Source organism: Melitaea cinxia, chromosome 20 (genome assembly GCF_905220565.1).
Source record: "Melitaea cinxia chromosome 20, ilMelCinx1.1, whole genome shotgun sequence".
Lineage (NCBI taxonomy): Eukaryota > Metazoa > Arthropoda > Insecta > Lepidoptera > Nymphalidae > Melitaea > Melitaea cinxia.
Genome location: NC_059413.1, coordinates 10,255,814 through 10,378,302, shown reverse-complemented (window position 1 = coordinate 10,378,302; position 122,489 = coordinate 10,255,814). Strand labels below are relative to the sequence as shown.

The 122,489-nt window shown below is 34.0% G+C and overlaps 11 protein-coding genes and 1 long non-coding RNA gene across 13 annotated transcripts; 6 read left to right on the top strand and 6 right to left on the bottom strand.

Annotated features, from left to right (window-relative positions):
- Positions 1–6,872: 6,872 nt before the first annotated feature.
- LOC123663334 (structure-specific endonuclease subunit SLX1 homolog) lies at positions 6,873–12,203 on the bottom strand. Its single transcript, XM_045598022.1, has 4 exons — positions 12,010–12,203; positions 10,487–10,538; positions 8,540–8,731; positions 6,873–7,589 (listed from the first exon to the last, which is right to left on the bottom strand). Exons 1-4 carry the CDS (start codon positions 12,186–12,188, stop codon positions 6,897–6,899), a joined length of 1,116 nt encoding a protein of 371 aa, XP_045453978.1. The 5' UTR covers positions 12,189–12,203; the 3' UTR covers positions 6,873–6,896.
- A 445-nt stretch (positions 12,204–12,648) lies between these two features.
- Positions 12,649–14,913, top strand: LOC123663374 (zinc finger HIT domain-containing protein 2). The gene is made up of 4 exons (XM_045598062.1): positions 12,649–12,852; positions 12,924–13,452; positions 13,761–13,964; positions 14,575–14,913. The coding sequence occupies exons 1-4, from the start codon at positions 12,806–12,808 to the stop codon at positions 14,899–14,901; spliced, it is 1,107 nt and encodes a 368-aa protein (XP_045454018.1). The 5' UTR covers positions 12,649–12,805; the 3' UTR covers positions 14,902–14,913.
- Positions 14,914–17,595: 2,682 nt separating this feature from the next.
- LOC123663157 (phosphatidylinositol 4-kinase alpha) lies at positions 17,596–54,665 on the bottom strand. The gene is made up of 38 exons (XM_045597855.1): positions 54,499–54,665; positions 53,448–53,658; positions 46,933–47,654; positions 46,528–46,641; positions 45,497–45,674; positions 44,306–44,406; positions 43,778–43,934; positions 42,833–43,022; positions 41,593–41,703; positions 40,819–40,992; positions 39,804–40,014; positions 39,205–39,316; positions 38,983–38,994; positions 37,523–37,796; positions 36,668–36,769; positions 36,273–36,474; positions 35,852–35,989; positions 35,359–35,463; positions 34,099–34,290; positions 33,794–34,010; positions 31,801–32,001; positions 30,863–30,995; positions 30,271–30,345; positions 29,729–29,958; positions 28,950–29,077; positions 28,587–28,733; positions 27,204–27,385; positions 26,711–26,840; positions 25,473–25,652; positions 24,290–24,410; positions 23,112–23,302; positions 22,644–22,710; positions 22,127–22,248; positions 21,536–21,724; positions 20,897–21,019; positions 20,542–20,665; positions 19,534–19,693; positions 17,596–18,494 (listed from the first exon to the last, which is right to left on the bottom strand). The coding sequence occupies exons 1-38, from the start codon at positions 54,586–54,588 to the stop codon at positions 18,269–18,271; spliced, it is 6,342 nt and encodes a 2,113-aa protein (XP_045453811.1). The 5' UTR covers positions 54,589–54,665; the 3' UTR covers positions 17,596–18,268.
- LOC123663158 (glycine-rich protein 5-like) lies at positions 48,146–52,832 on the top strand. 2 transcript variants are annotated; one of them, XM_045597857.1, is made up of 6 exons: positions 48,146–48,278; positions 50,873–50,900; positions 51,224–51,247; positions 51,705–51,740; positions 52,152–52,184; positions 52,686–52,832. In XM_045597857.1, exons 1-6 carry the CDS (start codon positions 48,228–48,230, stop codon positions 52,748–52,750), a joined length of 237 nt encoding a protein of 78 aa, XP_045453813.1. In that variant the 5' UTR covers positions 48,146–48,227; the 3' UTR covers positions 52,751–52,832. The 2 variants fall into 2 exon arrangements, with proteins under 2 accessions (XP_045453813.1, XP_045453812.1); XM_045597856.1 differs by having other exon boundaries at positions 52,149–52,184.
- A 957-nt stretch (positions 54,666–55,622) lies between the features above and the next one.
- LOC123663179 lies at positions 55,623–64,621 on the bottom strand. Its single transcript, XM_045597875.1, has 6 exons — positions 64,301–64,621; positions 63,662–63,788; positions 59,071–63,478; positions 58,059–58,192; positions 57,756–57,904; positions 55,623–55,838 (listed from the first exon to the last, which is right to left on the bottom strand). The coding sequence occupies exons 1-6, from the start codon at positions 64,598–64,600 to the stop codon at positions 55,770–55,772; spliced, it is 5,187 nt and encodes a 1,728-aa protein (XP_045453831.1). The 5' UTR covers positions 64,601–64,621; the 3' UTR covers positions 55,623–55,769.
- A 1,208-nt stretch (positions 64,622–65,829) lies between these two features.
- Positions 65,830–67,551, top strand: LOC123663183 (trafficking protein particle complex subunit 3). Its single transcript, XM_045597878.1, has 4 exons — positions 65,830–65,993; positions 66,076–66,281; positions 66,678–66,876; positions 67,374–67,551. The coding sequence occupies exons 1-4, from the start codon at positions 65,955–65,957 to the stop codon at positions 67,458–67,460; spliced, it is 531 nt and encodes a 176-aa protein (XP_045453834.1). The 5' UTR covers positions 65,830–65,954; the 3' UTR covers positions 67,461–67,551.
- Positions 67,552–70,829: 3,278 nt separating this feature from the next.
- LOC123663254 lies at positions 70,830–71,660 on the top strand. The gene has a single exon (XM_045597943.1). The coding sequence runs from the start codon at positions 70,830–70,832 to the stop codon at positions 71,658–71,660; it is 831 nt and encodes a 276-aa protein (XP_045453899.1).
- A 136-nt stretch (positions 71,661–71,796) lies between these two features.
- LOC123663253 lies at positions 71,797–74,617 on the top strand. Its single transcript, XM_045597941.1, has 3 exons — positions 71,797–72,716; positions 72,824–73,535; positions 73,982–74,617. Exons 1-3 carry the CDS (start codon positions 71,797–71,799, stop codon positions 74,615–74,617), a joined length of 2,268 nt encoding a protein of 755 aa, XP_045453897.1.
- Positions 74,618–79,159: 4,542 nt separating this feature from the next.
- Positions 79,160–87,386, top strand: LOC123663182 (adenosine deaminase AGSA-like; the record flags this gene model as incomplete). The annotated part of the gene is made up of 2 exons (XM_045597877.1): positions 79,160–79,179; positions 85,900–87,386. Coding segments are annotated over 2 exons (1,458 nt in total), but the record flags the coding sequence as incomplete, so codon positions are not given.
- LOC123663181 (adenosine deaminase AGSA-like) lies at positions 82,443–84,113 on the bottom strand. Its single transcript, XM_045597876.1, has one exon. It carries the CDS (start codon positions 84,065–84,067, stop codon positions 82,571–82,573), a length of 1,497 nt encoding a protein of 498 aa, XP_045453832.1. The 5' UTR covers positions 84,068–84,113; the 3' UTR covers positions 82,443–82,570.
- Positions 87,387–100,393: 13,007 nt separating the features above from the next.
- Positions 100,394–102,232, bottom strand: LOC123663252 (adenosine deaminase 2-like). Its single transcript, XM_045597940.1, has one exon. It carries the CDS (start codon positions 102,230–102,232, stop codon positions 100,721–100,723), a length of 1,512 nt encoding a protein of 503 aa, XP_045453896.1. The 3' UTR covers positions 100,394–100,720.
- A 3,207-nt stretch (positions 102,233–105,439) lies between these two features.
- LOC123663470 lies at positions 105,440–122,081 on the bottom strand. Its single transcript, XR_006744664.1, has 3 exons — positions 121,764–122,081; positions 121,392–121,397; positions 105,440–105,450 (listed from the first exon to the last, which is right to left on the bottom strand). It is a non-coding gene; the product is annotated as an uncharacterized LOC123663470 (long non-coding RNA).
- Positions 122,082–122,489: the final 408 nt, after the last annotated feature.

The window sequence follows — 122,489 nt, the reverse complement described above, 5'->3', positions numbered from 1 at the left end:
CTTAGTCGGCTCTTACTACACCTACGGGAAAAGAGGTGGCGGCTATATTATTTAATGCTGGTACCACACGGCAAATTCTTTATTATTTCCTTAATTAACCTTCCTTAAATGTTAGGCTTCGTAATGCAAATTATTCTTTATATCTGATCGTTAGATTCAAAGATTATCGAGAAACAGCAAACAATAAGCGTTTATATTACGATAAATAATGTTATTTTAATACGTTTAATCTGTCTGTTGCATTTGAAAACAAACTTTATTATTTTTAGTAGGTTAAGGTTGCATATGTATTTTGTTTTTTTTTGTTTTTACATATGTTTTGATTTAATATTAATAAACGATTATATTATATATACTTTTGAATAATATGCATGCTATATTTTAAAATATTGCATATTTATGTATTTATTTAAAAAATTCTAAAGTGGTTTTTCATATTTCTTGCCATGTCAAAACGATAAATTAAGCTAGTGACTGTAATTTTTTTTTCAAACCAGAACATTTATTAAAAAAAAAATTGTCTCATAAATAGTGGATAGTAAAAAAAGTTTTAAAAATTATTTTTGTCACCAATATTTAATTGCACACAACAATCAGCATTCTGAGTACGATACTGATTCGGCTTTAAGAATGTCATCGAATCAGGCTGCGTGCCAGATACATTACTTTCACCCGACCTTAGGACACTTGCAGACGGAAACACGTTTAATATATATATCACATTATTGTATAAAATTGGTTAGTTTTTTTTTTCTATGCAATTAATCCGAAGTTTGTTATTTTTTATATATAAATAATGCCATTATATTAGGAAGATTGATTCAGCGTGTAACATCCCACAACTGGGCAAAGGCATCCATGTAGAAGAAAGGTTGAAGCTACTACGTTAGAGGATTGTATGAAAGTTTTAATTTAAAAATATTTTATAATTAATAGAAGCGAAGAAGTAAAAATATTTTCACTGGTTTGGTTTGATGGTTTCGTTCGCAGTGATTATATTTGTACTTGTCTCTAGAGAGCCACATTTACTTTCATAACTGTAACAAAATATTTTTAAAACAAACCAAATACAATTAAAGTAACATTAATATGGTTTGTACTGGGCCTAAGACACTAAATTAAGAAGGAGGTCGATTGCAAGAAAATCTTGCAGACCTAAAATAGAAGGATTTAATATTGCAGCAAAACTAATATTTAGGAATAATAAAATTGTAACTAGCCAATATGTGAGATTTTTTGTGCATTTTTTTTTTTCAGTCTGTTTGTCAGTAAACGGTCACAGCTATAGCTGTTGCGCTGGCAGTTGCGGGTTTGATCCTGGACATGATAAACATTTGTATTGGCTATACAAATTTATGCCGTGGTCTGGGTGCTTGTGCAATCCTTGTGGGTCTACCCACCGTGCTTCGGAAAGCACGTCAAGCCGTCGGTCCCAGTTATTATCATGCACACCTGATAGCGATCGTTACTCATAGTAGGGAATATATACGCCAACCCACATTGGAACAGTGGATTAAGCTCTGATTCTTCTTCTACATGGTGAAAAAAACCTATTCACAGCAGTCAGCAGTGGGATATTACAGGCTGAAGCGTTTGTAAGTTTGTTTCGACATCCTTCCTGTATGATTCTGGCTATTTAACTTTAACCTGTTGTAAATGTTATATCATGATGTGCTGTTCATGATCGACTGTAGAAAGATAACTAAATTAAATGGAGTAACGTCGTAAATAAGTCATTTTGTACATATGAGTATAGGTTTGTACATATGAGAGATTGAGTTTGTACATATGAAAAAAAAAATAGTAATATGTATATAAAATAGCGATTATAAGCTAGTAATAAAATAAAGAACTGTATTTCCCGTGTAATTAATGGTCTACCTGTAAAAAAATTGTTGACCATAAGAACCTTGTAACAAAAGCTTATTTAAGGTTTGTTTCCGCAATAAAAATGTTAACATGTTTTTTTTATTATTTTAGTTTCAGAATGGTTTAACGTAATTATCGTTCTCCAAAATATTTTTGTTTATAATACACAAATTACTGTACATACACATATTTAAAAATCCATCTGAAACAACTAACATATTTTTCTTTTCTTTTCGCTTAAGAATTAAAGAATAAATTATTGTATATGGTTTTGTCTAATTAAAAATAATGCTCTCAAATATTTCAAATCTGAAGTCTAATTATAGCAACTTATTGAGCCACATAACAAGCGTGTACATAATAAGCATACAGCACTAGTAAATAATAATTTGAATAAAGTACTTATGTGATCTTTTAATTTTTTGCTAGTCTATTGTGCTTATGTAATGTGCGAATATGTGTTCGTTGTATTTATAAGAGCCTTGTGATGATTCTGGTTGACATAATAATGTGTTTCAATCATATATAACTCAAAAATGAAAAGACAATATATATTAAAGCCTTAATTAAAGCGTAATTTATTTTTCGTGGATTTGTTGTTTTATTAAAGGTTTATAGATCCTTTTTACTGCCGTGTTTATTTACAGCCGATATATATAAAAAAAAATTGAGAGGAAATTTAGATCTATAGACTTTGAAGCATCGCACTACAAGCCTTTATTTGCAAATGTCAACAATGGTGAAATCGCGCTGATTTTCGAGACCCTAATAAAACTAAATTCTTCTAGTAGGTAGGTATGTACTTGTACAGCTAGAATGCAACAAAATTAACCTACTAAATATCAATGTCGCCATTGAGATATATCATATTATTTTATTTAATTTACTCAGAAATGTATTATTTTAGTGATAATTCAAATGTGACTAACGATATATAGTTTATGAGCTTACAGCTGAACAGTAAAACTATTCAGGCTTTTAAAACTATATTGGACGCCAAAAATTATGAGTAATTACTATGTTAATTTTTAACCTTGTAACTTTTAATTGTTTAGTTTATTAATACAGTATAGTTAAAGATTAAAATGATTACGTCAACACTTTTTTACTTGACAAAGTTTAACGTTAGCGAACCATAAAAGACTGCGTTTTCACGTTTTGGTTCGAAGTAACAGTAAAAAGTATAATCGAAATCACACGTCTTAACCGTTTTGTTATCCATATACATATTGGAATGACACACTGGCGGTGACAGTGTTGCTTGCACGCTACGAGTCTTCATTCGCTCGAGCGACAACAGTCCGTTAGTTGACTACAAGCTCGTGTCGAAACTTCTTACAAATAATGCAGTATTTTTAATCTAAACGTCCTTCAAACAAAATAAAAAAAAATTGACGTACATTTTGGCGGGAACTGAAAAAATGAGGCGCCATATTTTATTCTTTGTTGTCCTGTTTTGTGTTTTTACATTGTGCGAAATGAAAAAAAGGAAAATGGATTATCCTACAGACAAGCAACTTACTTTACAAAGAAAGGAAACAACACCAGCGGACTTTACAAGGCTTTTGGTGATGAGAGTTGTATACGGTTTGGCTAAGGCGATGGGTTTTGAAGAACCAATAAGTGAAGTGTTGAACGGAGCCCTCGTCCCTCCGGGAGCTGATGATGATGATGATGATGATGACTTCGGTGATGACGACGACATATTTAGCGATTATTGATCATGAAGTTGTCGAGTTTATTGCATTTGTGTTTATAACTAAGAGGTATTACTTTTAATTAATGTGTAAACAGTTTGATACCAAATGGAATGCATTTAATTAATTTATTAATTTTAGTATGTAGTAATTGTGTATTTTTATTGTATTTTCATTTTTTTTGTGTTTAATAACTCAAAAAATAGTTGTAAATGAACAAGAGGTATGAAATATAACATATGAATTAACCTCAAGCAAGAACACGATTTTAATATTGTACAGCATAATTATTATCGTCTGCGTTTTTAGCTATCTGCACTAACATTATAAAGCTGAAAAGCTTTACCGAAGAAGGCTATTGGCTATTTTCTCCTTACATTATCCCGTGTAAAACCGCGGGGTGCGGCTGGTTATTAATATTAGATGTTTATATTATTTATTGTTAAATCTGTTTATAGTTTATGTACGTTCTTAATTAATTATTGATTTTATTTGTTATATTTAATGTAAATTAAGTTAATTTATGATATTTGTTACATATTGTACCTGTTAGATATAGTAATTTATTTAATACATTATGTACACATTTTATTGTAAATATAAAATACCCACGATTTGATTTTCGCATTTATTTACTTCTTAAAATTCGAATTTTTATTAGATTTTTATCAAAAACCCCATTTAAATACCTAACTAAATCTAAATAGAATTTATATAGTGATAAACTTAACGTACTACTTTTTGTTTTTCATGTTTATCTCTAAGATATTTAAGCCCTGGTACAGTTTGTAGTAACTCTTCTATCTATACGAATATTATAAAGCTGAAGTTTGTTTTTTGTTTTTAAGTAGAAAAAAATATTCAAAATACTAATCAAAGCATTACCATTTAGATGAAAATTTATGACAATACAACCTATTGATGTTCCCTGCGGATATGCGAATGCAAATCGAACAGTCGGTTTGTTTCGCATAGATAGACGCTGCATGCCGTAACACAGGTTTTCCTAGTATGACAGCAGAGGCATCCTAAATATGATTACTGTGAAATTGCTTTGTAACTACATTTAAGTCTAATCTAAATCTTTTTATTTGGAAAAAATAAAGCATTATTATATCATTTAAACATTAGGCACCTGCTCTATCTATTCCACCTGTTTTATCTGATCTACTGCCCTACCCGCTCTATCTGCCTTTTTACTTCACATCTATGTTATAATTATTATATTCTATTCTGAATGAGATTTCCTAAAATACATCGTAATGAGTTTTTAAAATGACAAGCTTGGATGGGAATTAGTGAAAATTCTTGATCATTTGTTTTTTAGATAGCCAGAGTTCCTAGGGAGGGTCGGAGTTAGTCGGCAACGCGCTGCCAATGATCCTGGTGTTACAGGTGTCCATAGGCTACGGTGTCCACTTACAATAAGAAGGACCGTCGTTTTTTCCACCTTGTTAATATAACAAATGACTAAAATGTTATAATCAATCAACAGTTTTCATTAAGCTCCCACGAAGCATTTTTTTAGGATTAACAATATCTCACTGTTCATGATATTCTGATATATATCGGATCGACAACATGTAACATCTTCTCCAAAACTAATTGAATATTTATATGCCCGATTACCCGTTACCGATGCCGTGGTGAAAGTATTAGTATTCAAGCGAGACGTGACTTAATCGCGAAGTTATTGAGAACGCATAAAATAATTGCAGTTCGGTAAAAAAATAATCTCTGTGTCATCGCGAGATTTTGAATTAAAAAGCATTGATATGCGTTCATGGTCCACTACGTGTTAGCGATGAGATTTCTTTTTAAAAATATACTATCACGGAGGAGGTTAATTTTAACATAACATATTACATTTCAACCCTTCTCCTACATGGAGAAAGAGGCCTATGCCCAGCCCGTGGGATATTACAGACTAAATCAATCAATCAATCAATAAATACGTGAAATGGTTTTATAAACAAAAAGAGACGAACATAATCAATGGTAAAATCTAAACGGCTCGACTACCTAAGAAAACTTTAGCTGTTATTTCAAAATACTTTTAGATATTAAGACTAACAACTAAACATAATTCGGCAGGTAATTTTCAAAACTACTCAAGGCCACTTTTCTTCAATTCAAATTTTACGACAGCATTTGAGGGTTAAACCTTTTGTACATTACAAACGATTTTACTACAAACCTATTTCTTTTTGAATAAACTTTATTTTTTAGGAGCTTACTTTATGTTAGCCTTGGTTTGGAAATAATTAATTTGTTCCTATAATCTGTAAAAGTAGTTGGTAATGTTTGTTCAAAATTTTAAATTTAACATTGGCTTCTAAATTATTACGTCATTGGCAAACTGAGTCCACCATTAGTTAACTTTATTACATGTTTGAGGTTTTGTAAAAAAAAATACACAAACAAGTACTTATCAGCCTTGTAGTTGTAGCCTACATGGTAATTTGTAATACGTTCAAGATGTGATCACACATCACGATCAATTTTCTATACACAATTATGAATGTAATAAAATCATAAGGAGGTCAATCCCTATCATTTGTATAATTATATGTTTATTTATTTTTAAAGGATGGTCAACACATGATACCCAAAAGTTTTGACAAAACAATATACGGAAAATACTCGCTTATTGTGCTCTTTCAATGAAATAATATGTATACATATTATTTCATTTATCATAAGTACATAAAAGGACAAGTACAACATTGAACATTAAAAATAAATAATTAGTACGTGTTGTAGCTACACTATAATAGGCAAAACAAAAATGTTGTAATTCCTTATCTGTAGATATATATATATATCAGTACTCAGACCCTTTTCTTTTTCATTTTAGTTTATATATATTTTTTCGTTGAAATGGCACCCCTATTCCTTTACTGGCTCACTTGTGTCATTAGTTAATATATAGTTATGAGGGAGGTTGGTTGACCATCCTTAACACAGAATATGCTAATAATCTAACCAGGATGTTCATTCTAAAATAAAAAAGTTTACATAAGTAAATGAAATTTCTGCATAAGTTAACTGTTTATAGTAAATGTGTATACAGGAATGACTCATTTATTCTGCGAAGTGAGAATTAACTGGGACCGGACACTGGTATAATGGCGACGATAGCTATACAATATAATTTTAATATGAAAGTTCATCAAGACACACACACAAAGATCATATACAACCTCGTATATCATATACAAACTTCGTAAATCAACATAAAATTCATCTTTTACTAGGTAAATTCATATTTTGCCCCGTTATATTATAGAGGTAAAAAAAATACTATTAGCTATAAAAACATTTATTATGTCATAAATCTTCATTACAATCTAAAAACCAGGACGGATTATCAACGAACACCTTGTCTTGAGTACAGACTACGTCATCATCATCCATTTCATCATTAATTTTCTTATCACCTTCATCACGATCCTCTGTGATAACTTGATTACAATCTAAAAACCAGGACTGATTATCAACGAACACCTTGTCTTGAGTACAGATTACGTCATCATCATCCATTTCATCATTAATTTTCTTATCACCTTCATCATCATCCTCTGTGATGACTTGATTACAATCTAAAAACCAGGACTGATTATCAACGAACACCTTGTCTTGAGTACAGACTACGTCATCATCATCCATTTCATCATTAATTTTCTTATCACCTTCATCAACATCCTCTGTGATGACTTGATTACATCCTTTCATTTTTCGCACTAAATCTCCCCATTTCAATTTAACATCACAAAACGGACAAGTACCGGAGATAGGTACAAATTCTCCAGGTGAAAGAAAGATATCCGCTAAACAGCATAAATGAGCGACTAAATCACAGTTGGAATTTGTGCAAGATAATTTTTCATTATCTTTTAGATATCCAGAGCATATTAAGCATTCTATTATCTGGACTTGCGAATTCGTACTCTTAGTTTTGAAATTTTTACTCTTTACTGGCCCATGACAGATGATCATATGATCTGGAGGATTCTTGTCGTCCTAAAAAATAATAAAAATATACATAAAATATATTCTTAATTTTATTATTTTTATATTTGGGTAGGCTTCCTAATTTAATGATTTAATTATTTTATCTTCTAGTGTATAGATTTGATTGATCTCACGATCTGACGATGTGTTCCTTTATGAATAAAGGAGCCAACGGTAACCACTTATCATCACGTGGACAGAACGTTTGTTCGGCACCTAAGTATGTGAATGATCAATGATACTAAATAATGTATACATAAATCAATGACATTCGTGCTCTACCAATTATAATTATAACGAAAATTACGTGAGTCCAAACCGCATATAAAGTATACGCGATCAGAATCGACCCTACACAAAACGAAAGTAGAAAGTCAAGTATACAATTAAATATGGGAAGGATACAAGACTATATAATTTTATATTTTTAATTGCGTTATAAATAACGTAAAAAGAAAGTCACCAATGAAATGGAAACTCTTCGAGTTAGTAAATTAGAAAATTTTAAAGGCGTTTTTCTCGAAAACTACCAGCTATTCGACCGAAATATGTTAAAAGACGGAAATATCTATAGCTAGGTCGGCAAACAAGCGTGAGGTTCACCTGATGGTAAGCGATTACCGTAGCTTATAGACGCCTGCAACACCAGAAGCATCGCAAGCGCGCTATCGACTCTATCCTTAATCAGGAGCTCTGGTCACCTTACTCACCAACAGGAACACAATTCTGCTTGAAAACAGTATTATTTAGCTGTCAAACACACAAACATCTAAACAAAGTGTCATCTTATAAGAGTAGGCCGCCTCCTCGTCATCACCAACTTCGCTTTCGAAAACTGCCATTAAAAGCTAAGCCTAATGTGATATAAACTTCAGCGAAATCGGATCCTTGTCCTCGTACACTTTTATGTTATAATCTTAAACATTTTCCTTAAATATAATTGCTCATAAAATACTTACTGGAAATTTCACAAAGTAGTCGTTTTCAAGCCACCTTATGACCAAAGGCAAGCGACACCACGGACCAACTCTGAGCATTTCTGTTAGGACTCTTAATTTGAATTGAAATTCGGATTCTTTACGAGGTATCTTTTTTAAATCTAAATGCTGTAATCTTGTTGTTCTATTTGGATTTTGCCACGCCCATTCAAACTACAAAATATTTAAAAAATTATAATAATAAGGACAAGGATGATCAAACTTAGGATGATCAAACTTCATAATAAAAAGCAAAAACTTGTTGAAGTTCGAATGTTTAAACGACAAACAATGTTGTAAGAATAAACAACCAGAACTCATAAAACTAATATGTAACGAATTCAATAACATCATGAGGAATTTTTCGATCATTGGAGCAGCCTGGTGGATTAAGCTCTGATCCTTCTCCTACGTGAAGAAAGAGGCCAATGCCCAGCTGTAATTAGCATTAAGCGTATGAGGAATTTAGAGTATAAGAATCTGTTTCAAGTTGTGGATAAAGTTTATCGTTCACGTAAGTTACAAATAGATTCAAACAGTTCAAGATAGAATAGGGCTTTATTTTTCGCCATAATTAAGAAACTACAGCTTTTAGATTCACAATTGTGAAAAGAAATATGCCATAAATATAGCGGAATTCGGTGGTCAAAAATTATAATACTTATATAAAAATAAATAAGAAATAAATTCATCAAATCTTCTAAAGTGTACTAAAAACAGTCTTTTTAACAGTTGTAAAATCTAGTAAAAAGTCTTTACCTATGAATATGCCGTTATTATTTAGATACGAGTAGTGTGAAAAAAATAATAAAGCATTATATCTTTCATTACACTTAGATTAATATTTCAATGCGGAAATAATGATGTGTGCTAATCACAATTTTGAATGCAGAAATTTACGCGGTTTTCGAGTTTTTCGAGTTTTTTTTTATTACAAAAAAAATCGTTTACACAGTTTTTCTTAGATATTGTATTTTAGTACTAATTTTTACTCAAATATATATTACTAGACTCGTATGTGTTTGTTATGTGCTTATTGCAAAGTTGTTTCGAAATACGCGTATTCCAATTTACGCAGTTTTTTTCGGACCTATTGCGGAAATTCATACAATCAAAGCTTGCGATCGTTAATTTATGGTAGCTGCTTAAACATACAGCCTATTGATAACTATAAAATTTGTAAAAACATTATTTTTTTCAACGCGGTAATACAGAACCTAAAAAAATTAATGTAGGTAGGTACATCTATCTTTATTTTCGGATACACAATAGCTCTATCAACGTACGGAATACCGGGGTCATTTGTTTATTTGCCCTGGTTCACTTATTATCATTACCGCAAGTGAACGCACTGTGTGTTTATATATTCATATTTTTGTTCTGGAAAGCTGATTTTTAGCATACCCATAGAGTCTGTCTCTATACAAATATTTGTCATGAGAAAAGATGCTGATTTTTTATGCATACAAAACACATTATATCAATAAAAAAACATTACACTCACTACCATATATTTATCACACACACACGCATATATATACTATTTTGTTTATTACTATAGAAGTATTATATTATAGTCTTTGACAACAGAACCTAAATAATGTTTAAACTTATAATTTAAATTAATTATAGTCTTATTTCGACCATTAGGCGATCACTAGTTCACTTTATAAAACGGCAATTTCATATATAAGGACATAATAAAATTGTAACTGTGTATTGTAAAGTATAAAGAAAGGATAATAATCTAATATTTATAAATTTTAGCACATAATATAAGCTATAATACAATACATACATATTTAAAAAAATCACTACTAAAAAACAATTATTGAAAAATAGTTTGAGTTGTTTATATACATTACATCTATAAAAAAATTACTATAATGCTTTTATTTTGTTAATAAACTAAAATTTTCAACTACTTACTCTTAATCCTGAAATGTTGTTTGGGAACCCGTGAACAATCAATACCATTTTCCTAAAATAAATGAGAAATTAATACTTAATGAAAATTTGATATTTAATGACATAATAAAGAAAACTAATATGTTATATATACCTCTATATTATAACATACACACACGGTCGTCTGTTCCTACGGTAACCAACTTATGTTTGAGTTATAGGTAACAGCCGACTGTTATAGATATTTTTTTTTTTTGATAAATATACATAGAAATAATACATCTATATAAATAAAAATGAATGTTGCTAAGCGCATAACTCGAGAATGGCTAGAACAATTCAGCAAATTTCTTTTTTTTTTTGTATGTTCCTTAACAGGTTTTAATACCGAAAAAAAAATTAAAAATAAAAATTTATTAACTTTTGACAGAACGAAGTCTGTCCAGGCAGCTAGTAAATAAATAAATACAAATATTTCACCCATACTCCGGCAGAAATGGAAACCGCAACCCAGGAAGCAGAAAGCACTATAAACTGCACTCACGGGTTAGGAAACTTTACTTACTATCCTTTTTATGCATATGATTATGAATATTGTATTAGTTAAAAGAAAATAATATTAATTGATGGTGATCCTAAGAATCAATTTCAAAGATTGCTCATACTGGTTACCTCACACACAGGCTACTGATAGGCTTTATCAGGAGGAGGTACACAAAGGCCTAAGACTTGCAAACTGAGGCAATTTACTTTTATTTGTATATGAATAAATGCAGAAGATAGAGATATATAAAGTAATATTTTGTTGTGATATAACAAAAATGGAGATGCTAAAATTTAATGGCGTTCCTACCATAAATTATAAATGTTATGTAGTTACATTAAGTTACAGTTTTAAATTGTTTTGTAAGCACACCCGCACATATTTCAGTAGAAAATTTAATTGATTAAAAGCCCAGAAATTTTACAGCAGCAGAAAATTTTCTGAGGATTATTTCACTCATTGCTGATAAAGTTTTAGACACTTGTTTGACATATCAGTAACCAAATTAAAATAGTCAATGATAAAGATTCAGTTTATATTTTTCTGATTCGTCATATTAGTTCAATTTATCCGCTAAAAAAAAATTAATAATTTGACAACTCGTCTTATTGCCTCCACGGGTGACAGGGGGCTGGTGATCCACTGGTGACAAGAGAGCTAGTGAATTTTTTGCCTAGAGAATCAGCATAGCGGTTCAACGGGCAAATGGTGCCAGCATTATTGCCACCATTCCACCAGATTACACATTCGATTAACCTGTTTTTTAGGCCAGCCATTTCATTATTCCACAGAAGAATCGAGTCAAGGAAAAATAATGGGTAAATGTTTTGGCTGAAGATTGTGGGCATGCCCACTGTGCAAACAATGATAGATCCGCTCCTGCTCCTGATAAAATCTTCTAATAGTCTCTCAAAAACTTTAGATACACTTTATCAGCAAGAGTTAATTAATAGCTAAACAATAAATAAGTAAACCACTGCAATAATATAAGAACAATTACCAAGGACCCCTATTACTAGTTCTGTGCGCACCGCCGGCCCAAGTACCTCTGTTATGCTGCATAATCCTCCTATTTGGATCCCTCGTATACCCAATGTAAGTACGTCCCTTAAACTTGGGGTTTATATTGTATAGGAGGTAGACTCCATAAAAATCTTCTACTATTTCAGGTTCAGCCATTTCGAAAGATTCATTATTAATTTTGTTTAAATATTATTAGCCCTATAGAACATTTTTAAGCGATTATCGATTTGTGATATATTTATATTATACATATTAGTAACAAATTCAGATTATATTATTTTGTCAACAAACAAATTATAGAATTTAAAATTATGAACGTCAACTAGAGCGTCAGAGCGATCAAAATGACATCTTCCGTATTTTATTATTATACTCTTTGATGACATCTGTACTTTTGTAGGGTATCTTCACTATGTTTTTATTACGGTTTTTCTTCTCTTTGATCCAAAATTTCCTTACTAACAATATCTTGTAATATGTGATAGCTATAATATCTTACAGACATGAAAAAACACGCAGAAGCGAATATATTATTTTTTGTCACTCAAAATATTTCAGTTATTGGTTCTAACCAAACGCAAACATTGATACGTCAAATATGACATTTAACAGCTGTTTTCTAGGTGTCATTTTCGGTTTCATAAACAAATCGAAATATAATCGTATATTTTGATTTTGCTATCTATTTCTAAGTTTATATTTTAGTTAAGATTCATAATTCATTTTAGTATCAATTCTTAATAGGTGTTTGTTTCTATGGAATATAACTAAAAATGTCGAAAGAATTATCCCAAGTAAAGCAGTTGAGGTTATGCGCTTTGTAAGTAAAACATTTATAAATTATTTATTCATTTACTTGGATTGAGATTTTAATTTTTAAATTATTTTCAGATGTGATGACAAACCTAGTAAATACTGCTGTCCAAGATGCGAAGTTTTTTACTGCTCCCTCGATTGCTACAAATCAGACAAACACATGGAATGTTCGGAAAATTTTTACAGAGAGTGCGTAAACCAAGAATTAGCATCACATCATGTTGATGAAGATGCTAAATTGAAAATGGTCGAAATATTGAAGAAAATGCATGAAAATGGAGATGATGAGATTGATGATCCTGAAAATTGTGAAGATGTTGACTCTGATGATGGGTCAGATATAGATTTACACACACGAATACAGGATTTAAACTTGGATGATCCGGATGCTCTTTGGAATGCATTGACTGAGGATGAGCGAAATGAATTTGAGTTTATGCTGAGCAAAGGTGATGTAGGCGCTATAATACCACAGTGGGAGCCCTGGTGGTTGTATTGTAAGGAAAAAAAACTTATAGAGGATGTAAACGAGACCAGTAATGAAGCAGAGGTATTAAAGACATGCCCTCAAATAAAATCTGTACCAAAGTTTTCGTCTCTCACTGTAAGTAATTTTATAACCTGACATATTTATTTTTAGTAATGTAAATCTTTAGAAAAACTGACCCCAGAATAGTGCTTGTTTGAATTATAAATTTGTCCTCCTTACTTCTATACAATATTACTACTTACTTGTATACAATTTAATCTTATAAATCTTTATAACAGAATAAAATCAAAATTCTAGAATCAGAAACAAAGATATGTTTTAAAAATTATTAAATGTCCTCGTCATGATAAAACTTACTTTTAGAACACGTAAATTAATAAAGTATTGAATATAAGACAAGTATTTTGTATTTTATTTTACAGAGTGTGAAACCATCCCCTGCTATAAGATTCAATATGGCAAATGTAATAGCTTCATATGCATTCACTTTGAGGTACTTTAATGGTGAAATAGAACCCGTGGAAACAGCAATTTATATGCTAGATATTTGTACAAATTTAAATAACAATATTAACTTTGAAGATCCTGATTTGGCGATTGAATCGGTTGCTCAAAGATGTTTACAAGTGAGTAAAATTACTGTACTTTGCTGCATCACATTGTATTTAATTTAATTGTTAAAATATCCTATGACATGCGATAAAAAAATCAAAGCTAATTGTGCTGCTCTGTTTAATGGTTAATTTATGGGTTTTGTATTTGCCATACGGCACTGCTATGCTGTGTAGCTATGGCATTAAAGAATTTAGCCACCCCCTCTCTTTCCGTGGGAGTCATAAGAGGCGACTAAGGGATAACACAGTTGCACTACCACCTTGGAACTTAAAAAGCCGACTGATGGCGTGATAACCATCCAACTGCTGGCTTTGAAATACACAGGCTGAAGATGGGCAGCAGCGTCTTCGGTGCGACAAAGCCAGCCCTGCAGTCACCAACCCGCCTGCCCAGCGTGGTGACTATGTGTAACACACACAAGTTCACGTCAGTGAGTTGGAGTGAACTAGTGGAAGCCTATGTCCAGCAGTGGACTGCAATAGGCTGAAATGATGATGATGATGATGGCACTGCTAAGATCGTTTTTTACATATTATTTACTCTACATATTTAGAAAAAAAATCTATGTCAAATATTTTCTTGAACCAATTAATGATAATGTTCTTGTCTTTTTTTTTTCAGAGCGAATTAATTGAAACAGATGAAACAAGTTTAGATGTGATGAGAAATGACACATTACTAATTTTGAAAGGACCTAGTGAAGAAAATAAATTATTTTACAGTAAAGCAGCATTCTCACATATCATACAGATTTTCACAGATGCAAAATCACAGTCCAAATCGAACAAAACAGACTCCAATGTTGACAATAAAAACAAGGGGATCTTCTCTAAAAAATTCCCAGAACATAATAAAAATCATTTGCCTAGTATAGATGTGAGCAAACTTAAGAAAATTATAAAGAAACTCGAATATTATTTATCGTTTCTAGATAGTTGTAATGATTAATTTGTGTATATGTATATTATAAAATAAAAACATCTTAAATATTTTTATTTATTTTTATATTTTATTTACATTAATTTTTATTAGCCTTTATATTATGTCCTTCCATATATAATCAGGGTAAATTAAACATACTATAATTTTGTAACATCCTTGAAATGCTCTTGTCTTTTTGGGGTCCATATGCTACCATGCTACCATAACCGCATACTATTAAGTGGATTGTACACTTTATTTGCCATAATAGGATCTTGTGCAAAGTGCAAAATAAATCACTTTACATTATAAGAAATATCTCGAATTTCTTGCCATATTCTTGATGGCACATGTATTTAAAAATAATAACTAAATAATTTACACTTGATGACAAACTGACGATAGGTTTCACAAATAAAACACTTTTACCTGTACCATATACTTTATTTCAACAACAAAGACTATCAGAGGAATGTCGAAAACATTTATTCAGATATACGGCAATAAGTTACAAACGATAACTTAATTTTACTATGAAAAAGAAACTCGTTACAAAGCGATTATAATAACAACATACATAAACGCATTAATAACTTTGAAGCTAAGAAGCTTTTAAGGAGTCATTCACTTTAGGAGGGGTGAAGGAATTATATTGTGTGTATCTTAATTAAGGCCAAGTTAATCCAAGATGTCTTAAAATGAATGATCAACCCCATTTGTAAGTCTTGTTTTAATAGCTTATAATTATAACACAGGCAATAATATAGTTTTTTAGTATCGGAAGGTACTTATTAAGTAGCCTCTACTATTAGTAGTAGCAGATATACAATTAAAGAAAATAAAGAAAAGTATTTTTATTAAGTTTGTAATCTTATTGCCGGGAGGTATTCATTACATTAATCTCAGCAATCTATATTTATATAGTATTAAAGATTTTTTTTCATTTAATCTTATATTTAATGATATAATTCAAAGCGTATAAATATTAATAATAAATTTAATAGAATATCGACATCATCAACAACTTGAACTGACACAAAACAACAAATTTGCACTAAATATCGAAATGATCACACATCATTCATTTAAATATTACATTAAATAACATACGTTACGTACATGAAAATATCATATTTTTCTGCGATAAAAATATATATTTTTTCGATTAATTAAACCACGTTTACATTTCTCATTTTTCGTATTTCTTCGAAACAAATTTGAGCTGTAAATTATGTAAACGCAATTTTTATCGAGAGCAAAGAGCGGAATCAATAAACTTCTTAAGGTTTGATACCATGAGTTATAATTATACCTACGTCATAATATCATATATTTAATATAAATCTTTCAAGGTAATTTTGGCTGTACTTTGTGGGAATTAACAACTATAAGGAACCAAATTCTACCAAAATAGTAATACCACTAACTCGGCAACACCGTATTTATGATTCGCTAAAATTGTATCAATAAACAAATACTTAGGTGCAAATAAATAGGTGAATCGATATGCCATAACCTTTTAAAAGTACCAACACCTTGACTACTCATTCGATTATAATTTTCCTATAACTTTTATGTTTCACCATATATGTAAATATAATCCATCTAATGGCTGTATAAGGTACCCATAAATTGTAACATGCAGATCTGTAATATTTTTCGAATTTCGAATTAGTATATTTTCCAAAAATAACAAAAAGTTCCTTCTTAACTACGTTGTGTAGGAAATGTTCTAATGGCATAATGAATCGTGCTAATCAATTGCTTTCATGTATCATCGTCTCTTGCCAGCTTAACAATCACTAACTACACCAACAATCATATAGACTATTATGGCAATACATATATGTATTTATAGGAAAAAATATATAAATCATTCACATTAGCCAGGTATTGCGTGCCATCATTTATAATGTAGTTTTAAAAATAAGCTGGTTATCGTAGCTATATATCGCTCACTGCATCGTACTTATTAATATTTTTATGATGTTTTAATATATTTATCAATGAGATCCCATATAAAGTTGTAAGTTTACCAATGTACAGTCAACCTCAAAAATACTCTATAATTTCATTAATATTGTAAAATGAAAGTATACATTTTGATCTGAAATATCTTTAGGAAAACTTTCTCCAAAATTCTGTTGCATATTTTATTAATAATACAAACAATAAATCTGACTAAAGTTTTATTTTAATGGGTTTTAAAATGAAAATTATTATTTACTTATGAGTGTAAACGTGTTATTGAGGTCGACTGTACTGTAAAATTTATTTTAATAAGTTACAGAAATACGGAAAGAAATATCAAATAACGACATTTTTCACTTATTAATAACAAAAAGTTACATAACAATAAGCATATTGTTTATAACATATTACTTTAATTTTTATATCATTATAATTGAAATTTTTCGAAGAAGATATAAAATATATATTATAAGTAATTCTTATTACATTATAAGCTTGAAATGTCAAATCCATTTGGTATAATATCGACTCAGGAATGTATCTCTCAAATACAAGTTTGTTATCTTTACAAACAATGAAACTGAAAGGAATTTTAATAAGAGGGTTAAGTAATGCAATTATATATTATTTTAATAGATAATTTAGTATATTGAGAAGTATGATATGGAGGAAAGCGACAAAGAAAGAAAGAAGGACTGAATGTTAAGGAATAAATGAATTTTTTTTCTTTATTTGTTTTTTTTTTTCGTAATGAAAATGATCCGCATAAATATTATTATGTACTCAAAGTAAAGCAATAAATGTACACATATTTAGACATATAGTCAAAATATATGTTTATTAATATAATACTATGCCCATTTGAATGTAAACTTTCAATTAGATAAGTAATTTATATATGGGGTTACAAAAATTATCCTTTAGACGTTGTACGTTTCTCCACAAAAATATGTTAAGAAAACGTAATAGATTTTAGTCAAAACATTTAATTGTACTGCTTTATTTCCTATACTTCTTAAACAAGTCAGAATTAGCATAAACTGCTATAAAAAATTTTTCGTAAAATTCTCAAAATACTGTGGTATCTAAATCTGATACTAGTAACAAACTAAGACCGATTGCATCTTCTTACTTTGACGGATAGAAAATTATTATTAATAAAAATTAAAATACATTTTCTGGACGTTGAACCAGGAGTATTCATTGAAACTTATTATAATAAGATATTTGTTAATATGAAAGCCTTTTGTTAATATTAAAGAAGACATTGATACACGTTCTTTTGATATCACCGTACCACATTCAACAAAATTACGTCAAAACCCAACCTCCATATATCCATATTACAAACAAACAATAGTTTATTTTTTATCATTAATTAAATAAAAAAATATCTATAACCAACATACCAACACACCTTATTTTAATACGGAATTTGGTTTTGATAATATTGTATCATATCATAGGTCCTAGTTCTGAAGTTGAGGAAGGAATTCCTTATAACGGATAACATGAAAGCGGCCGCTTCCTTTTCCGTTGAATTTGGCGCGAACCTCGATCTTAACTGTCGTATAGTCTGTCCCCGGAAACAGGGTAAGCCGGTGTCTAACATTAGCGATACGATTGATATTATTGCTTCTTGATACGGCCTGGAAAATAAAAAAATTGAAAATATCATTAAGTATTGATGAATATCTAAACTGGACATCCATATACATAATTGTGTATATTCTCAATCAAAAAAAAAAAAACAATTTATACATCGACAAGTACATTATAGTACAATAAACATTGTTATGGATTACTCATAAACTACTCATCAGATCTCTCTATAAATGGAAGCACATGACCAGAACCAGCTTTTGATTAAAAAAGAATCATCAAAATCAGTACACCTAGTCACTCATCATCACTTCAGGCTATCGCAGTCCACTGCTGGACATAGGCCTCCACAAGTTCACGCCAAAAATGGCATGAACTCATGTGTAGTGCCCATAGTCACCACGCTGGGCAGGCGGATTGGTGACCGCAGGGCTGGATCTGTCGCACCGAAGACGCTGCTGCCCGTTTTCGACCTGTGTATTTCAAAGCAAGCCGTTGAATCGTTATCCCGCTATCGGTCGGCTTTTTAAGTTCCAAGGTGGTAGTAGAACTGTGTTATCCCTTAGTCGCCTCTTACGACTCCCACGGGAAGAGAGGGGGTGGCTATATTCTACACCTAGTAAAAAGTTATATGCAATACAGACGATTTGAACGACAACTTTTTTTTTATAATTGATTCGGCGTTAAAAGCCCAAGAAAGTGTCCTTTCATTGTATCAAAATAACAACTTTTTACAAAATTCTCTGATCGAATCGATTCTTATGCAAGTTCAAAGATTTTAAAATATTTATACTCTCGTCCAAATACAAATAGTTTCTTCTTATTCTTCGATATTTCTTGACTGATTTTTATGTAGTTTTCACCGGCTAGTAGCTGATACTTTAAGATACGACTTGGGCTTTTATTGTGACTTGTCTAAAGCCTAAGTTAGCTGTTATACTGACGATTCTGAGTTCGAAGGTAGCTTGTAATAAGCCGGAATTTACTCCATACATTTTCGTTGTATCGATTGTTTCTTTCGAATTCCATGAAAAATATCCTGAGAATTGATTTTATCAATGTTCATTATTGGAAGATAGTTCTGACCTGACAGCCAAGAAGGCCTGCACGCACAGTTCACAGAACCACTTGAAGGGCGGCGCCTCCATCTTGCCGCCCATCACCATCACCATCTCGTCCGTCAGCTTGATGTCGGGCTCGAAGCCGAGGTTACCACCCGGGGACGACTCGAACATAAAACCGAAGTCTGGAGATAAAGTTATAATTACAAATAAATAAAAAACACTTTTTTGTAGAAATATCTGGCGAACTTTAACTTTTGAACTTGACTTTTAGCGATTTTTAATTTTACAATAAAAATATCGCGGTAATTAATCGAAATAGAAATATAGCCTATATTTAAGTTGGACAAAACTACATATCTGTGCATAATTTCATTAAAATTGGTCCAGTAGTTTCGGAGATTAGCCTGGACAAATATCGTGACACGATTTTTTTATTATAGCCGTTATTATGCGCTCATTGGACGATTATGCAGAAGTGCCTTGCCAAAGTAGCTCGTATATTAAGACAAAGAAAATTTTAAAAAGGGCTAGGATTTTTTTTTCAGTTAGGAGTCGAACACCCAATGTAGATTAAAGCTACAATTCTAATATGTTGAATTATTACGTGTATACTTCTGTAGGTAATTATTTTTGGATTATATCAAATGTATGGCATATTAATACATGTATGAAATATATGTATTTTTTATTTTAATATTCATCATTAGAGCCTATACTGCTGGACATAAGCCTCCACAAGTTTACGCCAAAAATACGCCAAAAATAACGTGAACTCGAACGTGTTCTTTAATTATAGCTGGACGCTAGGAAACGCACTCCGACTTTATGTAATAGACACGTGTGACGTCATGTGTGAGTAAATTGTAAATTGTGTACAACAACACGGCTGATCTTGTGTGCGTCATATGATCGAAATTTGTCTTCTTACTAAATGGTACGAAATTTTGAAAAATAGTGTGTCTTAGACGTAGTCGAACTTTTAAACTGGTAAATTAAAAATAATAACGTACATTGATAAAAACGTACACACCTATATGAATGATGTGTCCGTCTGTGTCCAGCATAATGTTACCGTTGTGTCGATCTTTGATCTGCAGCAGGAATCCTATGACGCTGTACGCAGCCATTGACGTCACAAAACACCTTCTCGCCGCCTGGAAAATATTATTTTTATCGTAGTAATTAGATATGAATTTATAAATTTATTTTTTCTTTCAATAATAAAGGAATTAGACTGATCGATATAAGTTCACATAATATACCAAATTTTATAAGGTAAGTAACACCAACAATTCACAAAAAAAAAAAATATCTCTTCTCCAAATTAATGCAATAAAATCTGGTTTGTACAAATATTATTTTACAAAAAAAAATGATAGTTTTACCTGAAACTCTCTGGTAGTTTCGTCCCCATACTTTTTGATGAAATACTCATACATGCCGATGTCCGTCTGTCGTCCCAACTGATCTCTTGACTTAGCGTTAGGCACGCATTCTATAACGCCACACTGAAATATTTACCAGTTAATTTAAACATCATATCTTATTTTTTCATATGGTAATGATTTGGCAATATTTTTGTTAATTTCGGTATAATTTGAAAACAAGTAATGTGGAAAAGAAAATTCAATGTTTTATTATTTGGTTCTTGTGAGGACTTAACCATTGAAATTAAGATTTATCACATTGAGATGTAAGCTACTAATACCACAAGATATAAGTAATCAAAAAAATATAATGATACATGTTAAATATCTTTAGCTATCTTCTACACAATTTGTTTAAAGTTTATGACAAAATTTAATGATTCAAAAGAAACAGAGAAATTACAGAGAATAGAAATTAACTAAGTTTTTTTTTGGTCGTCAAGCATGTTCTGTTACTCACTATTTTATAAAATTAATGGGTTACAAGGTAACCCACTAATTTTGTAAAATACGGGGGGGGGGGGGAATTAAGGGGTTAATAATATATAGGGCAAAACAACTTTCGCTGGGTCAGCTAGTATATCTATATATACATACCCCTGGAGCAGTAGCTACAACTTTATAAGGGAATAAGTATAGATCGAGGCCGACTTGTTGAAATATGTTCTTGAACAATGATATAACTTGCAACGCCAGCATGTCTTGTCGTACGTCATCCCCTACTTTGAATATGGCTGCTTGCCATGTCTCCGCTGCTATTGATGTGTATCGATCTTTGCCTTCTTCCTGTTTTGAGAGAAAAATTGCAACACATAAATAAAATCAACCTACATTTTTAAGATATTTGTTTTTTTATTCCTATATTTAAGACTTTTTACTAAACGTCTCGCATAGTTTTTCATAGCAGAAATATTTTTTATTTATTTATAGTAGTTTATTTGAAAACCTCTAGAACGTTCTAAATTACTGAAACTATTTACTGTTAATTAATGTATAAGACGCTCACAAAACCGTGTGACAATATGACTTAAAACGTATAATGCACCAAATTAAAAAAAAGCATTTTGCTTATGCAAAAAAAAAGCATTAGAATAAAACACAAAAATGTATTCGATAAATTTAACCTCGCAAAACGCTCGGTGCGAGTAGAATCGGTAAAAAAAAGTTAAATAAATTTTACAAACTTACGGAAGGTATTTCCTCCCCAGATGCGATAGCCATAGCGACTGTTTCCATTTCAGCTATGCCATACTTTCGTACTCTAAAACGAGCTAAGTATGGCGCTTTCGCGGCACTCTGCATAGGCGTACCTAAAAATATTAACATAATTGTTTTAAAAGTATTAATAACACGCAACATCAATTTTAAACATGTACAACACAGTGTAGCATTTTTATGTTAAATTTAAAATGTCTCAGATTTTTACTTAATTTTATTTTGATTTTATTTAATTAGAATAGCTTACAGCTTATTATAACTAATAGAGAAGAAAAATAAAAAAAAAGCTAATAACACGCTACCACATATTGAAACTAAACAAAACACAACAAAGGCGAATATTCCTAGAAAGAGTAATCTATACAATCCTAAACAAAACTACTTAGTTACCAGTGTGCAATGTAACAATGTGATTGAATTATTTATAGTATATAAACAACATACAGATCATAAAAACTTAAATACTGCACTAATATATTAAACTTACCGCTTTTATAATCTATATCAACGACCATAGAATCAGGATTAGAGGGTAAATAGCAGCCCGGTTGCACCTGCAAATATGAAAAGAGATTTATACAAGGGTAGAATTTGTTATTAATTCGTACGATTTATTTTTGTGTCACCCACACATTTTTTGAATATCATATCAAAAATCGACCGTTCCAGCGGGGATCCAACCAACATCTCCGACTTACCGTGTCGGCGCTCTAACCAATTAAGCTATGGAACGATGTACTCACTAGATCGAATTTTTTGATATGATGATTTTATATTCGGTCTAAAGCGACCGTGGCGCCGTCTATAGTGATGTATATGCATAGTAATGTGAAACTTTGAATAGTTACGAGTGCTGTTAAGGATTCACAAAATATAACTATAAATTCGGACAAGAATTCTGACCAGTAAATCTAATAAAACATTACAACTCACTTTATAATTATTAATATCGTACCTTGACATTTTTCAGTGCTTCCAAACACGCTCTTTTCCTCTCAGCTCCCTTGGGATAGGGTCTTATGATACCACTGATGTTAGTTATCTGACTGAAGAAATCAAATTCTCTCTCATAGAACGCTTTCGCTGGGCCGGACAGCGAGTCGACTATGCATTTCGTTAAATTTTCTAGTATATCGTACAGCGCAGCTGAGGATATAAAAATATTTGTTATACATAGGATATAGGATAGATCAAACTTCGTCAAAAATTTTATTTTATTCACTCATGCATAATTATTTTTGCTCGCAAACGAAATAATAAAATTAAATTAAAAATTAAAAAAAAAAAGTTTTCTTTTCTTAATTTTATTTTTAAATTCTTCTATGTTGCTTAGTTAAGTTAGGTTCGTTTAGACTATTTGTCATTGGGGTGCTAATTTTCGGTGACCTCCTCGTGGTGCACCCTGGGCAACGGGACGGGCTGCTGCCCCGTATCACAGTCGTCGTGCTCCGTCGCGTGCCTCTGATTATGCCAGAGTTGTCCCGTGGGCGCATCAGGGGGCTAGACGGGGGCTAGACGGGGGCCAGACGAGGGACAGACGGGGGACGGACGGGGGACGGACGGGGGACGGACGGGGGACGGACGGGGGACGGACGGGGGACGGACGGGGGACGGACGGGGGACGGACGGGGGACGGACGGTAGACGGACGACGGACGGACGGTAGACGGACGGGGGACGGACGACGGACGGGGGACGGACGACGGACGGGGGACGGACGACGGACGGGGGACGGACGACGGACGGCGGACGGACGGGGGACGGACGGGGGACGGACGGGGGACGGCCGGGGGACGGACGGGGGACGGAAGGGGGCGGACTGGGGACGGACGGGGGACGGACGGGGGACGGACGGGGGACGGACGGGGGACGGACGGGGGACGGACGGGGGACGGACGGGGGACGGCCGGGGGACGGACGGGGGACGGAAGGGGGCGGACTGGGGACGGACGGGGGACGGACAGACGGACAGACAGACACAATATCCTAGTGGATAAAGTTTCGCAAGATATCAGGCAGTTTTTATAATATCGGGCAGTTTTTATAACTCGGATAAGGATTTGAGCTAAACAGCTATTTTATTATCAAACTTTCAACAATTAAAAAAATACCCTGATAAAATTAGACCACTTACTGTCTTTATTATGCATCTCTTCGTCCGTATACATATTGGTATGCATATTCCAGATTAGCTGGTGCGCTACCACTTGGGATTTCTTCGCGAGCGATTTTATTAGTTCTGCTACGTAACCCATCTGCAAGGAACATAGTTATGAAAAGTTGTAATCGACATAAACTTAGTAATTTATCAATTTAAATTAATGTTTATGGTTTATGTGACTTATGAATTTACAAGATCACTCTGACATTTCGACCAATTTCTTTATATGATTATTTCGAAGTCCGCAGGGGTTATAAGAACTTGAAGACGCGTAAAGCGTGAAACTAGTAGACAAGATTCATGTGTAACTGCGAGGTAGGTGTGTAGTCAAGCGTGAAGTCAGGTGGCAAGCTGTCTGTCGTGAAGCTAGGAGTCATATGTGTAGTAAGTCCCAGGTGGTGGATGTATATTCAGTTGCAAGGCCAGATAGCAAATGTTTATTGAGTCGAAAAACCAGGAACTTGATTGTGTAATATCAGTTAGAAGGCAGGTGGTAAGCCATTCGCGGAGCCAGAAGACAAATAAATGTGCAGTCTAGCGACGAGTCATAAGTCAGATTAGAAGTTTAGCGAGGAGTAATGAGCAAGACGCTCGTGGAAACAGGCAGCAGATGTAGAATCAGCCGTGGAACTAGGTGGCAGATGTATAAGCAGTAAGGGTGCCAGATGGCAGATGTATAGTCAGTTGAAAATTTTAGTGGCTATTGTGTCTGTGTGTGTAGTCTGTTGTGGAGCTAAGTGGGTGATATGTAACTAGTCGTGGGGCCAGAAGCCAATTGTAAAGCTAGCCGAGCAGCTAGGTGACAGATGTGGAGTCAGTCGTGGAGGCAGGTGGTAGATAGATAATTTGGTGTAGAGCCAGGATTCAGGTATATTGGAAGTGGAGCCAGGTGTGTGCAGGTAGTGTGCAGGTGGTGTGCAGGTGGTGTGCAGGTGGTGTGCAGGTAGTGTGCAGGTCGTATGCAGGTAGTGTGCAGGTAGTGTGCAGGTAGTGTGCAGGTGGTGTGCAGGTGGTGTGCAGGTGGTGTGCAGGTGGTGTGCAGGTAGTGTGCAGGTAGTGCGCAGGTAGTGTGCAGGTGGTGTGCAGGTGGTGTGCAGGTGGTGTGCAGGTGGTGTGCAGGTGGTGTGCAGGTGGTGTGCAGGTAGCGTGCACTCACGGTGTCGTGGCGCAGCGCCTGCACGAGCTGCGGGATGTACAGCAGCACGGCGGACGGCGGGTAGGACGAGAGCGTGGCCACGGCCGCCTGCGCCGACAGCGGGTGCGGCGGGTACTGGCGGCTGAAGTACGACAGCGCCTCCACCGGCGACACGCGCGCCCACGTCACCATGTGCACCAGCTGCGGGCGGGGCTGCGTTAGGCGGCTTACTAGCGGGCTTTAGGGAATCGGCATCCGTCGACGGCTACACACACGCACTACACGCAACGGTACGTGATGCCGACGCGCGACGCGTGAGGCCATTGAGCCGTAAGCGCTAACCTTCCCTTTGATTTATGAAAGGGGATCGATTTTCAATTTAATTCTCATAATTGAAACTTGCAATCGATCGCTTACGAACCATATAATCGAAGATGCCACGACCCCCAGACCTTACTTATTTTCTGATGTGTTATTTGGTTTCAATTTTTAAAGTTTCTGGCACTAAACACTGGCATTGAAAGGTGTCTGGCAGTTCTTATTTCAAATTGTATGCAATATTCCCGACAACCTATGTAAAAATCAGGTCTCAGACTGTAAGTAATGTGATTACGATTTTTGCGTACCTTGCGCAACTGATACCTGAGAATTGGCCGTCAACCCAAGCAAGCAGGTGCGTTCACTGTACACACAAATACCTACTTACTATATTGTGCATATTTTGTTTATACCTCAGTTATACCTCAGTACCTTTTGTTAAAACTCAGCTTAGGTAAGCTTCTTAACGAATTCGATCTCAGAATAAATTAGAAAGTCATGTTCACATTAACCAGTTGAAGTAAGGCCTACAACTACACCTTTACTATTGTAATGATAACTCACTAATTCCTTAACATGGATAGACTATTGTTCCATTGAAGACTTTGTCAACATACTATATGTAGAGTATAACATATTTTTAATCGATTCTATTTTCGTCATTCGTTATTGTAACCCTTTTTTGGACGCATTATAATTCAGTTATGTTTGGGACGTTTGGGACATTTTAATACGAATATCACGAAGTTTTAAATAATGCAAAATAAGAGTTACTCATATAAAAATAAACTGTAAAAATGGAGCAGAGAATAATTTTGTTTTGAGTTAAGTTTCTTTTTCTCTTTACCTGCTGTCAAATCTTAATAACTGACAGTACATACACAATTATAATATTGAATTAACAATGACAATTTTAATACGGTTACAAATAATAGACTTACCTCATGTGCATCGTTAAGCAATGTTTCTGTCGTGACAAGATATTTCAAGGCTTGAGGAACGTGACAAACAGCTGTCGGATGTGACTGTACTTTACGTTTTATCTCTGCTATTATGCTTTCATTCTTTAACCTAAGAAAACAGAACATTATAAAGCTAATAAAATAAAATATGTACTTTTAATTAATACAAATGAAAATTAATCGCTAAAAGCTATAGACTGTTTTTTTTTTACACGAGAATGACTAGACAAATTTTAGGCGTTCTTTTTTTAAAAAAATTGTAATTTTATTTTATCTCTTTATATCTTTCTAATACTTATGGGTTTAAATTTTTAAAAAATGCGCAGATAATTTCAGTAAATCTAACAAATAATTATAAACAAATAATAACCGCTATTTTATTTTCGCGCGTTTGACAGTTCACAAGACAGGGTAATGGCTGTCGGATCAATAGATTATACAATCATGTATAATGAATAAATAAATAACTAACCGTTCTGGCAAAAACACAGCCAATGTTGGACTAATATCCCACGCTAGTTTCGCGTAATCCCGCCAAATCCTCTCGGTGTTGGGTTTAGATCTCCAAGTAGCTATATTGTCTTCACCCGGTATTGCTTGCTCTGGCCGCCCGTGTGGGTTGTGCCACGTGACGAGAAATTCTATTTCTACTGCCTGGTGAAGTAAAATGATAACAACCAACATACAAGAAGTTCTATTGGCCAATTTCTTTCTTTTGATCTATTGGCGTATTGAGTGGCGTTTAGCAGGGTTTAACTCGATTTTGACTGTAATTTATCAATTTCAACCAATACTTGATCTATCTTCTACTAATACTTATATAACCAAATAAATTCAGACGAAGAAGTGCTATTGCTTGAGCAATGTACTCTAGTGCACTCGTGAACTAAAATTATCAATGAATTTATTTGGTGTTAAAATGTAAATGTCAGTTGAGTCACGTTGAGTAATTTTTAACCGACTTCCAAAAAAGGAGGAGGTTCTCAATTCGACTGTACATTTTTTTTATGTATGTTACATCAGAACTTTTGACCGGGTAGACCGATTTCGACAAATTTTGTTTTAATCGAAAGGTGGTGTGTGCCAATTGGTCCCATTTAAATTTATTTGAGATCTAACAACTACTTTTCGAGCTATATCTAATAATGCGTTTTTACTTGACGCTTTTTTCGTCGACCTACGTTGTATTATACCGCATAACTTTCTACTGGATGTACCGATTTTGATAATTCTTTTTTTGTTGGAAAGGGAATTTCCCTAGTTTGGTACCGTGATAAGGAAACCAGGATCTGATGATGGGATCCCAGAGAAATCGAGGGAAACTCAAGAAAATCCGCAATAACTTTTTACTGTGTGTACCGATTTTGATAATTTTTAATTTAACCGAAAGCTGATGTTTATCATGTGGTCACATATAAATTTTATCGAGATCTGATAACTACTTTTTGAGTAATCTTTGATAACGCGTAGTTGCTTGACTATTTTTTCGTCGATCTACGTTGTATTACTTGTCGCTGTAATTGAAGTCGGTTTTTTTTTCGTTTGCGAACAAACACAATTATTCCACTATATCCATAAGTTTATATCAATCAGGCTTTTAGCCACCAAAACCCTCATATTGATCTAGTTTGCGACGAAGAATTTTTCGGCTTGGCTTTACATTCTAAACAATCTCATACCTAACCTAGGGTAGGTTACAGTCGAAGCCTTGCCAGAATGAGCATAATAATATGTTTTTCACTAGTATCGAGAAAAGAGAAGATACTTCTACTATATAAATATTTACTAATATTCAAGACCTATCGTAAAAAAAGACAATAATACCTACTGAACGAACAGCTAAAAAATCACTTACCATAAGTTCCAAAATCAGGTTCCTCTTCCGAACATAGTCCTTCACGAAAGGGTCCTGAGACTTGGCAGGTGGCTTCACGCTTCGGTTGGATCGCTTACCCGCGATGCTGCCCGCGCCACTGCTTAGCGTAGTCGTCGACATCGGTACCTGGTGGGTACGACTTCAATCAATATGAAACTGACTCTTTCATGGTTCAATTCCAAAGACTCGTACGATGTAATTTGATATTGAGGTAGTTCAAAAATTACATTAAAGCTTAGGTTAACTTTATATTAAAAAGGTCCCCAGGACTAGGATTTATGCGGATAAAATCTCAAAAGCATCATTTTTTTAAATAAATAATTATTTTAATGACTATCATACCGTATTAATCCATCCAGTGGTCTGTCTGTTACCAATATCGCTACTGTTCACCGAAGACCGGTTGTCCGTAGGTGAATTTGTTGTGTATATACTTTGTCTGCTACTCGGGTTCACTAGTTCGAAATCAACTAAAAATTAAACGAACAAAAATGTTTATATTTCAAGTCTATAATATAGACATGCAGAGTTAAATTAAGAAATGACAGCACTTATAAGTAAATTCTAAAAAATAATGTGAAAAAAGTGTGTGTCAGCTCCGACGCACGACTGGAGTTTACTTCTTCATATCGACTATTTAAATAGGTACAAAAAAGGCTTACTAGTCTAAGAAAAAGATTAATACCATATCAAACGTTAAATAAACGAATCAAATAACGATGGCGTTTTTAGAAAACGTCGATACGTCTTTAGACTTTACGCGATAGATGGCGTTACGAGAAACGTAACGAGGTCGTTCGTTTAGTAAATTTTACTACTCATATTATTTTCATACCGTGAGACTTATATGAAAATAGATTCTAAAGAAGTAAACTCAAATAAAATAGAAATTTATTTTATTTGCAAAGAAGTTAACTTAAACTACATCAATGTATTAAATCTAAAAACGAAACGTAACACTCTCTCTTTCTATCTTCATTAACTTATATCTCCCTCTCAACTTCCATTCACCTCGCCCGATCACAATTTTCGTAACGCTCTCGTCACGCATTTACCAGCTTACTCCTCAAAGCAAACGTGCGTTAACAAGTTTTACTTCAAAAAGCTACATAAAACCTTACCGCCCATATCACTACTCTTCAAATACTTCTTGTCCGAGTGCATCAATTGCCAGAACTTAATCAGAAATATTATCTCCTCTCTCAAAGCTCCAGAACTCTTGGAAGGGCACTGTAAGCCTCGACAGAAGTAATCCAGGCACACACTGTATACGCGTTCGCGGAGTATATTCCTTGCTAGGGACTTGGGCAGGATATCGCCTTGAAGGAGAGATAGACCACAGGATAGTAACCTGTAAAAGGAAATGATAAAGTTAGAAACAAAATAAGGTAAATATTTCATTGTTGAGTACACGTCTTGGTGTGCTATTTACTATAACTTTTTAAATAAAATAAATAAGGTGGATAGGTAAGTTAAATTTGACAGTAGCAGTCGACAAGCAAATCCAACCGAACCGATCGCCTATAAGCTATACTCATGTTTTTCATGATCTGGACATTTTTTCTTGTCTGCCATGGGTGGTCACTCAGTTCAAATTATTATTGTTTTGCTTAACTGCTTTCTTGTTATTTTCATTAACATCGAATAATATATTACTACTTACTTGAATCTAACACCAGCAGCTTCAACATGCCTGTTTAAGTGATCCCTTACATCGCCAACTGTTACTGGTAACGACCTGAGAATTTAAAAAGATATTTAACTAATAGAAGTCTCTAAGTATATAATTAAATTCTGTCTAAAAGGTCGTTGGCATTATAATAATAATGTTTAGCACAGCGAGTCGGATGGGTCATTCCATTACTATCAAAAATTTAGCACAAAATTTAAAAAAAAAAGATTTTAAAAATTTCTTGTTTATATTTATATATGAGTATATGTGTATATGTGAATGTATGTAAGTGTGTAAGCATATGTATGTATGTATAATTTTATAATCTATTTTGATGTATTCTAATTTCTATAACAATTATTTGTACACTTCCTAACCGCTTTTCTATGCGCTGTCCTATACCTAAAGGTTGTCTGGAAGAAATCGCTCTTTTAGCGATAAGACTGCCTTTGTACATCTTCCTCTAATTATACTACTTTTGTTTATATCTTTTAATGGTGTGCAATAAAGAATATTATTGTTATTATTATTATTATTATTATTATTTCTTATAAACACTTTTTATTAATTAAATAATTCTTACCTGTGAAGAAGACTAGCTAACATTTCGACTTTCTCCAAACTGTTATACTTCGCCGTTTCGGCTACTTCACACAAATATCGGATCCATACTGCGTGAGGGGCGACAAAAGGCGGTTTCGGTTCTAACTTTGCACCTAAGATAATAAAAAAATTCGGTTATAGAGGAATTTCTAAGTATTTATAATTTTTAGGTCTATCACTCAAAAAAGTCAATGAACAATTTAAGTTTCAGGTTCTTTCTAAAGTGTTATTTTTATAGTTAAAAATATATAGACATTCCGGCGCAACTTTTAAATGCATGCAATGAGTTCCACATAAAAAATTAGCATCGGAAGGTTATTTATAAATAATAATTTTTCTAAATATTTCAACACCATATTCCTGTTTATATTTAACACGAAAAACTACCAAAAATATAATACAATAGCAGATATTCTACGACGCTTTCATCTAGTTGTTCACAGCAACTAGCGGATGCCCTTACGATAGCTAGTGTCATCGTCGCACATGATAAATTTTTACAAGTGAGAGATTTTTTTTTTATGTCACTAGGTTGGCAAACTAGCGTACGGCTCACCTGATGGTAAGCGATTACCGTAACTTATAGACGCCTGCAACACCAGAAGCATCGCAAGCGCTTTGCCGACCCAATCCCTGCAGGAGCTCTGGTCACCTTACTCACCAACAGGAACACAATACTGCTTGAAAACAGTATTATTTTGCTGTGATCTTCTGTAAGGTCGAGGTACTACCCCAGTCGGGCTGCTCCATATTTTGAGCAGGAAATTCCTGCTGTGCCCTACCTCAGTGAATTTATATACAAGATCAATTTATACACATGTGGTTTGGCATTTGTGTTGACATTGATTTACTCGGTATATTGGGGGCCACCGAGTGTGAGACGTGAGGCTCCTGAGAGGAGGACGTTTATATTTTTACCTTCATGTGCCGCTAGAGGGCTGATCTCCTCCGCCTGTTTGGAGAAGAGGCCCATCTTTCTGTCGACGGTGCACTGCCAGGCCGCGAATATCTCCTGCAGAAGACGCAGCTCGAGGTCCGGTCGGGACGTGTTGAGCCACTGCCAACACTCCACCGCTGACGTTACGGCGTCCTCCGTGAAAATGTCCACTTGAGACCAAGCTGGTGATGAAATAAATAATTTATATACATTTGCTTCGTTTTATAAATAAAAAAAAAAACGATTAAAGTATAGCCGAAAACTAGTTGTGTACAGTGTTTCTTAAAATATATATAAAAAAAGCTTATGAGTTGTTACCGGAAAGGGTGTAAGGGAATAAAAATTTAATTCATAAGCAAAAAAATTTGAAATTACTAATTGTTAACGTTAACTAGTGATCATACTGCGCTAGGTTGTGTAATACACGAGAAGAGAACTATACTCAACTAAATAATGAAGTACGGCGGACAGCAGAGCGCAGCTGCTAGTAGGTGAAATACCAACAAAGGAGGGATTTGCACTACAGAAAAGAGCAGAGCAGAGCAGAGCAGAGCAGAACAGAGCAGCGCCACAGAGCAGCACTCACCTATACTGTGCAGCAGGGCGCGCGCAGTGGGCGACATGCCGGAGGACGAGGACGTGGCCCGAGCGTGCACGAGCAGCGCGGAGCAGCGCGGAGCAGCGCCACAGAGCAGCACTCACCTATACTGTGCAGCAGGGCGCGCGCAGTGGGCGACATGCCGGAGGACGAGGACGTGGCCCGAGCGTGCACGAGCAGCGCGGAGCAGCGCCACAGAGCAGCACTCACCTATACTGTGCAGCAGGGCGCGCGCAGTGGGCGACATGCCGGAGGACGAGGACGTGGCCCGAGCGTGCACGAGCAGCGCGGAGCAGCGCCACAGAGCAGCACTCACCTATACTGTGCAGCAGGGCGCGCGCAGTGGGCGACATGCCGGAGGACGAGGACGTGGCCCGAGCGTGCACGAGCAGCGCGGAGCAGCGCCACAGAGCAGCACTCACCTATACTGTGCAGCAGGGCGCGCGCAGTGGGCGACATGCCGGAGGACGAGGACGTGGCCCGAGCGTGCACGAGCAGCGCGGAGCAGCGCCACAGAGCAGCACTCACCTATACTGTGCAGCAGGGCGCGCGCAGTGGGCGACATGCCGGAGGACGAGGACGTGGCCCGAGCGTGCACGAGCAGCGCGGAGCAGCGCCACAGAGCAGCACTCACCTATACTGTGCAGCAGGGCGCGCGCAGTGGGCGACATGCCGGAGGACGAGGACGTGGCCCGAGCGTGCACGAGCAGCGCGGAGCAGCGCCACAGAGCAGCACTCACCTATACTGTGCAGCAGGGCGCGCGCAGTGGGCGACATGCCGGAGGACGAGGACGTGGCCCGAGCGTGCACGAGCAGCGCGGAGCAGCGCCACAGAGCAGCACTCACCTATACTGTGCAGCAGGGCGCGCGCAGTGGGCGACATGCCGGAGGACGAGGACGTGGCCCGAGCGTGCACGAGCAGCGCGGAGCAGCGCCACAGAGCAGCACTCACCTATACTGTGCAGCAGGGCGCGCGCAGTGGGCGACATGCCGGAGGACGAGGACGTGGCCCGAGCGTGCACGAGCAGCGCGGAGCAGCGCCACAGAGCAGCACTCACCTATACTGTGCAGCAGGGCGCGCGCAGTGGGCGACATGCCGGAGGACGAGGACGTGGCCCGAGCGTGCACGAGCAGCGCGGAGCAGCGCCACAGAGCAGCACTCACCTATACTGTGCAGCAGGGCGCGCGCAGTGGGCGACATGCCGGAGGACGAGGACGTGGCCCGAGCGTGCACGAGCAGCGCGGAGCAGCGCCACAGAGCAGCACTCACCTATACTGTGCAGCAGGGCGCGCGCAGTGGGCGACATGCCGGAGGACGAGGACGTGGCCCGAGCGTGCACGAGCAGCGCGGAGCAGCGCCACAGAGCAGCACTCACCTATACTGTGCAGCAGGGCGCGCGCAGTGGGCGACATGCCGGAGGACGAGGACGTGGCCCGAGCGTGCACGAGCAGCGCGGAGCAGCGCCACAGAGCAGCTCGGTGCGCAGTCTCACTGCCGCTGGTGCACGCCTCTCTCAGGGCTGTGTGTAAGCGCGCGCCGACTCGCCAGACCGCAGCCTCTCCACCGCCTTCTGCGTAAACTGCACCTGCTACCTGAAGAAAAAAGGTAATAAAGGTTAAGGCATGGATATTGAGCGCCAACTTACCAACTTTTTCCGGTAAAGAATAAAGAGACAATGACCTCCCCGGAGTAGCGGCTGCGCTGCGACACGACGGCCAGCAGCGCGGCGGAGTCCTGCGTGACGCAGGGCGGGCGCTTGTCCAGCGCGGCGCGCGACAGCGGCGCGGACGCGCGGTTGAGCCCCGCCGCGCCCAGCAGCGCGCCCGTGGCCAGCGCCAGCCCGCAGTGGTGCCACAGCGTCGAGTTCGGCACCTGCCGTCCGTCGCCTCGTCAAAACATTCGGCCCAACGTACAGCGGCCACTTAATAATAATAATAATAATGGACATCAGCGTCCCGCATGACGAGAACCTCGTGAAAGCCGAGACTGAGAAAAAACGTAAATATCTGGATCTGGCGCACGAGATTGTCGACATTTGGGGTGTGGGGTCTGCTGAAATAATCCCTATCGTAATATCTGCCAACGGTTTGATCCCGGTTAGCCTCGCTCACCATCTGAGGCAACTGGGGATCCGGGACGGTTCGCTCGCAGCCAGGATGCAGAAGGCGCTGTTACTTGACTCGGCTAGGATTGTCCGCCGGTATCTCAGCCTACAGCCCTAACCCCCGGCCGTTTGATCTCCCTGCCGGGGCGTATTCCTCCACCCGCTTATATTTATATATGTAAGTATAAGTAAATTTACTATATTATTTATATAAGTAGTTATTATAATATATGTATCTATTATGTATTGGGCGGGCGGAGTGACATTCAGTGAAATAATAATAATACCTCCCGGCCGTTTGATTTCCCTGCCGGGGCGTATTCCTCCACCCGCTTATATTTATATATGTAAGTATAAGTAAAACTATATTATCTATATAAGTAGTTATTATAATATATGTATCTATTATGTATTGGACGGGCGGAGTGATATTCAGTGGTATAATAATAATAATAATAATAAAAACTCTTTATTGTACACCAAAAGTGAGCAAAAATACAAAAATAAAAACAGGAGTTAAGTACAAAAGACGGCCTTATCGCTAATGAGCGATCTCTTCCAGGCAACCTTTGGGTAAAGGAAATGGTATATATGTAGACAGTTTAGGTGTACTTCACTTCTTAACTGTAAGGAAATAGCTTCGGGGGGGAGCGACGAGGAGTCCACACTGGTGCCACAGTTTCGAGTTTGGCACCTGCTATGTAGTACTAAATACTTTGAAAACTTTCGATTCAACGAGACTTACAGCGATTGGTACAAAAAGCAATAATAATAGCTAAATGTCTCGCTTAGTGCTAAACTCGGCTACTTCCATGATATATATCGAAATTGCTCACTTGATTGAGATATTCCTGCAAATGTGATCTGGTGGACTGCGGGGCCCATTTCATAGCCTCTTGGACGATGCCGTGACAGCGATCGGCAAAATCTTTTACAATACACTGTAAAACAACACATTGCTTATGAAAATTGACAAACAACAGCATAAAAAAACAATGGCATTGCTTCCTACCAAAATAAAGGGAAGGCAAAATGAAATAGATGGGAGATTCAATAAGGTTTAGATGGATATAGGCATCTCTCAGCATCTACATAGTAACAGTATTTTTCGGAGATTTTTTGTTCGAATATGGCAATACTTTGGCTGAAACATTTAAGTAACATAAAGGTTGTTAACAATCTACCGAAACTTTTAATAATTGATTCTAAATTATTTTTTTTTTGGCAAACTGTTTTTTTTCCGCCTTCATCTATGTTGTTTTCCGCTTTTCGACCCAAAAGCAAATTACAAGATGCACGAGTAAATTTATTAATTCAACCAATACCTACCTCACGACCTTCTAATGTATCTTGAAGTTGAAGAGTGAAATCAGTACCGGGTACTTTTAATAAAGGAGTTTCTTGATTAGCATCCAATTCTAGACTGAAACTTAATACTTGTAGAATATCTAACATCGACCAGAGAACCTGCAATGATACATATTTTTTTAAATAAAATTTAAAAAAAATCAAGTTACGAACTACCATTTAATTAAACATATATAAGACTTAAAAATTTCAAATTTCAAAACATAATAATCAAATTCATATTTAAAAATAATTTTATGTTGAACGCTAACATCATTTAGAAACACCGTAGGTTGGTGAATAAAAATGTTAAGAGGATACACCAAATTATTAGATACGTAGTTATTACTTTTAAAAAAAAGAAAGAGATAGAAAAAAGAATAGATGGAGTGGTGACAGATACCCGACAGTTCCAAAGCAGATGCGGGAATCTATCAACCAGACCAGCCAGCCATTTATCCGCAACCCGTCGTATTTGCTTGTGTATGTGGTTAAAGTTGACCAGCAGAAACTGGGCGTGACCCTCGAGCTCTCTCTCTCGGGCCTCGTCTTTTATCTTCTCCGACATTACGTCTAAGAACTTCTGGAATACTTTGTCGCCAACGCTACGGGAAGTTAATAAATGGAAATTTTCTTCTGAAATCAGTCACCACCCATACTGGTCGAATATATTATATTTATTTATTTTTTATTATAATTGGTTGGAAGTAACAAATATAGATTTTTTTTTCTTCTTTTTGAGAAAGAGTTACATTTAAATTAGGAGTAATTGTTTAAGTGTTTTGTTGAAACACTTACCTAGCAACACATTGCCACATACCGCTCTTATCTTTCTGAAGGGCCGTGTCACTTAAATATTCAATAATTGGTTGTAAACTTGGCTCAGGTGAATTTACTACCCTAGTAATAGAAAAAAAAAGTGAAACAATAGTACATTATAGCATTGGAATTGACAATAATAACAAAGTATCGACATTTCATTATCGAAAAATTACGAGTAAGTGAAATAATTCAGACACTATCCGGCAATAGCTATTAGTCAGTCAAAAAACTAAAAGCAAGATCACGCGATAGATAAGAGACTACAAAGACAATTAAAACTTCCATATTCTTTTTCAATTTTTGCTTTATACTTAGTGCTCAGGTCAAGAAGCAGTCTTACATTTTTTTGTTTTTAAACAGTATAAAATAAGACTTACGAATAATTTTATATACCGTTGGAAAGTTCGTAGGCTACAGCCATTAATTAAAAAAAAAATGAAATTAGAATACACACAAGTAATTATTTGCTATCTGGCCAATATTACACATAAATGCGGCTTGGCGGATATATTCCCTACTACGAGTAACGATCGCTATCAGGTGTACATGATAACAACCGGGACCGACGGCTTAACGTGCTCTCCGAGGCTCGGTGGGGAGACCCACAAGGACTGCATAGACACCCAGACCACGGCAAACATCTGTATGGCTAATACAAATGTTTGTCATGTCCGGGGATCGAACCCGCAAACAACAACCTTGTCGCTGCCAGTGCTGTGACCGTTACGCCAAGGCGTCATAATTAACATATAGGCTATTTTTATTTCAAAATTCCTGTCAATCGAGAGTTACTTATCTATAACCGCGTATTATAAAATGGTAAAGTCTTACCTCAAAGTTTCCACCCAGTAAACACTCAACAGATACATACAAGGCGCGAAATTGAGCTTATTCACATTAACCGTTACATCCGGCGGATGATCCAACAAGTTCAATATCTGTGTCTTTAATTCCTGTAATTCGTTTATCGAAACCGAATCGTTCCGTACCGCCGAAGTATATTGTAACTCTCGCATTTCAGAACGAAGTGACGTTTGCGAGACAAGGAAAGGCGATTTTACTGCTATCTCTTTTACACCTGCGTACCACTCTTGAGGCCAAAGTCCTGGAAGGTTTATCGATATTGGAATTCCGTTTTTCTTTGGTTATTAGTGTTCTCAATTCGAAGTTTAAAAATGTCTAATACAGGATTTTGATTATATATTAATTACTTGTCTATTGTTCTACTTTAGTTACTGTAACTATGTTTACATATATATATATTTAATAATTATATATAGTTTATTTAATTAACTTCCCTTAAAATACCTCTTAATCAACACACAAGCAAAATGAAATCGTACAAATTAATTATTTTACAAAATAAAAACAGTGCAATTCAAAAACAATATCAGCACCAAAAACTTCTATGTAAAACACTTCAAAATTCGCTTAATATCGAAGCAAAAACAATTTCAAAAACACTCCTACAAAAAATATTCTAACAACGCATTCTAAAACGGACATAACTGAAAACACTCAAATTCAATGTACATTTTTAACTACTCAATTATCACACAATATTGAACTATAATCACCAACTTTCATACAGTTTTTGAGATGATCATATACAGATTTTATTCCAAGTTTTCCAGGATTCCAGGTGTACCAAGGATTTAGTACATTTTTTTTAAAAACTTTACTTTTTTAAAGATTACTTGTAGTCCAAACGTATAAACATGAATTACTATGTTTACCTTTTAGGCATACACGAAAATATCTATACCTAATTCATACATTTATATCTCATATTCGAACACTATATAAAACTTTGTAGTAAAATATTTCCCAAACAAAAAAGGGTTCTTTTTTCAATTTTTTAATTTTTTATTTTGGAGCCAATTTATTCGATTGCTAATAAAATTTATTGGACATATAAGTTACTGTCAGAGACTTTCTACAGAACCGTTTATGTGATAAATTACAACTTCTGATTTCACAAGTCGATTTGAAAAGATTTAAATGTTATAACAGATGTATTGGAATTTAATTTTGAAACTAAAAAAAATATATCTTGAGAAAAAAGAAGATCTTGGGTACCATTACATGTTAGTTATCTAATCTTTTAGTGTATTTTTTGTTGGTAACTTTTAAAATTGACCCTTATTAATTACAATTTCGAAATCAAATATGTGTAAACGGCAAACATGATCACAACTAAATAGAACATATATATCATCATATCAAAAACTGTCATATAAAAAACCAAACGACATACAAACTAAGAACGTTCTAGAAGCATCTTTACTCACGCTTTCGCATGGCTACAGGCGTGGCCATAGAAGAGACAATAAGATGATTTAAAATACGTAGTATTAAAAGCACAGTTTATAAAAGGAGAAAGTAATCGAGGAAGATAAGTGCCAAAATTGAATTTCAATGGTATTCGAATTAGAATTAATATACGATTTAAATTGTGGATACATTTATATAGGATGAATATTTGATTTATATATATATTTTGATGTATTAACCTGATTCGGCGGCTGTGAATCCCATCACGACGCAGTATAACCAGAAGTCTCTGAAGAGCTTATGGAGGCGAGGTTTCGGATTTCTTATTGGCGGAAGTCTTTTAACGAGTACCTGTAATTTATATATATCGCATTATATAAGCCAATTTATTTAAGTATAGATGAAATTTCAAACTAATTAGAAGAAAATCACAAAAGGTACTCGCGACTACTCTTAGTTAGTATTTATTGAAACATTGTTAATATATATATATATATATACCCTATTTTCTAGAATTCGAGGCCGTTAGAAGTAAAAATAAAGGTTTGATTTTTTCGCTAACATATTAAAGGAAATGACGTCATAAAATAAAAGAGAATGATCGATCATGTGTTTGTACCATCACTGATTTTTATCACAATAGCGAGACCCTAACTGCGTTCAAATGATGCATAGAAATCATACGACGTGTGACGTCAATGACATGACCCGAAAGAGGCCTATGCCCAGTAGTGGGATATTACAGGTTGAAGCGTTGACTGCTTTAGAAACACTCTAATTAAGCTGATAAAATATAAACATAGAAGGCTTTTTTACATTTAAATAACACACTACGTACCGCAATAACTGGTATAAGTACGCCCAAGTTTCCAGCGCTTCCAGACGCCTTTAGTACTGGAGCTGGCGACCTATCCGTGGCCCTCTCACCCCCTAGTCCCAGTTGGACAAACAGCTCCAACAGACGGGTCAGGAGTTCGAGGCGGGCTGAAGTACCGCGAACATTCGCCGCTATGTTCGCGAGCGCGTTTAGCACTGCACCGGACACGTGGCTGAAAACTTATCTTTATTAGTAGTACATAACATTGGTGTATTTTATTTGTTTATTTATTTTGAAACACTAACGAAAAGTATTATAAAATAAATAATACTAAAATAAAACATTAAATATACACTATGAGCAAAAAATAAAAACAATAATTAATGTTAATAGCATTTGTAGATCCTTAAACTCGAGGCGTTATACAGTGTGTTTAGCCCAAATAATAATTTCTTTCTTTTTCTCTCTATATACGTATACTTGTTCCCATAATTGTAACGTAAAATCACAAACATTTGTCTGTACAAGTTTATACCAAAAATGTTAAGAGAAAATAGTAACGTACGTCATAAACTGGTACTTTATCAAAATTTATTGTAATTTGGATGTAGTGGTATTTATCAGGTGTACGTTTAGGTAGGTTGTATTCAGCTAGTCTTATCAAATTTATTTATTTTTTCCTAAAAGTACTCCAACGACGCATTTACTAATAAGAACACTGAATACGGATACAAAGTATATAATTTATAGCGAATGGTCACTTAAAGTACACAGCACTCACATAAAATAACTTTGTTTTATCTTTGCAAATGATATCAAAATCAAAAATATTTTTATTCAAATAGGCCCCATGAGCACTTTCGAATCGTCATTTTACAAATTAAAAACTTTAAAAATGATTATTATATTTGTAAAAGTAAAGCCACCACTCTACTCTTTTGAAAATAATATGTAAACTGTATTTTAGTACAAAATTAGTAATAAAAAAATTAATTGCAGTAACAAACAAATATTTGATCTGTATTTATCATCTCACCGATACTGCTTCCTATCATCGGTGTGCTGGTAGGAAGCGCTGGCTGACTCTACTGTGATGACGGTGAACATTCTCATAATCTCATCATGAGCCGGACCCTCGGGGCTGGCCAACGCCATACAGCCCAGCTGGTCCACTATCAGGGTGTCCAGCGACGAGGGGGAACGACACAGCCTACAATAGGACAAATGCTTAATGAGTAAATGAATCAATCAACAAGCAAACAACAATATATCAACAATCAATCCCAATATCGCTTTTCGGCACCAAAAGCGTCATAAAGTAAATAGTATAGTACGAAAGTAAATTTTGTTACATTATGACGGTTTTGTAAGAAGAACTTAGAACCTTGAATCAATTAGTCATTAATTTAATGAACTAAGCAATCAGGCGATCACTAATCATTCAATCAACTGCAAATGAATAAAATTAATTTACAAATAATAATCAAAAAAACTAAATACATGTAACTTGTATTTTCACTTCATCTTTATACTCACACTTTACACCTATCAGTCCTGAAAATGTCAAATGTCGTATTTTCTATGTACTTACTCCCTCTAACTCTCTCTGCGTTTTGGCTTACAACGTGACCTATCTTAAAAATACCATTCTGAATTGTCTACTAGTGAAATATTTATAGGTATGTATATAGTAAAATATTTATAGAAAACTGCAGTGTTCTTTTAAGCAATTGAGTAAAGCAGTCTGAAAAATCCGACCCTACTTTCGTCATATTATGTGCATTACAAGAGATTTGTTTTCAAATCTCACCTCTGTTGGAAGAATTGCAATATGGTGTCCGTAGTCTTTGGCGTATCCTTCAGAGCGACAGCCACGTGACCCAACATTATAACTATGTTCGTACTGATCAGTGAAGACTCGCTGCAAATAATATCACTGTTAAATAAAACTTTATATCTTAATAGTTAATGTAAAACACACGACTTTTTAAAAAATCCGTAGCTGTCACCGCAATATTTTGAATATCGCCAGTTAATAGTCTATCTATTGCAAGCTGTAAATTAATGAATCATTACTAATTAGTATTTTTATACAACTACGTTGGCAAACAAGCGTACGATGGATGGAGCGTACACTTGATGGTAAGCGATTACCGTAGCTTATAAACGTCTGCAACACCAGAAGCATCGCAAGCACGTTGCCGACCCTATCCCAATTACCCCCCCCCCCCCCCCGCCCCCCGAGCTCTGGTATTAGTATTTAGGTGTAATTCTTTAAGGGCGAGATACTTCCCCAGTCGGGCTGATCCCGATTTTAAGCAGTATATTTCCAGCTGCGCCCTACCTCAGTTAGTAGTATCTCACTCGCATGTATCTACCCTGTATATACTAATAAATAAAAACAACGCTAGAAGTTGCCAGAACTTTCCAGAAACCTACGATATACTAGAAAACGATGTTAGCTTGTAATAGCAAAAGTGTAGTAATAAAACTGGTTACATCAACAAGTTTTGTTTAATATCTACGATTTTATTTTTGCGTTACCCACACATTAGGAATTCTAAACATTTTTGAATATCATATCAAAAATTGACCGCTCCAGCGGGGTTCGAACCCGCGTCTCCGACTAACCGTGTCGGCGCTCTAGCCAATTAAGCTATGGAACGATGTACCCGCTAGATCGAAATTCTTGATATGATAATGTTTATATTCGGTTTAAGCGAATCGTGGCGCCGTCTATAGTGAGCTCTTTACAGAAACTCGTAACTATTCAAAGTTTCATATTACAATGAAAATCTTTGATAGGAGACGACACCATGCTATTTTTAACATCTACGATTTTATTTTTGTGTTACCCACACATTAGGTATTCTAAACATTTTTGAATACGACTACGAACCAGACTACGACAAACGTCTGTATGGCCTTTACCAATATTTGTCGTGAATAGGGACCGAACAGATATTAGTTATGACCGTTGCGGCAACTCGTGGTCAAAAAATCGTAAAATAAATCAAAGCAGGTAAAACCGGGAGTCAAGTCTATCTTACCTATCACTAGTCTCAGCTGTGAACAGTCGGTTGCTAACAGACCCAACTAACGCAGGAACGCAAACAGGATCCACTGTCAACGCAGCCTCCAAAGCCACGCAAAGATTTTCTATCGCCGCATCTCGGAGTTTCTCGAACGGCGTCGACTTAACAGGGGCCCCCGTCTCCGTTTGGAGTTCTTTATTTTGCACTGGACAGTTAAAAAAAAATCTAAGTCCTAATCACATATCCATGAAAAGCACTTATTAGACAAAAAATCAATTAACAAAATATCAAAAATGTGTAGAGTCATCATTACAGCCTATCACAGTCCACTGCTGGACATAGGCCTCCACAAGTTTACGCCAAAAATGGCGTGAACTCATGTGTTTTGCCCATAGTCACCACGCTGGGCAGGCGGGTTGGTGACCGCAGGGCTGGATTTGTCGCACCGTAGACGCTGCTGCCCGTCTTCGACCGGTGTATTGCAAAGCCAGCAGTTGGATGGTAATCCCGCCATCGGTCGGCTTTATAAGTTCCAAGGTGGTAGCGGAACTGTGTTATCCCTTAGTCGCCTCTTACGACACCCACGGGAAGAGAGGGGGTGACTAAATTCTTTAGTACCGTAGCTACACAGCACACAAAAATGTGTAGAGTAATATTATTTAATTATGATACCTTGGTAATATTTAAAAGTGCACTTAAAGTGGAAAGCTTTAGAGCCAATTTACGCTACAATGATTACTTCTATACGTACGTTTCTTAATTATACCTTGTTTGATCAAATGGGCCGATTACATACTAATTCAGCTATTTCAACTATATCGCAAAATAATATATTTTTAGTCGTTAATAAACAATAACAAAAAAGTTACACAATAATTAGACAAAAATGTTGTATAAATTACTTATTTCCTCCAATAAAACGCGAATGACGTACACAATTAATAATAAAAAAATACCAACCTGAAGTGTTCTTCTTGATGTGTTCTTTTCCACTTTTTTCGAGCTCCAGTTTATGCAATTTAAATAGTATCGGCGAGGGCGTCACTAGGAAATCTCGTAAACAATATATCGATGTGTTCGCTATCGTTGGGAACTTTGTCGCTAACTTTCCAAGACCCTAAAATAAATTAATTTAATTTATACAAATACTAGCCGATGTAACAGAGCTATCTTGCGAACTATAAAAATTTGAAATAATTGTTACATTTTCCGTAAGAACGTTCTACAATGTATTACAAAACTTTAAAAAGATGTATGAAATCTGTTTCTATTTCGCTTATCATATTAAGACATGAGTTTAATCTTACCACGTGTTTATGTTTATGGAACCACATTACTATGTTTATGGAAGTAGGCTATAAATAATCAGGCAACGACTAATGTGATTGAAAGAGTTACCATAAACGTCAACCTATGTTATTATAAATATTTTTTTAAGTATTTTTATTAAAGTACCCAATTTTTCTGGATTTTTTATTGTTTACTTGCCTGGAGACAGACCATGAGCAACGGCATATGTGCCAAAATAAGTTTATGATTGTGATTCGAATTAATTTTCTCCGTCAATCTTCCACATAACGAATCCGCTCCTAAAATAGAATATTACAAATAAAAAACAGACCAAATCGACATAACACATCACAATGCATGCGAAATCTTGCCAAAACTTCCTAAAAGAGACTATGAAAAAAAAACCAGAAAAAAACTATGAATACGATATTTAGTTTTTTGGATTAGTTTTTAAATGATCTAGAATTCGACATGGGAGTTATATACATATACGATTCGGTAAAGTATATAGATCTTAGGTATATATTGTTAAGAGCACTGAAAGTTAGTCAAGGGGTAACTCAAAACCTTATTTACAAAGAATACCTATTGATATTGTTAAAGCATTTATAAGAGCTGGCACGTCATAGTCTTCATCCACTGGAACCATTCAAAACCAAGAATTTATAATAAATACAATATATAATATATACGAGTCATCATCATCATTACAGCCTATACAGTCCACTGCTGGACATAGGCCTCCACAAGTTTACGCCAAAAATAACGTGAACTCATGTGTTTTGCCCATAGTCACCACGCTGGGCAGGCGGGTTGGCGACCGCAGTACTGGCTTTGTCGCACCGAAGACGCTGCTGCCCGTCTTCATCCTGTGTATTTCAAAGCCAGCAGTTCGATGGTTATCCCGCCACCGGTCGGCTTCTTAAGTTCCAAGGTGGTTGTGGAACATTGTTATCCCTTAGTCGCCTCTTACGACACCCATGGGAAGAGAGGGGGTGGCTAAATTCTTTAGTGCCGTAGCCACACAGCACAATATACGAGTACTTATAATATATAGCATTAAAAACAAATATATATCAATATTAATATAATTAGACAGAAGAGTTTGTATGAAAGCAATTATCTCGGAACCGATTTGAAAAAAAATTTACAAAGCATGTTTTCGAAAAAATATATGCTATATTATATTGATATTACACATAAGACGAGAAATGTGACCAAAGCTATCATCCAATCTGGGGTCCTAAACTAACTCAACAAGAATGAAAAATTTAGGATATCGAGTATGTAGGTTATAAGAATATATTTACTATAATAAATATAATTATTGGTATACTAAGGACTCATTTAATATATTGAACTTTGTGTCGTAATGTGTTTGGAAGTTACCTGTCTCATCGCCAATCGCCCATACAAGCAAGTCGACACACGCCGAATTTGCCATAACGTTGACTTTAAATTTATTCACTGTCGCAAAGTTGCTTTCCCTGTCTTCTTTTTCCGAAGCATCATGATGTCGACTTTGGAGTTCAGTTTGCCCGCTCAAAAATAGGCATTTTACGAATTCCTGCCAAATATAAAAAATTTGAGGCCTAAGTTTTGATATGTATGTAGTAGTGGTTTACCGGATCGTATTAAAAATTAAAATCCGTAGATACAAAATCAAATTTAAAATTACATTTTTTAAGTACGGACAAATAGCCAAAAGGTGGTGGGGTGGTATAATAGAATTTTACTATTAAAATTATAAATATTTTAATATAGACTTTTTACGGATACGGATATTTTTTCGGAACCCTCGGATATCCGTGGATTCGGATATCCACGATTACAGGTATCCACTAGGTATGTATATCACTAGGGTCTAGCAACATATATTTTAATTTAATACCTACAGCTAGCTATATAATTAGACAGCACAAGAGGAGATTAATAAGATGGTATTATAATAATAAAGAATGTTAAATAAAATATAGGTGAAAAACATTTTGGACATAATAAAAACAAAAAAATGATAATGTGAAAACTAAGATACATATATAAAGATATATACGCCAAACATTCATATACTACATACTTGGCAACGATCTCTTTTTACCTGTACCGTATGAGCCATCTGATGTTGAATGTATAATAAAAAATTACGTAAAATTAAAACCTTGTTTAATTATAAACGATATAAAAATATATATCATTAATCATACAATACACAACATAAAAATAAAAAGTTTATGAAAAATAAATAATCTTATTTGAAGAAACGCAGGTAAGAGTCGGCCCTATATATTATTTCTGGTACTAAATTGGGAAAAAAATAGCTATTGCAGAAAATAAATAGAAGTAAAATGTATGATTATTAAATATTTTTAGCCTTAACATTTAAATCAATATTTGTACCTAATGTAATAAAAGCAACTTACTTGCACGTCTTTAGTAAAAGGTCCGGGCAGATCCTTCTGGTGTTGCAAGATATCTCGTAACAAGGTTACCATCACCAAATTCAGCGTTTCAGAAAAGGATTTATATGGAAAAACCTAAAATAAACTGTAAGTAAGGAATACTCTCTGGCTATATTTGAAATGGCTTATATATAAGATATCTGATATGGTCTTTTGACTCGTCAATTTTTGCTGTATTTGGGTTTTCTTGAAGTGGCGCAAACTAAAAACTATAGAACATCACGCACATATATAACTCGTAGAAATACCCAAATGGTGTTAATAAAATCTTAATCATAAGAATTAATACTTAAAGTGGATGAAACCCATCATAAATGCCTATCAGAATACAATTTAAAGAAAATCAGGAAAATTTTCAGAATATACCTGTATTTGCGCAGAAGCAAAAACATCTTCTGCCTCTTCATCCAAAAACGCTAATAAATCTTTGGTAAGTAATTTTTTCGCCAGCGACAATATCGACTGAAGATATGTGACGTAGAACTGTACGTTGATTCTCTTCTCCGGCGACTCAGATAACCTCATATATGGAAACTGGTTGAAACTAGAACCGAATTTGTGAAAGAAATACGTTGTCGGATCGTATGGGACGGAGTTGTAGCTATGGTAGGAGCCTCGTTTTAATGTTCCACCTGTGTTGTCTACAGTATCAGTACCATTTTCTACCGCATTTTCTGTGTTAGGATTGAGGTTCCCTGATAAGGATCTCGGAATTATTGGGCGGAACTGGTTAAACTTTCGCTTCTTATCTAATGTCGAATATTCGAAACTCGGCTCTGGTTCTTTCGATTTCACAGGACTGCTCGGCTGCGGAAACAACCGACACAATAAAGGAGGTTCGATAGTTGCATATCGGCCCATAGATCTGGCTAACCCTATCAAAATTGGGAGGGTACTCTTACACAGTTGGAGTTTGGTAACGTTGTTGTAATCTCTGCTTTCGTGGCAATCGATTATGATCTTTGTGAGGTGAGACATAAGTTCTATTTGAGCTGTGACAATTTCTTCACGCAATGCTGGCTGTTTCGCCGCAACATCGGATAGCAGTGTGTTTAAGCAAAAGCTAAATTTTTCTGACATTGGTATTCCTGTAAAATAAAGCATAAAACGTTGACCACATATACAAGCCTTTAACGCAGTACCAAATTCGATTCAAATTTGGATGAGAAAGTTTATCAAGTATTTAAAATAAAAAATCAAAAGGCAATGTTGTATTCAAGAAAGAGTAGGTACATAGATATCCTAGTCACTCTTGGTGTACGAAGGCTTGTAGTGACGTCGTACAGCCAATTACATAACTCACGACTGTCCTAAATATACATATCGCGTGTCAGTAACAACAAAACAATCTGATACCATTATAACTATTATATTTTATTATATAACATATTTACGAGAATAAAATGTGATATTATTACTGTCCTGTAAAAACATGCTCAACAGCCCATGTAATTATAAGTTTTATTTATTTTTACATTGTATTAAAAAAACCGCACGTAAGAAATGACACTGAAAAGAAAATTGTTCATTTCCTTCCCAATAAAGATCGTTGTTTTATATAAACAAAACGGAAACTTGTTTTAATATTATTCCTACCAAGTCAGCGGCAGCGTAACTCTTGTATTCGTATAAAAATAATAATAATAATCATCAACATAAAAATGTTTAAAATTATTTGTGTTACCATTTTGGCTTTAATGTTTGTTGGATACGTAAGTTCTTTTGTTATTTACTATTCCTTAACATTACATATATTTACAAGATATATTTTCATTGGGATATGTCACGTCCATTTAAGTTATTATCGATAATACGAAATTCATAACAATTTAAATGCTTGTACCTATAGTCAATTTAACACGATAAGTCGCAATCATTTACTATAGAAAATATAATATAAAATATTTTAACAAAAATATTATTATGTATTTAAGTCATAATTCTAAGATTATTTAAATTTATTTGCATCTCTTAAAACTAAGTGCGTTCAATCAACATACATACATATAATCACGCCTCTTTCCCGTAGGGGTACCACTTCTTTCCACTTGCTACGATCCTTACATACTTCTTTCGCTTCGTCCACTTTCATTATTCCTTTCATACATGCTCTTCGGTTTATGGTACTCTTGACCTGACCTTTTTTCAAGACGTCCCACAGAGGGTGATTTGACCCAAAAAGCTGGTCAAAATTCAAAAATTCAAAATTTATAAATATTAGAATATTTTGCTACATAGTCATAGATTAGGACATAATGAATGATGTACCGTAAACTTTCATTCACTCTTGCTTCGTTAAACATATCAATCAATCGTCATTTTACCGTCTCGTTTAGATCGTCTTTGTTCTATACGGTTTGCTGCGAAAAACAATTGAAATTTATATTTTATTTGAAACAAGATTAAGTGAAACTGAACTTTTTTATACAATGGACCTTTATGCACCAGGTAAGTGTAATTAATGTTTATTAGTAACTTGGTATTATATTGCTTAGTATCTGTAGAAACAAGTTTTTTTGTAACTACCTTCAACATATTATTTATTTTATTCAAAGATTAAATACTTAAGTTTTTTAAATATGTTTCCCGAATGGTCCCAGCTTGTATTTTTTTCTACTATTAACCTAATGAGTTGTGAAGAGAATTACATAAAATTTAGGTGCCAATAAGTGCCAATTTTGGAATGATATTTTTTTAATTAAATTGACTCTTTTACAAAGCAAAGTTTTATTTGCGTTCAGATATTTATTTACCGTATTTTATGGTTGTAGGTTCTTCTGGGTTAACTGTTTTATCAAGACACAGTATATATATGATGACTAAGAACATAAATGAGAAGAGTTTTAGCGAAAAAATAGATAAGGTACAAGAAATAATAATAAATAAATACAGTTTAAATAGTAAGGAAAAGAAAAAATTTATCATTAAATTTTCAAAGCTAAAGTCGGAAATGAAGTCACGTTGGTTAGCTGCAAAAAGAACAGAAGATAAATTTTTGAAAATGAATCGAGATTGGCTGCAAGGGACAATATCAATGACGAGAAAAAAAATATCAAGTGTTGGTCGTCCCTCTAAAGACTGAAGACTTATCGGAGCATAGCAAACGTCGCGACGTTTATTGTCCCTTGCAGCCAATCTCGATTCATTTTCAAGAATTTATCTTCTGTTCTTTTTGCAGCTATCCACCGTGACTTCATTTCCGACTTTAGCTTTGAAAATTTGGTGATAAATTTTTTCTTTTCCTTACTATTTAAACTGTATTTATTTATTATTATTTCTTGTACCTTATCTATTTTTTCGCTAAAACTCTTCTCATTTATGTTCTTAGTCATCATATATATACTGTGTCTTGATAAAACAGTTAACCCAGAAGAACCTACAACCATAAAATACGGTAAATAAATATCTGAACGCAAATAAAACTTTGCTTTGTAAAAGAGTCAATTTAATTAAAAAAATATCATTCCAAAATTGGCACTTATTGGCACCTAAATTTTATGTAATTCTCTTCACAACTCATTAGGTTAATAGTAGAAAAAAAATACAAGCTGGGACCATTCGGGAAACATATTTAAAAAACTTAAGTATTTAATCTTTGAATAAAATAAATAATATGTTGAAGGTAGTTAGAAAAAAACTTGTTTCTAAAGATACTAAGCAATATAATACCAAGTTACTAATAAACATTAATTACACATACCTGGTACATAAAGTTCCATTGTATAAAAAAGTTCAGTTTCACTTAATCTTGTTTCAAATAAAATATAAATTTCAATTGTTTTTCGCAGCAAACCGTATAGAACAAAGACGATCTAAACGAGACGGTAAAATGACGATTGATTGATATGTTTAACGAAGCAAGAGTGAATGAAAGTTTACGGTACATCATTCATTATGTCCTTATCTATGACTATGTAGCAAAATATTCTAATATTTATAAATTTTGAATTTTTGAATTTTGACCAGCTTTTTGGGTCAAATCACCCTCTGTGCGTCCCTTATTTGATCTCGAAACGTCCGCCTACACCTTCCAACCCTTCCATTCACACTCGCCTTATACACTTTTTTCGTCAATCGTTCTTCACTCATTCTCTCGACATGTCCAAATCATCCGAGCATACCTTGCTCAACTTTTGTCACTACATCTTCTTTCAGACCACAACGTTTCCTTATCTCACTATTTCTTATCCTGTCACTCAGTTTAACTCCTATCATACTTCTTAACGCTGTCATCTCAACTGAATTTATTCTGCTTTCGATATAAATTTAAATATATTTTATTTATATGCCTGCATTTTTTTTTCAGACCCAGCAATCTCCGCTCCCACAAGGTGGTAAGTTATGCACAACCATGCGGTTTAAGACCCTTTTAATACAATTGATTGATTTCACATTAAAAAATGTCGATTGCTCAAATAATTTTAAGTTAAATAGTGGTGCTATAGACTGGGCACCCTTTCATAAGTTGCGATAAAAATTTGTCTTAAGTTAGGAGTGTCATAAAATGTTTCTATTATCAAAATATGCCTTACAATTTTATTTATCTATAAATAATTTGGATTGATAAAATTGTAATTGTAAATAAAATATATTTATACTAAGGAAGTATATTTGATATAAAAACTGTATAATACCTAATATGATTTATCTGAAACAGGTGGCGCTGACGGCAATGCTGGAGGTATGTAAAAAATATGATTAAAATTTATAAGAATATCATTATTTCCGAAACCAACGCGCCAACTTCTACAAGACCCTTATTAAAAACCTTAAAATTTGTATAGATCAATGTTAATGATATTTAATTCTTAAATACTGATACAAGAAAAAAAAAAACCTTAGTCATATCGATTTTCTTCATAATGAAACAAAATTTTAAAAAACAACAGTATGGAACATATATACTATTATTTTTCACTGAATTTTTTCTTCAATAACAATAAGATATAGCTTATATCACTCCTGAATAGTTTAGCTTTCTGTTAGTGAAAGAATTTTCGTGATCGGATCAGTATTTGCGAAGATTACCCCTACAAATAAACAAAGTTAGAAACTTTACCTCTTTATAATATTAATAAAGATTGTAACTAAGAGATGTGATTTTATGTTAATATAAGAAAGTCATTATTTCATTGTAGCGGATTTCCAAATGGGCGGAGGCGGCGGTGCCGGAGGTATGTATGAATGAAAAAATATATTAATAGTTGTTATAATAGTGTAATTGTTTTAAACAGCGATTTAAACATGTTTCGTCATGACCTCGTTATCTTTTACACGCAAAAACTACCAAATCTTTTATTTTTTTACTTTTAATTGTACATATTTTTGTATGCTAATTTTATAGATATATAATTCAATGTGTGTTAAAATGCTACTAAAATCCAGTTACAAACATATCGAAAATGATCATAGTTCCTTTTAAAACAAAACATAATTAAATTTTTTCTCACCAGTTACTTATTTTATTAATTTAGCCTGAGAATTTCCGTGACACTCAAGAGATTAGAATAATTTTAAGCACATTAAAAACATTTTTTAAGTTTTTATAGAGGCATTTTGATACTTTTGTCATATTTTTTTAGCAGGTGGTGCTGGACAAGGCGGTGCTGGTGCAAATGGTAATAATTTTAGTTTTAAATCTAAACATACATCATATAAACATAATACAGACTTACATACACACATACATATATTAATACATACATAATACATAGTAAAATAAAAAGATTATTTTTACACAATTACCATCAGAATTTAAACACTATAATCATAAGAATGCAATTTTTTTTTTTTTTTTTGAAATTTTTGTAAGATAAAAGAGCAAGGAAAGTGGAACAACTGAAACTACAAATGTCGGATTAATCCTAATTACAAAACAATTATTATCTATAGCTCTAGCATGATTTACGAAAGCAATCCTTTTCTTGTATGTATAAACATAGTCAGAAAAAATTCGACATCATTGATGACAAATTTGATGTTATGAAGTTTCAGACTTAGATTCATTTGAAATATATATAAATAACTATGTATCAGTATCCATGAGAAGATTTTTACTATAAACTATTTTAAAAACAACTTCAAAAATTCATTATATATATTAATCAATTGTATTAAAGGTGGTGCTGGATTCAGCATGGGTGCAGGAGCTCAGGGAGGAGCAGGCGCAGGGCGAAAGAAGTAACTCTATACTAAAGAGATGTTATAGACATCCATCAATGATTATATCATATGGTCATCATAAATATAAATAATTACAAAACATATATTATAAATTACTTTTCATTTTATTTATATATTACCCAACAGTTATATCCTGTCCTATACACCTTTTTATTAGTTTTCCTAAATTGTATGGTAAAAATACTGACATTTAACATTTTCCATAATTATAATTCCATAAAGTACATTTTTGTTTCTTTAAGTACTTTTTGTTTTTTCCACTTGATTATATGTTTTTTTGAATCAGTCCCCAAACTAAAAGCATATTTGAAACTAGACAGCGCGACTTCATCCGCGTGAAATTTTACAAAAAGTTTATGTTCAGTTCTGAGAGTTATAAAATCAGACTTATAAATAAATAAATTTCTAAAATAAAAGTAGCCTAAGTTACTCCTTATTCCATAAGCTATCTGTCAGTGAAAGTCCGTCAAAATCAATCCAGCTGTTTCAGAGATTAGCCGGAACAAACAGACAAACAGACTGACAAAAATTGTAAAAAATGTTATTTGGGTATATGTACTGTCTATACACCCATATGAATTTAGTAAAAAGCGGTTATTTTAATAATGCAAACAGACACTCCCAATTTTATATAATTTTTTTATTTATTTGTATAGATATACTACTTAAATATATATATAATGTGTATAGGTACTTACGATCACCACTCTTAATCCTGCACATTGGTTCTTCAAACTGTGCATTAGTTAGACATTTGAGTACTTTTAGAAAGTACGGAAGCAATTTATCTTGGTGCTGAAGACCACTTTGTAGAAAGTATATACCTAAAGCTATACTGGCTTCTTGGTTGCGTGGTGTCACGACAAACGATGAACTAGCTTGTGGACACAGCATGAATAGCGTGTTTACCTAAAAATTATCATGCTAATTTATATTTAAGCTTATAAAGTTATGCAATACTGTAGCCTAAATAAATAGTGTTTATTCCAGTTATTTAGATATTAATGTAAAGAAAGTATTTTCTTACAATAATTACCACCAGTGTCTGACTCTATATATATGAATATTATAAAGCTATAGACTTTATTTATTTGTTTGCACAAACAGGTTAATTCCAGGTTTAGTTTTATAACACGTCTTTGACATGAAAACTAATTTATTGATAAAGATTCTAGAGCTATAAAACATTATTAACTGAAAAACGTAAAACTATAAACGTAAATGTTAACCAATGTACAAAAATATATTGATCAATTTGTTTAATATTTATTAATATCTAGTTCCTTATGAATCATAATCTTCATATGTCTTCATAAATCTTTAACCAAATAAATAAAAGATAAACATAAATTTATAAACGTATTGATACATTTTTCTTAAGGAAAAATAATATAATTTGTAACTGTACAGTAAAAAGATAAAATATTAGTTTTTAAAAAATTCAGATGGAGGTAATGATTGCAATACAGCTTTCAAAACACGACCAGTTATAATTAAAAAATATCGCTAATTGGGAAAAGTGAGGGATAGTTGACCATGAGTAATGCAGTGATGATAACATAGCTTATGTCACTGTATTTGATTAGGTCATGTTCTCAAAGAATAATACATTTAAATGGAATGCTATCGATCATTAATTTATAGTACTGTCGGCACTACAAATTTGCAATATTCCTAATATACTCAATTGGCAATTTCGTAATAGGCAAGTAATATAAACAAGGTTACATTAAATGTTTTGCAACCGACCTTTTCCCATGGTGTAGGATTTATGCAGGAGAGACATCTAGCCAAGTGTTGGACTGTCTCCTTAAAGAATTCGTTTTCGTCCATCATCATGATTTATTTATTCACTGAATAAAACATTTTCTAATTATGAAAATAGAAAACATTCAATCGACCGATTATCTGTCACATAAGTCACTTTTTGATGTGACAGTTTGTCAATACTGAATCCACGTTCCTTTTTACACAATGTCAAGTTTGGTGATTGTTATTATAATCTGACAACCGATTAATATTGTGTTCCTTTGGGTGAGTAGAGGATGGGAAATAGCCTATGGAAATAGCGATGCTTTTGGTGTTGCAGACGTCTATAAACTACGATAATCAATTACCATCAGGCGAGCCGTACGCTTGTTTGCGTGAATGTATATTAGAAACCTCTAAAGGGGGTGATAGACGTGCGAACTTAAAGTACGCGGTTTTTAAGATCGCGAACTTACTCGGCTTGACGTCGGTGACACGTGTGAACCTTACTCATTCTGTATTGTGCTGTTGTCGAAAAAAGAAGCTTTATGTTATTTAGGAATTATATCGTATTACATTTTAAAAGTACTGTGTGGCTACGGTACTAAAGAATATAGCCACCCCCTCTCTTCCCGTGGGTGTCGTAAGAGGCGACTAAGGGATAAAACAGTTCCGCTACCACCTTGGCACTTAAAAAGCCGACCGATGGCGGGATAACCATCCAACTGCTGGCTTTGAAATACACAGGCCGAAGACGAGCAGCAGCGTCTTCGGTGCGATAAAACCAGCCCTGCGGTCGCCAACCCGCTTGCCCAGCGTGGTGACTATGGGCAAAACACATGAGTTCAAGTTATTTTTGGCGTAAACTTGTGGAGGCCTATGTCCAGCAGTGGACTGTATAGGCTGTAATGATGATGACATTTTAAAAACCTCCTCTGGAATCACTAAAGAAAACCGCATCAAAATCCGTTGCGTAGTTTGAAAGATCTAAGCATACAGAGAGTGGGAAAAGACTTTGTTTTATACTACGTATCAAATAATCTAGTTTCACTTTCAACTGGTAAGCAGCCTACTCGGTGGTAGTGACTGTAGTGAGTGATCAGTGAATGAGATAAAATCATGTATACATAAAATGTATTTATTAATGTACATAACAAGAGACAAAATACGTTAAATTTATTTCATTACAAAACAATGACGTCAACGGGTATATAAAAATATTAAAAATCACTGAACACTTTTATTGATAACAAATTTTATTTTCTTTAATGTCAAATTTTTATCACCATACTGTAGTTTGACAAGTTTACAGCTCCTTGTAATGTTTTCTTTTGAAGATTCTGAAAAAAAAAAAACGCAATTAATATAACCAACATACCAACACTAGTAAGAAAATTCTGTTTCAAATTTTGGTGAAAGAATTTTATATTTTCTATTTTTTTTTGTGCTGTGTGGCTACGGCACTAAAGAATTTAGCCACCCCCTCTCTTCCCGTGGGTGTCGTAAAAGGCGACTAAGGGATAACAAGGTTCCACAACCACCTTGGAACTTAAGAAGCCGACCGATGGCAGAATAACCATCCAACTGCTGGCTTTGCAATACACAGGTCGAAGACGGGCAGCAGCGTCTTCGGTGCGACAAAGCCAGCCCTGCGGTCACCAACCCGCCTGCCCAGCGTGGTGACTATGGGCAAAACACATGAGTTCACGTTATTTTTGGCGTAAACTTGTGGAGGCCTATGTCCAGCAGTGGACTGTATAGGCTGTAATGATGATGATGAATATTATGTTTTAGTTCCCAACACAAACCAAAAACTAGACATCCTATTACAGGTATTTTTTTTTTTTACAAGTCATATACATCCACGGGCTTATAAACCCATGTCCTTTTTTATTCGAAATACATGCAATTTTTATTTTTTTTTTTTTTTGTCTTTCAAGGTAGGCGTTACTCAGCAACATCGCTGTTCAAGTCAGACTGTTTTTAATGTCTCCAAAAGAGACGTGAGTCCACCGACCGGTTCTTAATCTAATGTATGGTACAATTTTTTTTTTGTATTATTATTATTTCCTTATAATACTATACTTATATCTAGCTAAATCTTACATTATTTACAGGCGTAATAATCGTTTTCTTAAAAATATATATTTTTTTTAATATATATTACAGGTAATTACAATATTCTTCTTTTCCGAAAGTGGTCGGTAAGCCTGGAGGACCCGGAGGTGAGCCGGGAACTGGTGGCGGCAATTCGGCCCGTCCTACGTGGCTGGGTCGATAACGACACGGTGCGGTATCGTTCCACTTGGCGCAGATGCTGACCGGGCACGGCTGTTTCGGTCGCTATCTGTGCCGAGTGTTGGGGCTGGAGCCGATGTCGGGATGTCACCATTGCGACGTCGGCGCCGAGGACACGGCGGATCATACGCGCGTTGCCTGCCCAGCGTGGAGTGCGGAGCGCAGTGCCTTATCGGCAATCATCGGGGCGGATCTCTCACTGTCGGCCTTGATTGTGGCCATGGTTGGCAGTGAGGAATGCTGGGATGCAGTCTCCACCTTCTGCAGTGCCGTAATGCTGCGGAAGGAAGCGGCTGAGCGAGAGCGGGAACAGGATCCAAACTCGCTCCCGAGTTCTCGTGAAAGGCACGGTCGGCGACGCAGGGCTTACCTAGCTAACCTGCCGCCCTAACGCCGAATCAGCGGGTGATATACCGAGGGATTTATCATCTGCATTTCACAGTCCTGAGGAGGGAGGCAACCTTAGTGTTCGAGGGAGCTTCTTGGAGATCGCTTTTGGTGACGGGCCCTAATTGGGCAACACCGGCGGGATCGCGGAAGTGCTTAACGTCCCCGTGATCCCACCCCAGGCGAGCGAAGGAACACCCCAAAGGTTTTAGTCCAAGCGAATCGGACATACCCTCCAGCTCCCCGGGCTGGAGGCATCCATTAGGGATTTCCTCGGGGTGAGCGACAAAAAAAAAATAAGGTAATGATAGTGTTATAATTATCTAGATTTAAACAATTTTCTAAATAAGTGAAATATGTGTAGCTAACATCATTATTTTTTCTTTTCTTTTTTCTTTTTTCCCTAAACTATGTATGTATCCTACTTTTGCATGGAATAAAAGGGTTTATTATTTTTTATTTAATTATATTGGGTAATCTCACAGGGCGTCACAGTCGAATTTGAAGGTAAGATTGATTAATCAAGACTAATAAAGAGCTATATTTAATGCTAATTATAGCATCAAACGCACCTTTTTAAAAATGTTTGCCATTAGCAAGTTGGTTTTTTTTATGTTTTCTTTTTTAATTTCTTCCTTTTTACACACAACTTCAGGGAGTGATTTATATATTTTCTCAGAATGCATCTTCATTTCCCGTTCACTTATAAATTTTGGAGTAACTGAAAAATAAAATTTTCATGAAAATTCACACGATGAAAATTTATCACCTCTCATACCTTGCGCCTTGGAGGCATTATTTTTGGCGCTTGTAACATTTAAATATGTTAATGACAACTTATTTATAGAACAGAGAAATATACAAGTATAGAAAACCTTTTTTTCGCCGAAGCTCATCGCCCAGTACTTTGGCGAATTTTTTTAATTCAGTTTCACTTAGAGCATTCAATGCCTGTTGTCGGTCCAACTGCAGTGATAGCAGTTGCCGCTTGGCATCGCGTTCATTTGCTCTGTAAAACATGAATATTTTATAATAAAGCCATTTATTACACATACATAACAACATATCGATGTATAAATACCACAATATGTGCTCATATTTTCTTTACGTAATATATTAATATTTAAAATAGCCTTCAAAAGCACTACACAACAGTTACTCTTTAAAAGAATATAAGCTGTGTTTTTATACAAAGGTAATATTTTGCAGGAAATACAGCATCACTAAGTCCACAAATCTTTATCATATATGTAATCTTCCACAGAATAATAAGCATTAGCTATTAATTTCTTTTTAATACAAACTTTAAATTTATTCTCGGATTCAATAATGTTTGAGGAATTTTATTATACATTGTTTGCATTAAAAAACTAAAAAACTAAAACTTTATATTGTTAACCTATCATCATTAATTTGTGAAATTTATAATACTATAAAACTTGCAAATTCACAATTAAAAAATATACAAATTTAAGAAAACATATCTAAGGTTAACTGTTATTAAGATACAAAACTATTAATCTTCTACCTCAGATAGAAAATGCAATAGACTCACCAACTCTTGTTACTTCGTTTTGTACACAGTGAATATATGGATCAATGCATTGATTACAAGTTTCTAATGGTACACCTATAAATATATAATTTAAAAATCGAATGAAAACTATAATATCTATTTGTTAGAAATATAAATATACCTTTATAACACATATTGCAAGCTTCCATACATGGATTAGGTATACACGAGGGGTTGTGAACAACTATCATATTCAGTCTTGGTTTATCGCATTCGCTTGGTCTAAAGTAAGAAAAATTGGTGAAATCTAATAAAATTTATTATAGTGATAGGATAAATATAAACTGTAATATTTTTTTACTGCTACATACCTGGTTTCATTAATCAACTTCAAGCAATGCTGACGTTTTGTTGACTTTTTGACAAAATCAGGACGATTTCTTTCTAAGTATTCCCTGACTGTGTATGCTTGAGATTTTCTCAAAAAATCGTCTGTACTCGATATCTCACTGTCGTTCGGCAAACTTCTTGAACGATAATTATTATTATTGCGCGGACTACAATTGGGCAGATTTTTTTCAATTTTTGAAGCCACCTCTTTAAACGGTGCGTTTTCGACTTTTCGTTTCGACGGTACTTTCACGATTATATTCTGCAACTTTTGGCGATTCTTATCGCAAGTTATTTCTTCACTGAAAACACTATCTGATGTTTGTATAATCAAGTTATAGGCAACACATTTTTTCTCTTTTCCACAGGATTTTTTACTTTTATGACTTTTGCATTTATGCCCTTTACATAAGCAGTGATGGACACGTCTACATTGATCGCAATTCACAGAAGTACTACTGGTTGTTACACCCTTCTTTTCTTTACCGTGACATTTGCAACGTTTTTGATGGTATTTTTCGCATTCTCTTTTTATTTTATTCAAAACTTTACAAGTTGCGGAATCGGAAGACGTACTTGCAATTCCAGTCGAAATAAGTGGTTCGGACGAATCTGTACTTATTTTATGAGATTTAGACTTTTCAATAGATAACTGTATACCTTTATCTACAAAAGTCTTTCGTGGAGATTTTTTATAATCATCTTTTTTTATTAGCTTATCATTCGTCCCACTAGTATCTTCACAGGCCGATGACGACGGAGTTTTATTTTTCTCGTAGTCTGTATTATCGTCTGTATCCAAAAGATAATTCAAAAATGTAATAATTTCTTTAAAACACTTCTTTCTTTTACTTTTTGCAATATCTTGTTTAGAGTATCGCCTTGTTATGTCTTGTATCATATCAAGCAATGGATCCTTTGAAGTCGACGTTTTGGAACCATTATCATTATCACTGTTACAACTTCTTGCTTGTATATGTTCTTCAGTGTTTAAACTTTTTTTGCTTTCAACATCGTTTTCAGTAGCATTTTTTGAACAATTACATTGCGCTTTTTCTTCACTAGTTGTTTTAATCAATTCTTCCGATTGCTCTTGTGAGCTAAGGGCAGTTTCTGATTGCACAGCTTTGTCTTTATTAGTAGCCTGATTAAATGTGACATGGCAAGCTTTTTCCATTTCGCCAGTATCAGTATTCGAACGAAGCAAATGTTTCTGTGTATTTTTTAGATCATTTTTCGGAAACGTATTATATCTACGTCCTTCGCCGAGGCAAGTATTTACAAAGAAAGGTTTCGAGTATACTTCAGTATCTTCTTCCACAACTGTTCCACTATTTTCACGAAGCACATTTTCATTTTTACCAAAAGTTGATTTTGGTTGTTCAAAAAATTCGTTAAAAATGTTTGTATTAATTGACTGCACTGCTTTCGAACATTCTTCTCTTAGTGACGTATAATTTTCAACGTTATTATTTTTTTCAGTCTCAGTTCCAGTGCATATATATTTAGTAGTATTTTCAGCATCACTTTGTAGAATTTTGGTATTATTTCGATATAAATTGTTATCAATATCAGATCCTAAGCTCACTTTAAGAGTCATATTTGTGCCTTTTATAGGAATCGTAAATTTACTAGGCTGTTGTTTATTTACATCCTGTAAATTATAATTATCAACAGGAGATGATTGAATTTCTTTATCGAATTTCTCATAAGTATTAGTATCCTTTTCTTTAACATTTATGAAAGCAAATTTACTTGTATCTATATCTTCCAGTGGACTACTTTTTGCAGAACTACTACCACTTCTAAGTATGGTGTCTTTTAGGATTTCACTTCTAGAAGTAGGCTGGGAAACTTCTCTATAGTTCTCACTTATTAATTGAACACAATATTTGTCATTTACAATATTTATATCAGATAAGCCTGGATCAGATATTTTCGGATTAATACTTATTTCAGTTTGGATACACCGAGTAGCTTCATGTATAAATTTACTACTTTTTTCATTTAATGGCACTTTTTTAGTATTATCGAGTTTATTTTTTTGAGAACTTATTTTTTCTCCGGATGATACAGAATCCAAACTTTGTTCACTAGATTTACTTTGAAGTTTAATCGGTAAATTAAGGTTTGTTTGAGAAGATTTGGAAGTTTGATTATTAGAACTGTTACTGTCTTGTATAATCAAACACTTTTTATCACAATCAGCAATATTGAATGGTGATATCTTTTGATGAGAAGTAGTAGAGTTACTAGAAATATGTTCACTTGCAGTATTAGATACTTTCGATGCTATGTTATCACTTAGCTTCAAGTACTTGTTGGTCAGTCTAGAACATTTATAAATTAGGATATTTTCGGGTACTTCTTGTATAACGTCATCTCCAGTGCAAAGGCAAACATATCTGATGTCTTCATTCGCACAATGGGATAAAACTTTGGTTTGATTTTGTGATTTAATACATTTATCACATTTACGCTGCAATATTTTTTGGTAATACTGCTCTTGTGGTGAGCTTTGGGTAGCTTTTGAATCAGGATCAATAAGTTCATTACTCTTCATATTTACTTGTACAGAGCTATCAACCACTCCAATACGAGGATGTGAAGTGTGGTAAGGACAACAACAATAATGCTTTTCAGATTTTGAAAAACACTTTGAAGTATCAGCCAAATTCTGCATTTTTTTACTTTCACTTGTTCTTTTTGCATATTTATCTGAATTGCCAGATGACAAAGTAAAAACAGAATGACTTCTCTGTTTTCTTAAATAATCATAATTATTATTTTGTATGTTTGGGTTAGATCCACCTTCTAATTTACTTGCATCACCTGATCCATCATCGTAGTTATTCCTTATCAAATCATTCATTAAGTCCTTTAAATGATTTTTTGGTTTAGCTTCCTTTTGAGTGATAATATTTAATGCAACATCAGAGCCAACTAGTTTTTGTCTTAGAAATATTTCTTTATCTTTTAAATGTTTTTTGTGAGTTGCTTCTCTCTTTAATGCATCTAAGTACTTCTTGTACAATACTTCTGATGAAGTTTTATCAAGTCCTGTATCAGATAAGTTTTTACTCTTGCTTGATATGTCTGTATCTGTATTAGAGATATCTTTTTTGGTATTTGATGTATTTGAATTTTCGTCCTTTGTGAGTATAGGTAAGTTAGGAACACTTTGTGATGTTGAAGCTATGGCATTAGCATTAAATCTGTCCATTCGTAAAATAGATTTCTTTGGTTTATTTGGTTTGATATTATTTGTATCTGAAGTACTTGATGTTGTGTGATTAACATCATTTAAATCTATTTTCTTGCTATCAAAACTTAAGCCTGATAAAAATTCAGTAGAACTTTCATCATCTTTATATTTTGATTTGATAAGTCTTTGAACTACTTCTTTAATTAGTTTCTTTTTTAATTTTGAATCATTAAATCTATGTTCTAGTGCTGTTTTAAGTATATCAATACCTGTTTCTAAGTCTTTTGTAAAAGAATTCATTGCTGTTTTACTTGAGTCTGTTGTTAGGCCAGCACTTGATTCTAAACTAGATTTATTACCCAAAGCAATATTTTCTTTGTTTTGTTCATTTATTTGATTTTGATTATAAATATGACCTGGCATGTATTCAAAACTCTCAGTTTCAGACACTTGCTCGGTACTTTTTTCAACTGGTATATATTTTTTGTCAGCTGACAACCGCTTTCTACCATGCTGTCTTTTCATTCTCATAACTTTCCTTCTCCTATTTTTTCTCTTCAATGTATTTAAACTGATAAGGATAGGAATTTTTCTTGTATCATATTCCTTGCAATCACTAGAACTGCTAGATTTTTTTTTATTTTTTGTCAGAGACGTTTGTATCTCTTTGTCTAGTTTAACTTGTGATGTAACTTCAGTTTCAACTGAAACTTTCTCTGGACTCAAAGAAACACTTTTTGATACATTTTCTACAGTGACACCACCATGTTTTTCAACATTAAAAGAAATATGTTTTGTTAGATTAACATTAATAGGTTGTGGCATGTTTTCTAAATTTTGAGGAATGTTAACTTTTACTGAGTCAACATCTTTTTTATAGATTTTAGTTGTTTTTGTCAGCAAACCCTTTTTATTTTTTACTTTATTTTCTATAACATCAATAGGTGTTGAATGCGCTGTGGGCAGACCTAAATCTGAGACTTGTTTAGTGTCATTATTTGAGTATTGTTGTTGTAAAGCAAGTCTCTCCAATGTGCTTAAGCTTGAAGCAGAATTCTTTCTATCACTTTCGTTAGCATAACCTACATCAGCTAACGAATCCCATTCGAGTTTACGTTGAGATGTAATACTGCTTGTCGGAGAGTGTGGCTTGTTAGTAGAAGTATCTAATGTACCATCTATAGCTAAAAACAAAAATATAATTTTTTATTACTACAATTCAAATAATGTGTGAACTATAAATAAAAATTATGTACACACAATAACTAGTTCTAGTATTGTGTTCACTTAATACTAAAATATGATTTATGCCCCGAGTCTATTGAGTTATTATTTATAAATGTATGGAAAGAATAACAAATACTTACATTTATGAGAATACACATCATCTGATTTAACAGATTCATTGTCAGAGTTTCTAGAAGTATTTGCAACCACATCCTCTTTAACTATAGGAGGTGATTCAGTATCACTCTTGTATGTTTTATATTCACTCTGAAAAGACAATGATATATTTTGTACTATTTATTTTTGTTTAACCCACACATTAAGGGAATCCTAAACAATTTTTAATATCATATCAAAAAACAACCACTCCAGCGGGGATCGAACCTGCATCTCCGACTCACTGTGTCAAGGCTTTAGCCACTTAAGCTAAAAATATTATATTTTTTATTGCAATATGTATTCTACTTCTTAAAAGAAACTTTTTGGCACACATTTTGAGAATTAGTTAAAACATAGTTTAAAGTTTACTAAATAAAAAACTATATTGTACACACAAGTTTATGTGCAAAATATTATACATAGCTAAGCTTAATATTAAGTACACAAGGTGCAATTAGAGGTCTTATCTCTAAATAGTGATCTCTTCCAGACTAACCAACAGAAAGATCCTAGCGACATAGCATACTAGTACTTCACTAGTACCTAATATAAATTTACCTACCTAATATACATAATATGCATATTATATGCAAACTGTTAATAACAAAATTGTATTTAACCTGTGAAGATGTAGGCTCAGGCATTGAACATTTTATTGAGATCCTACAAAGTTCAGTAGACGATTCAGTTTTTTTCTCTCCTGAATCCGACGAATCAGTTTGAGATTTCATCTTCCTCCAAAACAAACTTGTCGGATCCCGGATATCACTTTGGGCAGTAGATAGAGAAAAAAATTGTTCCAAGTCCCGTTTCCTTCCAAACTTCTTGTAGTAATCTATAATTAAACTGTTGACTGCAGCTTGAGATTCTTCGACAAAACTACTCGATTGACCTACATCTTCAGATCCATCCGGTTCCATAGTTTTAAGTTTACAATAATAAATAAAAATAGTCAAAACTTAATAATGTAAACATCGCGATACAATTTCTACTTTTGAAAAAGTAGGTAATAAAATGTAATTAAATTTCATGAAGGCTTGGTTTCATTGCCGCTAACGATATTTTGATAAACAAAACAAATTTAAAAATGTTTCCTCTATCTTATCGTTGGTTTAGATACAAGTCATTTACGTACGAATTGATTGGATGCATACATTGCATACTAAAAAATATATATATTTTATATTTATTGTTTAGATAAAATTTAAGCATAAAATATTGACAATTTTTAAATTATCGAATGTACAATAACATAATAATAATTATAACAAATAACTTCATTAACATTAGACAAAAAACACTGTCTATGATATATATATATATATCTATACATTAGCTACGTTCCACTTAAGGGCCGCAACGCCACTGACTACGACCGCTGAAATTGCCGTTCCAATAACGTACAAACGCCACGGGCGTTGTAGGCGAATTTTATAGGTGGAACGCGTATTTGAGCGCTGTATGCTTGCAATATGATTGCATGATAAAAAAATGTGGCTTTGGAGGTTGTGAGTAAATAATTCGCATGGATTGGAGTGAAATTTAATTCAACAAGGATTCCCGTGAATTTATCATTGCATCAAGTTCATCAAGTTCTGGTGGCATTCACAATTTGACATTGACAGTTGTTTTTGGCGAAAGCCCACCAATATTTTGTGGATGAAATGGGTGGTATGTGGTCATTTCGAGTGATCGATCAACGTCACTGTTTGTAACCACATCGCCTACAAAATATAGGTAGGTGGGTTAGAGTTGGGTTTCATCAAAACGTGGCGGGAATTAAAAAAAAACAACCGTCAGTGTTAAATTGTAAATGTTATCTCTCATTCGATTTTTCAAAATCGCAATGACGAATCCCTGGGAATCCATGTTGAATTAAGTTCCACTCCAATCCATGCGAAATATGCACTCACAGCCCCCACAACTGCATGTTTTCAGTTCACCATGCTAGTATATTACGAGCACACAGCTGACACCTAACGGCTCTCAAATGTGCATTCCACTCATAAAATTCGCCCACAACGCCTGCGGCGTGTTTTACGTCAGTGAATCCGGAAATGCAATTTCAGCGGTCGTGTCGATTGCATTGTGGGTCTTAGGTGGAACGCACCCCTAGTCAGTAATTGTCAAATGTGACAATGTCAATGTCTTTGGAATGGTCATATTGCTAATGTCACATTCTTTTTATGTTAAATTGTTTTTATTCTTTCTCGATTTACTCTTGATTGTAAAGAAAGAGGATACTTTTTATACGCTTTATCGTTAATTTTAAAAATGTCTCGTCAAACATCTCGTCTTGATGCTAAGAAAGTGGTAAGATTTGTAACATTACCTTATGGTTGTTTATGCTTACACAGTGTGCCTTTTAATTTCACAAATTTTAATTAATTTGTAGAATTCTGAGCTATTAACTCTTACATATGGAGCTTTAGTTTCTCAAATGCTAAAAGAAACGGAGAACCCGGAGGATGTTAATAAGCAGTTAGAACGAATTGGTTACAATATGGGCGTACGCCTCATCGAAGATTTCCTCGCGCGAACGACTTCTACGCGCTGTTTGGAAATGAGAGAAACGGCCGATAAAATTCAACAGGCCTTTAGGTAAGGTAATTTTAAAGACCTTTAAAAGTTACTTATAAAGTTACATTATGTATAACATTGCACAATATTAAAAAAATACATGATATTTTTCTTTTTCATAATCAAGATCCATTTATATATCAGGTATTTCAACTCACAAATATTGAATCTAAAATTTGCTTGTTATTTGAGGTGAATCAAGTCCAAAAGGCCCGTCTTACCACCTCTTGATTAAGCCTGTCAGTAACTTACTAAATGCTTTCAAACATTTAATAATGTTAACATAACATATAGGATATTATAAAAATTTAAATCCCAATGAATTCATAGACTACAGCTAGTATATTGTAAACAAATTCTTATATACTTAGATATCTGATGGTAGCTATATTCATTTTCATTTCTCTTTTACCACAGATTATACTTAAATATGCAGCCGACAGTCACAAGCTGGAGCAGTGCTGGTGATGAATTCTCTCTTGTATGGGATCAGTGTTCCCTCAGTGAGTGGGTTGAAATGCCAAACAATGGTCTTAAATACTGCGCTTTAATCCCTGGCGCTATCAGAGGTGCTTTACAGATGGTGCAGCTAGATGTACAGTGTTGGTTTGTGCAGGTATTAATTCTTTTTATTGTTATTTATAATAGTACCTGCAAAAAGAGTGTTTCAAATATGTTTATTTTAGTTTATGTATTGTTTTAAACACTTTAAACCTCTACTAAATTTGTAAAATTTATTTTAGATTAGTTTTGAAAAATTTAAATTTGAAAACTTAGTTATTTCTTGTATTATGATATTAAAATTTCTGTGTGTTTTTTATCTGTGTTTCAATGTCTTCTCGGGTAAAAATGTACAAGTATAACTTTTTGAAAAATCAGACATAGTATCACGCACCATAACCATAAATAATTGACGTAAAGTTTAATACTTCTTTTTTAAATTTGTTTATTTTTTATGATAATATAAATCTTGTTTGTAATTATTTTGTGGTCCAAATATAGTACAGTTCATTAGTTTCCATTAATTCTACGCATGGTTTAACAGTTAAAGAGACTTGTAGTCATATAAAAGTGGAGAAAATCTTACTCAATAAGTGGGAATTTTGGTTTCAGGATCAACTAAAAGGTGACTCCGTGACTGAGCTAAGAGTGAAATACATCAAAAGGCTAGAAGATGCAGTTCCTGCTGGAGAAGATTAATGTGCTATTTAGTTTCAAATATTTTATTTGTTAAGATTGGCTAATTTACATCTATCTCAATCTGAAGGGTAAATTGAATTGTGCTAAATAATTTAGTTACTTTTTGTATACAACTAATGTTGGTGGCAAGAAAGAATATGGTTTGCCTCATAATAAGTGGGTAATTTAGCCTACCTGATTTCCTGTAATTCGAGAAACTTTACAAATATGTTATCGGCTTTACTTCTGAGGTTGATGCACCATTTGGTCAGGAGCTCTTGTTACCTACTCACTCCAGGTACACAGCATACTTGAGTCTAATATTTGGCTATATTCTTGTGTAAGATTGAAGTGCTTACAGAGTGGGGTTGCTTCAGAGTTTGAGCGTTTCATGTATGGGTGATTTAATCAATGGAAAGTATAAAATTTTTGTTAATGATATAAATTTTAATTTGTCAGGTTATTGTCGGTCCAGACCCAGTATTGTTATTTAATTATTAATAATTTGGGCCGAAGACGCTGCTGCCCGTCTTCGGCCTGTGTATTTCAAAGCCAGCAGTTGGACCACCGGTTGGCTTTTTAAGTTCCAAGGTGGTAGCGGAACCGTTCTATCCCTCAGTCGCCTCTTACGACACCCACAGGAAGAGAGGGGGTGGCCATATTCTTTAGTACCGTAGCCACAAGGTACAGTCTTATCTATGGTTTTTAAATAAATTAATAGTAGAGTTAGTTAATAAAATATCATTTATGTGTTAATTTCATCAATGCAGGTGCACACCATTCTATATTTTTGCCAATGAACTAAATTAATACCCTCAAGTGAAACAGCTTTTAGTAAAGTTTTAAACTGTAATAACTCAGTATGAAAGAGACAACTATATATTGACTGCTTAGTCTAGGAACAACACCTATCTCTTTATGTACAATTGTACATAATGGATGTATTAGTCTGTTTTTTTTATGAATGATTAAATACTTTATAATTTTGCTTGTAGTTGTGCTAGTTAAAATTTATGTGCATTAAATATAGATGTAATATAGATTCCAAATTACATTTGTAATATTATTGTATAACTTATATTATACAATTGTGTAGAAAGCAGTTTTGTTTAAGACTTTTAAATTTTAAGTTTAATGTTTTTATTTTAATAAAGTATAAGAATTTTATTTGTCGTTTACATTTGATGAGTTTTAAATTATGGTACATTCCTATTTGAATTAGAAAATAATCTGGTAAAATTACATAATTTTGCTTTGTCGCACCGAAGACGCTACTGCCCGTCTTCGGCCTGTGCATTTCAATACCAGCAGTTGGATAGTTATCACGACATCGGTCAGCTTTTTAACTTCCAAGGTGGTAGTGGAACTGTGTTATCCCTTAGTCGCCTCTTACGACACCCACGGGAAGAGAGGGGGTGGCTATATTCTTTAATGCCGTAGCCACACAGCACATACTCACTTATTATATATACACTTGGATAACAGTCAATTTTGAAAACGGACAAAATAGTTAGACTTTCATTGTTACACCTAAACCTTAAACAACTCAAACATTTATTGTGTAACTAAGACTACAATTATTAGTAACTAAATTATTACAAACTAATTAAATTAGGACAGGACAGACACGTGATTTGTTAACAACTTAATTTTATTGATTTCAAAACATACAGTAAAATTATTGTGAATTGTATTCTAAAAAACCGTTGGAAGGAGGAGACTAGGTGAGATAATACATTAAAGTAGATGATTTCTGTAAACTAATTTTTTAAAGCATTTAATTAATAATCACGCAATACTCATATTCCAAACTCAATAAAAAAATTGGAACAAATAAATAAATAAACAAGAAGTTGATTGATTCGGTCTATAACATCCCACTGTTGGGTATATGCCTCTTTCTCTATGTAGGACTAATGTCCTATTACTACGTTGGCGCGACCAAAAATTTTGTGGAATTATGGAATGGCTGACCTAAAAGGTCAGCTGAAGTATTTCATTCCTGTTTCCCTTAATTCATGACGCGGCAAGCCGCATCTACAGGGGGTACATCGGGACCAGTAAAAAAGTTTGGGAACCTGTGATGTAGGAGCAGGTTCGGAGCTTAATCCAAAATGTGGGGGTCTTCTTAATAGGCCTAGGTGGGTCTGCCTGGACACTTTCTCTCCGGTAGTACCCACTACCAGGTGATTTCTTTCTCGCCCCTTGGGCCGAGGTTACGCCCACCAGCTGAGCATTACCCTATGAGCTAGTTGGGTCTCAGGTCAGTTTGAAACGAGAGTTGTTTTTCTCCCCGTTTGGTTCCTGTTGCACAGTCTCCCCTGCGTCATCCACCGTTTAGAGGACACAGGGGAGCTTAATCCAAGTAGTGAATACGTTGAAGTAGAGTACTGCTGTGATAGATGGCACTAAACTTTATGCGAGCAACACCGAGGGCATAACTAGTCTTCTATCAATTGATTAGGGTACAAGAGAAATTTTATTACTTTATTTTAGGAGTTTTAGACCATAAGGACTACGCCACTCCATAGGAAGATCACACATGTTACATACAAGAAATTAATGAGGTCTTCGTCGCATACCAATGCTTACAACCTTGTACAATAGTTTAGCCGGTTCTGGACTGGTTTAGACGAGGATAAGCGTAAATTGAATTAGGTACATCCTCCAATCCTTCGCATATCATTTCTGATATCTTCATATCGGACACATTCCACCATGATTAACATTAACCAACTACTACGTCTGTCAAAGTCACGACTAGCAAGTAATGCTCTGTGAAAATTTATAATTTTATTGTTAATCGGTGCTTCCTTGAAAGTCCTCGAAAATCCTACGTTATTATATAATCTAGTGTTTATTAGTGTTGCTGTTGTTGCAGCGAAATTTAAACATCAGACGTGAAATTCAATCATATTTGCTGGTATTTCATCGTGAAAAGTAAGACTACCCACAGTAATTTGTCATAAAATAGTTTTAAGTTTACCGACACTGTCATTCAAACCATAGACGAATAGTGTTGCCATAGTCATATAAAAATACTATTTGGGAGAATTTGCATTTTTTTGAGTATTATTTTCGAAATGAGTGCCAAAAATTTAAAAAACAAAGTTTGTGCCGGTTGTCGTGAAAAATTATCAATGGTAGAGATTTTGAAATGTTCATTATGTTCCTTGAATTATGACTTGATTTGTGCTGACTTGTCTATTGCCCACTATAGTTCTATGACCGTATCCGAAAGAGATGGATGGCAATGTATCGAATGTCTAAGAAAGAGACCTAAGTCTGATAACCAGAATACTCCTGTCAGGTCCTTACTTCGTGCTAATAGTATTCCCTCTGATCAGCGGCATGATGATAGCCCTTGATGAGATAAGCTATGTTAACACTATGCGTTTGAAGCAGTCGAAAACAGCTTCCTTGACCACTTCACCTAAACCGTCATCTGTGGGCTGCGACTGTGTTTCTGAAGAGAAGCTGCGGGCAATCATAAAGCAGGAAGTTACTAGTATTCTTCACATGGCCATTGATCGTCGAGTCACTGACAGATTAAAATCTATACAAAGCGATTTGCTTGTGGTTCAGGATTCAATCAGTTTTGTAAACAATGAGTTTGAAGATCTAAAAAAACAGATCGAGGAAAAGTCGTCAGTGATTACTAAACTGGAAGCTGCTGGTTCCGTAATGTCATCCACGATTGTTGAGCTGTCTCGACGACTTGCTGTAGCTGAACACCATTTGCGGGAGAGTAACATTGAAATCAACGGTATTCCTGAACATAGGTTTGAAAACGTCTGTAGCGTTGCGAAACAGCTTGCAGGCACTGTTGGTTGTTCTCTGGATGACTGCGATATAATTCATGCAACTCGTGTTGCTCAACTCTCTAATGAGAATAACAGACCTCGTCCCGTAGTGGTGAAGCTTAAAAGTCCTCGTCTGCAGGATTCACTTTTGGCGGCTGTCGCAGTGTTCAACAGGAAAAACCCAGAGGACAAGTTGAGTTCTAAACATCTTGGTATTGCTGGAACTCGTGTGCCTATCTACGTGGCTGAGCACCTAACTCCTGCAAACAAGGCTCTTCATGCTGCGGCGCGCATAAAGGGGAAAGAGAATAAATATAAATACATTTGGGTACGTAATGGAAAGATATTTGTTCGTAAAGATGAAAAATGTCAAGCTATTCAAATTCGAACCAATGAAAGTCTGAAGCTTATTATTTGATTCATATAATGTATTCTATTGTTTTTGCTTTGGCTTATGTTTGTACCTCATGGCTATATTAGATATTTATTATCAGAATGTTCGGGGCTTAAGGACAAAGACGAATGACGTTTACAATAACATTCTTATGTCTAACATGAAGGTGATAGCTTTTACTGAAACTTGGCTCAATTGTAATATAAATAATTCTGAATTGATGGACTCTCGTTACGTGATTTATCGTAGGGATAGAGTTATTACATCCACGTCCAAACAGGATGGGGGAGGAGTGTTGCTGGCGGTCTCTAAAGAACTCCAATCAAGGAGAATGCCTGACTGGGAGAGCGCAGGCGAGGATCTATGGGTTGTTGTTGATGTTGATATTTGTGGTAAATCTGAGAAGTTGGCTTTGTGTGTCGTTTATCTACCTCCTACGTCTAGCACGCAAATGAAGTTAAAAACCTTGAGTGATTTTTTAAACTCTGCCAGTCGCGTCTTACTAAAAATGAATAAAGTTGTCATATGTGGCAATTTTAATTTAAGTTTTATTGATTGGGTGTTTGATAAGGATACGCTGCAGATTATTCCTAGCAATTATAATAACTCTATTGGTACCGCGTTTGTTGATTTTATGCTTACTAATAGTTTGAACCAAATATGCGCTGTTCGAAATTGTGATGATAGGATCCTGGACCTGGTCCTTACTAATATTTCTGGTGGTTCGGTTGTGCAATCTTCAGACTTACTAAGTAAGCTTGATCCGTTCCATCCAAGTTTCGAGATAACATTTAGCCTTTCACCGACGTGTTTTTTGCGTCCAGTATTGGGAGATTATCGTAGTTTCTACAAAGCTAATTATGACAGAATTTGGCAGCACCTGGGCAAAATTGACTGGAGCGAGAGGTTTAGTCATTGCGATGATGTCGATAGTATGACATTATCTTTCTATAATGAATTATATAGTGTCATAGACGCTAATGTGCCTTTGACGACTATGAAGAAGTCAAGGCATCGACCGCCCTGGTATACTAACGCTCTGGTAGGAATGCTCACCGAAAAGGAAAAGATTAGAAAAAGGTAAAATAAAGCCCGTTATAAAAATCCCCGTGATCATTTGGAGTTAAAAATTTTGAGAAACCTTTGCCATAATTTAAATATAAAACTTGTTTATCTCGTTATAAAAGACGCATGGAAGAGAGTATTCAGAAGAATCCCAAAACTTTTTGGCGTTATATAAATAAAAAACGTAATGGCGATAACTCTGTTCCTTCTGTGATGTATTCTGGTAGTGAGTCTGTGAATTCTGGTCAATCTATAGCGCAGTTATTAGCTGATCATTTTTCCTTAGCCTGTAGTGATTCTCAGCCTGTTTTACCGCTGTCTGTCGAATCAAGTTTTAGTAATATTCTGTCGTTTGGTAATATGTCAAGCTTGCAGTTTACGGTGGAACAGGTTGAGAAGGGTCTTGGTTCTCTGAAACCGTCAGGGGGTGCGGGTCCTGATAAAGTTCCGCCAGTTTTCCTAATTCGATGTGCTTCGGTTTTGGCTTTGCCTTTGCAACTTATTTACAATCGGTCTATTAGCGATGGGAGGTTCCCTGTGGAGTGGAAAAGAGCTAGAATAGTCCCTGTTCATAAAAAGGGGGATATACATGACGTGAAAAACTACTGTCCTATTTCCATCCTCTCGTGTGTTTCTAAACTTTTTGAACAACTAATACGTCCGGTTTTAACATGCTTTGTTCGTCCATATATTTCTACCTATCAGCATGGATTTATTCGGGGTCGGTCGACTATGACTAATCTGGTTGAGTTTGTTGCCGATGTGATGACTGGGGTTGACAGGGGTCACCAAATAGACGCCATTGATACTGATTTCAGTAGTGCTTTTGACAGGGTCAGTCACAGCTTGCTGCTAACTAAGCTGGAACGCATTGGTATTACTGGGTCTCTTCTGCATTGGTTTTCTTCTTATTTAGCTGATCGGTCTCTAGTAGTTAATATTAAAGGACACTCATCTAAATGTTACACCGCAAGATCAGGGTTCAAGGTTCAATTTTGGGTCCCATTCTTTTTACAATATTTGTCAATGGTATAGCATACGAAATTAAGCATTCAAATTATTCCTTATATGCAGATGATCTAAAACTCTATAAAACTATAGGTTCTTTTGACGATGCGGCACTTTTACAGAGTGACTTAAATGGCATTAAACGCTGGTGTGACGCTAATGGCATGATACTAAATGTAAATAAATGCGTTCATATTAAATTGACTAAAAAAAGAGTCCCCATTGCTAGCACTTATTATATTGAACATGCTTTACTGCTTGAGGTGTCACAGGTGCGAGATCTCGGCGTCGTCATTGATAGCAAGCTCAAATTTGATATACATGTGGACAGTGTAACTTGTAAAGCTGCTAGGATGTTGGGTTTTGTCAAGAGAAATGCTGGAGATTTTCGACTCCCATCCACAAAGATACTTTTATTCAATTGTCTGGTTCGTAGTCACCTCGAGTATGGTAGTGTTGTGTGGAGCCCGTCGTATGTTGTGCATTCGCAGAGGCTAGAGGGTATCCAGAGAGCTTTCACTAGATACCTGGCTTTTACGTCTCCAGGAATTTCTCATAGAAGTTCCTATGATCAGCGCTTGGATCACTTCGGCTTGATTACGTTAAGAGACAGACGCAAACTGCTCGACCTTCTGTTCCTGTATAAAGTAATCAATGGATTCATGGACTCTACTGATATTCTGTCTCGGGTGAATCTTTGTGTCCCCTATAATAGTCCTCGCAAGCCTATCTCTCACATTTTTGAATGCTCTCGTAATAGGACCAATCTAGGTCGCCACTCCCCCATTAACAGAATTTGCGTGGAATATGGCGAGCTGTGCAGCCGGGCGCCGGATGTGGACATTTTTAGCGATTCTTTACGTAAATTTAAAAATCAAATACTGAAATCAATAGCGGGCTGTAATTAGATATATTTTTTCCTCCTTTTTCTCTTTGTCCTATAAACCCATTTAATAATCAATTTGTTTTTTTTTTCTTTTTGACATGATAGACAATTTGTGTATAATGATTTCTTTTTTTTTTTTTTTTTTTTTTTTTTTTTTTTTTTTTTTTTTTTTTTTTTTTTAAATAATAATCGACCGAGGATTTGAACCATGGTCCTTTCGATCGCGACCGGAAAAACAGTTTCAGTTTTAGAGAATGATTTTGACAATGGTATTACAATGACACTTTATTTCCTTTTGATTTTTTAAATAGTAACATATAGCAATTATTGTATTTTTATATGTTGATATAATTATTTAAATTTTAGTTATATTGGATTATTAATATTCTCTTGACTTACCTTTGACTTTTTTTTATATTAATTTGATTATTATCGTTTAAAATGAATTTTATTGTTAATGAGTAGGATTCTTGCTTTTTACTTTAAATTTTTTTATGTGATGTTATCTTAATTATACTTGCTTCATGACATTAATATAAGGTGGAATGTTGTGTACTCCGTAATGGGATACATATTAGATAATAATGTAGTAATGATTCATATATAATGTTTTGTATGTATTCTGTGGATGTACCTATAAAATAAATAAATAAATAAATAAATAAATGATGCCGTATTCGGTACACAACCTTTGTCACCAGGTAACCAAACTTATTAAGTGGAATGTGACGGATGGAACGGAGTCTAAATACTGTTGTTAACGTATTCTTACTCAGCTTACACTCATCTGTACTGTGTGGCTACAGTACTAAAGAATCTAGCCACCCCCTCTCTTCCCGTGGGTGTCGTAAGAGACGACTAAGGGATAACACAGTTCCGCTACCACCTTGGAACTTAAAAAGCCGACCGATGGCGGGATAACCATCCAACTGCTGGCTTTGAAATACACAGGCCGAAGACGGGCAGCAGCGTCTTCGGTGCGACAAAGCCAGCCCTGCGGTCACCAACCCGTCTGTCCAGCGTGGTGACTATGGGCAAAACACATGAGTTCACGTTGTTTTTGGCGTGAGCTTGTGGAGGCCTATGTCCAGCTGTGGACTGTATAGGCTGTAATGATTACACTCATCAAACCATGTTTATTCTCCAAATCAAAACATTTTAACATGGAATTTTTGTATAAAGTACACTTTATACTTAGTAAAAATGACTACACCACCAGGAAAAGTTGTTAGTACTTCTACTGTAGAGAAGTACGTACTTCAGTACTTCATAGAATAGTATCGATGTCTGAAGTATCCATAGTCAGTTATTCAATTAGCATTGAACAATAACCGTAAAACAAAACCTCGATTGGATTCATTCTATTAATTAAAAAGGTTTGAACATCGTCGTTATTCGATGAATAGATTTTACGAAAACAGTAGCATTTATAAGGGGTTGAAAATAAATAGAACAATATTTATTTTTTCATTGTACTGTCATCCAATTATAACGATAAAATAATTTTTATTGTTCGCGGTATGTCATTTTTTACGATATCTTTTTGTAGATGTACTTGTTACATTTTATAAAACTATGTAAAACTTGGTATGAAAACAATGTTTCTTTTCTAATACTTTATTCATTTACGACTTTTAGCTACTATTTTTTTAACCGACTTCCAAAAAAGGAGGAGGTTCTCAATTCGACTGTAATTTTTTTTTTTTTATGTATGTTACATCAGAACTTTTGACCGTGTGGACGGATTTCGACAATTTTTTTTTAATCGAAAGGTAGTGTGTGCCAATTGGTCCCATTTAAATTTATTTGAGATCTCACTACTACTTTTCAAGTTATATCTAATAATGCGTTTTTACTTGACGCTTTTTAGTCGACCTACGTTGTATTATACCGCATAACTTTCTACTGGATATACCGATTTTGATAATTCTTTTTTTGTTGGAAAGGGGATACCCCTAGTTTGTTACCATGATAACGAAACTAGGATCTGATGATGGAATCCCAGAGAAATCGAGGGAAACTCTCGAAAATTCGCAATAACTTTCTACTGGATGTACCGATTTTGATAATTATTTTTTTTTTTTTTGGAAAGGGGAAAATTCATGAAAGTCTTTGAATGATGTTACATCCTCGTACAGTTGTAATGCCATTTGCCTTTGCCATTTTCTTTTTTATGCCACAGGTGCTTGGTTTCCTCTTTTGTTTTTAATCTCGTCCTGAAACATGGCATTACGTTATAGTATATTAGTTAGTTCATAATATGGACCACTAGTGTATATTTAAGATATGATGGAAGTCTTACAATATTAATTTATTTTTTTGTAATACTAAAGCTATAGGATATGTAATTGAGGACGATGATAATGATGATGTTTAATTCCTCTTCTGATTGAGTAATATTTGTTGAACTATTGAACTTAGCCAGTTAGTGGAATAAAATATTGCATGGAAGGGAAATGGCTCTTCTGAGTATATGTATGTATCCGAGTTGACTTTTTTATATTTCAATTCGACTGTATATATATTTTGTATGTTCGGAAATAACTTCGTCGTTTATGAACCGATTTTGATAATTCTTTTTTTATTGGAAAGGACATATCCCTGGTGTGGTAGCATGATATGGAAACCAAGATCTGATGATGGGACCTCAGAGAAATCGAGGAAAACTCAAAAATACGCACTACTCTTTTCTAAGTGTACTGATTGTGATAATTTTTAATTTTGCCTGCAAACACAATGATACATTATTATTTTACAGTGAAACAAGTTTTTCGGATTTTATCGCGGTTTATTAAGTTACTTATTATAAATTGTTACTTACTTATTATAAACTAGCGGACCCGGCAGACGTTGTCCTGCCCGGAAAACAGCTACCAAATTTGATAGCTTACGTACCGATAGCCGCGCCACCTATCGGGTCCAATTGAGATAAAAACTATCATATCTTCCAATTTAGACCAAATTACAGATGCTTACAAAAATAGATAAAAATTGATTCAGTAGTTTCGGAGCTACATACAGATAGCAGCGCCACCTATCGGGTCCAATTGAGATAAAAACTATCATATCTTCCAATTTAGACCAAATTACAGATGCTTACAAAAATTGATAAAAATTGATTTAGTAGTTTCGGAGCTACATACAGATAGCAGCGCCACCTATCGGGTCCAATTGAGATAAAAACTACCATATCGTCCAAGTTGACCAAATTACCGATGCTTACAAAACTTGATAAAAATTGGTTCAGTAGTTTCGGAGTTACATGCCGATAGCAGCACCACCTATCGGGTCCAAATGAGATAAAAACTACCATATTACCAATTTAGACCAAATTACAGATGCTTACAAAAATTGGTGAAAATTGATTCAGTAGTTTCGGAGCTACATACCTACCGATAGCAGCGCTACCTATCGGGTCCAATTGAGATAAAAAATTACCATATCTTGCAAATTAGACCAAATTACAGATAATTAAAAAATTTGATAAAAATTGGTTAAGTAGTTTCGGAGTTACATACATTTAAAATTATCATTGTTAACGCCCACCCCCGAAATCCTTATTGGGCATGAGGTTATCCTAAAATCCGCTCATTGATCATTTCTATGTCACACATATAGGAGATTCATACCAAATTTGGAGTCGATAGGAGCTATAGTTTAAAAACGGGAATTTACCATTGTTAACGCCCCGGCAAGAATATACCATTTTTATTGTATGTAAATTAAATTAAAATGCGGTCTACGATTAAGATCAATTTAATCATTAATAACTTACGTAAAATGCGCCCTAATATATTATTTAACATGAATTTTATTGAATAGCAATAAAGTTCAAATTGACTCTACATTTTAGTTAGAACACGTTTGTATGGGAAAAAGAAAAGAGCTGTTTTTAGGGTTTTACCGGAAATTATTCGAATTTTTCTCACCTTTTAAGCCTTCCCTAGACCTCCATGAACATTTCAAGATAAGATAAATAGCCGTTCTCGAGTTGTAGCGAGACTAACGAACAGCAATTGATTTATATATATATAATAGATAGATTAGTGGCCAGTTGTGGGAGAGGTGAAGCTCATTGTTAGTTTGCGTCGAATATTTGCTTCGATATGTCTATCTACGATATTTGAGCCATTATAATATTACAGACCCTTCATTTTGTATTATTAACAAATAATTATGAGACGATCCATAAATATCTTAAAACAACGTCCACCTACAGCCACTCACACATACACATACTACAAACGAAGCAAGCAGACAATGACTTCGTTAGTCGAGAAACTCTCCTCTCGGAGTGTCACTCCACGACTTGCGTATTCCCGACATAAACATCCGTCGAAATGTACATGACTATTCTTTATTACAAGGGAATAATGTTCAGAATCGTCTGCCGTCAATTACTTTTTTTATCCGTTAAGATAAGGGTCTCTAGTGTAATATGTAACTATGGTTCTATAATTTTGTATAGCATGTCTAAAGAATAAATACGTACATGAATTTTCGTTGAAGAGTTACACCGATGTACATATGTTGGTAGCGATGATATTTTCTTTATTTATATTTATTCAGTACTAGCTGTACACTGCGCGCGTTGCTACGCTTTTTTAAATTTTTTTTGGTCGTACCAACTCAGAAACCCTTGTGGGTTCATGCACAACACTTTGCTGAAGATCATGACATGATCAAATGCATAGTTTACGATTCTATAAAGGACATACAGACAAACATTAATTTATATGAAGGAGTGCCGAGCGAATTCTCAAGATAGTCCGGACTCTCTTCATCATGGTTATTCATAGCGAGTGTTCCCCCTCAGAATCGTCGTTTTAAAACAAATAATTATACCAATACGAAATATTATCGAATTAATTGTAATTACCAAAATAATTTAAGAAACTGAATTTAAAAAGATTACCAAGAAACAAATTGATTTGGAGCTGATGGGCTTGCGAGTACATGTCACACGTCCGCTCTCAATCCAAAAAGTGACCAGCATGGAATTATTATGTACTACGTACTAGTACATAATAGTTCCATGGTGACCAGCGACCGAACTGACACCTGACTGACAATTGTGTAATAGAATGAATGATTTGTAAATTGTAACAAATTTAGCAAGTAGGTTACTCGCTTACATTTAAAAAAATGTTGTGTTACGTTATAGAATTTATTTACCAAGAAAAAGATTAATATTTTAAGTTTACATAAACATAAATTTTATTATTATGTGACGATTGTTATTCGTAATTATCGATTCCATAGAAACGTTAAACTTAATAAGTACTTAGTGAGAATTACCGTTTGAAAGTAGGTATTATTGTAACTATTCAAATGACGGAGAATTATTTAGATCGAAATAAAACGTGGAGAAAAAATTTATAGTTATCTTTTATTTGATACCTACTCAATATATTATACTTATCATTTTATTTTTACTTATGTAATTAAAATATACCTGGTTTACCAAATATGTAAATAAAAAGCTCAGGCAAATAATTCCTGCTACTTCATCGTTTAGCCTAAAAAATCAAAACAATTTAAAACTTGAGTAAATTTATTACTCTAGTCATTCATTTGGAATGGCATGGATGGAATTAACTATATATATAAGAGACTGCAGCATTCAGCATTCAGTAACATCCCACTGCTGGGCATAGGCCTCTTTTTCCTTATGCGGGTTGGTGGATATGGTCTCTACTAGAGTACCGATCGCTATCAGGTATTTATGATAACAACCGGGACCGACTGCTTAAGCTGCTCTCCGACGCACGGTAGGAAGACTCTACAGAATAGACATCCAAACTGGAACGAAATATTTGTACGAATACAAATATCCATCCCGAGCGGGAATCGAACCGGCAAACCGTCGGTATTTTAAGCGACTACTCGCACAACTACACCAGAGCGGTGGTCATAAGAAACTAGAATGAGAGTTTTATTAATTATTATTTCTAATTTACGAATAGCAAAAAATATTATGACAAATTGGTTTATTAGTATCATCAAAATATTATTGTTAGAGAACGGTAGTTAACGAACTTGTTTTGATACTCAGAAGTCCGCTTCAAATTAAAACCATATACGTACTTATATTACCTACTAGCTGTGCCCGCGACTTCGTCCGCGTGGAATTTAACAAAAAAGTTATTTTTCAGTTTGCAGAGTTATGAAATAAATCAATTTCTAAAATAAAAGTAGTATAAGTTACTCCTTACGATATCAGCTATCTGCCAGTGAAAGTCCCGTTAAAATCGGTCCAGCCGTTTCGGAGATTAACCGGAACAAACAGACAGACAGACAAAATTTGTAAAAAAAAAAAATGTAAAATATGTTATTTTGGTATATGTACCGTGTATATCCATATGAATTTAGTAAAAGGTATTACAAACAGACACTCCAATTTTATTTATTTTTATAGATATGACATAAAATTGTAGGTAATGTGATCCTTTTCTGAGAATCTGTACCAGTGGCAGATTTTATTCAAGTTTCGATGTATGCATACATTTCACAGGACTTTTTATCTTTTTTTCCATAATATTTACAAAACATATTATTAACAATTCTCCCACCGTTATGGAGTAAGAGGCCTTTGCTCAGCAGTAGGAAGTTACAAGCTGAATAAATCAATCAATTATATTATTAACAATGAAAATTCGGGTTCTCAGGATAACTCCTTTCCAACAAAAAAAGAATTATCAAAATCGGTTCATTAACGACGAAGTAATCTCCAGAACATACATAAAAAAAATATATTTTTTGAACTCGGTTGATAAAAATCATTCACACAATTTTTTTGTCGACACTTGTATCCAATGCTTGAATTTAAATAATATCCAACGATACGCTTTAGCCTGTAATATCCTACTACTGGGCATAGGCGTCTTTCCCCTACAGAAGAAGGATCGGAGCTTAATCCACCACGCTGCTTCAATGCGAGACGGCGTATATAATAATGATTATTTTATATAAATAAATATTTCAGACTTAAAAAGGTTTTGTAATCCACAAATAACGCCTTTTCTTACCATATAACAAAAATAATACTTTGTTATGGCTAGACCAGTTTCCTTATTGATCTATAGTGTTCTAGTTTTCCTATATAGTTGTAGAACCCAAATTAAAACAGAAGACGGCTTTGCATTACTACACACTCAAACAAAACAATTATCAACACGACCTCTATAAATAGACACATCAAAGCGTTCTTTTACCATCCGACACGATATCAGTATCCGCTTCCTACAATTAAATACAATCTGCAATGAAAAAAATTTTAACAAAACATTTCTTTATAACCGACTTAAAAAAAAGGACGTTCCTAATTCGACTTTATTGTGTTTACCTCATAACTTTTTACTGGGTTTACCGATTTTGATAATTCTTTTTTTAATCAAAAGCTAGTGCTTGTGATGTGAATTTAATTGACTTATCCCTATTGCGTATTTAATTGAATATATTGTTGCTTATCTACGTTGTTTTTTTAAGGTTTTTTTTTTGTTTTCGAGCAAACAGAATTAATAATACAAATATTACTAAAACTTAAAACGTTTTAATCAAGATAGATTTTCATTTATTTCGAAATCAATAAGTGCAGTAACCACAGTGTTTAATTGTCTATTAACATAAATCGAAATCGCATTTATTTATTATATCATTAGATATTAATTCTCATTAGATGCAACTTATTTTAGTGCGGTATGGTATTTGTATCGTATACAAAGGAAATACATAGGCGCGTAATGAATCTATATATTATTGTATGTACAGCGTTGTACATACATTTCATCTATAGATAAATAAGATTTTGAAAAATGAATGCATCCAAAATTAAAAATAATACAACATTTACATCAAGATTTTATTTTTTTGTTTTTACATAAATTCGCATCGATGCTTGTACCTTCTAAGACACATTTTAGTTTAAGTAAAGACAAAGAAAAAAATAATAATATTAAGGTAATTTTTATTACATTTAATAATTTGAACAGTCAAAGTTTTCTACAAATGTATTCCATCGCAAATTAAACTTGGACAACGCATCCCTTTTGGAATTAGAATCAAGAGCACTATATTTCAGTGAGTTGATGGCTAGCTGTTTTAGCAGTCTCAAGTCCGACAAACGACTTGCAACACCTACAAACGCCACATAAAAGTCGTCAGATAAAAGATCGGCTTCCCAAGCACCAGGATCGTCACTAGATAATACTACTGGCACTCCAAGAGCGAAAAGGGTACTGAGTGGATGGTTACGTACATCACGAACTAGAGAGAGTACTGCATTTGATATAACATTAACTTCTAAAGCTATATCTTGCTGGATTACTTCTCTTATCAATAATGGATGTTTTATAATAGCGTAGCCATGGCCTATTCTCTTTGCTCCCAATAATATGGCATCAATCAAGTTACCATCAACTAAAGTTCCGTACCAATTCGTTTCACCAGCGTGGAAAAAATAATCTAGGTCTTTAGAAGCATTCAATAGTTGCGGTATGAATTCAATTAAGGGACTTCCCAAGTCTTCTTGGCCAACTAGGTCAAATCCTGCAAAAATGTCTGGCATATCTTTTTTTATAGCTCGTGCTAGACGTATGTATTCGTCTAACTGCGATCTGTTTATTCTTCGAGAGTTTGCGTATATGAGTTTCGCTCCGATAAAATCAGGATAATCTTTTTTGAACTTTTGTATTATTTTTTTGTACGTTTTCGCAGTTACAATTGTCTCGTACTCAGTACCATCTAATTCATACAAATTAGGTAAAACACTTCGAATCTCAAGATACATTACATTTTCCATTTTTAATTTTAATAGAACATCGTAGAAATATTGTTCCCATATCGGTCTATACGTAAGAATTTTACTAACCCTCCTAAAATAATTCATGAAAGTAGTCCATGATTCTTTGATAGTTGGATATTCAATGTCGGGATCATTGACATATAACGTAAAGTATTTTCTTAATTCCGCGTCAAACTTAGTTTTATTCATCGAGTTTCGCATTTCGTTAATTAATTGCCACTTACTTTTGCATGGTTCATTAGGTTCTTTGTCAGAAAATTTCAATTTAACATCTTTTTCTTCGAAACAAATGTAGAGTACTTCTGAATATGTCAAATTCACAATATAATCGGCTCCTAAAATACCCATATCATGAATATGTAACGCTGCTCCTTTTGGCATATCTTTTATGATTTTATATACTTTAGAATGACGTATATTATCTTTGTAGGCAAAGAAATTATGGGAAAAGTTGCAGTATTGCGGATTATTAAAATAGTAATTTACTTCTTGGAATTTATGCCGCATTAGACAGTCGTTGACGGCTGATTCTTTATCTGTAAGTTGTATATTTCCCCCAAGAGACAAGAGTTCCTCATCTCGTAGGATCTTGGCTCGTTTCGCTTTGTAATCGTCGGTTGTGGCGTAACAAAGCGCTAATATGAACACATAGCTGACTAGGATGCGCATGTCTGCGTAAGGGGCGATTCGTCGTGCGCGCTTCGATACCGAGTTGACACTGGATATGGTTTTATTGTTCAAGGCGAATGACCTGTCACAGCGCGCTTTAAAATAATATCACTTCGTGGAATGTTTTCATATCTATACACATAATATTTTTTTTGATTTGATATGACTCAATTTAGAGTTTATTTATTTTCAGAAAAAAAATTGTGATTGCTACGTTACAAAATTATTATGTTTTTATGCATATTTCTATTTTTTTTTAGTAATAATAATCACTATTATGGTGTTCAATAATTTACGATAACTTTAATATTTTTCAATTATTATTATTGATGTTTGTAAATAATCGAAAGGGTGTTGCAATTCTTTTATCGAGCCTAATAGGTATGACAAAAAAAAATCTAATTTAAACATCATCTCATAATCATCTTACATCTATAGCTAGGTAAGTACGTAAAACGAAGTTTTACTAAAACGTACTCAGCGAGTTGCAGTTTGGAAATGAAGTATGCTGAGTAGTTAATTTTGTAGCACTTAGTTATTTTCTCAACCCGAGTAAAACGACAAAAATAGCAACCAAGTACTAACGTAATTAAAAGTAAAAAGATTTGAAAACACCGAAACGATCTCGCACAAACCGCAATTTCTATAGACTTTTAAACGATAAAATTTACTAAAACTCATTTCGTACTGGTGTAAATTACAGCTAGCGGCGTCTAAAAGGGTTCGCTTTCAAAGCATCGCTCCAAAGAAACTAAAAAATAAATCCGAAAAGAAATAAAGGCCGTCTCATCCGCCATGCTGATTTTATGCAACGAAAGGGTTGGGGAAGGTTTAAGTGGCACTTTAGTATAGTACCGCCCCGCGGTACGCATTCGTTGCTAAAAATAAGAAAAAAATATGGCCGTCACACTACGACATGCATGATATTGAGATCATTCGGTGCACACTCGTCACCTCTTCTTTAATCTTCTAATTACTACCCGCAAGTCTGTAGATGACACTTTCTGAAATCATTTTGGAACAAAGGATAGTGGCGAATCGAGACGAGGAGGGTGACAGGGAAAGTTGAAAATTTTGCATTTGAGTAACGATTTTTATTATGTAAATGTAAAAATACAAAGGCATACGTCATACAAGTCCATACAATCGGATAAATTGTTTTTAATGTAATTTTGTTTTAAGTTTTAATAAATATTATAATAATAATATTCTGTAATATTAAAAAATATTAAAATGAAAATAAAGATAATCTTTGTTATTTTGTGTCCATAATCACAATAGATAAGGTTGCTTAAGTCTAATACACCTTAATATAATGTTAAGGTTAAGGTTAAAGAACTTTATTCTTAAAAAGAAGTAATACGTTAGTAGTGTTAAGTAATACGTTTAAAATACACCCTAATGTAATTATATAAAATTTATTATACGTGTACTGCTATCGTTTGTTCAAAAACTATCGCATCGTATTGGATCAGATTAGTAGCTGGTAGCTACACGGTAGACGTAGTGATAAGCTAACACCCGAAACAATCAATCGTGTGTTGAGTTAGCGAACCAGCGAATGTCTAACACGAATAAATGATACTAAAAAAAAACTCCCGATAGTAATAATGTTAAGTTTTTTCGCTCATAGAAAAGTATAATTGTCAAATAACGTTTGTCGTATCTACTTTAATTTATTAAAAAGTTAAATAACCTTGTAACAAATAATTTTAATTTATAACTTGTGTGATATCTGTTGAAATTTCAATCGAAGTGACAATGTTTATAGTTATACTTTGGTGTTTACTTGTCAATAGTGTGGTGTTCGCTAAAGATGAATTCGAGGCAAGACTTAGGGAAAGAAACAATCTTTTACAAGAAGAACTTGATATGATGTTTGGCAGTGATATAGTGTTGAGTGACAGTGAAGAGCAAGCGAACAAAATAATTATGAAGTTGAAAACGAATGAAATTGATTACGCATTTAATAACCCTCATTATTTTAACTTTTCCAAACACTTCTTCGAATATAAGGATGAAGTAAAAGATACCAAATTATATAGGATAATAAAAGATATGCCTAAAGGCGCAGTCCTTCATGCGCACGACACAGCCATTTTAGGCCCAGATTATATTCTAGCATTAACTTATAAGGATAATTTATTTGTATGCTTTGAGGAAGATAATATATTATTTTTGTTTTCTCTTGAAATTCCTACAAATCCTTGTAAAACTGTGTGGCAATCTTTAAAAGAAGCCCGATATTCGTCAGGAAATGTGGAGAAATTTGATGCAGCACTAAGAAAGCATTTTACTCTAGTTACTAAGGATCCTAATCAGGTGTACCCGGATATTAATGCAGCATGGTCGAAATTTCAACAATATTTCATTATAACCACTCCCCTTTTATCTTATAAACCTATTTGGGAACAATATTTTTATGATACACTTAAAGCAATAAGAGACGATAACGTTATGTACCTGGAAATCAGAAGCGTATTACCAACGCTTTACGATTTACATGGAAGGAAATATGATACTATAGACACAGCCGCATCTTATAAAAAGGTTTTAGACGAGTTCATAAAAGATTTTCCTGATTTCTTTGGTGCGAAACTCATTTATGCTCCACTAAGATCAGTAGACAATAAAACTGTTAAAGAGTATTTAAAGATAGCTAAGGAAATAAAAAAGAAATTTCCTGACTTTCTCGCGGGATTTGATTTAGTAGGTCAAGAAGATTTAGGTGTACCTACTAAAGAGTTTCTCCAGACTCTAACCGAAGCGAAGGATGAATTCGAATATTTTTTCCATGCTGGTGAAACTAACTGGTTTGGAACTAGTTCTGATGAAAATCTGGCAGACGCGATCGTACTGAACACACGTCGCATCGGTCATGCTTTTGCGATTGCAAAGCATCCTTTATTAATTGAAGAAGTTAGAAAAAGGGATATTGCACTTGAAGTAAACATACTTTCAAACACAGTTCTAAAATTAGTCGAGGATATAAGAAATCATCCTTTAGCAATATTTTTAGCGCAAAATTTACCCATAGTGATATCAAGCGACGATCCTGGGTTGTGGGAAGCAGAACCTTTAACTCATGATTATTATGTTACATTTATCGGTGTAGCCAGTCGTCACGCTGATATAAAACTTCTTAAGAAATTAGCGCTTAATTCTTTGTACTATAGTACATATAACAACAAGGATAAAATGGTTCATGAATTTGAAAAACGCTGGACTAAGTTTATAAATACGATTGTTGAGAATAAATTGATTGTTTAATTGAAAAAACCTCTCGTATGATTTTTTAAAAATAAATTTCTTAATATCACACGTATATCATTTATCTTTTCTGTTATTAGATAAAGATTTTATGATTTTTATTTAAAAGTTTTTAGATAAAAGAAAATATGCAATCGAATATTGATTGATTGCTACTTGGTATTTGATACGGTTTTATACTTACATCAGAAAATATACATTGTTATTATAATACTATTAAATTACTACTATATTTTTACTATTTACGGCCGGCTTCAATACTCTATATATCTATATCTTTGAATTTCCTTACTAGTGATAGAATTGGACGCAAGCTCCATACAAATTGTGTCAAAAATCTATCGCTAGTATTAGGCTAAACCAGAGATTGATAGATTATTGAAAACCGTGAAACTATCTTTGGTCATAATCTTTATGACCATAATAATGTAGCTTTAAAAAACATAAGTATTTTAAAATGCTTGTAGATTAAAAATATATTTTTATTATCGATGTAGGTATTTGAACATTGTTAATGCCTACATAGCAGTGTCTTGGTTAAATAATAAATCATTAGCCGACATCCAAGAAGGAGGTTCTCAATTCGACTGTATTTTATATGTTTTAAAAGTTTTTTAATGGAATGATGGGTTAATGTGGTCCCGATTAAAATTGATTGATATCTGACAAATGTTTTTTGAGTTATTTCTAATATTAACTTATAATGCGTATTTACATTATTATTTCTTCTATCTACGTTATATTATATCTCATCATCAGAAGTGCTTACTGGGTTTACTGGTTTCGATGATTCTTTTTTTTTTATATCTCAAGCTGGTATTTATCATCATCGCTTAAATTTGATTGCGATCTCGGAAGGTGTTTTGAGTTACATCTAATAATAATGCTCTTTACTTGTTGATGTAATATAAGTCAGTTTTTTTTACGTTTGCGAGAAAACAATTAGTAATACCATGTCCGTTAAATGCAAATTTTTATCTGTACATATTATATCATTTGATCGACATGTTGTACAAACTCAATATTTTTAAATCACAGAAAAAAAGATAAATAAGTATTATGATTTTTACGTTAATTTTACCCATTACCTATCGAAACCATTGAATTTGATTTGAATTAAATTCATGATAACTTAAACCTTTGAAAATAACATAAGTGATAAAAAAATATCAAATTATGTTTGTTTTCAATCGTATTAAAATGGGAAACCACATCACTATTATCCTTCCTTTCTTTTTATATAAATATAGAACTAGGACGGAGAAGCTGCGAACAAAAATTGATAAATTTAAGTGTTCATTATCTATGTTAGTATTCAGTTAATTAATGCGAGTAACACCGTAGTATGCATTATGTTTCAAACGTAGTCGTAAGAATTGTTTTATAAGCGTTGTAAATTAAACGCAGTGGCTACCGGTGTTCGCGCGTAGTCACCTAATTAGACCACTAATTAGTGATGATCGCTCGGTTAAGTTGTTTCGCTTTGAAGCGCTACGCTTCGAGTAATGGTTAACCTAAATATTCTAGTGTTAAGTTACTGCGCTTAGACGAATTGCCGTGGTAAATTAGATTGAATCTTTTTTTAAGCAAACTCATTGTTTATAATGGATTTTCTTTTTATTGTTTGTTATTTATATTTAGTATTAAGTAATTTAAATAGTTTATAATTTCATAACTTTGTGTTTTTTAAATTTAATTGTTAATGATAGTGTACAACATTAAATTAAATATAAATAGGCAACATAATGTTTCAGCATTATTTTACCTATTTTTATATATTATATACTATCATAGCTGTGCCCGCGACATTGCCGCGAAAAACTTATTGTTCAGTTCGCAGAGTTATGAAATAAATCAATTTTTCAAAAATAAAATTAGTCTAAGTTACTCCTCATTACATTCAGAGATTAGCCGGAACAAACAGAGAGACAGACAAAAATTGTAAAAAAATCTTATTTTGTTATATGTACCGTGTATACATCCATATGCATTTAGTAAAAAGCGGTTATTTCAATAATAAAAACAGACACTCCAATTTTATTTATCTTCTCTAATATATAAAATTCTCGTCTCGCAGTGTTTGTAGTTAAACTCCTCCGAAACAGTTTGACCGATTCTCATGAAATTTTGTGTGCATAAATCGGGTACGTCTGAGAATCGAACAACATATATTTTTCATCCCATTAAATGTTAAGGGTAGTCCACCCCTAAATATATATATTTTTAATTTTTAGCTAAATTATTTATTTTTTATTTTTTTATGATACAACATCACATACATACAACGATACAACCCTAAATTTTCAACCCTCTACGATCAACCCCTATATTTTATTTGTTAATTAATTTATTTGTTAATTTAATTTTTTTGGCAAGATTTTTATTTTTATTTTGTCGTGACTTAAAATATTTTTTTTTATATTACTCTTAATTTTCCACCTCTACGATCAACCCCTATTTTTCGATCGCAATTTTTATTTTTTATTATTTTTAATAATTTCCTTTAAACGTGATTTTTTTTTCAATTCAATTTGATCTCCTGCCTTCGTCGGAATAACTGATCAACTATCAATCGATCAGATATCCCCGCAAGATGTCTACCGTTGTCATCTCTCATCCAGCAAACAGATGCGAGAATTATAATTTAAGATATATTTGTTACTTTAATAAAGATTAATTTATTAAACTAAATAAAGCATACTTTCATTGTCTACAACGGTTTCGATTATAAGTAAATCCCCGCACACTTGTAGTAGATAGTTTATTGGCAAAACAACGTTTGCCGGGTTAGCTAGTTTGTATATAGATTACTACAGTTATACTGCACGACGGTTTTCTTTTACAGAAAATAATTATGAAATGTATCTAATTACGTATTGAGATGTTTTATGTAAATACTAAATTAACACGAAGAACAAGTTAAAAAATAGAATTTATATATTAATTTGTGCTATGTGCGTTTAATGTCTCGGAAATGTGGTACAGCTAGTTTTTATACTAATAATTGTATTTTTGCGCTTTGCTGTCAAGGATCATATATCATATAGGTTTTATCACATGAGGATGATAAGGTCACAACATTGAATGTTAATGTTATGATAAATTATGCTATTATTTACATCAATATGTCACTACATGCACAATATATCGATTAACGTATATTTAAATAACAAAGGATCTGTTACATTTTGTTTTTAACCGACTTCCAAAAAAGGAGGAGGTTCTCAATTCGACTGTATTTTTTTTTTTTTTTTTAATGTACGTTACATCAGAACTTTTGACCGTGTGGACCGATTTCGACAAAAAATTTTTTAATCTAAAGGTGGTGTGTGTCAATTGGTCCCATTTAAATTTATTTCAGATCTAACAACTACTTTTCGAGGTATATCTAATAATGCGTTTTTACTTGACGCTTTTTTCGTCGACCTACGTTGTATTATACCGTATAACTTTCTACTGGATGTACCGATTTTGATAATTCTTTTTTGTTGGAAAGTAGATATCCCTAGTTTAGTACCATGATAAGGAAAGCAGGATCTGATGATGGTTTCCCAGAGAAATCGAGAGAAACTCTTGAAAATCCGCAATAACTTTTTACTGGGTGTACCGATCTTGATAATTCTTTTTTTGTTGGAAAGAAGATATCCCTAGTTTGGTACCATGATAAGGAAAGCAGGATCTGATGATGGAATCCCAGAGAAATCAAGGAAACACTCGAAAATCGTAGTGGCGACTAGTGCGTTTGTTATTTTTTTCGTCTACTTACGTTGTATTACTTGTCGATGTAATTGAAGTCAGGTTTTTTCGTTTGCGAGCAAACACAATTATAATAGTAAAATTCCTTATTTAAGAATAGTAAATATACCCGTTAAGGTTACTTGTATACCTTTTTTGTTCTATTCTGATCTTTCTCGTATTATTTAGCATTTATACGTATTATGCCCAGCCTATAGAGAGTTAGTATTAAATGAAAAAGTTTATGATATTTTTAGAATCATTTTGATTAAAAGTATTTGAAGGCATTTTTTGACTGTCACCCTGTTATCAATATACATACTCGTATTTGCCTATTTAAAAAGGTTTGTTGAAATTAGTTTGGTTATCTACGTGATAAACGTAATGATTTTGCAGCGGGATCTTAGGCTACTGATGTGATGTGAGGATGTGGGCCATACACTTGTTTGGCGGCCTAGTTATATGAAGAAAAAAAAAATTATAAAACAATTAACACGCTGACATTAAAAGTGTTATTGTTGCTTCATCAATGCTATTTGTCGAAACTAAAATGTACGCTGTGAGCGTTACTGTCTGTTTGAGACTTAGTTTTCACAGCAGGAAATATCCTGTCCAAAATCTGGAGTAGCGTAACTAGGGAAGTACCTCGCTCTTACGGTGGCTTTCTAGTAGTATTGTGTTCCTGTGGTAAGGTAGCCAGGGCTCCTAAGTGGGGATTGGGTTGGGTCGGCAACGCCTTTGCGTTTGCGATGCTCCTGGTGTTGCAAGTATCTATAAGCTACGGTAATCGCTTAACATCAGGTGAGCCGTATGCTTGTTTGCCGATCTAGTTACATATAAAAAATTATAATATACACTATAAGTACAATAAGACTCAATACTGAAATAATATGTAACATACGAACACTACTTGGCCTACGCTGTTACACTTTAGTTGACGGGTTACAGAATAATAGGATGAGTTTGTCCTAACGCTAAAATAAGGTTAAACTGTTTCGGTTACATTTAAAAGTTAATATCTTTTAGGACTTGATTATTGAAAAAAAACCCACAATCAACCCAATTAGTTATTTGACCTTTACAAATAAATAAATTAAAGCGTTTTAATACCATCAGATACGATATCTGTATACGATTCCGATTATAAGACATACAGCAATGTACATGTATTAACAAAAACATTGGCACAGTATTTCTTTTGTATTATTACTACTACTATAATATTTTATTCAATATCGTATTTATTTTATTTGTATTGGAATTAATAGTTACGCAAGTTATCTTGGCGCGGTTGTGTCCACATCCAATACAAAAGTAAAAGGCATACCTAATGTTTGCAAACCGCTGGTAGTTCATCATTACAGCCTATACAGTCCACTGCTGGACAAAGGCCTCCACAAGTTGACGCCAAAAATAACGTGAACTGATGTGTTTTGCCCATAGTCACCATGCTGGGCAGGCGGGTTGGTGACCGCAGTACTGGCTTTGTCGCACCGAAGACGCTGCTGCCCGTCTTCGGCCTGTGTATTTCAAAGCCAGCAGTTGGATGGTTATCCCGCCATCGGTCGGCTTCTTAAGTTCCAAGGTGGTTGTGGAACCTTGTTATCCCTTAGTCGCCTCTTACGACACCCACGGGAAGAGAGGGGGTGGCTAAATTCTTTAGTGCCGTAGCCACACAGCACCGCTGTACCGCTGGTAGTTCAGTTCAGTCTTGTTTAATAATAAATTCTATATAATATAATCTAAGGTCAGGATTAATGACATATAAACATAGAACTTGTTTTTATATATGAAATGTCTTGAATAATTTTTTAAAATAAAATTTTGCATTATGAAATATATATTATCTTCTGTTATCTGATCACTTATCTTTGAAATAATTTTATGTCGATATGGAAATAGAATTTGTGAAAGATTATGGGCATGACGAGTTTTTAGGTATAAAAGATAAAATTTATGCAATCGAATATATATTGTTACTAAGTACTTATTATTATCATTTTATATTTAGATTAAGGTATGTATCTATTTCCACTGTTACCTAGTGCTTAAAATATATAATATGTATGTAGCTATAAAAATATTACATATGTTTTAAAATATTTAGTACTTATAATAAGTTTAAAGTAATCATTAAATGTTTTAAAAACTTCTTTAAGTTTTTCTTATTTTATGGTTAATATATTTTAAATGGTTACTAAAGTTTGGATGTAGTTTATAATAATTTTTATGATGCCTGTAGTATTACAATCGCTTCAGCCTGTAATATCCCACTACTAAATAGTACTGTTTTCAAGCAGTATTGTGTTCCTGTTGGTGAGTAAGGTGACCAGAGCTCCTGGGGGGATTGGGGATTGGGTCGGTAACGCGCTTGCGATGCTTCTGGTGTTGCAGGCGTCTATAAGCTACGGTAATCGCTTACCATCAGGTGAGCCGTTGGCTTGTTTGCCGACCTAGTGACATAAAAAAAAACTACTGGGCATAGGCATCTTTCCCCATGTAGGATAAGGATCAGAGCTTAATCCACCACGCTGCTCCAATGCGGGTTGGCGGATATATTCCCTACTATGAGTAACGATCGCTATCAGGTGTATACGATAACAACCGGGACCGACGGCTTAAGCTGCTCTCCGAGGCACGGTGGGGAGACCCACAAGGACTGCACAAACACAGTATTATAATATTTATATTTAATTATTATAAGCAGCCTGTATTAATATATATACTTAGGTAATGTGTTTGATGTAATTACCACTGGTGAAAGTAATAAAAAATCTTTTTCTTACCGCTAAAATTGATTTAAGTTAAAATCAAGAAAACATAAACCTTACAAAAGGCTATAAGAAAAAAAAAGTGTGTGTGTGACTGTATACTTATGTACGCACGCAAGATATACTTCATTGGCTCGTTGCTAACTTCTTTTTCGTTGACACATTTCGTTTCATTTTCGTTGAAACATCGTTATCCATTCTTTTCTTTCTTTTTTGGAGTTTGTAAATTAAAACGTCTATTATCTATATTTGTATTCACTTTATTATTGCAAGTAACACCGTAGTATACACCATGTTTCTACCGTAGTTGTAAGAGTTGTTTTATAAACACTGTAAATTAAACGGAGTGGCTACCGGTGTTCGCGCGTAGTCAACTAATTAGACCACTAATTAGTGATGATCGCTCGGTTTAGTTGTTTCGCTTTGCAGATCTACGCGTCGAGTAACGAATGATAACGTTAATGTTGCGTTAAGTAACGGCGCCTAGAAAATGGCCGCGGTAATTTTGTTTGACTTAAAAAAAAAAACTTTCCTTTTCGCTGTCAAGGGTAATTGTTGTATTATCAGATAGCGATAATATGGTCACAATATTGAATGTTAATGTCACGATAAATTTATAGTACCTATTATTCACAACAATACACCACTACGTGCACAATATATCGTTAACGTATATTTTGGCTGATAACATGATCACTATAAATTGGTTCACTTTATGATATATAAGTATGTAGGTATTCCGCAAGATTTTTAACAGACAATATTCCCTTTACCATAATTTCATTGTGTGGATTGGTAGTGTTTATGTAAGAAAGAAAGTTAACACATTTCGTTTATATTTAAATACAAAAAAAAAAAAACATTCCGTTTTCATTAAAGCAACTTAAAATTAAATTTATTGTTACTTGTATTAAATACACGGATTAGTGTTTTATTCCATTGAAACAGCTAGTGCTGTGTTGGTACTGAGATCTGACTATAATACGCTTAGATAATACGTAATAGATAGTGTAATAATAAATACTTTAAGATTTTATTATTGACAGGAAATAACTAACATACAAGTAGTAGCGTGATATTGTCATTGTATCAATTTTGCTTACTTGTGTATAACCTTTCTTTTGTAACCCGGTCGTCCCCGTATTATTCATTGTCACAGTCAATCTTCGAAAAAAAACGTATTGTAAAAAATTGAAAAAAAAATCAGACTTCATATTCAATAGGCTTCTAATTTAATAGTTTTCTGGCATAAAAAAAGTCGCTTATTTCGTTGAGTGCTTCTCGCGTTATCTTGCAATTATCCGTAACTACATCCAAAAAGTTGACGTCAACATAATATTTATTTAATCGATTCTTTTTACTATGATAGTATGTATTAATAAAAATGCTTCAAATATAATATTTAATTTATAGTTTGAGTTGTCGACGCATTGGCGAAACGGTCACAGCACTGGTTTGTGGCTGTTGCGCTGGCGGTTGCGGGTTCGATCCCCGCACATGACAAACATTGGTATTGGCCATACAGATGTTTGCCATGCTCTAGGTGTTTGTGCAGTCCTTGTGGGTCTCCCCACCATGCCTCGGAGAGCACATTAAGTCGTCGGTCCCGGTTGTTATCATCCACACCTGATAGCGATCGTTACTCATAGTTGGGAATATATTCGCCAACCCACATTGGAGCAGCGTTATGGATTAAGCTCTGATCCTTCTCCTACATGGGCAAAGAAGCATTTGCCCAGCAATGGGATATTACAGGCTGAAGAGCGTTATAGTTTGATGTGTATTTTGTATAAAAGTATGTATTTTATAGCATACTAGCGGACCCGGCAGACGTTGTCCTGCCCGGAAAACAGCTACCAAATTTGATAGCTTACATACCCATAGCAGCGCCACCTAACGGGTCCAATTGAGATAAAAACTAACATATCTTCCAAGTTAGACAAAATTACAGATGCTTACAAAATTAGATAAAAATTGATTCAGTAGTTTCAGAGCTAGATACAGATAGCAGCGCCACCTACCGAGTCCAATTGAGATAAAAACTACCATATCTTCCAAGTCTGACAAAATTACAGATGCTTACAAAATTTGATAAAAATTGGTTCAGTAGTTTCGGAGTTAGATATATTTAAAATTTTCATTGTTAACGCCCACCCCCGTAATCCTTATTGACCATGAGATATCCTAAAATCCGCTCATCGGTCATTTCTACATCACATATGTAGGAGATTCGTACCAAATTTGGAGTCGATAGTTTAAAAACGGGAATTTTCCATTATTAACGCCCCCGCAACAATATAATAGGTAATGTGAAATAGCTAGTTAATACCATTTTTACTGTATATAAATTAAATTAAAATGCGGTCTACGAATAAGATCAATTTAATCATTAATAACTTACGTAAAATGCTGCCTAGTATATTATTTAACATGAACTTTATTGAATAGCAATACAGTTCAAATTCGCTCTTCATTTTAGTAAAAAAAAAACGTTTGTATGGGAAAAAGAAAAGGGCTGTTTTTAGGGTTTTCACGGAAATTATTCGAATTTTTCTCGCCGTAAAAACTATCCTTGGACTTCAACGAACATTTAAAAAAAAGAATTGGTAAAATTGGTCCAAGCGTGGTTGAGTTATACACTAACGAACACATTATACGATTCATTTTTATATATAAAGAAGATTATTAATTATAGAATTTAAATATAGAAGTTTAAAAGTAAGCGTTTCCCCTACTTTTTATTTTGTGGGAACAAGTGGCGTTGGCAAACAAGCGTACGGCTCACCTGACAGTAAGCGATTACCGTAGCTTATAGACGCCTTCAACACCAGAAGCATCGCATCGCGTTCACAGCGCTGACGGTTCGATTCCCGTTCATGGAAAACATTTGCCAATACAAGTGTTTCCCGTGGTCTGGGCGTTTCTGTTTATATAATAAGTTGTTTCTATGTAGATACAGGTGAAAACCTTTGTGGTGGTCATTTTGTGTGAGTCGTTTATTTATAAAAAATTAAATAAACAAAATTGGTAGACTAAAATTCGGACAAAATTATGAAAAACGGTCTGATTACTGAAGAAATCGATACATATAATATATATATATATATATATATATATATATATACATACAAAACGCGCCATATCTATTTTGTTATTATATATATTATTTAATTTATACAAATCTTACTGGCTGAACCTGCAAGATATACATATATACAACTCTACAACAAAGATTATAAGAACGTATTTTCAAGAAAAAAAAAAGACAGCAGCGTCTTCGGTGCGACAAAGTCCCCTGCGGTCACCAATCCGCCTGCCCAGCGTGGTGACTATGGGCAACACACATGAGTTCACGTCATTTTTGGCGCGAACTTGTGAAGGCCTATATCTAGCGATAGGCTGAAGTGATGATGATGATTTTCAAGAAAACATTACACTCCACGTTTATTTGCAGTAATTAAAAAAAACCCTATTAAAATTGTTTTAATACTAGAATAAATATAAAACTCAATGAATTATAAAATAAAAACTACTTAAAAAATAGATATTGCAATAAATATATTTATCTTATTTGCGTGGCTGTCTTCGATAATATCTAAGTTACATTTGTGAGAAAGAGTGAATTCTATCAGGGGGAATTTGTGCTATACTTATTATACTACTTACTTTATAATTACCAATCTGCACCCAGATCCTAATTTGGTAAACATATGGAGACATCTGGACACATTAAATGCACAAAAATATACTACTTTTTTTAACGCCCATGAAGTTTCGAATGGTTATCATATTAGCTATACATTAGAATAAACGTTATCGTCATCATCATCATCATCATCATCATTCCACCCTATTGCAGTCCACTGCTGAACTTAGGCCTCCACAAGTTCGCGCCAAAAATGCGTGAACTTATGTGCGTTGCCCGTAGTCACCACGCTGGGCAGGCGGGTTGGTGACCGCAGGGCTGGCTTTTTCGCACCTAAGACGCTGCTGCCCGTCTTCGGCCTGTGTGTTTCAAAGCCAGCGGATAGATGGTTATCCCGCCATCGGTCGGCTTCTTAAGTTCCAAGGTGGTAGTGGAACCTTGTTATCCCTTAGTCGCCTCTTACGACACCCACGGGAAAAGAGGGGGTGGCTATATTCTTCTTTGGTGCCGTAGCCACACAGCACGTTAAAAAACGTTATCGTCACACTTGTATATATTACTTTTATGTCCATAACGAAAAAAAAAAGAAAACACTGATACATGCTTTAGCGTCATTGTTAAGTTAGTGTTTATAGTTGGGATACTTGGAACACAATGAAATGTTCACCTAATTCTCAGGTGAAGGCTAACGGTCAAGATACGTGTCCTAGCAGTGGACTGCAATAGGCTGAACTGACTGACTGACTATAATGAAAAATATAGCTTCAATATTGTTGTTTTTGTATTATTTCATGTTTTGTTATACGTTATAAGCGATAATAAAAATAATGTTTCAAACTTAAAAATATATATATTAATATATATTGCGATAAGATTACATGTATGATTTAATATTGTATAACCTGTATGTTATTGATTTATCCACCAGCCCGCAGTGGAGCAGCGTAGTGGATAAAGCTCCAATCCTTGGCCTACAGACTGAACCATAATCTAAAGAGTAAAAATTAGTCGCAGTTTGTTTTGCTTTTGATGGCCTAGCCTAGTTATTGGTAAATTATGTCGCTCATGGATGATGAAAAGTAAACAAATATTAAATCATACTCGTTCACATAACGTTCACATGTTTAAACATCCTTAAACATTTCTAATAGAATTGTAAAAATTGTTATCTTAAATATATGGTTATTTTGCATTGAAATCAAGCCAAAATACCTATGTAATATTGATAGATATTTTTTTCAAATTAAGATAGTAGTATAAATTCCTTGTGACACCTAACTGCTTATTGAATTAACGTAAAGTTGAGAGTTAGGTATTTTAAATTAAATTACACTTATAATACTATTAATATGGACATTAGTGTGATTTTTATTATTGACCTCAATAACGATATAAAGGTTAATTTACATTTAGTGCATGATATGACATTATTGTTACATACAACAGTTTACTCATATCATGATTTCGATTTCTTCAACAGAATCACATAATATATTTTAGGCGTTGAAATACATCAATCGAATAGATTCTTGAGCTATTTAGTGCTACTCACCTTTTTTTGGTATTTTAAATGTCACGAATAAAGAAAAGTCAATGTATTAATAGCAAGTTATAGTATACTCACGTTACTTAGACTTTATAAATTGACAATAATATTTTTTTGTAGTATTATTTTTCTTTATATTTTGTAAAAACTATAATGTTTTTAATACAAGTATATATGTTGTGCGACTCTTAGTCTTATCTGCGTTCCTTCAAAACGAACCCCCTGGTTCTTTATGTTCAATAGATCGCGTTCCCCACGAATAAAAATCCTAACCCTTTTTTAAATTTACTTTTTTCTTGATACTTTCTACAATATTCCAATACAATTTTTCTTAGCTATATAATCGCCGATGAAGTGATATTAATAGAAACTACCGCATACAACTAAAGAGATGCATATGGAAACGAATTATTTTTCTTTTCGAATGTTTTTCATTGTAAATTATAGCCGTGCTTACGCGCTTATGAAAGGTATCACGCGGAATGAGTCTATCAAAGTAGCTCGTCTATTTAAACAATGTCAAATTTGAAAATGGACTAGGAATTTTGTTTTACGCTAAATGTGATCGACTACACCCACAGAATCCCCTATTTAAAGTAACGCAGCTAGGAGTCGAACACCTTATACTCTACCTATGTAATTTAGGGGGTGATCATACATTAAATAATAGGATAAGACCATTGTTCTTATGTGTTATTATTAAATTATAATTATGTTGCCAAGAACAATAAATATAACTGAACTTATCACGAAAACAGAAAACACATAAATTGTTATCAAATCAAGAGATTTCAAACTCTGCTTTGAATTCGACGGAGGTACTCGATAAAATGATTCATCAATGACTATATGTTAAATAGACAGCTCTAGTTTTGAAACTGGAAAAAAAATGCAGTAACAATATTTTTTTTTTTTTTTTTTTTTTTATGTCACTAGGTCGGCAAACAAGCGTACGGCTCACCTGATGGTAAGCGATTACCGTAGCTTATAGACACCTGCAACACCAGAAGCATCGCAAGCGCGTTGCCGACCTAATCCCCAATCCCCCCAGGAGCTCTGGTCACCTTACTCACCAACAGGAACACAATACTGCTTGAAAACAGTATTATTTAGCTGTGATCTTCTGTAAGGTCGAGGTACTACCCCAGTCGGGCTGCTCCATATTTTGAGCAGGAAATTCCTGCTGTGCCCTACCTCAGTTAGCTGTGCCCTACCTCAGTTACGTCGTCATGTCTAAAATATTCCATATATGATGTACACTGTTGTCAACACTCAATGAAAAAAAAAACAATAATAACAGGTACCTATACAATAATTATGTTGTTATATATACATATAGATTTATTTTCTTCATTCTGTGTTTTTCAAGTTTTATCGTTTATTGACAATCGAACATAAATGTAAATTAGCTAATTATCTACATATATTTAGTTAAATACGCTTAATACTAATAATAAAATAAAAGTTTCTTTAATATTTAACGTTTTACTCTAATCGAGGTAAAAAGCCAGCACGTGATTACAATGACGTGGGACGAAAGCAATTCCTGTCATAACATCGGGTTAAACTAAAGGGTAGATAAATGTGATTAGACCCCTAAAATATAATAATATATTTAATGCTAATTGACTTAGAATAAGAATTTATGTTGTAATAAATTATGATACATTTATTTTTAATTTAACCTATTTAAAGTTCGTTATAATGTCTTTAATGAAAATATCCCACTCCCTAAGCAGTTCAGTGATGAATTTTGTTTTATCGTCAGCGTTTAGTGCACTATATTTTATAGAATTAATTACGAGTTGTTTTAGCATACGCAAATCCGCGCGTCTGCTAGCTATACCAACAAACGCTATGTAAAAGTCATGCGATAACGGATCTGCACCCCATGCTCCTGGGTCATCACTTGATAAAACAACTGGCATGCCAAGAGCCAAGTACGAAGCCAATGGATGATTCCTAACGTCAGACACCAGAGATAGTACTATATTGGAAATCACGTTCACTTCTATCGCTATATCCCTCGACTTTACGAGTGCTAAGAGCGAAGGATGCTTTATTAACGCATATCCGTGTCCAATTCTCTTCGTGCCCAGCAGAATAGCATCCAGGAGATTCTCATCTGTTGCCATCCCGTACCAGTTAGTCTCTCCTCCATGGAAATAAAAATTCATCTCACCTTCAACTTCCGCTAACGCTGGCAGGAAGTCCATTAATGGTTTTCCCAAGTCTTCCTGGCCTACTAAATCGAAACCAGCAAACAAATCCGGAAATTCTGTGTTCAATTGTTTTGCAACTTCAATAATTTCAAACATTTTTGCTACATTCTTTGCACGATGCATGGTTACTATTAATTTAATACCAATAAAATCTGGATGTTCCTTCTTAAATTGTTTAGCTACTTTGTTGTATATTCTAGGCATATGAGTTAGATCGTGTACGGTGCCATTCAATTCGTAAAGATTCGGTAAACTGCTTCTAACTTCAATGTACATTATCTTATCGTTATAAAACTCTTTTAAAGCCTCATAAAAAAATCTCTCTCGTATCGGTCTGTAAGCGATAAAACCTTTTATGGTATGACAAACTTTGTTAAATCTTTTCCAGTTGGAGTTTATATCGTTTTTCCAATCACTTTCATTTCTAGAATACAAAGTAAAATGTTTTTTCAGGTTTTGATCAAAGGCGGTGATATTTTCTGTACTATTTCGTACATCGGCGAGTAATTGCCATTTAGACGAGCAAGGACGTTGGGGGACGGTGACAGAGAAGTGTAATTTTAAATCGTCGTCCACGAAGCACGCGTATAAGTGGTCCTCATACGTGAGAGCTACTAACCGTTCCGCACTGAGCATTAGCGAACTGTGAACATGTAGTGCCGCTCCTTTTGGCATCCTTTTTATTATCTGATATACTTCAGACTTTTCTATATCATCTTTATACGTAAAATAGTGCCGTGAGAAGTTGAAATATTTCGGGTTTTGGATGAATTCGTCAAGTTCTCTTTGTTTGTATTGCATAAGGATATCATTAGCAACGTTTTCTTCATCGCTAAGTTTAATATTTCCACCTACTTGTATAGTGAGCTCTTCTTCCAATAACTTGGCTCTTTCGATGTTGTAATTTTGTATGTTCCTCGCGATATTTTGTGCACATAACATAAATAGGACATACTGGATCACGATAGAATACATTCTGCCCACTAACTGCTCGGGCTCTAAATGACACTTCTACGGCGATTGTCTCGGTCAACTGAGCGTGCATATTGCAGTGTTATGTTTATATAGTTAGCAATGTTTGACAGTACCAATTTATTTTTTGTTTTTATAACGCAGTAAAGGTTGTATATAAATACATGAAAATAACAATCTGAATGAGACTTTTTAAATATTGAGTTGAAAAAAGTGTCTGTTTAAAATTTAAAATAACGTAATATGTCTAATAAATATCTAAAAATAGTGATAACAAGATCTTAAAACTCAGAGATCAACTAAAAATATCAATTCAACATATCGGTGCCTAGAACAGCAAGTGGCTGGAGACTTATGAGGAGAATAGGCAGGAAGAGGAGTTCATAACCTGAATAATTCCGATTCTGTGGAGTCCGCATCAATTGAGCATTATCGTCTTTAAATGTTCACTGTGTGTGTCATAAGTAAATACTGTTTTGATTCAGCTTTCAATATCTCAAACTATAGTTCTATGATAAAGGTCTTTGTTAAGCTGTAAGACCCATTATTCTGCTTCGTGGGTCATCCTTCCGGTATATTTCCACGTACCGGCACAGTATGACATTACAGATATGAAGCAGTGGCAAAGATAGTCGTTTCTATGTACCTACACTCGGGATGAATATACCTACTTATTAATATCCATGTTGCGAACGACAACCGAACACGTAAACCTTCGGAGTTTTAGGCGATTATTCGCACCACTACATCAGAGCGGTTGTTGTAGCTTATTAATATATATGGGAATAATTCTTTATACGATTAATTTACATTGATACTTGTCATATAAGTTGGAGTTTCATCGTTTTCTGAAAAACATTTATACGTCCTCAATCCTCATGTAGTTAATAATAATAATAATATATTTTATTGCACATTTAAATAAAGAACAAAATTTACATTGCATTACAAGTAATTATAGTAACAAATTGTACAACCAGGCGATCTTATTGCTAAAAAGCAATCTCTTCCAGACAACCTGATAATGAAAGGGATATTGCTTTTCAGATGGGCAGGTAGTTATATAAATTTAACAATTTTATTTAACGTTATCGTAGTTTATAGAAGAACTAGTTCTAGATACAAAAAAAAATGTTTAATTGAGAACTGTTCAGGTAGCTGTCATACTGTCAGTAACGTTCGTATCTAAAATATCACGTTGCTGGGTGTCGCTGAAACTTATAAATAACAATAACACCAATGGAAATTCAAAATTTCGACAACATCGGGAATGTTTAACATAAAATATTACCTTGCAACTTTTCGAGGCTAGCCAATCAAATGGCTTACTTAAATGCAAGAGAAATCGCGAGTCATAGCCATTTTTATTGTGAACTATCTGAACTGCCGAAGTTAGTACCGCCATATATATTTTTAATTTTTTATGTGCAAACTTTGTACATAAAAAATCAATAATAACAAACGCAACAAAAAAATGGAATTAATATTCATTTCGGCAATTCATTTTTATACATAATAATAATAATATTTTATTAACTGAAGATGCTTATGAAATTATAACTAGGTATAAGAAACATTACATAGCAACAAAACAAAAATGATGTACAATTAATCTTTTTTATATAAAAAGATAAGTCCTATGGTCCTGACTCACTCATCAACGCCCAGCCCAAAATTTGGACCTAAAAAGCTGAAATTTTGCACAGAGTTTTCCTTTATGATGTTTAGAAGGAATAAGGAATGATATTTCGAAATTCAACCCCTCCAATAAAAAATGGTGTTTCAAAATTGGTATGGCGAAATAATATTAAATAAACATTTCAATTAAAAACTCTCGTACCCGCTGTAATATGAAACTTTGAATAGTTACGGGTTTCTGTAAAGAGCTCACTATAGACGGCGCCACGGTTTCGCTTAAACCGAAAATTAAAAATTATCATATCGAAAATTTCGCTCGAGCGGGTGCATCGTTCCATAGCTTAATTGGCTAGAGCGCCGACACGGCAAGTCGGAGACGCGGGTTCGAACCCCGCTGGAGCGGTCAATTTTTGATATGATATTCAAAAATGTTTAGAATTCCTAATGTGGGTAACACAAAAATAAAAATCTTAGATATTAAAAATAGCACGGTGTCGTCTCCTGTCAAAGATTTTCATTGTAATATGAAACTTTGAATAGTTACGGGTTTCTGTAAAGAGCTCACTATAGACGGCGCCACGGTTTCGCTTAAACCGAAAATTAAAAATTATCATATCGAAAATTTCGCTCGAGCGGGTGCATCGTTCCATAGCTTAATTGGCTAGAGCGCCGACACGGCAAGTCGGAGACGCGGGTTCGAACCCCGCTGGAGCGGTCAATTTTTGATATGATATTCAAAAATGTTTAGAATTCCTAATGTGGGTAACACAAAAATAAAAATCTTAAGATATATTTTCATTGTAATATGAAACTTTGAATAGTTACGGGTTTCTGTAAAGAGCTCACTATAGACGGCGCCACGGTTTCGCTTAAACCGAAAATTAAAAATTATCATATCGAAAATTTCGCTCGAGCGGGTGCATCGTTCCATAGCTTAATTGGCTAGAGCGCCGACACGGCAAGTCGGAGACGCGGGTTCGAACCCCGCTGGAGCGGTCAATTTTTGATATGATATTCAAAAATGTATGGGCTATTTATATTTTTTGGGACGTTGATTGCGAAAATGGCAGTTATTTCGAAGTCTAAGACGGCGGACATGACATAAAATTAAATTGTTTCCCAATACAAAATCTGAACTCCCGTTTCACCACTATGGGGTGACGATTCAATCCGAACCTTCGTAGGTTACACCAATAAAAAATAAGTTTCAGCATAGACTGAAAAAATAAATAGTCTTGACCCTTAGGTACTTCCTTAGGTAGGCGCGGGCAAAAGCTAGTATTAAATAAATACCCATAGCCTAACTTATTGTAATACAATCATACTGTATATGTAAACATTGCTTTTTGTATCAATCCCGTGCTACGAGATGTAGACAAAGAACTTTTACTGTAATACCGACTACCCACACTACATATACAATTTTTTTTTGTTTCTACCTACTAACAATAATGTCAGAGCCTTCTGTTTTACTTTGTTATATAATTCACGATTGCATAATGCGTCTTATGTATCACTTGCCTTTTGATTAATTGTCGACCGCCAGGTGTACGGAAAAACTCTTTTGAGTTTATGTTAACACCCTCAAACAAAAAAATGATATGTAAAATTTTGTTGTGTGATGAAAAACTAAATAAATAAAATGCATAAGTAGAAAACAATTTTAAAATCAGCCATATAACTTCAGTGCATGCCAAAGGTACAATAATAACAATTGTTCCTAAGTGTCCTTTTGTAATATTATTTTAGGTTAGCTTATGCTACCTCACTACCATATACAAATACCATACCATACCATATATATATATATATATATATATATATATATATATATACGAAGACTACTAAACTAACAATAAGTAAATAGTATGGGAATAAAAAGTAGATAAATGGCAGTCTAACACTTTATGTAAGAAGTAGATAACTCATACAAGCGAAGCTAATTAACTATTCTGGTAAAACCCTAAAGGTTATCTAGTATCATAATAACGTCAATAATTAATAGTTCAAACATGACAATTTAAGAATTTAGACAGCACGTTGGATGTACCTACTGTTTTTATTTAGTTTTATTCATTATCATTTATTTAACCGACTTCAAAAAAAGAAGGAGGTTACTCAATTCGACCGTATATATTTTTTTTTTTTTTATGTATGTTCGGGGATAACTTCTTCGTTTATGAACCGATTTTGATAATTCTTTTTTTGTTTGAAAGGAGATATTCATAATTTGGTACCATGACAAGGAAACCAGGATCTGATGATGGGATCCCAGAGAAATCGAAGGAAACTTTCAAAAATCGTAAGGGTGACTAGTAAATTTAATCATGTTTTCATTAAGTACTATAAAGCACTACTATTTAATAAAGGTCTGGAGTCGATCTGATAATGGAGAAGAAAGATAGTCGAGGGAACTCTTCAACAATTTATAGCAATTACCTGCTGTTTGAACTTAATTCGTTTCTATTGATGAGAACTTTGCATATGTATGAGTTATAAGTGCCATTACAGTCTGATGATGGAGACAAAAGATAGCCGAGGGAACTCTTTAACGATTTATAGCAATTACCTGCTGTTTGAACTTAATTCGTTTCTATTGATGAGAACTTTGCATATGTATGAGTTATAAGTGCCATTTCAGTCTGATGATGGAGACGAAAGATAGTCGAGGGAACTCTTCAATGACTTATAGCAATTACCTGCTGTTTGAACTTAATTCGTTTCTATTGATGAGAACTTTGCACTTATATGAGTTACAAGTGCCATAAAAGTCTGATGATGGAGACGAAAGATAGTCGAGGGAACTTTTCAACGATTTATAGCAATTACCTGCTGTGTGATCATATGTGTCGCAGGACCAGGTTTGATGATGGAGCCCATAAACACTCGAGGGAATTTCTCAACAATTTACAACAGTTACCTTTTGCTGTTTGACGACCGCTTTGATATAATGGTGCATGTACCGTGTCGGTGGCGCCTAAACACCGACGGTCGCGGGTTCTATTCCCGCTCGGAGTGGATATTTATGTTTATACAAATATTTATTTTCGGTCTAGTTGTTAATCCTTGTGGTTCTCCCAACCTAGCCTCAGAGAACACGCTAGGCTGTCAGTCCCGGTTGTTATTACGTTCACCTGATAGCGTACTTTAATCATAGTATGTCGACGCGTTAGCGCAGCGGTCACAGCACCGGCTGTTGCGCTGGCGTTAGTGGATTCAATCTCCGCGCACGACAGACATTTGTATTGGCCATATAGATGTTTGTCATTGTCTGGGTGTTTGTGCTTGTGTATTGTGTATGTTTCCGGACCCCCGACACAAGAGAAAAAGCATCCATGTTAGGTCTACCCATCACTAAAAATTGTAAAATAAAATAATTTTTAACAAAAAAAAAACCGACTTCAAACAGGAAACTAAAAAGTGAAAAATAAATTTACTTAGTACAAAGTAATTCGTATTTTGATTTAGTTAATCAGAAATGATTAAATAAATATTTTATAATTTTGAAGTTGGTGCCAAGTAAATACTACAACAACCTGGCTACAATAACAAATACAAACAACACACACACAACAAACAAGTATAAAAAATATTATTAGATATGTCAAAACAATAACAGAATAATAACAGTATTCAACCTAATAGTCAATGAAACAAATTATGAAAGAAAACTGAATACAACTTACGAGTAGATACTAGAGTAGTTATTGTTTTACTTGGCACCGACTTCAAAATTATAAAATATTTATTTAATCATTTCTGATTAACTAAATCAAAATACGAATTACTTTGTACTAAGTAAATTTATTTTTCACTTTTTAGTTTCCTGTTTGAAGTCGGTTTTTTTTTTTTTGTTAAAAATTATGCTATTCGGGTCAGGTTCTTTGGGGAAAAGGTGTTCAAAATAACGTACCAGTTACAATATCTTTATTTACTAAAGGTTTTTAACGTTTTATACTTCAAAAAAAAATATTTAGTTCATCTAGTAAGAATTTTGGAGATCAATCAACTTAATACAAAATAGGGAATTATTGAATGTTTACAAAATCTTAAATTAAAATCGTTTTGTCCACCCTAGGGAGAATTAAACGACACACGGTGTGTGAACAAAATGGTCTACCAAGTTTTTTTCTGAATATCAGTCTATTTATTACATGCAGAGTTCAAACTAAAAACATTTCTTCTTAGTAACATCTGTAAATGATGCATGAGCGCATCTTTTACACCTCAAGCACTTAAACTAAACCTTTTTTTGTACTTAAGATTAGACCTGGTTGTGGAATATTTGCAATAATTGCAAAGATAATCTTAGTCATCAGCAACAGCTTGATTGTAAGCTTATGATGAAAAGAAATCATTTTCACTGTCGGAATCCAAAACTTTGAGAACTTTCTGGTTAAATTTATTTGGCACAAGTACAGGAACAATTATTTTTCTTTATCTTCTTCTATATTTGGTGTTGATTTTTCGATTTATTTTGCTGGAATAATTGCGGCAATAGTTTGTTGGATTATCTGAGAAACGAAAAACGTAATTTTTTTATACAACTAGGTCGACAAACAATCGTACGGCTCACTTGATGGTAAGCGATAACCGTAGCTTATAGCAACGTAAACGCATTGCCGATCCTACTCCCAATTCCCTCAGAACAAAGATTAAAATGAATGATACATATATATGCACGTACTATTGTATTTAAATACATACTTTTTTAGGCATATATACATTTACATACATAAATCGTCGATTAGTTTCATTTCGAGTCACTACTGCGCAATCAATTACCTGACAGTGTATATATTGGTGTTGTTACGTAAAATGCGTTGAAACTATTTTCTCTAGCAGCAACAGCGTTACTAGTAATTGATCACGTGTTTTGTTATTTACTATTATCAGCGTGAATGTCGTAATAGAAAACTATAATCGCGTTTTTCAATGACAAATTTTAAATTGCTTAAGGTTTTATTTTCGTATAAAAACCGTTGAAATGAAATAATAGGTAGATACCTACCTAATGAAGCGTTTGCAGATTGATATTACTATATTTATGAGATATTTCTATTTGCATATATTAATCTTAAAATTTCAGTTTATTAATTGAGGAGAAACAGGTCCTAGTGGCCTATTCTACCTCCCGCTGTCAAAATCTATTTGTATCGTCATAATTATGTCAAATAGTGTTATCTAGAATTGGTGAAATGGGCCCTAAGTCTTAACTAATATAGTTAAGTATAGCGTAGAACAAAGACTATGAAATTGAAATGATTATTTACGGTGCGATTAAATACTGCATGATAGCGCGAATTCTTGTATATTATGACTTCATTACTACAAATTACTTATGTTAGATTAGCCAATTGGGGTCGTAGTGACCCCGCTTTCCTAACCGGTGGATTCTTCGGCTTCCCACCTTATGTCTGGATGTAACATTTATGTATGGATTATTTCATATGTTTTATAATGTAGTATGTATATCAGTCACCTGTTACTTAAATAAGAGGCATTAAGTTCAATGAGTATGAATATTGAACAAATGTATTATTCTTATGTACCTATTAGCATCTGTATTACGCGCTGTTTTTTAATATGACCGTATATTAATAAGCTAAGTGTAATCTAAAATGTTCTCTGCGTTTCTTCCGAATGTTCACGTATGCTATAGAGCTCATCCTCCAGATTCATCAGAGATAAGCCAGCATTAGCCACAACGCCTATGTTGTGGTGACTAGAAGTATCATGGACTGTTTCCTCAATACTGACATCAAGTATTATTTATGCTTATACTTTTCGTTGACTTAAATTACGAAAAAGGAAAAAAAAACTACAAATCAGGTGAACTTAGGCTTGCAAATATTTTACTCGTATAATCGTGATCCTGTCGTGTAACTATTTTATACTTTTCAAAATAGGTAGATTATTTCTAAGTAATTATACAGAATAAAAATTAATTTTGAAAAGATAAGTTCCAAATTTAAAATTTGAAAGTTTTTAAAGGTTTAGAATTACGATAGCTAATAATTTCTTACTTACGATTACGATCTGCCAGTATATAAGTGTATAATCTATGACGATCTGCATAAATATAGTGCCATCTAGTAAGACAAGTTGATACTACGATAGCGTTTCTGTTGAGGCGTGCGCGCAACACTTTTGATAATGTATGAATTGTAGGAAGCGTGCACTGTGTGGCGCTAGTGTTGTAAACTTAATGTCCAAATGAGGATTATGATTTTTTCCGTACTTCAGTGGCGTAGTGTTGGGGGTGTCAGGGGAACTATGACCCCGGGCGGCATTAGAACGGGGGGGCGGCAAAATCACAACGATTTGTTCAATTGACAAAAAAAATCCAAATCGCGTCCGCAATGTAACTCACATTAAAAATACAGTACAATTGAGAACTTTCTGCTTTTTGAAGTCGGCTAATGAGCATAATGAAATTTGTGCTTCCAATTGATGTGTTAAATTTGGCAAAAAAATATGAAATGGCTTGATAGGAACGTCAAATTTTGGGGGGTCTAGGGCGGCAAAAACCACGCTACGTCACTATTATACTTATATAAATAAGGTTTATTTGTTTTCACATACTTAGTAAAGTCGTTATAATTTTTTTTAATTCTACGTTGCTCATATTTATGTAAGTAGTTATCATTTATGAAGTCCAGAAGCGCAGAACACATGATACATGCAGAATCTTTTTAAATAATAAATAATCGAGTAGAATATAACTAACGTTTTGTAATAAATATAAACAAAGTTTTATTGTAACATCTTTGTACCTACTCCGTTGTTATGACGTTAGCAGACTAAGGGGCTAGACATTGATGAATTCATGTGAGTAGATTAATCTACTCAGATGTGTGATTTACAATACTTATATATAAAAAACTTTCTTATTCCATCGATAAGGAGGGTCAAGTTCACTTTTAAATAATAATCAATAACCTGATCGTCGTTCCAGTTACAATGTATGAAATAGGATATAGTAGGTATACGATTAAGTTAACAAGGTGAATCTTCTTTCATATTTAACTATTGATTAAGTTCTTGTAAAATACCTGATTAGTAATGTTGAATATTTCAACATTATTTGAAAAGACTTAGACTTCATGATCAAGATTCAGCCTGTAACATCCCACTGCTGGCCTCTCACTCCATTTAGGAGAAGGAACAGAGCTTAAATATACCACGCTGTTCCACTGCGGGTTGATGGATATACTGCGGGCTTGCGGTTGGGTTTAGAGTGAATAAAATTGTACTTTAATTTTTAATCGACTTCCAAAAAAGGAGGCGGTTCTCAATTCGACTGTATTTTTTTTTTATGTATCATCATCTTCCTGCCCTTATCCCACTTATGTAGGGTCGGCACAACATGTTTTTCTCTTCCATTCCTCTCTATTATTCGTCACTTCAGTGCTTACTCCTTTCTTTCTCATATCCTCACTCACACAATCCATCCATCGCTTTTTCGGTCTGCCGATCGCTCTTCGTCCTTCGACATTCATCCCTAACATTCTTTTACCGACATAGCGGTCATCCCTCCTCATTACATTTTTTTATGTATGTTACATCAGAACTTTTGACCGTGTGGACCGATTTCGACAATTTTTTTTTCAATCGAAAGGTGGTGTGTGCCAATTGGTCCCATTTAAATTTATTTGAGATCTAACAACTACTTTTCGAGTTATATCTAATAATGCGTTTTACTTGACGCTTTTTTCGTCGACCTACGTTATATTATACCGCATAACTTTCTACTGGGTGTACCGATTTTGATAATTCTTTTTTTTTTTGTTGGAAAGAAGATATCCTTAGATTAGTACCATGATAAGGAAACCAGGATCTGATGATGGGATCCCAGAGAAATCGAGGGAAACTCTTGAGAATCCGCAATAACTTTTTACTGGGTGTACCGATTTTGATAATTTTTAATTTAATCGAAAGCTGATGTTTGTCATGTGGTCACATATAAATTTTATTGAGACCTGATTACTACTTTTTGAGTAATCTTTGATAACGCGTAGTTACTTGACTATTTTTTCGTCGATCTACGTTGTATTACTCGTCGATGTAATTGAAGTCGGTTTTTTTTCGTTTGCGAGCAAACACAATTATTTAGAGTATTTTTTACACTTGTATTTTATAGTTCGTACAGACTGGATATTATATTAACAATTTGAATCTATGTACAATTAAACACATCAACACATGAATACATTCCTACTTGTGAGGTTTGTTAGATGCACAAAATGAACAAATGAATTTGATATACCAAACAGAGAGAGACTAAGTGGTTCGCTTATTGAAGTACTTAAAAGCATAGTCACAGCAATTGTTTGTTACGCTAGAGGTCGCCACCCATGACAACTATTTACATAGGTCAAAAATATGTAGAAATTATAAATGATCTCTATTCTAATTGTCGCGTGATACAAATTAAAGAAGTAAGTATATTCGTAGCCTTAGTTTTGTACCGATATCCTATAAAAAGTTGTTTAAGAAACATATGTATATGTTCAGGTTTTATATGAAAGTTATATGCTTTCAATAAATGATGTTCTACACCTAGTTCAGAAATTTTGTAAGAGTTTAAAAGACCAGCTCTCACATTTAATTTTAATATTTTCTAACTTTTCTGATTCTTATATGAAGCTGTAAAAATTTAATTTTGCTAGCATAACAATCAAACCTAAATTTAGTATCTAACTACGACTACTTTTTTTTGCACTTTGATATAAATTAAGGAAGGTTGTAACCCTCGACTGCTCAATCAATTTCCTTCGTGTGTTCGATATTCCACGTGAAATTGACGAAATCATATTATGTACCTTGTTTGGAAATACATTAATCCTAAAGGATAAGAAACTTTAAAACTTATTAAGCATATGTGATTTCTAAGCAAATAACGGTATTTTTATAATTATTCTGTTATGTAAGATGTTTTGATAAACATTGTTGAATAATAAAACAAGAAACTGCTTGAGCTACTTACTACTAGATGTCGCTACGTAAAATGCTTTTCACTAGTAAACAGTGACATCTAACAGCGACTAGTTAATATTTTTATCATTTTATTCCTTGCATAATAAATTAACAATATAAAAATTAAGCGATTATCAAAATACTTAACATAATAGAAAGTTACCTAATTCCTTTGTAAGCATTTACCTTATATTCTTGATTTTATCAAACATATTTCACTCAAAATTACAGCTAGGACTTTTATAAACCCTTTGAATTGAAACATTTCATACGTTTATAATAATTTGTTTTTAATTGTTAATATAAATAAAATATACGATTAAACTGCTATGAAATACTGTTTGCCTTCCTAGTGTATTTACAATCTTTAAAATAATTCAGCAATGTTATTTTTTATCTTACCAATATCGTTTTATTAATGTGAAAAATTATGTAGTTATTGCAAAAGAATTTTTTTAATTAATACATCAAGAGGTCTAAATATTTGTCCAAATCAGGATCAAATTTACGGTACTAACCGCAGTTGCCGCCACTGCCCACCGATCAACTAGTCTACGTGTACTGTGAAATGATACCTTCAGTTTTTTATTTTTTTATTTATGTGGCTTCGTTCATACACCACAACATTTCATTTCGTTACAATGTATCATAATTTTAATCTCTAAGGACTGTTATCATTATTTTTACCATTATTTTCGTATTGTTTTAGTAGGAGTTAAGTAAGTGTTCATAGATGCGCTGTGTTGACATCGGGAGAATGCACGTAATGCTGTTATGACGATCTTGGTTTTGTAACTACCTCCTGGTGTTGTTTGTAACCGCTTACCTTTCGGCGGACTGTATGCTTGTTGCTAATCTAATGGTGAAAAAAACTACATGGACACGTAGTACATGGACTGATAAAATTTACACAATATATACTAAACTGTAATAAAAAACCAAAGATTTTGTCGAATTCTGATATAGTGAGGAATTTTAATTTTCGACCAAGATCGTGAATTGTTTTTGACTGAACGTATTTTTGTGTTATATAAATAGGTAGATACTAATACAATAAATAATTAGGTTTTATTTGTTTTTTTTTTTTGCTTTTGATTTATTTTGAATTTTTTAGAGTGATTTTATTACTTTTTTGCACTGTTTAAAAGTATATTATTAGTAATGTCGAGCACACACTCATAAGATCGGAGCAGATCCTCTAAATGTGTACAAGTCTGAGATGTACAAAGACTAAACGCACGTGATACACTAAATTTTAAGTTATAAAATAACGAGGACTCTATGATTCATAGTCATAATATAGAAGTAATAGATGTGACAGGTGAAATCAAATGGGGTGTGTAGTTAAATTCCCTTTTATCTTTACTTTTTTTATAGTTTATAAGATATCCATTTCAGACAACGTTACATTATTTTCCGTTTTAAAAAGGCGATATAAAAGCCGACGTCTCGCAGTACAGTCTCGAAGTCACGATTTCCCTCATCCGTATCTCTGTGACCTTTATGTGACTATAAAAAAATATTCCGTCAGTTCTCCGATACAAGTTCGTTTAAAAAAGTTTTTATATATTTATAGATTCTATATTTAAATTAAAAAACTATCACTAGAGTGTAATAAAGAGGAAATACTGAACAATAAATAAACACTTACTATGATGTAGATTTATGCGTTACAAGAATAATTTAATGTGTAATGACGTGTAACTGTAAGTTTTTATAAAATACTTGATATTATAATATGCAATGTATTGTGGCGTAACCTATAATTAAAAGTCAATTTATTCATCGCTTGTATTAAATAAAAAACGTAATGATTATTCAGAAAAAAATTGAGAAATAGAGGAGTACATACTTTTTTAGACTCATTTATTTATTATTTAGCAAACTAAAAATCTTTCAATCTTATAAACATATATATAAATACTAGCTGACCCCGCAAACGTTGTTTTGCCCTATATGTTAGTAACTTCCTCAACCCCCCCCCCCACCCCCGTTATAACTTAGGGGGATGAAAAATAGATGTTGGCCGATTCTCAGACCTACCCGATATGCCCACAAAATTTTATTAAAATCGGTCGAGCCGTTTCGGAGGAGTTCAATGTTTGACACCATGACACGAGAATTTTATATATTAGATAGTAAATAAACGTATTAGTATATTAGCGTCGGTGTAACCAAGGTTTTGATAACCAGAATTACTGTACCTACTGTGTAGCAGTCTCTATACATCCTCTGCTCAGTAAATATAGGCCCTTCTATTATCCTGTAGAGCAAATAGGGTGAACTTAAGTCTGTCACTTTACACGCCGAGATCTTTGAGTTTTAGACGGTGTCTGATTTTTTCATTCACTGTTGAATACAAGATAAATTATAAATATTTAAATCTGCAAAAAAGTATGTAAGCCTAGCGCAAAAAACCTACTAAGTAGTAAAAATCAAGGAAATTTTTGACAATCGTAAAAATAAAATCGTAAGTACAATTTCCACCGACAAGTCAAACCAATTTTGATGAAAAAAAAAAAAGATTTATTAGAACTTTTTAAGAAAACCTATGGGATGAACTATATATATATAATATATATATATATATATATATATATATATATATATATATATATATATATATATATATATATATATATAGAGGAAGTTAAGTTCCTCAAGATATTTTCACAGTCTAAATTACAGATAGATACTAACCGACCGCACAAATAACCGTTATTAATAAATTAAATATTAAGAAAAGTTGCACGTATAAACAAGAAATATACGTAATAACAACGACCCGAGGGCAAGTCGTGATGATGACATGTCATTACGTAAAAGTGCGTTGTTAGTTTTAACAATATGAACCTTGTTACATTGTCAAAAGAGATTCTTTTGACGCTGATTTTTTTTGTGATGACTATCACGAACCGATGGGAGACGCTAGGAATAACGTGACTTACTTATCTTTAAGCTATTAAGATGAACTGGTAAAGGCAACAGATACATATGTCCGTTTGATTCACTTCGTCTAGTCTATATGATATATTTGTTTAAGAGATGGAAAAAATATATTTGTTGTAACTTGTACATCTATGCTGACGCTAGAACATTTCCTTTGCCCTAAGGTTGCCTGGAAGAGATCGTTTTTTAGCGATAAGGCCGCCCTTTGTAACTAATGAATATATTGTTAATATTTTTCTTTCTTTGCTATGTATCATTTCTGTTTTTGGTGTACAATAAAGCGTATCATTATTATTATTATTGTTATTATTATATTTTTCACTCAATGCTACAAAACAATAACTTATGATATACCTAACTAAATTAAGTAAAAAATTTTAAACAACGTAGAAAAAATACTACTTAAAAGAAATTTAGAAATAATGTAAAAATAATTTACAGAACCAATGGAATAAGGGAGACTTGATTAGATTTATTATCAATATTATAATTTTAAAAATCTTCTAAAAACTAATTACCACACTAAAAATTAAATTTCAATAAACTCGTTTTTTTTTTTTAATTCTAGAACTAACATCGGAAAATTCCAAATTTAAATGCCTTACAGCTGTGGATGTGTTTGTGCTTCTCATTGAAATGAGAAATAGAAGAAGACAAAACTTACTTATTCAATGTGATATTGTATAGTTACCTAACTAAATAACCATGAAAACAATAATTACAATCATTAATCGAACAAGCTGTCCGTAGCCATCAAATTCGAGTTAAAAATAATTTATAAGCGTTGCGTCCACATGCGCTCGAGTTCCCCAACAATATCTCGGTCAATTTGACAATGTTGGCCCCTGTTTTGAAAATATTTGCCGGACAGGACTAAACAATTCCATAAGTGGTCTCCCCCGAAAATACGAGTACCTATATTCAATTGAATAATGCATCCTGCCACGGCTATTGTCATTAGTGTGTGCGTTGCAGTTCTGTGTGGGTTTGTGAGATTATAAATTATATCCATTTTTAAAGTTTCCTTGTTTTGTGTCTTTCCTTGTTTGTTGATTTTTTGAATGGATTTGTATGAAAAACGTATAGGATAGAATTTTTTTGCGTGTATTTACATAACTTTCGATAGATGGTACCTACTGTCTTGCTTTGCTATTCATTTTATAAATTCCACTAACTTCTGCCCGCGAATTTGTCTGCGTGGAATAGTTACTTTGAGCCTTAGAGTATAACTTATAATATAAATTGCGAAACTTAAGCTTTAACGCTCTCAAAATAAAAAAAAAATATCCCGTTTTTGAAACATTCTTCATTGTTGCTCCGCTCCTTTTGGTCTTAGCGTGATGATATATAGCTTATAGCCTTACTCGATAAATGGGCTATCTAACACTGAAATAATTTTTCAAATAGGACCAGTAGTTTCTGAGATTAGCGCGTTCAAACAAGCAAACCAACAAACAACTTCAGCTTTATAATATTAGTATAGATTTAAAATAAGTATAGTCATATTTTAGATTTTGTATCTTATTACTACACAAAGACATATAAATTGAAACTTATTTTTAATAATTTTACAGGCTAAAAAGAAAATTTTTAGATCATCATTATAGAATATGTATTTTGGAATCCGATTTTGCTTTTCACCTAGTATTGTTAGGCATCCAATATGATTTGTTAATATTTTAAATAGTTCGTGTTTTTTTTCTGATTTTTCGCAGTTAAAGGATTTTCCGATCTAGCGGCAAAAATATATAATGTATTCTGAATTTATCGTCGAGTATAAAAATAAGTGACGTTTTCAATAATAATTATACGTATTTCTGTTCGATATAATGAAGATAAGATAAAAGAGAGAGAAGAGAAAAAAAAAAACTCTGTCAATAGCCCCCCCTTATTTATCTTTTTACTCTCCTCATCTTAGGCTTACGTTAATATAACTTCATGTCATGACATTTCTTCGTGTGTTTACTTTTGTTTGAACATATTTTTTTCTTTTTCTCTTTTTTTTATATATTTTGTTTGTAATATGTATATATGTATATATATAAGTATATTTATGTATTTATATGCGTATGTTTATTTTGCTTGTATTGTTTTATAGTCCTACCTCAACACTTACTTTTACTATTTTTTTTACGCCTTAAGGTTGACTGGTAGATAAGGCTGTACGGCCTTAAGTCCGCCTTTTGCGCAACGTGTTATCTTGATGTGTTGTTTTGTTGTTTTTTTTTTTTGGAGTTGTGTAATAAAGTTTAAATAAATAAATAAATAAATAAGATGTATTTTTTGTCAGAAGACTTATTAAAGAAGATTTGTGGTAAGCAATAGTAAAGCAATTTAAAATCGAAGGTTAGGGTGAATAGAACAGAGCCTCGGTATTCCGAAGATAGCTAAATGCATCGGAAAACTTACTTAGCGCAAAACTATTTTAACTCAATAGAAAATTGCTAGCCGATGAACTCTTATAAAAAAAAAATTTCCACTTGATAACACAGCGAATTTACAAGTAGTCAATAAACACAGATTAAAAATTGTGGAAATTGAGGACACATCCAAGTAAAAAAAAAAGTCCGAACCGTAATCTTCAAAGACGTACATCAATTATTGTATTGACGGCAAACTTTTAATTACCTACATAATAAAGCATTGCCCAACAAGTAATTCCATTGAAAACGGTTTTGCTCTCATTAATGGCGGATGTTGATCAGCACAATGCTCCAGCCGGCATTAAATCTATCCTGGTGTCACGACAACATCAAAAAGTACCGCCATCATTGTATATACCTACATGGGTATAAAGGGTTATTTGCATATTAAAGACCCGGAGAAGCAGTCGAATTGTGTCAATTGAGACGTTTCGGTCTTGTACTTATTTTGTCTGTCCGTTTATTTATGTGAGACGATTTTTCAATACTTCTCTTTGATAATTTTGTTACTATAAATGCGAAAGTTTGGATGGATATTTGTTACTCAATCAGGCAGAATGTACTGGATTTATTGCAATATATAACACTAGTTGTGTCTTGTGGTTTTAGATCACAGCTAAATAATAATAATAAACTCAAAGTGGTATTGTTCCTGGGGTAAATAATATAGCCAGAGCATTGGATGATGGCGTTGACAGGATGGGTAGGGTCGTCCATGCGCTTACTTGCTTTTGGTATTTTTTGGTTGTCAAATTTATGTGCCAATTTTTTTTATTAATAAATAAATAAACGTCTCACTCTCAAAGCCACCAGTAGGAATTATGTCCGTGTCAAGGGTCCAGAAACAAATACAATTCACAAAAACAAAAGATTAATTCGATTCGATTTCTTGTAAGTCTTATTCGGTAGTACTTACATGCAAATTTGTCTTATTGTTGAAAAGTACGAACAAAATGACGTGTTCATACATTTCCGAGTATATCTCAGAGGTTGAGCACCGTTAGCCGCCATCTGCTTCGCTAATGGCACCGAACCGCAATTCACATGCGCAAAGCCCGACCGCAGTGAATATCCACTAATTATTCCTTATATTTTACTCATAAAAACCATCACCCTAACGTTTTTTTAACAGTAATTTGACATCGCGTGCTATGTTTTTTTGCATTATCGGATTAGGTTCTTCAACGGAGGCGCTTTCGTATCCTGTCAGTTTATAATTGGTCTAATTTTTAGCTCATCATTTTATAAGGTTCTTTTTTGGTCTCGTTTCCATATGTAAGTCGATTAAATGTTTAGGGCTTCCGATTATGGGATTAAGGAAGTAATACGGTTTTGCTTGATCATCCTGAAATTGTGGTCACGTACATACGTAATGATGATAAACAATTTACCGTTTTATGTAACTCATATTTGTCTTTATATAAACTACTTAACGACTAGTTTTTTAATTTTACAATAAAATTATGAAAAAAATACTTTTTTAACATAAGTGGTATGTGATATAATAGATAAAAGATAGATAACATTATTATTCGGAAAGCCCAAAATCCTCTTATTATTTTATGCCAAAGCTGTGTTAAAACGACATCTTAACGCTAATTAAAAAAGTGCAGAGAGAATTGAAACACACCTACAACCTGACAAAGGAATATAGTTTGAAAAGACAGGACAAGGCATCGATACACTCCATGACCTAGTAAAATACTTATTTTTTGCAACAATACAATTAAAAGTAACACAACAATAAATAAAACCGCAACAATAGAACGTAGAGACACATTCATAATTATCGTCACATTGTCGTCGACGACATGTGATCGGACAACAGTTGCGAATACAATTACCGTTGTCTTAAAAAAAGCTATAATTTTATATAATTAATAGCTTGATGACAATTTCCTCGGAATATCGTTCTTATAATGTTCGTTATAATACTTATAATGAACCCGGTGAACTCGGTACTGCTATATTTTTTTTTAGAAATATGTCGATTATTTAAAAAAAAAATTAACAAATTGTACAACAACAAAAAAAAAATAGGTATATCCGATTTGATGTAGAATTTCGCAAGATATGCGTGTACATACAATTCGACGTTTCACTTATACAAATAAATAAAATTGGAGTGTCTGCTTGTAATATTAAAATAACCGGTTTATACTAAATTATGCATATGGATGTATAAACGGTAGGTATAGATACCAAAATATTTTTTTTTACAATTTTTGTCTGTCTGTTTGTCCGTTTGTTCCAGCTAATCTCTGAAACAGCAAGACCGATTTTGACAGGACTTTCACAGACAGATCGTTGATGTAATAAGGAGTAGCTTAGGCTACTTTTATTTTAGTTTTTATTTTTATTTTATAACTCTGCGACCTAAAAAATAAATATTAAAATTAAGCTGCATTCCATGCGGACGAAGTCGCGGGCACACCTAGTCTTTAATAAGCGTCGGAAAATATGCGTGAAACCTAATCTTTACTGAAACAAGGTTTGTAAAGTTTTATAAAGGTAAACCCATGTAACTTAACGAAGAGACGGTTTCTGACATTTCCAAAGAATTGTCGCAAAAGAATAATAAGTGTTACATTTTCCACTAAGATTGGAACTAAAATTAAAGTTATTGTAATATTTTCTGTTAATTTAAATTGTAATAGCTTTTAAACGATAAAATTTGTGATCTCTAATCGATACGTTCCAAGTGAGAGTGAGTGTATGGCATCTTAGTCTTGCTCATCTATTTTTTTAAGAAGTACTAAATCTCGTAGTATGTGAATCGAGATTCAAAATTTTATATTCAATTAATAAGCTTTACTGGTTCAAGTATTAGTTTTGTTAAAAAATCTATCTCATGATTTATGATACACATTAAAGAAATCTTCACATCTTACCAGACTTGGGAACAGAAAGAGTGTGTGAAAAAGTGTGTTATTTTTCATCGGTTTATCTAATTATTAATTTATATTAATAAAGATCTGTATTTTTATATCCATTGAGTGTAAATAGTAAACTTGAATTTTATTTCAATCAGTATCTGTTTTAACTACGATTTTAAAGACACAGTTGAGTTATAAACAGTTTGAATTCCATTAAAAAAGATTAAGAGTCCAGGCGGAATAGAAGAAATTAACAACAAGAATGGATTACTAATACAATCTTTATTTATTTTTTACTTACATCTAATATTACAGACAGAACCCAATTTGTTAGACATAGCAAAAGAAAAAAAAGAAAAAAATAACATACAAAATCCAAAATATAAAAATAAGAATTAGCTAAACATGAATAACAATACTAAAACAAAAAACAACCTAACGTTAGTAAAAATAAAAACATTAAATTCTTTACTTTTATAACATATTATATGACAGGACATCCACAGGGAGGGGTGCTCTCCCCACTACTGTGGAACGTGGTGGTGAATGACCTTATAACCAGACTGAACCAGCACAACTACTTCACGATCGGGTATGCTGACGATATTGCCATTCTAATTAGCGGCAGAGTCAGCAGTACCGTGTGTAATGTTACACAACAGGCGCTACGGATTGTGGAGAGATGGTGCATAGACAACGAACTTACCGTCAATCCCAGAAAGACGGAACAGGTAATGTTCACTAACAAACGACTACTGGGGAACTACAATCCCCCTAGACTGTTCGGAACGGAGCTGCAGTTCAGCTCGGAGGTGAAGTATCTAGGAATCATTCTAGATAGCAAACTGAACTGGAGCAGCCATCTCAACAGCAAGATTGACAAGGCCACAATAGCCTTCTGGCAGTGCCGCAGAATGATAGGTAAAAGATGGGGTTTATCCCCGAAAATCACTCTGTGGCTGTACCAGTCCGTCATCAGGCCAATTATCAGCTATGGCGCAGTGGTTTGGTGGCCGAGAACCAAACTAATCACCGGCGAAGCAAAGCTACAACGACTTCAAAGGTTAGCTTGCATGGCAACTACGGGCTGCATGAGGACCACCCCGACTGCGGCCCTGGAAGCCCTACTGAACTTGCCGCCACTGCATCTGTTTATCCAACAGGAGGCGGGAGCGGCCGCGGTAAGACTCAGGAAGCTAAACCTATGGAGAAACGTAAAAGTAACACATACAGGTATACTTGGAGAACTGGCGAACAGGGAACCGCTCATCGAAGCGGTCACCGACAGAATACCCAAACAGTACGTATTCGACAAAAAACATAGAATACAATTACATGAAGACCCAGGGGAAGGCATCAACCCCAAGGAGTTGAGAATCTTCACAGACGGGTCGA

Bases quoted from the DNA above. Each gene is read 5' to 3' on its own strand.
- LOC123663334 (XM_045598022.1), bottom strand. From the start codon at position 12,188: ATGGCTGAACCTGAAATAGTAGAAGATTTTTATGGAGTCTACCTCCTA. The intron at 10,539-12,009 runs GTAATTGTTCTT...CATTTATTTTAG, and splicing joins ACTAGTAATAGGGGTCCTTG to GAAAATGGTATTGATTGTTC. The intron at 7,590-8,539 runs GTAAGTATTTTA...ATTATTTTTTAG, and splicing joins ACTACTTTGTGAAATTTCCA to GACGACAAGAATCCTCCAGA.
- LOC123663374 (XM_045598062.1), top strand. From the start codon at position 12,806: ATGTCGAAAGAATTATCCCAAGTAAAGCAGTTGAGGTTATGCGCTTT. The intron at 13,453-13,760 runs GTAAGTAATTTT...TTTATTTTACAG, and splicing joins CAAAGTTTTCGTCTCTCACT to AGTGTGAAACCATCCCCTGC. The intron at 13,965-14,574 runs GTGAGTAAAATT...TTTTTTTTTCAG, and splicing joins TTGCTCAAAGATGTTTACAA to AGCGAATTAATTGAAACAGA.
- LOC123663158 (XM_045597856.1), top strand. From the start codon at position 48,228: ATGTTTAAAATTATTTGTGTTACCATTTTGGCTTTAATGTTTGTTGGA. The intron at 48,279-50,872 runs GTAAGTTCTTTT...TTTTTTTTTCAG, and splicing joins CTTTAATGTTTGTTGGATAC to ACCCAGCAATCTCCGCTCCC. The intron at 51,741-52,148 runs GTATGTATGAAT...ATATTTTTTTAG, and splicing joins CGGAGGCGGCGGTGCCGGAG to CAGGTGGTGCTGGACAAGGC.
- LOC123663157 (XM_045597855.1), bottom strand. From the start codon at position 54,588: ATGATGATGGACGAAAACGAATTCTTTAAGGAGACAGTCCAACACTTG. The intron at 34,291-35,358 runs GTGAGCAATTTC...GACGGACGGCAG, and splicing joins TGCAGGAATATCTCAATCAA to GTGCCGAACTCGACGCTGTG. The intron at 30,346-30,862 runs GTAAGAATTATT...TTAAATTCTCAG, and splicing joins TTAGCTAGTCTTCTTCACAG to GTCGTTACCAGTAACAGTTG.
- LOC123663179 (XM_045597875.1), bottom strand. From the start codon at position 64,600: ATGGAACCGGATGGATCTGAAGATGTAGGTCAATCGAGTAGTTTTGTC. The intron at 63,789-64,300 runs GTTAAATACAAT...TTGTCTTTTCAG, and splicing joins CTGAGCCTACATCTTCACAG to AGTGAATATAAAACATACAA. The intron at 58,193-59,070 runs GTATGTAGCAGT...CATGTTTTACAG, and splicing joins AAGTTGATTAATGAAACCAG to AGCAAATGAACGCGATGCCA.
- LOC123663183 (XM_045597878.1), top strand. From the start codon at position 65,955: ATGTCTCGTCAAACATCTCGTCTTGATGCTAAGAAAGTG. The intron at 65,994-66,075 runs GTAAGATTTGTA...ATTAATTTGTAG, and splicing joins GTCTTGATGCTAAGAAAGTG to AATTCTGAGCTATTAACTCT. The intron at 66,282-66,677 runs GTAAGGTAATTT...CTTTTACCACAG, and splicing joins AAAATTCAACAGGCCTTTAG to ATTATACTTAAATATGCAGC.
- LOC123663254 (XM_045597943.1), top strand. From the start codon at position 70,830: ATGCGTTTGAAGCAGTCGAAAACAGCTTCCTTGACCACTTCACCTAAA.
- LOC123663253 (XM_045597941.1), top strand. From the start codon at position 71,797: ATGAAGGTGATAGCTTTTACTGAAACTTGGCTCAATTGTAATATAAAT. The intron at 72,717-72,823 runs GTAAAATAAAGC...TCGTTATAAAAG, and splicing joins AAGGAAAAGATTAGAAAAAG to ACGCATGGAAGAGAGTATTC. The intron at 73,536-73,981 runs GTCAGTCACAGC...GAGGTGTCACAG, and splicing joins TCAGTAGTGCTTTTGACAGG to GTGCGAGATCTCGGCGTCGT.
- LOC123663181 (XM_045597876.1), bottom strand. From the start codon at position 84,067: ATGCGCATCCTAGTCAGCTATGTGTTCATATTAGCGCTTTGTTACGCC.
- LOC123663252 (XM_045597940.1), bottom strand. From the start codon at position 102,232: ATGTATTCTATCGTGATCCAGTATGTCCTATTTATGTTATGTGCACAA.